This window comes from Rhinoderma darwinii, chromosome 2 (assembly GCF_050947455.1).
Source record: "Rhinoderma darwinii isolate aRhiDar2 chromosome 2, aRhiDar2.hap1, whole genome shotgun sequence".
NCBI lineage: Eukaryota > Metazoa > Chordata > Amphibia > Anura > Rhinodermatidae > Rhinoderma > Rhinoderma darwinii.
Window position 1 is genome coordinate 98,661,898 of NC_134688.1, and position 119,715 is coordinate 98,781,612.

General features: G+C 43.0%; 1 protein-coding gene across 2 annotated transcripts; it reads left to right on the forward strand.

Moving 5' to 3' along the window:
- The first annotated feature begins 9,863 nt into the window (after positions 1-9,863).
- CDK4 (cyclin dependent kinase 4) lies at positions 9,864-104,615 on the forward strand. 2 transcript variants are annotated; one of them, XM_075851957.1, is made up of 8 exons: positions 9,864-10,005; positions 25,613-25,866; positions 39,074-39,209; positions 44,611-44,778; positions 59,521-59,630; positions 95,593-95,643; positions 100,120-100,255; positions 103,540-104,615. In XM_075851957.1, exons 2-8 carry the CDS (start codon positions 25,649-25,651, stop codon positions 103,678-103,680), a joined length of 960 nt encoding a protein of 319 aa, XP_075708072.1. In that variant the 5' UTR covers positions 9,864-10,005; positions 25,613-25,648; the 3' UTR covers positions 103,681-104,615. The 2 variants fall into 2 exon arrangements, with proteins under 2 accessions (XP_075708072.1, XP_075708073.1); XM_075851958.1 differs by lacking the exon at positions 9,864-10,005 and adding an exon at positions 10,482-10,579.
- Positions 104,616-119,715: the final 15,100 nt, after the last annotated feature.

Consider the following 119,715-nt stretch of genomic DNA (forward strand, 5'->3'; position numbering starts at 1 on the left):
CATTTGTAATAAATTTCTTCCTGTAATACAGAAGATCTTACCAGAGAAACGCAACTCAATATTTATTTCCCAGATTGTAATGTCGGGGTAAGCAAACAGACAAGTGAGCCATAATCTACCCGCCACTCAGTCCCTGCCTACTTGCAACGACCCGCCCTAGGCGACGGGGTACAACTGGGCGACGGTCCCTACACTCAATAGGTGCACGACAGACAAACAGACAAGTGTACAAAGAAGCCAGGGAAATGGGGAAGTTGCCCACGGGAACACCGTGAGCAACAAGCGAGGTGAACGAGCCGAGTCAAACCAGGAGATGAGCGAGGTACAAAAACGCAGAGCAGAAGAGTGGTCAGTAAAGCCAAGGTCAATCACAAGCAGAGGATCAGTAGTTCAAGAAGCTGCAGCAGGGCCAGGAAACCAACAGAGAAGAATCACAAGCAAAGGAGGAACAGGAAAGGCAGGTATAAATAGACAGAGGGCGGGAGCTAGCTCCGTCTGGCCAGGCTGTGATAGGCTCTCCCACTCCTAAGCCTGCCATCCTGGGTGGTGGAAGATGGAGTCAGTCTCACAGACATAGAAGCAGGTGCAGACTGATTACCTATGGGCGTCGACACAGTAGTTGTGTCTGGCAGATCCTTTACACAGATACTGCAGTTTTTAGAAATATCCCACATGTGGCCCTAGTGTGCTAATGGACTGAAACACGGGCCTCCGAAGCGAAGGAGCACCTAGTGGATTTTCAGGCCTCCTTTCTATTAGAAAAATTTTTAGGCACCTTGTCAGGTTTTAAAAGGTCTTGTGGTGCCAAAACATAGGGAAAACCCTCAAAAAGAAAATATTTTGGAAACTATACACTTAAGGAATTAATTTAGGGGTATAGTGAGCATTTTGATCCCAGTTGTTTTGCTAAATTTCTTTTAATTAAGCCATAAAAATAAAAATCTAAATTTTTTTCAAATAAAACAAAGAATGTTTTCATTTTTACAAGGAATAAAGAAGAAAAAACACCACAACTGTCACGAAGCGGGTTAGTGGACCCACTAGGCCGTACCGGCGTAGCGGGGAGGCAGCTGGCCAAACAGGAAACCCCAGCAATACAATGTCCCACACAAGGGTACCTGGATAGTCCAGACAATGGCCTCAGCTCTGGCACTGATGGAGATGGGTGCAGCAGATAACGCCAAACGTGGCGGATGACACAGGTGCCGCAGGTTGCGCCAGACATGGCGGATTCCTAAGGGACGTGGCAGATGACACTGGACGTGGCGGATTCCTCCAGACGTGGCAGATGACACAGGACGTGGCACGACTCGATACTATAAACACAGCACGGGAAACAGGAACAGGTAACAAGGCACGGGTAACAACTGGAACGGGAAACACTAAGGGACCATTTGCAAGACAGACTGGGAAAACTAACAACGCTCAGGCAAGGATCATAAGGCCTGGGGCCTTCTTATAGACCAGGAAATCATGGCAGTTGATGATGATGATGACGATTTCCTTTGTGCGCGCACTGGCCCTTTAAGGCCAGGCACGAGCATGTGCTCGCACCCTACGGGACACAGCAGACCGGAGCGGAAGTGAGCGCTGGCGTCTCCTAGGAAGGAGATGGGGACCAGCGCTCACGGATCCATGGCTGCGGGCGTCGGGAGGTGAGTAAATCCATGGACGCTACACCAACATTTGTAAAGCAATTTCTCCCGATTATAGTAATACCCCATATGTGGTCATAAACTTATGTTTCAACACACGGCAGGGCTTAGAACGGAAGGAGCGTTATTTGGCTTTTAGAGCTCAAATTTTGCTGGAATGTTTTGCGGTGCCATTTCACATTTGCAAAGCCCCTTGCGGGACCAAATCAGTGAAAACCCCCCAAAAGTGACCCCATTTTGGAAACTACACCCTGAAGGAATTTATTGAGGTATATAGTGAGCATTTTGACCCCAAAGCCTACAGCTGACACCTGCGCCATCTTGTTTCTGGGAACGGAAGCCTTTTAGGCCTCGCCTCCAAGCGGGACCTATCAGGCTTCCGTACTTGGCAGACAGGAGGCCATTGTTAGGCCTCCGGTCTGCCAAAGCAGCTATCGGAACCTCGCGATTACATTGCTGGATTCCGATCTGCTGGTAAACCCCATAGAGGTAGCGTACGCTTTTGAGCGCTGCATTTAAGGGGTTAATCGGCCGGATTGGAGGCTAGCTCCGGTCCTGGCCATGCAGCAGGGTGTCAGCTGCAATATACAGCCGCTGGTGATGGTGCGGCCTTATGACCTTGGCGACAGCAAAATAAATGTACGTGACATGTTGCCAAGGGGTTAAAGGGGACATTACATGCCTCTCTAGTATATTTTGTACATATGCCAAAGACGTGGAGTTATTGCACTATGTCTTTATCCCTTCCTGACATCCGCCGTATATATACGGCACTGTCGTGCAGGGATTCCCGCAAAGCGCAGTACTATTACGTCGCGGTGATAGTGCGGGCTCAAGAGCTGAGCCCGCACCATCACCGCCGGGTGCCAGCTGTATGTTACAGATGGCACCCTGATGTAACGGCCAGGACTGGAGCTAGCCTCCGATCCGGCCGATTAACCCCTCAGATACTGCGTTCAATAGAGATCGCAGCATGTGAGGGGTTTTTAGTAACCGGCACCCCAGCAACGTGATCGCTGGGTTGCTGGTGGCTGCAATGGCAATGGCCTCCAGTCTGCCAGCAATGAAAGCCTCCTATGCCCCGCTCGGCAGCGGGGTCCTAAAAGGCTTCCGTCCGGTACCATCAGCAAGATTAGCTCCAATTCCTGCCATTAACCCCTTAGATGCAGCGATCGAAAGCGATCGTTGAATCTTAGCGGTTTGTAGAAAATCGGTAGACCTGCCATGCGATGGCAAGGATGCCGACTGCTACTATGGCAACAGGATGCCTAACAATAGCCTCCTGTATGCCATTACGGAAGCCGAATTAGGCCCCGACCGGAGCTGGAGTCTAATCGGCTTGCTGTCAGTGAATAACTGACAGTTTTTATACATTGAACTACATAGGTACTGCAATGTATTAGAACATCAGTCAAACAGTTGGACCTTCAAGTCTCCTAGTGGGATTAAAAAAGAAAAGTTGTAAAAAATAAAATAAAAGTTTCAAGTAATAGAAATAAAACACTATCGCCCTTTTTCCCTTATTAAGTAATTTATTATTGAAAAAAACAATTAAACCCATACATATTTGGTATCGCCGTGTTCGTAACGACCTGAACTATAAAAATATTATGTTATTCGTCCCACGCAGTGAACGGCGTAAGAAAACCCTAAAAAATACTGCCAAATACTGCCAAAAGTCGCACTTATCCAAAAATGGTACCTATAAAACTATAGCTCGTCTCGCAAAAAACAGCCCTCATACAGCTCCGTCGACGAAAAAATTAAAAAGTTATGGCTCTTACAACATGGCGACAGAAAATAAATTTTATTGTGCAAAAAGTTGTAAAACATAAAAAAGTTCTATAAATTTGGTATCGCCGGAATGGTACTTACCCGCAGAATAAACTTAACATGTAATTTATGACGCGTGGTGGACACTGTATAAAAAAGACTATGCCAGAATTAGTTTTTTCATCACCTTGCCTCCCAAAAAAGGATAAAAAGTGATCAAAAAGTTGTATGTACCCCAAAATGGTACCAATAATAACTACAACTCGTCCCGCAAAAAAAGAGCCCTCATATCACTATGTCTAGGAAAAAATAAAATAAGTTAAGGCTCCAATAAGTCAGGAAAGAAAAATATTCGGTTGTGCAGGCCCGAGGGGAACATTTCTTCTGTTTCTGTATCAAGGCCCTAAAATTAGGGAACCAGGAAGGGGAGGACCCAAACATACAGTGAAGGAAATAAGTATTTGATCCCTTGCTGATTTTGTAAGTTTGCCCACTGTCAAAGTAATGAACAGTCTAGAATTTTTAGGCTAGGTTAATTTTACCAGTGAGAGATAGATTATATAAAAAAAAAACAGAAAATCACATTGTCAAAATTATATATATTTATTTGCATTGTGCACAGAGAAATAAGTATTTGATCCCCTACCAATCATTAAGGGTATGTTCACACGGCAGCGTCCGTAACGGCTGAAATTACGGGGATGTTTTCAGGAGAAAACATCCCCGTAATTTCAGCCGTAACGGCATGTGCAGGTGCATGAACGCCGCGTCCATTACAGACGTAATTGGCGCTGCTTTTCATTGGAATCAATGAATAACGGCTCCAATTACGCCCCAAGAAGTGACAGGTCACTTCTTTGACGCGGGCGTCTATTTACGCGCCGTCATTTGATAGCGGCGCGTAAATATACGCCTCATGTGAACAGACAAACGTCAGCCCATTGCTTTCAATGGGCAGATGTTTGTCAACGCTATCGAGGCGCATTTCTCGGACGTAATTCGGGGCAAAAACGCCCGAATTACGTCCGTAATTAGGGTGTGTGAACATACCCTAAGAATTCAGCCTCCTCCAGACCAGTTACACGCTCCAAATCAACTTGGTGCCAGCATTAAAGACAGCTGTGTTAAATGGTCACCTGTATAAAAGACTCCTGTCCACAGACTCAATTAATCAGTCTGACTCTAACCTCTACAACATGGGCAAGACCAAAGAGCTTTCTAAGGATGTCAGGGACAAGATCATAGACCTGCAGAAGGCTGGAATTGGCTACAAAACCATAAGTAAGACGCTGGGCGAGAAGGAGACAACTGTTGGTGCAATAGTAAGAAAATGGAAGACATACAAAATGACTGTCAATTGACATCGATCTGGGGCTCCATGCAAAATCTCACCTCGTGGGGTATCCTTGATCCTGAGAGAGGTGAGAGCTCAGCCGAAAACTACACGGGGGGAACTTGTTAATGATCTCAAGGCAGCTGGGACCACAGTCACCAAGAAAACCATTGGTAACACATTACGCCGTAATGGATTAAAATCCTGCAGTGCCCGCAAGGTCCCCCTGCTCAAGAAGGCACATGTACAGGCTCGTCTGAAGTTTGCAAATGAACATCTGGATGATTCTGAGAGTGATTGGGAGAAGGTGCTGTGGTCAGATGAGACTAAAATTCAGCTCTTTGGCATTAACACAACTCGCCGTGTTTAGAGGAAGAGAAATGCTGCCTATGACCCAAAGAACACCGTCCCCACTGTCAAGCATGGAGGTGGAAACATTATGTTTTGGGGGTGTTTCTCTGCTAAGGGCACAGGACTACTTCACCGCATCAATGGGAGAATGGATGGAGCCATGTACCATCAAATCCTGAGTGACAATCTCCTTCCCTCCACCAGGACATTAAAAATGGCTCGTGGCTGGGTCTTCCAGCACGACAATGACCCGAAACATACAGCCAAGGCAACAAAGGAGTGGCTCAAAAAGAAGCACATTAAGGTCATGGAGTGGCCTAGCCAGTCTCCAGACCTTAATCCCATCGAAAACTTATGGAGGGAGCTGAAGATCCGAGTTGCCAAGCGACTGCCTCGAAATCTTAATGATTTACAGATGATCTGCAAAGAGGAGTGGGCCAAAATTCCATCTAACATGTGTGCAAACCTCATCATCAACTACAAAAAACGTCTGACTGCTGTGCTTGCCAACAAGGGTTTTGCCACCAAGTATTAAGTCTTGTTTGCCAAAGGGATCAAATACTTATTTCTCTGTGCACAATGCAAATAAATATATATAATTTTGACTATGTGATTTTCATTTTTTTTTTTTATGTAATCTATCTCTCACTGGTAAAATTAACCTAGCCTAAAAATTCTAGAATGTTCATGTCTTTGACAGTGGGCAAACTTACAAAATCAGCAAGGGATCAAATACTTATTTCCTTCACTGTATCTGCTAGAAGCGAGGGTGCCTGTATTATACCAGGACAACACTTCCCAGCAAAATTCCTCAAACTGCAAAGGTGCGGAGTGTGGACCAAAAGGGGGATAAGAAAGGACATTTATCAGTGCGACACCGGCCTGTGCAGAAAGGATTGTGTCCCAGCATAACAAATATTTATGGATTATTTTATTGTTTACCCCATTATTATACCACCTGACTATGCCCCCGATGTACTCTGCCCAGCTCACATATGCCCCCACATTATAAACTGAAATACCAATAAAACTCCAAACAAAACTACTACCAAGATAAATCCACGCTCCAAAAGCTAAATGGCGTTGCCACCCATCTGAGCCCTACAGTGTGCCCAAACAGCAGTTTACTTCCACATATATCGTATCGCCATACCCGGGAGAACCCTTTTAACAATTTTTGGGGTGTGTGTCTCCAGTGGGATAAGCTGGGCACGACATATTTCCCACTGAAATATCACAGCAAGGGAAAAATTTTAATTTTTACTTTGCACCATCCGCAGCTCAATCATTTATGGAAAAGACCTGTGGGGTGAAAATGCTCACTACACCCGTTAATAAATGCCTTGAGGGGTGCAGTTTCCAAAATGGGGTCACTTCTCAGGGGTTTCTTTTATTATTTCACATCAGAGCCTCTGTAATTGTGAACCAATACTGTGTAAGTTGCCAAATTAGGCCTCAACTTCGCATGGTACACTTTCACTCCCTGGCGATAGTCCAGGCAAAACATTAGTGCCCCATATAGGGTGATTCCAAAACCGGGAAACAGAGCATAATAATTAGAGAGCTGAAGCCGAAAACGTTTCTTGAGGCGTTTTTTGTAGCCGTTCTTCTAGCTGTTTGACACAATAAAAAAACAGTTCCAAAAGCGGCTGAAGAAGTGACATGCTCCTTCCTACAGGGCCGTTTTTTTCCGTGCCTTTTTTAAAAGGGTGGCATAACCCCCCCGTATGAACGAAATACAGTTTCTCCAATTGAATTCAAAGGGTAGATGTTTGTAGGCGTTTAGCTACTGTTTTTGAAGGTGTATTTCGAGGAATTTACACCCTGAAATACACCTGAAAACTGTGTGTGAATGTGCCCCGATACTTCAAAAAATGTCTCAAAATACGCTTCAAAAACACTTGCAAAAATCTGAAACGCTGCAAAAATGCCTGAATTTTAGAGACTTAAATAAGCCTCATATTTTTCAAATTGAGCATATGCAGTGTGAATATAGCCTAAGGCAAAACAGGGATTCTAGTGGCCTCTGTGTGCTGTCCGTTTTTTTGCGGACCCATACACTAGAATGGGTGAGACGTACTGCAAATACAGATAAAAATAGGACCTGTTCTATAATTTACGGATTCGCAAAAAAAACAGATGTGTGCAATACCCAATAGAAATGAATGGCTCAGTATGCTATCCGCAAAAAAACAACCACAGATAGGACACTGAAGAAAACAACGGTCGTGTGCATGAGCCCTTAGAAGGAACTGAATATAATCGTTAGGCCAGGATCATGCACCCAGTTTTTGGCTCAGTTCTCCTTCATGTTGGATTCTTCTCTGGTTTTGCACCAAAAACTGCATCAAAACGTTGTATGTGATCCTGGCCTTAGGCCTTATTCACACGGGCGTTGCGCATCTCGGATATGAAAAACACTGGTCTATGGGGGATGCGTGAAGCGTGAAAAAATAGGACATGTCCTATTTGCTCACGGTCCCTTCACACGGTCTGCTGAAACAACGGCCGTGTGAACGGCCACATTGAATTACATAGGTCCGTGTGACGGCCGTTGTTTTGACGGCCGTCACACGAACGTATAAACCGTTCGTGCGAATAAGGCCTTAGGGTGTAATTACGGGAGTAATTTTTTTCGTTGCATTTTTTAAAAAAAAACAAAAAAACGGTGCGGCTTTGGCACGATTACAAAAATCCAAGCAAAAACTGTGACGAAAGAAGACTTAAGGGCCCATTCACACGAACGTGAATAGCGTCCGTGTGCTGCGCATGGAAATCACACGCAGCACACGGACACATTGATTTCATTGAGGCCGTTCACACATGCGTGAGTTTTCACGCGCTGAGAGTTCGCTGCGTGAAACTCACTGCATGTCCTATATTGGTGCGTTCTCACGCACCTACGCGCCCATTGAAGCGAATGGGTGCGTGAAAGCCACGCACCGCACACGGATGCACATCCGAGTGCGGTGCGTGATTTGCACATCAATTCAATTGAAAATAATAATAAAAAAATAAGATGTGCTTTGCAGGTGCGTGAATAACGTATGCCCCTCGCAAAGCACACTGATGCATAACGCAACACACATGGACCAGATTCACGCGCGTTCTTCACATGCGTGATTCTGATACGCTTGTGTGAATTACAAGGGCCCCTCCGAGCAATAGGCTTGGGGGACACATGGTCGCACGAGCCCCAAAAATAAGTTTTTATTGGTATTTAAGGGTATGTTCACACACACTATTTACGGACGTAATTCAGGCGTTTTACGCCTGGAATTACGGCCGAAAATACTGCTTGAAAGCGTCGGCAAACATCTGCCCATTCATTTGAATGGGTTTTACAATGTACTGTGCAGGCGGTCATTTTTTTTACGCGCAGCTGTCAAAAGACGGCGCGTAAAAAAGATGCCCGCGTCAAAGAAGTGCCTGTCACTTCTTGGGACGTAATTGGAGCCGTTTTCCATTGACTCCATAGAAAAACAGCTCCAATTACATCCGTGATGGACGCTGCGAAAAACGCCTGCACTTGCCATTACGTCTGAAATTCAAGAGCTGGATTCGCCTAAAAACAGCTCCGTAATTTCAGCCGTAACGGACGTGCACGTGTGAACATACCCTTAGGCCCCATGCACACGACCTTAAAAAAACTCCAATGGACCCATTCACTTTCATTGAACGCGGACACCTTTCTGTAGCACTACGGAAGGGTGTCCGTGCCGTGGAAATGTTCCGGAAATTATGGAACGTTGTTTTGCATTTTGCGGGCCGTGCTCCCATACTTTGTATGGGAGCACAGCCCGAAAATGCGGCTGTCAGTCGGCGGCCGGCCGTGCCCGCAATCGCGGGCCGTGATTGTGGGCACGGCCGTGTGCATGGGGCCTTAGTCTGTTATGTAGTATGGTTTTGTGTGGTTGTATTTTCTCCCCCCTTCCCCTCTTTTTTCCAAATGTAGTGAAATGGTACTTACCTTATGGGACGTCACCTATGTAAGCTGTACAAGTTGGTACAAGCAGGTTCCAGTTGTTTCTATCTCCAGGCAGATGTTTCCTGGTGAACAGCTGATTGGACGAGGTCAGCTGTGCTGTTGGCATGAGCAGGTTCCAGAATATTCTATCTCCAGGCAGTTTTCTCCTAGGTACAGCTGATTGGTTATTGGAATTCCCAAACGGCGGGAATCCGTACTATAAAGGAGTGAGCTTCTTCGTGGTCAAGCAGTCGTCTGGAGCCATTCGGACCGTCGCCCACCCGCCCTCCCTTATGTCCGAATTTCCCTTCCGTCACGATGTTTGTTAGAGGGATTTTATCACCTAGCTAATGCTGGGCGTTCTTGGTATTTTATTATAAAAGCTGAATTTTTTTATTGGTTTATTGATTTCAATTTATGGTTATTTATATATTTTAAGTATTATGGATTTTATTACCCTTAATAAACATTGTGGCCTTTATTATCCAATGATTCTATTGTCCGTGTTTTCTTTTGATGTGGTTTATTTTGTGGGGTCTGTGCTACCATGAGGCCTTATGAAAATACACCCTTATCCACTTTTTAAATTTTTTAAACATTAGGAAATTTCCTCAGATTATATTAGTTTATTATAAATTGCATTTCTTTATAGTTATTATTCCATCATAAACTATGTTATAACTACATATACTCCATGACAGTGAGGCAGCAGCGGCCCCATATAATCCCAGAGCTGTATTTGGGGACGGGTCACATAATTAGCAGGAGGGCCGGTGATGGGTGAGCTCCCGCCCATGGGTGGGAGCGAATTGGGGGCAGGAAGTGATTCTGTTGTGTGGGGACTGAATGGTGAGAGCATGTGAATGTGCTGCAGATGAGGAGCGTCTCTCGCCATGACTGACTACTGCTGACACCAGACGCGCCGGGTAAGTGTTCCTGTAATGTCCGCGCCTGTTGGTGAGGGTGGCGCTGACCATGCGCTACACCGCTGCGTCACATTACTATCACCACAGAGCGCAGCATCTGCTGTGAGGCTGGCAAGACATGCTGGGAGTTGTAGTGCTACCACAGCTGGAACCACTACTTGCACAACGGCGGCTCCAGTCAGGTGCACGTAGAGTCAATACTCGCAGACGGGACTGAATCCTGAACAGCCACACACCCTGCCATATTTTTTCCTAGAAACTCCAAGCTTTGACCTAATGAGAAAAAAGTTGTGGCAGGAAGAGGAGGGGAAACTAACATGGAGGTGGACGAGCCTAAAAGAATGGAACTTAATTATCCCATAGAGGGAGGAGGGGGGTGTCCTGTCCATTCATGATACGAGCCCATGTGCCGGGCACAAAAGAACTTCTCCCATGCTGCACCACGTGTGGGCAAGCGCCTCATGTTTATATGGTGGCTGTAGGGGCATAAACCTAACGTCCTCTTTTGCGTGGAATCTATTGTTCCCTGTTATCAGCCAATTCCAGTCTGGCTGAAGTGTTAACCGGATTACTGGTAGGACGTCTAGACAAGTATCTGCCCCGTTATTACTACTTTATCTCCACTTCTGGCGTTTTACATACATTTGTGTGAATTAAGGGTTACTATGGTATATTTATAGGAAACCAGATGGCAGTGAATGTATTTTTGTCCTAATAACAGAAAACCCATTACACCCACGAAATGACCCCCTGAGCTTCTAGTTTGGGGGACCTGTAAAAAATGTTGCTGCTTACTGATTGGAAAAGAGGTATCATGTGACTGACACCCAGGCTTCTTTACAACAAAGGTGCTACCTGGTCAGGTGATCTTTCTTGCCCAATATAAACTCACCCCGTTGCTTGCTTTATATTGTAAGTGATGAGGGACAGGGATAAGGAGCCTTTTGTCACATGACCGTTGTATAACTTATTAGGATTAGGCTATGTTCATACTGGGCAGAATTGCAGCGGATTTGTGGTGCAGATTTTTCAAAGCTGCCGCATTCTCCTTTTTGTGCGGAACTGTTGTGGCACTTTCACCACTGATTTCACCCTTTGCAACGCACGTCTACGTTGGAAAACGTCAACTGTGTGGACATACAATCCACAGCATGTTATGATTTCTGTGCAGATTTTTTTATTTTTTTTGCTACATGTGGTTGGGATTTGGAAAACCTCATCCGCATGTACTGTAAATTGATGCACATTTTTGTGTATTGTTTAAAGAGTCTCTGTCACCACATTATAAGTGGCCTATATTGTACATGATGTGATCGGCGCTGTAATGTAGATTACAGCAGTGTTTTTTATTTAGAAAAACTATCATTTGTGACGGAGTTATGACCTATTTTAGCTTTATGCTAATGAGTTTCTTAATGGACAACTGGGCGTGTTTTACTATATGGCCAAGTGGGTGTTGTGGAGAGAAGTGTATGACGCTGACCAATCAGTGACCAAACAGCGTCATACACTTCTCTCCACTTACAGAGCACATAGTGATATAGTTATATCGCTATGTGCAGCCACATACACACACTAACATTACTGCAGTGTCCTGACAGTGAATATACATTACCTCCAGCCAGGACGTGATGTGTATTCAGAATCCTGACACTTCTGTAGCGTCTCTGTGATTTACAGCATAGCAGGCGTAGTCTCGCGAGATTACGCTGTAAGCTGTCATTCACAGCGAGATCTCGCTCTCCTGTGCTGTAAATCACAGAGACGCTACAGAAGTGTCAGGATTCTGAATACACATCACGTCCTGGCTGGAGGTAATGTATATTCATTGTCAGGACACTGCAGTAACGTTAGTGTGTTTATGTGGCTGCACTTTGCGATATAGATATATCACTATGTGCTGTGTAAATGAATGGGGAGAAGTGTATGACGCTGATTGGTCAGTGTCATACACTTCTCTGTACAACGCCCACTTGGTCATATAGTAAAACACGCCCAGTTGTCCATTGAGAGACTCATTAGCATAAAGCGAATATAGGTCATAACTACGTCAAAAATGATTGTTTTTCTAAATAAAAAAACACTGCTGTTATCTACATTACAGCGCCGATCACATCATGTAAGAGATAGGGCACTTATAATGTGGTGACAGAGACTCTCTAAACCTCAACCACTTGCGTTATACTATATGTACTAGTTGTGGAATGTCAGTGCAGATTCCGTAACCAAAATTCTGCATCAAATACGCAACGTGTGAACCCGGGCCCTGAGTTCAGTTACTATTTTTGTCGCACAAAAAAAATAAAGATACAGAAGGAACATGTTTAGTTGTTTATGCTGACTGCAATGAGCAGGCATATCCAGTATATAAAACCACACAGGAGTGGACACAATCCGTCCCCCCCCCCTTCCTCTTTCCTTTCAGATCCATTTCTGGCTTTGGCTCCAAACGCTGAGCCAAAAACTGCGTCAACTTTTTTTTTTTGTGCCTTGACAGCTATGTAAACCTTTGAAATCGCGTTTTTTTTTTTTTTTTAAATAAAAATATCTGTCAGTGTGACTGCTGCAATTTTTAAAATACTTTTTTATTAAAAACTATTAACTTTTTGAGATAAAGCTGCTTTGTATTCTGTATAGAGAGCAGCTGTATCGTTCGCTAATACCTATATCCGCCAGATCCGCAGCACTGACTGGTTCAGTGTCAGAGGATTCTGCGTCTCTGAAACGCAGGATCCACCTGTAATCGATCACATCTAAGTTATGAACTTAGATGTGATCAGTAACCGCTAGACCTGTTGACGCTGAACCCGTCAGTGCCTCTGATCTGACGGATTCAGGTCTCAGCGCATGATACAGCTGCTCTGCATACAGACTACAAAGCAGCTGTATCTCAAGAAGTAAAAATAATTTTGAATAAGTATTTTGAAAGTTGCACCAAGCCCACTGATAGTTTTTTTATTTTTTTATTTTCCTAATAAGTGTTTATTTCAAAGGTGTACATAGCCTTTAAGCAGTTCAGGACCAGTTAAACCAAGGGTTATTAGTAAACCCCTTAGGCTATGTTCACACGGGGTCTTTTGCCGAGTTTTTGGACGCGGAAACCGCGTCGCAAAACTCGGCAGAAACGGCCCGAGAACGCCTCCCATTGATTTCAATGGGAGGCGTCGGCGTCTTTTTCCCGCGAGCAGTAAAACTGCCTCGCGGGAAAAAGAAGCGACATGCCCTATCTTCGGGCGCTTCCGCCTCCGACCTCCCATTGACTTCAATGGGAGGCAGGAGAAAGCGTGTTTTCTGCCCGCGGCGCTCAATGGCCGCGGGCGAAAAACGGCGCGATCATTGCTATTCACACGGAGTATTTTGGGGGAGGAATATCTGCCTCAAAATTCCGTTTGGAGCTTTGAGGCAGATATTCCTCCCCCAAAATACTCCGTGTGAACATAGCCTTAATGTCTGCCCATTTGTCTTTTTGCGGCAGTCATTAAGGGTACTTCTGCCACAGCGTCATGAAAAGGCGGTGCTGTGACATAAGCCCTGCACAAGTGTTGGGCTGTCTGAAGACAGCCGGGCACCTGCTCTAGTGTGCCGGATTGAAATTCGCATTGATCCCGCCTGTTTAACCCCTTAGATGCCAGTCAATAGCAACCGCGGCATCTAAGTGGTTTTAGAGGCAGGGGGCTATCTCTCACTCCATCTGCACACCTGTGATGTGATTTGAGGGGTGACGATGCTTTTATAAAGGCCCCCAGGTCTGCCTTCAGTGTATGCATATTAGGCCCTGCCAAAGGAGCAGCCTTACAGAATGCCTGTTACGCTGATAGACATAATATACTGCAATACTGAAGTATTGGAGTGTATTTTAAAAGCTATCAATCGCATAGTAAAGTCCCATAGTGGGACGTAAAAAATAGTTTTAATAAAGTTCAAAAATCCCAAGCAAAGCAGAAAAAGATAAACTCACTTTTTCACCCTACAAAATACTTAATTGGAACAAATTTAAAAAGCTACACGTAATTGGTATTGCCTCGTCTGTAACGACCCGAAATTTAAAAGTGTTACATTATTTAACTCGCATGTTGAAAGCCTTAAAAAAAAAAAAAAAAAAATATGCCAGAATTGCTGTTTTCTGTTCATCCTATTTTCCAAAAACGGCAATAATATCGATCAATAAGCCGTACGTTCCCCAAAATGGTACCAAGAAAGTCACTCTGCTAAAGATCAGCTACATCGGCGGAAGAATAAAAACTTTATGGCTCTTAGAATATGGCCACACAAGAACAGTGTTTGTATGCTGCAAAAGTAGTAAAACATCAACAAAATATTTGCATTTGGTATCGCCGTAAACGACCCGCAGAATGTTATTTGTACCACATGGAAGGGGGTGTGAATTTAAGAGACAATAAAAGAATGGTGTAACTTCAGCTTAGTTCTTAGTTTGTTTTTTTTTTTTTTGCAATTACCCCCAAAAGGTTAATAAATTATATGTATCCCAAAATGGTGGCACTAAAAAAAAATACAACTTGCCCCGCAAGAAACAAGTCTTCATACAGCTATGTCGATGTAAAAAGTTATACCTCATTGAATGTGACGATAGGAAAAAATAAATGCTTGGTCACTAAGTCCCTAAGGCCTCATGTACACAACCGTGGATTTGCGTTCGCAATTCGCATTTTTGTAGATAAATTGCAGAACCATTCAATTCTATGGCCCCATGCGCACAATTGTGGTTTTCACGGATACGTGCTGGGGCCGTGAATCCGGATTGCAAAAACTCAGGACAAGTCTTTTTACGGTCCGGAATGAATATGTATGTATGTGAAAAATGATCGCAGCACACCAAACGTTAATATCCAATACAGTTGTGGTTTATTATTCCATGTTCAAGGACCAGCTACGTTTAGGTCCTCTAAGGCCTCATGCACACGACCGTAAAAACACCCGTTATTGCGGGTCGTAATTACGACCCGCAATAGCGGGCCCATAGACTTCTGTTAGTCACGGGTACCTTCCCGTTTTCTCACGGGAAGGTGCCCGTGCCGTTAAAAAAAAAAAATAGAACATGTTCTATTTTTTCATTTTACGGGCCGTGCTGCTATACTTTATAATGGCAGCACGGCTCGCAAAAGCGACCGGCCGCCCGTGCTCGTAATTCGAGCACGGTCGTGTGCATGAGGCCTAACAGGATCTTTCTCAAGCTGTGAGAGGACCTAAACGTAGGTTTTCACGGTCAAATGGACCGCATGACCAATACGGTTGTGTGCATGAGGCCTTGGGGTTAAACAACTACATTTTTTTGTTTATTGGGCTAGCGATGTGATTTTTGCTTTTTTTTTTCCCATAATCAATGTGGGTTTCTTTTCTTATTTTTATGCACCATTTTTGCTTTAGCACTTCAAGGCTTCGTTCACATCTGCGTCAGGGTTCCGTCTGAGCTTCCCATGAGACCGAGACCAAAGGTTTCCGTTTGCATCAGCATTGATGTCGACTATGGTAATGATTCTGTCCAAACGACGGAAAACTTGCACAACTGAGACAAACTGAACCATTGGCACCGTATCCGTCACCGTTGAAATCAATGCTGATGCTAAAAGGAACCTGTGGTTTCTGTTTATTTCAGTCCGGGTCCTGTTCTGACAGGAAGCTCAGACGGAACGTTAGAACGGGACCCTGGCGCAGATGTGAGCGAAGCCTTAGGCTTGTAGTTTTATTTTATTTTTTTTATAAATAACTATGCTGTTTTTTTCTTCTTCTTTAGCTTATTTTTTTTCTGGTAATCATATAGTATTACCCTAAAATAGACTTATTTGTGATTGTCATTGTCTACTGTAAGTTTTTATATATTACTTGTCTATTATGGTAATTGGGTCAGGCCTAGCATTATGACAATGATTGTTGCATTTTTTTGGGGGGGTGTTTTGTGTGATTTTTTTTTTATTTGTTTTTGGTTTTGTATATTTTTTTTATTTATTACGGCCTGTTCCTTAACCCCTTCACGACATTTGTCGTAAGTATACGTCGTGGAAAGCCAGTGCTTCCCGCAAAATGCTGTATACTTACAACAAATGGATGGCACCGGCTCAGAAGCTGAGTCGGGGCCATCATCCCCGGATATCCGCTGTATCTTACAGCTGACACCCTGCTGTAATGTTAGCTTCGATCCCCACCATTTACTTAAAGAGGCTCTGTCACCAGATTTTGCAACCCCTATCTGCTATTGCAGCAGATAGGCGCTGCAATGTAGATTACAGTAACGTTTTTATTTTAAAAAAACGAGCATTTTTGGCCAAGTTATGACCATTTTTGTAGTTATGCAAATGAGGCTTGCAAAAGTCCAAGTGGGTGTGTTTAAAAGTACAAGTCCAAGTGGGTGTGTATTATGTGCGTACATCGGGGCGTTTTTAATACTTTCACTAGCTGGGCGCTCTGATGAGAAGTAACATCCTCTTCTCTTCACAACGCCCAGCTTGTGACAGTGCAGATCTGTGACGTCACTCACAGGTCCTGCATCGTGACGGCCACATCGGCACCAGAGGCTACAGTTGATTCTGCAGCAGCATCAGCGTTTGCAGGTAAGTCGATCTTACCTGCAAACGCTGATGCTGCTGCAGAATCAACTGTAGCCTCTGCTGCCGATGTGGCCGTCACGATGCAGGACCTGTGAGTGACGTCACAGATCTGCACTGTCACAAGCTGGGCGTTCTGAAGAGAAGAGGATGTTACTTCTCTTCACAGCGCCCAGCTAGTAAAAGTATTAAAAACGCCCCGATGTACGCACATAATACACGCCCACTTGGACTTGTACTTTTAAACACACCCACTTGGACTTTTGCAAGCCTCATTTGCATAATTACAAAAATGGTCATAACTTGGCCAAAAATGCTCGTTTTTTTAAAATAAAAACGTTACTGTAATCTACATTGCAGCGCCTATCTGCTGCAATAGCAGATAGGGGTTGCAAAATCTGGTGACAGAGCCTCTTTAAATGCAGCGGTCAAAAGTGATTGCTGCATTTAAGGTGTTTGCAGCTCATCGGCACCCCAGCAATGAAATCACCCCGGTGTCGGTGGCTGCAATGGCAACTGGAGGCCTAATAGCGGTCACCTGTTCTGCCTATTACGGAAAACTTCCAGCCCCCGCCCAAAAAGACTTCTGTAGCCGCCGGCAACATGGCGCCGGCTCAGGAGATGAGCCAGCGTCATCAGCGGTGGATGTGAGCTGTATGTTACAGCTGACAGCCACCTGTAACGGCAGGAAAGCGATCGCTGCATCTTTGTGGTTGTCAGCAGATCGGCAGCTCTGCCCTGCAATCGCAGGGCTGCCAACTGCTACTATGGCAACAGTAGACCTAACAATGGCCGCCTGCTCTGCCATTATCCGCTTGCTGTCAGTGAATGACTGACAGATCTAATACATTGCACTACATAGTAGGGATGCACGGTGCATCGAAACTTCGATACTGTTTCGATACTTTGCATCCCTAAACGGTTCGATACCGCTATTTCCTGTATTTCGATACTTCGCTGCGCAGCCGCACAGCTCAGTATAGTAATACATGAATGTATGGGAGCGCGGCTGCGGCTGTGTAATTCAGCCACAGCCCCGCTCCTGAGTCCTGATAACATGTGCGCACGGTCAGGATGATGCGATGTGGCCAGCGCTGTACTTATGAGCGGCGGCACTGGAGACAGAACATGGCGGGCGCGCTGCAAAACACCCCCATGTTCTGTCCTCCGTGCCTGAACCGCCGCGCATTAGTGCAGCGCCGGCCGCTTCTCCTCATGCTGACCGCGCGCGCACTTCCTGTCAGGAGCGGGGCAATGGCTGTATTACACAGCCCCGCTCTATAACGGCGGAGATCAGAGAAACCTCTCATCTCCGCCGTTATTCCCCTGAATGCTGCGATCACAGCTGACTGCAGCATTCAGGAGAAAATGAGAAGGGGGGATGCCCCTGGATCGCGTCACAGGGAATTCCTGTGACGCGATCGAGGGCCATACCATATATGGGCAGACAGCCCAGGGTCTATTGACGGACACCAGGGCTGTCTTACCATATTTCTTGTTGTTAGGACATACCCAAGTATGTCCCAACAACTGCCTGTGTGCTCTCTGTCCACAGGCTAATGTACTGGCATATATCTGATAAAGTAAAAACAAAGTATTGTTAAATGTAAAAAAAAGACACATTCACCTTTTTTACAATAAACATTAAAATAAGTCTCAATACATAAAATATTCACACATTCAGTAATGGCGCGCACAACAATTTTTTTGCATCATTTATGATGTGTACGCTGTAAAAAAATGAAATAAACACGGCTTTCTATCACTTATTAATGTGAGGCGCGAGGTGCGATGAATTTACCCTCCATGTTCCTCACATTAATAGTAATTAACCCCATCATGTACCTCGCACATTAACCCATTATGACTGAGAAACATGATGGGATTAATTACTATTAATGTGAGGCGCGTTCAAAATTCATCATCACACCTCGCGCCTCACATCAGAAAACGGAAGATTTTATTTTTTTTATTACTGTTGGCAAAAGTATCGAAATTGGTATCGAAATCGCAATACTAAACGAAGTATCGGTATCGAAGTCCAAATTCTGGTATCGTGACATCCCTACTACATAGGTAGTGCAATTTATTAGGAAAAAAATCTGGCAGTTGGACCTTCAAGTCCCCTAGTGGGACTAAAGAAAAGTGTAAAACAAAAAGTGAAAAGAGAGAAAAATAAACCATACATATTTGGTATCGCCGCGACCATAATGGCCTAAACTATAAAAATATTATGTTATTTATTCCATGCGTAAAAAAACGTAATAAGAAACAATACCAGAATTTCTGCTTTTTGGTCACTTTGCCCCACAAAAATTGAAATAAAGTGATCAAAAAGTCGCACGTATCCAAACATGGTACCTATAAAAACTATAGCTCGTCTTGCAAAAAAAACAAGCCTTTATACAGCTCTGTCGACGAAAAAATTAAAAAGTTATGGTTCTCACATGTCAACAGAAAAAATACATTCTTTTTACAATAGTAATTTTATTGTGCAAAAAGTTGTAAAACATAAGAAAAGTACTATAAATTAGGTATTTCCGGAATCGTACTGACCCGCAGAATAACGTTAACATGTAACTTAACGCGTAGTGAACACTGTATAAAAAAACGAAACTATGCCAGAATTGCTGTTTTTTGGTCACCTTGCTTCCTAAAAAATAGGATAAAAAGTAATCAAAAAGTCGCGTGTACTCCAAAATGGTACCAATAATAACTACAGCTCATCCCACAAAAAAAACAGCCCTCATACCACTACGTCTATGAAAAAATACAATTAGTTATGGCTTCATTAAGGCTACAATAAGTCGGGAAATAAAAATATGCGGTTGTGCAGATCAGAGGCGAACATTTCTTCTGTTTCAATAGGCGATGTATCGGGGCCGTAACATTAGGGAACCAGGAAGGGGAGGGCCCAAACATATCTGCTAGAAGTGAGGGTGCCTGTATTATACCAGGACAACACTTCCCAACAAAATTCCCTAAACTGCAAAGGTGCGGAGTGTGGACCAAAAGGGGGATAAGGAAGGATACCATTTACAGAAAGGATTGCTTCACAGCATAACACACGGATTACTTTAATATTTATTTTTTTATCCCATTATTATGCCACCTGACTATGCTGCTCCTGATGTACTCTGCCCAGCTTACATATGCCCTATATTATAAACTGAAATACCAGTAAAACTCAAAACAAAACTACTACCAAGCAAAATCCACGCTCCAAAAGCCAAATGGCGCTCCCTCACTTCTGAACCCTGCAGTTTACCTCCACATTAACGGCACCGCCATATCCGGGTGCGCCCTATTAACAATATTTGTGGTGTGTCTCCAGTGGCATAAGCTGGGCATGACATATTTGCCACTGAATTGGCATATCTGGGGAAAACGTGAAATTTTTACTTTGCACCATCCGCAGCGCCAACATTTATGGAAAAGTCCTGTAGGGTGAAAATGCTCTCTACACCCCTTAATAAATGCCTTAAAGAGGCTCTGTCAACACATTATAAGTGCCCTATCTTCTACATAAGGAGATCGTCGCTGTAATGTAGGTGACAGCAGTGCTTTTTATTTAGAAAAACGATCTATTTTTATAACGTTAGGAGCGATTTTAGCTTTATGTAAATTACTTTCTTAATGCCCAACTGGGCTTGTTTTTACTTTAGACCAAGTGGGCGTTGTACAGAGGAGTGTATGACGCTGACCAATCAGCTTCATACACTTCTCCCCATTCATTTAGGCAGCGCATAGTGACACTGCATTGTTCACAATGTGCTGTCTTATACTAACACATTAACATTACTGAAATGTTTAGATAGTGAATAGACGTTCGTTCCAGCCAGGATCATTAACGTTTCTGTGGTACTTGCAGCAGAGCAAAGCGTAATCTCGCTGTAACCTGTCATTCACAGCGTGATCTCGCGAGATTACGCTTGCTCTGCTGTAATTACCACAGAAATGTTAACGAAGTGTCAGGATTGTGAATAGACATCCCGTCCTGGCTGTAAGGAATGTCTATTCACTGTCTAAACACTTCAGTAACGTTAATGTGTCAGTATAAGGGTATGTTCACACGCAGTGACCAAAAACGTCTGAAAATACGGAGCTGTTTTTTTAACAACTCGCGTTTCTTACTGCCGTTTTTGGAGTTTTTTCTTCAATGGAGTCAATGAAAGACACCTCCAAAAAGTCCCAAGAAGGGTCCTGCACTTTTGACGAGCCGTCACTTTACGTGCCTAATTTTGACAGTGACGCGTAAAATAAAGGCTCATGGGAACAGAACATTGTAATTCCCATTGAAGGCAATGGGCAGATTTTTGTAGGCGTATTAGGGGCTTTTTTCAGGCGTAATTCGAGGCGTAAAACGCACGAAATACGTCTGAAAACACTGCCTGTGAACATACCCTAAGACAGCACATACTGATCTAGCAGGATCACTATGCGCTGACTGAATGAATGGAGAGGAGTGTATAACGCTGATTGGTCAGCATCATACACTCCCCTGTACAACGCCCACTTGGTCTAAAGTAAAAACACGCCCATTTGAGCATTAAGAAAGTAATTAGTATAAAGCTAAAATCACTCATAACGTGGTTAAAATAGATCGTTTTTCTAAATAAAAAGCACTGCTGTCACCTACATTGCAGCGCCGATCACATTATGCAGGAGATAGGGCACTGATAATGTGGTGACAGAGCCTCTTTAAGGGGTGCAGTTTCCAAATGGGGTCACTTTTCAGGGGTTTCTTTTATTATTTCACATCAAAGCCCCTGCAATTGTGAACCGATACTTTGTAAGTCGCCAAATTAGGCCTCAATTTCGCATCATACTCTTTCACTCCTAAGCCCTGTCGAATGTCCAGGCAAAAGATTAGGGCCACATGTACGGTGATTCTAAAACCGGGAAACACAGCATAATAATGAGAGCTGTCGTGTTATGGTGGCACAAGCTGGGCACCGCATATTGGCATATCTATGGAAAATATCGCATTTTCACTCTGCAACATTGAGTGCACACTAATTTCTGCAAGACACCTGCAGGGTTAACATGCTCATTACACCCCTAGGTGAATACCTTGAGGGGTGTAGTTTCCAAAATGGGGTCACTTCTGGGGGGTTTCCACTATTTTGGTCCTACAGGGGCTTTGCAAATGCTACATAGCGACCAGAAACCAATCCAGCAAAATCTGCACTCCAAAAGCGAAATGGCACTCTTTCCCTTCTGAGCCCTGCTGTGCCCAAAAAGCAGTTTATGACCACATATGGGGTATTGCCGTACTCGGGAGACATTGCTCTATAAATCTTAGGGTGCTTTTTCTCCTTTATTTTTTGAGAAAATGAAAAAAAAATTTATTAAAGAAAAAGTGTTGTTTTTATTTTCACTGCCCATTTCAAATAAAATCTATGAAACACCTGTGGGGTCAAAATGTTCACTACACCCCTAGATGAATTTCTCAAGGAGTGTAGTTTCCTAAATGGAGTAACTTTTTGGGCGTTTTCAATGTTTTGGTCCCTCAGGGGCTCTGCAAATGTGACATGACCATTCCTGCTAAATTTGAGCTCCAAAAGCCAAATGGCGCTCTTTCCCTTCTGAGCCCTGCCGTGTGTCCAAACAGCCGTATTTTTACGGGGTATTTTTACCCGTCAGAAATTGCTTTACAAGTGTTGCGGTGGTTTTTCTCCTTTTGTCTTTGTGGAAATGAGAAAAAATTAGCTAAACCTACTTAAAAGAATGTCGATTTTCATTTTCACGGCCTACTTCCTATAATCTCTGCAATAAACCTGTAGCGTCAAAATGCTTACTATACTCCTAGATCATTTCCTTGAGGGGTGTAAATGGGGTCACTTTTGGGGGATTTACACTGTTTTGGCACCAAGAGCCCTTCAAACCTGACATGGTGCCTAAAATATATTCTAATAAAAAGGAGGCCCAAAATCCACTAGATGCTACTTTTGATTCTGAGGCCGGTGCTTCAGTGCATTAGCACACTAGAGCCAAATGTGGGGTATTTCTAAAAACTGCAGAATCTGGGCAATAAACATTGAGTTGCGTTTCTCTGGTGAAACTTTCTGTGTTACAAAAAAAATGGATCAAAATGAATTTCTGCAACAAAAAAAATGCAATATGTAAATTTCACCTCTACTTTGCTTTAATTCCTGTGAAACCTCTAAAGGGTTAAGACATTTTCTGAATGCTGTTTTGAATACTTTTAGGGCTGATGTTTTTAAAATGAGGTGACTTATTGGAGGTTTCTAATATATAAGGCCCTCAAAGCCACTTCAGAACTGAACTGGCCCCTGCAAAAATAGCCTTCTGAAATTTTCTTGAAAATGTGAGAAATTGCTGTTAGGGTATGTGCACATGATAACTGCAATTACGTCAAATTACGGAGCTGTTTTCAGGAGAAAACAGCTCCTGAATTTCAGACGTAATTGCATGTACTCGCGTTTTGCGGGGCGTCTTTTACGGACGTAATTTGGAACTGTTCTTCATTGGAGTCAATGAAAAACGGCTCCAATTATGTCCCGAGAAGTTTCCTGCACTTCTTTTGACAAGGCTGTAATTTTACGCGCCGTCTTTTCAGTAAAATGACAGGTCGTCGGCACAGTACATCGTAAAAAGCCCATTGAAAGTAATGGGCAGATGTTTGCCGACGTATTGGAGCCGTTTTTTCAGACGTAATTTGAGGCGTAAAACGCCTCCGTTACGTCAGAACTTTAAGGCTGGGTTCACACTACCTATTTTCAAAGTCTTGTAACATCCTAGAAAAATAAAAGGATGTTCAAAAAACGATGCCAATCTAAGGTAGACATATGGGGATGTTAATTAGCAACAACTTTGTGTGGTATAATTGCCTGTCTTTACAAGCAGATACATTTAAATTGAGAAAAATACAAATTTTTGAATTTTTTCCCTACATTTTCTTTTGCACAATCGAATAATGAATGTATCTAGCAAATTTTGCCAGTAACATAAAGTCCAATGTGTCACGAGAGAACACTCAATCGCTTGGATAGGTAAAAGCATTCCGAAGTTATTACCACATAAAGTGAAACATGTCAGATTTGAAAAATATTGTTTACAGTGGGTACATTAATCTGCAGCCACAGGATAATAGTAGTACTAACCAGTACTGGACATGATACAAACACCAGGCGACAGCCTCCACCTCAGACCCTGGCGCATGTTTAGCACCTTGGTTTCTTACGAAGGTACTGGGTTGGGAGGGTCAGCGCTGGGATATACATTCCTGTGATGCATCAAAACAGGTGGTGAAAATGACTAGAATGCAATACCTTGCCGTTTGTTATGTGGTGCTTTTTTGTGGTGGCACCACCGCCAGCACGACCCAAATGCAGACTGGGGACGCACGCATGCATCGTCCGACCATTTTAATGCATACATATTTGGTCCCAAAAATGAGGACTTGTAGGCTCCTGTGTTTATGGTTTTGCCTCTCTTCTTTGCAAAGCAGTTTTTGAAAAGACCTTTAGAGCCTACTAGTTTGAGTCTTGGATCCGGGCAAAGACACAGTTTATAGAATAATTTTTTTTTTTATCTGCTCTATTTTTACTTCAATTTCTCTAATTCGGCCCAGAGTACTTCATTGTTCCAGCCCAGCATGATCCACAGGACAGTGTGATTGTGCAGTGAAAGAAGCTGGGCTGGAACAATGAGAAGTGTATGACGCTGATTGGTCACTGATTGGTCAGCGTCATACACTCCTCTGTACAACGCCCAGTTGGTAAAAAGTAAAAACACGCCCAGTTGTCTATTGAGAAAGTCATTAGCATAAATCTAAAATGGCTCATAACTTGCTCAAAAATTATCGTTTTTCAAAATAAAAAGCACCGCTGTTATCTACATTACAGCGCCAATCAGATTATGTAGGAGATAGGGCACTTATAATCTGGTGACAGAGCCTCTTTAAATCAATAGAAATGATGTGCTGCTAGGGTGACTGAGTTGTCTTTGTTGCTGCCATGGTGTTGACTGTCTACGGATGACACGGTGTGGTGCGATCTACCTCAGGGGGCACTGTGTGTGGTGGGGTCTACCGGTGGCACACACTATGTGGTGCTATTTTTATGGGTCACTCTGTGTGTGTGTGTGTGTGTGTGTGTGTGTGTGTGTGTGTGTGTCACGATTGTATGAAGTGGGCGCAGTGTGTGTGTGTGGGTTCGGTTTGCATTCATCTATTTATGGCCGCCTTTACTAAAGAGGCATTAAAACTCTGTGTAAAATAACACTTTTCTACGTGTGTTAACCTGGCCAGTATTTTTGGGTGGGGAAGGTGGCAACCCTGAAATTGCAGGGCAAATCTTCTACCCTTTGCTTAAAGAGTCTCTGCCACCACATTATAAGTGGCCTATCTTGTACATAATGTGATCGGCGCTGTAATTACAGCAGTGTTTTTTATTTAGAAAAACGATCATTTTTTGACGGAGTTATGACCTATTTTAGCTTTATGCTAATGATTTTTTTTTTTAATGGACAACTGGGCGTGTTTTACTTCTTGACCAAGTGGGCGTTGTACAGAGCAGTGTATAACGCTGACCAATCGGCATCATGCTCTTCTCCCCGTTCATTTACACAGCACATAGTGATCTAGCTAGATCACTGTGCAGTTACTCACATATTAACATTATGGAAGTGTCCTGACAGTGAATAGAGATCACTATTCGCCAGGACGTGATGTCTATTCAGAATCCTGACACTTCGGTAACGTTTGTGTGAAATTTACAGCAAATCAAGCGTAATCTCGTTTTAAATGACCGTTTACAGCGTAATCTCGCAAGATTACGCTTGCCTTGCTGTAAATCTCACACAAACGGTACCGTTCTAAAACGGAATTATTCAGGAATCTGCATTCATACAGTTCAATATTAAGTGGATTTTAGGTCTTTGTTTAAAAATGTTTTTATGCATTTGCTGGATGCCTGTTAAAATTTCCTGGCCCTAGAATATGGTTCGGGTAGTATAATTCAATTGTCAACATAAAAAGTTGCTTTTCTGATGAATAACTGAAATTTTTATTGTATTTTCAGGAGGAGAACTAGAGAAGAAGTCACGTGTTAAGGAATATGGCTAAAGAGATCCGAGGACAGTATGAACCTGTTGCAGAAATTGGCGTCGGAGCCTATGGAACTGTGTATAAGGCACGAGATTTACAGAGTGGGAAGTTTGTGGCACTTAAAAATGTGCGCGTTCAGACCAATGAGAATGGTCTTCCCCTGTCCACAGTCCGGGAAGTGGCGCTGCTGAAACGCCTTGAACACTTTGACCATCCAAATATTGTTAAGTGAGTAAACTATATGAGAGGGTTAGGCAATGTGTCCCCTTTATTTCTTTCTGAATAACTATTTACTTCCAAGGGTGTGCTAAAGGTAGAACTGATTAAAGGGGCTCTGTCACCATATTAGAAGTGCCCTATCTCCTACATAATGTGATCGGCGCTGTAATGTAGGTGACAGCAGTGCTTTTTATTTAGAAAAACAATCTATTTTTACAACGTTAGGAGCGATTTTGGCTTTATGCAAATGACTTTCTTAATGCCCAACTGGGCGTTTTTTTAAAAAACTTTTGACCAAGTGGGCATTGTACAGAGGAGTATATGACGCTGACCAATTGGCGTCATACACTTCTTTCCATTCATGCCCAGCTTGTTTCACTGCACAGCATGATCTTGCTGTGATGTCACATACACCCATATTAACTTTACTGAAGTGTCTTGAGAGTGAATAGACATTGCCTCCAGGCAGGATGCGATGTCTATTCACACTCCCGACACTCCGCTAACGTTTGTGTGGGACTTAATAGCTGCACAGCGTAATCTCGTGAGATCACACTATGAATGGCAGCACAGCGAAATCACGCTGTGCAGCTAGTAAAGAGGCTCTGTCACCAGATTATATGTGCCCTATCGCCTACATAATCTGCTCGGCGCTGGAATGTAGATAACAGTGGTTTTTATTTTGAAAAACTATCATTTTTGAGCAAGTTATGAGCGAGTTTAGATTTATGCTAATGAGTTTCTTAATGACCAACTGGGCGTGTTTTTTTACTTTTTACCAACTGGGCGTTGTACAGAGGAGTGTATGTCGCTGACCGATCAGTGACCAATCAGCGTCATACACTTCTCATTGTTCCAGCCCATTGTTAGGGTATGTGCACACACACTAATTACGTCCGTAATTGACGGACGTATTTCGGCCGCAAGTACCGGACCGAACACACTGCAGGGAGCCGGGCTCCTAGCATCATACTTATGTACGATGCTAGGAGTCCCTGCTACTGCATGGAACTACTGTCCCGTACTGAAAACATGATTACAGTACGGGACAGTTGTCCTGCAGAGAGGCAGGGACTCCTAGCATCGTACATAACTAGGATGCTAGGAGCCCGGCTCCCTGCACTGTGTTCGGTCCTGGACTTGCGGCCGAAATACGTCCGTCAATTACGGACGTAATTAGTGTGTGTGCACATACCCTAAGTGTGATTGTGCAGTGAAAGAAGCTGGGCTGGAACAATGAGAAGTGTATGAGGCTGATTGGTCACTGATCGGTCAGCGACATACACTCCTCTGTACAACGCCCAGTTGGTAAAAAGTAAAAACACGCCCAGTTGGTCATTAAGAAACTAATTAGCATAAATCGAAACTTGCTCAAAAATGATCGGTTTTCAAAATAAAAAACACTGTTACCTACATTACGGTGCCGATCACATTATGTAGGAGACAGGGCACTTATAATCTGGTGACAGAGTCTCTTTAAATCACAGAATTTTTTAACTTTGAAATATTTATATATTTTTCAACAATTTTTTTTTTTTTTTTTTATTTATTTTTTTTATTTTTGCTGAATGAGGAACCCAGCCTCTATTCTTAAAATTGTAGTTTTTGCGTTAAGTGATTTGAATCATGTAGAACATGTCGGCCTTCTTATGACAGAAATGACTTGCTCACATGCTGTACCTGTAACGTTGTCATGCACTTAGGATCTGGATCATGTTACCATCGTTTGAACTAATATTTAGTTTGAAGTTGTTACTTTTTGGGAAGTCGGCATTTCTATTGTTTATGCCTCCACTCATATTAAATTACCTGGTGCACTAATAATTCTATACAGCACTTACCACTGACCTATGTGGGAAATATAGCAGAATAGGGAAACCTGCAGATTAAAACGACCTATGTGGCTCTTACAAGCAGTCGAGAGGAAACCGTTCTATGATGCAGGGACCTACAGATGGGATCCATTTTGGGTATATGTATGGGTGCAGGGACACTACTTCCCCTTGCTACAATTACTCAGACATTTGTTTGAATAAAATCCAGAAAATGATCTTTTGAGTGGAGAAGACCTGCTACACAGAGATTTGAGGAAAATAAGGGAGGGATTATAAAAGCAACAGGGTTCCCGGAAGTAAAATGTCACGTGTCTGCCCACCCGCCTCTTACCCCCTCCCCTGCCTGGAAAGTCGCTTTTAGTCTTTTTATTTATTTTTCTCTGAGAAGCTTTTGCTCATAAATGAATGCTGATGACCTTCATACGCTACATGAATTTGTGGTCAATTTGCTGGTTGAACACTCCGGACTCTGCAAAAACCACCAGCAAGAAAAGCAGAATTTTCCGTACTGACTCATGCAGCGACCGGTCTAATGAACACCGCCTCACATAGTTTCCCAGTATATTTGCAATTGGCTATGAAGTGTAAAGATCACAATGGAGCGAGGTTATGCCTGGATGACCAAAACTATTTGTTTTGTGATTTTATTTATTTTTTCCCCCCACACTTGCAGTTGTGGTTGAGAGAGCCAAAATTCCATGTGTCTGCCATTGGATGATTAGCTATCACTTGAGCATACAGGAGGGCGCTTAAAGTCTTTCTGTACGTATTCCATCTATATTCAGTCATACCATCAGCATTAACATGTAATTGTAGTCCATGGAAGAGGGCAGGATCCGGAAATCTGAGTTCTCATTTTAAAGCCTACCTTCCACCCAGACTAGGGGAACTGAACGCCACTTTGCTGTTTTGTGGGGAATGATACAACGTTCACTATTTGCTGAAACCTGATGCAATGCTCCCCCAACAGTATAGTTGCAGTATAGCCCTAACCCTCTGGCACCATCGACAATTCTGAGAGTTCTGCTTTTCTTGTGCAGTGTTTTAGAGCCTAAAGAGGGCAGCCTGTAGTCTGACTGGCACACAGACTACAGGCTGCCATAGACTGATTTATAGTCTGCTGGGAAGATACACCGCTTCATTGCTGCGTTCTAGGATCGCTCCTGTAGATTACAGGGGCTATGAGTATATGAGAATTGTTTTTTAGATTCTATAATAAATTCAGGAGTAACACTAGGTGTAGCACAGGCAACTTTTAATGTGACAGCGCTACTAGAAAATTTGCTAGTAAGGTTATGCAGCTCGTTGTTATGGCCAAACCTGCCTAAGGCTCTGGCTGTGTATATTATGGAAAGTTCTGCTTTTTGCGGGACAAGCTGTAGTTTTTAATGATACCGGTTTGGGGTACATGCAAGTTTTTGAACCAAAAAGGTTTTTATAATTTTTCATTTCACCCCCTTTTAGGCTACATGCACATGTTGCGTATTTTGCTGCGGAAAATATGCACCAACACTGCGGCAATATGCAGGAAATTCGCGGGCAAAAACAGCACCTAAATGTGCATTTTCTGGCACGTTTTTTTTGCTCCGGGTTTTGGCGCGATTTTTCCATAGAACTAGTCCGATACAATTCGCAAGCGGAAACGCAAGCTAAGTTGATATGCTGCAGATTTTAAAATATTGCAGCGTGTACATGATATTTCCTGGAGTCTCATTGACTATACTGGTACTATATTACGCTGCGCACTTGCCGCAAGCAAATCCGCGCGACAAAACCGCACGTAATACGCATCGTATGCTTTGAGCCTTAATAGTGCGTTCCATCTTTGAGGTGCCGTTATAACTGCATACATTTGTTTGGGATGCGGTTTTCGGTACAATTTCTCCGCTATTTAGAACCAGACGTTTAGAGAACCTCTGTACTTTATATAAAGATGTCAGAATAGGAGTACCAGCTGTTATCCCACACTATGTGGATCCTTTCTTGGCTTTGAACACAATGGTCATCACTTCCTCCTAGAAATATGTAAAGAGGAAATGGTCAAACAGATCTGTTTTAGATTGTAAACTAAGCGACCCTGGCAAAGTAGATTATAGAGGCTTCACCAGATTAGCACTGTGTAAAGTCAGAAATAAACAATAGTTACTACTATGATGGCGCTGGAGACATAATGTATTGTAAACTTGTCACGTTTCCTTATGCCTTATGAACTACATGGCTATAAGGGCAAGCTCCGTGCTTCATCTGTAGCATGTCCTTCTAGCCGCGCACATGGATGTGGCAATGACGCATAGACTGCTTGTTATAGATTTCATTACACTTATACGACCCCTCTGTAGGTGAAAATAAATAGAAATGAGGCAGAAGTGAAGGGTCACCTCTGGGGAACAATTGCGTGTGTTAGAGAATTGGGTTATCGCCAATTTACTGATATGCTTTTATTACCTGAAACGTGAAGAGTAGTTAAAGAGTCTCTGTCACCACATTATAAGTGCCCGATCTCCTACATAATCTGATCGGCGCTGTAATGTAGATAATAACAGTAGTTTTTATTTTGAAAAACGATCATTTTTGATCAAGTTATGACTTATTTTAGATTTATGCTAATTAGTTTCTTAATGACCAACTGGCCGTGTTTTTACTTTGGTCAGCGTCATACACTTCTCTGTACAACGCCCACTTGGTCAATAGTAAAAACACACTCAGTTGGTCATTAAGAAACTAATTAGAATAAATCTATAATAAGTCATAACTTGATCAAAAATGATCGTTTTTCAAAATAAAAAGCACTTATCTACATTACAGCGCCAATCACATTATATAGGGGAGAGGGCACTTTAAAGAGGTATAAGGACCTCCTCTCTGCCTTCCCTGGAACACCTCATGAATTCCACCCACATATAATCTTGCGAAAAAATTGATAATTGATTCATGCAGCAGAATCATATTTATGGAGGAATCATCCAAATTGGTATGAATATTCTGATATTTAATATGAAATGTCTTATCAGTTCTTCCTATATATGTCTCTTTGTAAAAATACGAAATATAAAATGTACATTCTGTGCAATGTAGTAAAACTGTACCCATGGAGGAATTATTTTAATTCCTTTATATTAACACTCACATCTATTTACGTATGGAGACACACCTGATTATTATTTATACAGGGATTAAAATACCTTGTGAATGTGGATTAATACTAAATGATCGAATTATCGGATCTTTCTTAATATACTTTCCGATGTAGAAACGGAAATCATAGTGATCACATCTCGGAAAGAAGGTATATATAACTTTGCAATAGCTTAGATCTTTGTTATGGAATATTATATTCTTAATCATAGAACCAATAAATGAATGTTGGACACTATATAAATACAATGAATTTGGCCGGATTTGCCAAACAGCTCTGAGGAAATCCTGACAAGGGATGAAACGCGTCAGCTGACCTAATCAAGCCAGGCAGGTAGTGACGTCGAAACTCTGCCTTGCGAATCCCTGACTGTGTTGGAGACCTCACACGGAAAAGGATACTATGCGGTTTGGAAACTTACCCTCTTGAAAGTGTGTGCCCTTTCTCTCCGGATCTTGTACCTCTTGACGTATACTGTGGAGTGACCCTGCATATCGGAGAAGCAAGAGGCTTCTGACTGGAAACTAAATCCAAAGGCTTAAAAGAATATATGAGCACATGGGCTGGAAATCACCTGGTGAGAGCCATTGGAGCTTTCAGCTGAGCCTGCCGTCATTCCACGTGTCTTCCCGGTGCACTTCGGATGACCAGAGGTAAAAAACCATGTGGATAATGGAAGTAAGAATTGTCGTATAAAATCATAGAAAAACGGCGTTTTCTGGGATAACGGTAGGGATCGGGAGGAATGCATAAAGACTGTAATGGTCTAAGAATAGACTGCTGGTTACTCCTGATTCCCTAGAAAAGATCCGACTTTGAAAGGGAAGAACGAGAGTCACACACATCGTAAATATAATCTCTTTACGGCATGATGGCTCCATTCCTATGAAAGGAACTATTACATATAGGAAAGCTTTCCTTATAATCCCATTACCAAGCTTCTTGAACAGGAACTTTTGCCATTTTGAGGATAAAAAACGTATATAGAGAAAAACCGCAAGTGTGAATGCAACCTGGCGGTTTCTTTCGGTCTATCCTATTGACCCCAATCTTGTTGGGGGAAATGTATGTATACATGTTATCTATTTACAAGTAATGCAATCAGTGTATAGGAGGTAATTTCCATCTGTATGTAACCTTTTCCTGGCCAGGAGGGGGGAATTTTTTATTTTTTTTTTACATTTGTGTGAATATATTTATATTTTCAAAAATATTTGGAGTTTAAAAATAAAATAACTTTTTCATAATTTTTCAACAACCCAAGAGTGCCTTGTTATATTTCTGAAATACTTTTTCTTTTTTTGTTTTACATATATTCTCTTCAGAATTGGCACCGTGTGATATTGATATTGCATTTATTTTTTTGGGGTTTTCTATTAGGTATGGTTTTTATTAACCTAATTTTGTTCTATATCACTTTAAAGAGTCTCTGTCACCAGATCATAAGTGGCCTAAATTGTACATAATGTGATCGCCACAGTAATGTAGATTACAGCAGTGTTTTTTTATTTGGAAAAACGATAATTTTTGACGGAGTCATGACCAATATTAGCTTTATGCTAATGAGTTTCTTAATGAACTGGGCGTGTTTTTACTATTGACCAAGTGGGCGTTGTACAGAGGAGTGTATGACGCTGACCAATCAGCATCATACACTTCTCCCCATTCATTTACACAGCACATAGCGATATAGCTATATCGCTATGTGCAGCCACATAAACACACTATAACGTTACTGCAGTGTCCTGACAATGAATATACATTACCTCCAGCCAGAACCTGATGGGTATTCAGAATCCTGTCACTTCTGTAGCGTCTCTGTGATATTTACAGCAAGGCAAGCGTAATCTCGTTGGAAATGACCGGTTACATCGTAATCTCGTGAGATTACGCTTGCTTTGCTGTAAATATCACACAGACGCTACAGAAGTATCAGGATTCTGAATAGACATCTCGTCCTGGCTGGAGGTAATGTATATTCATTGTCAGGACACTGCAGTAATGTTAGTGTGTTTATGTGGCTGCACATAGCGATATAGCTATATCGCTATCTGCAGTGTAAATGAATGGAGAGAAGTGTATGACGCTGATTGGTCAGCGTCATACACTTCACTCCACGACTCCCACTTGGCCATATAGTAAAACACGCCCAGTTGTCTATTAAGAAACTCATTAGCATAAAGCTAAAATAGGTCATAACTCTGTCAAAAATGATCGTTTTTCGAAACAAAAAACACTGCTGGAATCAACATTACAGCGTCGATCACATTATGTACAATATAGGCCACTTATAATGTGGTGACAGAGACTCTTTACGTAATCAAATTTGTAACCCCCCCCCCTCCCCTGTACAATCAGAAGCACATGGATGATGTAAATAGAGAGGAGTGTGGGTGGGGGCTGTTATGTTAGCCATCAGCACCTCAGGACGGCCAGTCTCCATTGACAGTATGCAGGTGTCCTAATCGGTGGCTGTATTTTGACCTGTGCCAGGGAGGGCTTTGTTTTATGACCTGGTTCGCTACGACTTGTAACCAGCTAAGGTTTCCTTGAAAAAAGCTACTGAAAGTGTTTGCTGAGCCCCCGGCCTTACCACTAGTACACCTGCTTGGCGCTTTTTTTTTTCCCCAGGCAAAATGTCATATAGTCTTAAAAATACAGTATATAAACCTTGCACTTTTACCTCATTTATGTGAGTTCTCCCCTTTCATCCATTCCTCTGGCAGAGCTACAAGGAATACTGCGCAGTGTCCCCTGTAATTCAGGCTTCTTGGGGTAATAAATGGTTTCAGTACAGTGTATAAATGTGGTCTTTTTGAAGTTCTATACAAAGCATAAGCGTTGCACCCAAGCGTGAAGCAGCCACTATAGAACACATTCATCCCACTTTCCATGGGGAAAGAAAATTGTGTAGTTGTCGTTATTTTTTGGCACCAGTAACTGACCTGTTCCCGTTTCTGTCTTTGACCCCTCACATAAAAGGTTGCTAAAGACCGTGCAGCTACGCTGACTTGTTAAGTCTTTGCAATTTTACATGGTAATATTTTTTTTTTTCCAATTGCGATTTAATTCTAGCATTAACAATTTGTCAAATTTAAAGGGGACTGTTTTGATCTTATTTCAGTGATTGTAGTAAAGTTTGGATGACTTGCTGAGCTTGTCTTGCTGCCTCCACAATCGCCTGAGATTGGGAACGCCGCACTGAATGCTTGTTTCCCTTACAGAGATGCTTTACACATACCCATTAAAATCGATGGTCTGTCCATTCATTTCTGATTGTGAGGCCTTTTTTTGCAGTGGCTCTCTGTCTTAAAGAGGCTCTGTCACCAGATTCTCAAATCCCTATCTCCTATTGCATGTGATCGGCGCTGCAATGTAGATAACGGTAAAGTTTTTTTTGGTTTGTTTTTTTTAAAAAAACTTTCATTTTTGGCCAAGTTATGAGCAATTTTATATTTATGCAAATGAGCCTTTCTAAAGGACAACTGGGCGTGTTTTTTTTCGTATGTCCAACTGGGCGTGTATTGTGTTTTTAACTGGGCGTGTTTACTTTTTTACTAACTGGGCGTTGTGAATAGAAGTGTATGATACTGACGAATCAGTGACCAATCAGCATCATGCACTCCTCCATTCATTTACACAGCTGCAGTGTTCTTACTAGAACACGATCTGCAGCCACATACACAAGTGTCCTGATAATGAATACACATGACCTCCAGCCTGGACGTCATGTGTATTCAGGATCCTGACACTTCTGAATCTTTTCTGTGAGATTACAGCAAGCCACACATAATCTCGCGAGATTACGCGGTAAACGAGATTTCGTTTCCCTTGCTGGTAATCTCACAGAAAAGATTCAGAAGTGTCAGGATCCTGAATACACATGACGTCCAGGCTGGAGGTCATGTGTATTCATTATCAGGACACTTGTGTATGTGGCTGCACATAGTTCTAGTAAGAACGTGATGCTGCTGTGTAAATGAATGGAGAGGAGTGCATGATGCTGATTGGTCACTGATTGGTCAGCATCATACACTTCTATTCACAACGCCCAGTTAGTAAAACAAGTAAACACGCCCAGTTAAAAACACAATACACGCCCAGTTAGACATACGAAAAAAAACACGCCCAGTTGTCCATTTCAAAGCTCATTTGCATATATATATATATATATATATATATATATATAAATTGCCCACAACTTGGCCAAAAATGAACGGTTTTCACAAAAAAAACAAAAACGTTACTGTTCTCTACATTGCAGCGCTGATCACATGCAAGAATCTGGTGACAGAGCCTCTTTAATGTCCTGAAATAGGGGGGGGACCCTATATTTAAAAATACCCTTATTGGGCATTTTACTTGAGATTCTTCTGGGAATAGCTGGTTACTGGACTTACAAAACGGAAGTGTTACTGGGGAATTATACAGGATTTTATTATATGTGTGTGTGTGTGTGTGTGTGTGTGTGTATATATGTGTATATATATATAATATATATACTACCGTTCAAAAGTTTAGGGTCACTTAGAAATTTCCTTATTTTTGCAAGAAAAGCGCAGTTTTTTCAATGAAGATAACATTAAATTATTCAGAAATACACTCTATACATTGTTAATGTGCTAAATGACTATTCTAGCTGCAAACATCTGGTTTTTAATGCAATATCTACATAGGTGTATAGAGGCCCATTTCCAGCAACCATCACTCCAGTGTTCTAATGGTACATTGTGTTTGCTAACTGTGTTAGAAGGCTAATGGATGATTAGAAAACACTTGAAAACCCTTGTGCAATTATGTTAGCACTGCTGTAAACAGTTTTGCTGTTTAGAGGAGCTATAAAACTGACCTTCCTTTGAGCTAGTTGAGAATCTGGAGCATTACATTTGTGGGTTCGATTAAACTCTCAAAATGGCTAGAAAAAGAGAGCTTTCATGTGAAACTCGACAGTCTATTCTTGTTCTTAGAAATGAAGGCTATTCCATGCGAGAAATTGCCAAGAAACTGAAGATTTCCTGCAACGGTGTGTACTACTCCCTTCAGAGGACAGCACACACAGGCTCTAACCAGAGTAGAAAGAGAAGTGGGAGGCCCCGCTGCACAACTGAGCAACAAGACAAGTACATTAGAGTCTCTAGTTTGAGAAATAGACGCTTCACAGGTCCTCAACTGGCAGCTTCATTAAATAGTACCCGCAAACGCCAGTGTCAACGTCTACAGTGAAGAGGTGACTCCGGGATGCTGGCCTTCAGGGCAGAGTGGCAAAGAAAAAGCCATATCTGAGACTGGCTAATAAAAGGAAAATATTAATATGGGCAAAAGCACACAGACATTGGACAGAGGAAGATTGGAAAAAAGTGTTATGGACAGACGAATCGAAGTTTGAGGTGTTTGGATCACACAGAAGAACATTTGTGAGACGCAGAACAACTGAAAAGATGCTGGAAGAGTGCCTGACGCCATCTGTCAAGCATGGTGGAGGTAATGTGATGGTCTGGGGTTGCTTTGGTGCTGGTAAAGTGGGAGATTTGTACAAGGTAAAAGGGATTTTGAGTAAGGAAGGCTATCGCTCCATTTTGCAACGCCATGCCATACTCTGTGGACAGCGCTTGAATGGAGCCAATTTCATCCTACAACAGGACAATGACCCAAAGCACACCTCCAAATTATGCAAGAACTATTTAGGGAAGAAGCAGGCAGCTGGTATTCTATCTGTAATGGGGTGGCCAGCGCAGTCACCAGATCTCAACCCCATAGAGCTGTTGTGGGAGCAGCTTGACCGTATGGTACGCAAGAAGTGCCCATCAAGCCAATCCAACTTGTGGGAGGGGCTTCTGGAAGCATGGGGTGAAATTTCTCCCGATTACCTCAGCAAATTAACAGCTAGAATGCCAAAGGTCTGCAATGCTGTAATTGCTGCAAATGGAGCATTCTTTGACGAAAGCAAAGTTTGAAGGAGAAAATTATTATTTGAAATAAAAATCATTATTTCTAACCTTGTCAATGTCTTGACTATATTTTCTAGTCATTTTGCAACTCATTTGATAAATATAAGTGTGAGTTTTCATGGAAAACACAATTGTCTGGGTGACCCCAAACTTTTGAACGGTAGCGTGTGTGTGTGTGTGTATATGTGTATATATACATATATATATATATATATATATATATATATATATATATATATATATATATATTTTAGTAGCCTGATCGTATTTGAGTTGTTCTCCAATGTGGTGAGGTCTTTTTTGTTTTTTTGTAAATGAATGATTTGTTTGCTTCCTCATCTGATAGATCGCACTGAAAAATGTTAATTCACCATTTCACGTGGTTGCTTGCCTCATAAGAGACTATTTTGTGCTCGTTCAGCACTGGGTTACTCTTCTCTTGAAAGGGATAAAAAAAGGGAGCAATCAACCAGAGTAGCGGAGTCTATTACCATGTGTGTTATGTCTGTAGTGCCGGGTGACCTGTTCATCCTATGTCATGTACTTACACATTGTGCGTGGTTGAGTTGTAAGCAGATTCCATATTGGGGTAATCGTAGCTTTATCTCGCAGGCACAGACTGTCGCTTTCCTTTATCTTTTTATCTTGAGTGAAGACCAGACATTACACAAACGAAGATAGGACGATAGTGACCAAGTTATTTTATGTTGATCTGCTTATTTCTGACTTATCGGGTAGTTTAGAATTAGAAGAACTGTAGGGAATATTCTATAAATTTGGAAATTCAAAAGTCCTTGTCACCTGATTCTTGAAGCTTTGATCTATTCTGCTGCTCACAGGAGGTCTTTAGTTGTCTCTAAGGGGTGTAGCTAAAGGCTCATGGGCCCCGGTGCAAAAGTTATTTTTGGGGGGCCCAACTATCTAATCTGTCTATCTGACACCGCATATCTATAAGAGCTTGTCCACAAGTAACGGAATTGCTGCGTATTTTCCGTCCAGAATTGCGGACTGAAAATACGCAGCAGAATGCAGTAGCAGCAAAGTGGGTGAGATTTAACAAATTTTATCCACACGCTGCGTATAATTTCAGAGCAGAAATTCCTGCTGCGGAAAGTGGACTGAATTGCTGCGTCTTTCGGCGTAAATATCGCCATCTCCCAACGTTCAGAAAAACGCAGCAAGATCCAAAGTACAGAACGCAGGAAATGGTGCGGAATTTCTGCTAGTTTCTGCGGAAATGCGGCAGACATTTTTTGCAGCAATTCCATTACATGTGGGCAAGCCCTGAGACTGACCCCTGTAGCTCCGCCACTGGGTAGGATTATATATAGAGAACAGTAACGCACATGATCGGATTAGATGCAGGACCCCAGCAGACCGTATTCATATACTTACCTCCTCGCTCTGAGCTAGGCCCTCCGCTCCGGGCGTAGCGCTGACTCCTGACACCTTCAACGTCACGATGATGAGGCAGGAGGGTAGCTCTAAGGAAATGTTACTGCAGTTTACTACATGGGCCCCAGTCACTACAGTAACTGGATAGATGTGATACGGAGGGTCATGGGCCCCCCTGGCTTCAGGACCCTCTCACAATTGCAACTGCTGCGACCCCCTATAGTTATGCTAATATTATTTCTGTAGCTGCAAGGCTAGGGCCTTACAATCCGCAGTATAGATCTGTACTATTTGGAACAATGTATAAATTAGTAATGGGTAGGAAATTGAGATATCGCTTCTGATCTTGCATGAGTGGTACAGATGGCACTCTGGGTGGTACAGTTGTAGAGGAAACCATATGACGCATGAGAAGTCTAGTGCACGAGTCCTATTACTAAGAACTGGGCCCATGCACAAGACTCGTATGGCGTACAATCGGAATGGACATGGCAAGCGAAGTAATACTAAAAGTACACAGAAATCCACATTTTCAGATGTTTGTGTGGAGCTAGAGCCTGGGATGCCTGTTACACACCATTCTACCATCCATAAATAAGTGATGTAGACCATAGGTCCCCAACTTTATGAAGGTCACAAGACCCTTTCAAATATGACAGGTGTTGTTGAGCCATACTTCGATGTAGAGTGTATGTGGCTTAGAAACGCTGGCATAGAGAACCTGACAGCGGTGCTGTACTTTCACCAGTGATGCCAAACCGAGAGATACCGTGCTAATCTAGCTATTCATAAAAGTGGATATCATTACAGCTCTATGATAAAGGTGATCTGGGGAAACCTAGAAATAACTTTTTACGTACAGAAAATACAGTGATTAAACGTTTTCTGTTCTCTTTTTCTAGGCTGATGGATGTTTGCGCCTCTGCCCGGACAGACAGAGAGACCAAAGTTACCTTAGTATTTGAGCATGTGGATCAGGACCTAAAGACTTATTTGAATAAAGTTCCTCCTCCTGGCTTACCCCTCGATACCATCAAGGTACTTCTTCTGTCCTGGTGTATTAATATTTGGCAATATGATGTCTGTCAACATCACAGAAGCTGGAAATGGGGTCACCTTAATGTCAGAAATATAATATTTTTAGTCTTATTTTGGACACCCCTTCCTGAAAAATTACACGTGGCCTGAAATAAATAGAAGTGAAAAGCTGCAGATCCCTCATGTTCATATTTCCTCATCTCTTGCACTCATGAAATAATTCTATAATATTCGCATAGTATAGATCAGGGGTCTCAAACTCGGCCGGGTAAGTGGGCCGCATATAGAAAAAATGGGAAGTTGACGGGTCGCATTACTTTCAAATTTGCTACAATACAAAATTATTGTTAATCAATTAGTTATTTGAACTACTATAACACTATATTACTAGAATAATAATACTACATTACTATAATAATACCGCTAGGTTTAAAATTTGAGATATTTCTCCACGTGCTTATTTCAACAATCCAGCTTTTCAGTTAGTGTCGCTAAATGCAGTCCGGCGGCTCAGTTAGCACACATGTCAAGATTGGGCAGCCCCTTTTTAGATAGTGCCGCAGTGCCCTCTGTGGATGCGGCCGCAGTGCCCTCTGTGGAAGCGGCCGCAGTGCCCTCTGTGGATGCGGCCGCAGTGCCCTCTGTGGATGCGGCCGCAGTGCCCTCTGTGGATGCGGCCGCAGTGCCCTCTGTGGAGGCGGCCGCAGTGCCCTCTGTGGAGGCGGCCGCAGTGCCCTCTGTGGAGGCGGCCGCAGTGCCCTCTGTGGAGGCGGCCGCAGTGCCCTCTGTGGAGGCGGCCGCAGTGCCCTCTGTGGAGGCGGCCGCAGTGCCCTCTGTGGAGGCGGCCGCAGTGCCCTCTGTGGAGGCGGCCGCAGTGCCCTCTGTGGAGGCGGCCGCAGTGCCCTCTGTGGAGGCGGCCGCAGTGCCCTCTGTGGAGGCGGCCGCAGTGCCCTCTGTGGAGGCGGCCGCAGTGCCCTCTGTGGAGGCGGCCGCAGTGCCCTCTGTGGAGGCGGCCCCAGTGCCCTCTGTGGAGGCGGCCCCAGTGCCCTCTGTGGAGGCGGCCCCAGTGATGTCAGGGGCTTGCCCAGAGCTGGAGTCCCAGGCAGAGCGCTAGTAGGCTCTTCCTGGGACTCCAGCTGTGCTCCTGACATCACTGGGACTCCTGCTCTGGGGAAGCCCCTGACATCATTGTCGATGTATGGACAGCGATGTCAGAGGCTTTCCCGGAGCAGAGCCGATAATAGCGCTCTGCCCGGGACTCCGCTCTGGGGAAAACCCTGACACACTGTCCATATATGGGCAGCGATGTCAGGGAATTCCACAGAGTCCCGGAGCAGAGCCGACCCCAGCGCTCTGCTCGGGACTCCGGCTCTGGGGAAGCCCCAGACATCGCTGTTCATATGCGGACAGCGATGTCAGGGAATTCCACAAAGTCCAGGAGCAGAGCCGACACCAGCCACCAGCGCTCTGCTCCGCTCTGGGCAAGACCCTGACACACTGTCCATATATGGGCAGCGATGTCGGGAAATTCCACAGAGTCCTGGAGCAGAGCCTGTACTAGCGCTCTGCCCGGGACTCCGGCTCTGGGGAATCCCCAGACATCGCTGTTCATATGTGGACAGCGATGTCAGGGAATTCCAGAGTCTCGGAGCAGAGCCGATACTAGCGGCTCTCTGTCCCGCGGGCCGCAGATGACAGCCCCAGGGGCCGCATGCGGCCCACGGGCCGCGTGCTTGAGACCCCTGGTATAGATAGTTGTATGTGTGCTTTTTATGGAGGTCTGTAAGGTGAATGTCCAGTAGTAAAATCAATAATGTAAGACAGTACCTTTAGGTGATGCTTACCTGCTGTTTATTTTTCTCAGTACTTTCTGCTTTTTAGTTCACAGCTCCGCCCTAATGTACAGTAGTTGATCTGGGACTTTAGTTTAGCTACAGTGCCTGCAGGGAGTCTGAGACACACCTCCTTCCTCATCATTGGTTCAGGCTGCTCCCTCCCTACTGCAGTTCTGCTCCCTATTGGTTGCTGTGTATAAACCTGTTCATTCCAAGCTCACCAGGAAGTCCAATGCATGGAGCAGATTTCCTTTATATCAATGGCAGAAGGATTATAAAGTACAGCTCAAGAGCAACTAGTGAGAAAAATATTCGGCGACTGCTGCACTTATGTGGAGGGCAAATTAACCCTTTGTAAGGGGGAGCCTAAACAATCACTTTAGGGTCTAATTACGTGGTATGCCCAAAAAGCAATTTTACCTGTGCCGTGTAAACAGAGTATTTTACTTATTGGTTATATGCTTTATTGAGCTAATAGCATTTACTCACATTCTGTATTTGTTTTTCTCCCATTAAGACCTCGCCAAAGAAAGTGTTAAGGATTATTAGAAGGAAATCTGGGATAAGTGATCTGGCTGAATGGTCAATGCCACTTTTTGTTTGTATTAAATTGTGTGCATTTCGACTGTTGCTTTGTGTGACTGTGCGGGCGCTTGTATGTTCTGTCTTTGGATGATGAGCTCTGATTCTTAAATGAGCACAGAAATTCCTCGGATTAGTTGACCTGGAAGTTGTGGAGAGTGTTTATTAGAGGAGAAGCCGGCCTCCTTCCCCTCCATTGGGTTTTCGTTAGGACAATGAGCGTGAGTCATGGGCAGATGAGGCCGAGCAGCTGCCGCCGGCCTGAATGGTGTTTGTGTTACAGCTGACTTCATATTCAGTGACCTCGTATTATGTTAATGTTCTGCTCTCAAGGAGCCCCCCTGTAAATGGTGTGTGATCTAGTTTACAAGCGTTTGTTCAAATTCCCCATTTTAGCGTTTGCGTGCTTTTCCTCTAAATCACTTGCTATAAATTGACTTTTTAACCAACTAATGACCAGACAACGTGTAGCACTGCTTAAACCTCCACATAGTTTTATTTGTTTGGCTTTTCAAATAATATTTAGTTACAGTGCAATGCCTTTTAATCCTGCATTTGATAGTCTAGAAATTTCAAGTAACCTAAAAATATTGAATCCTGCAAAGCCAGAATAAGATGACTAAGGCCCCATGCACACGACCGTAAAAACTCCCGTAATTACGGGCCCATAGACTTCTATTGGCCACGGGTACCTCCCCGTATGCTTACGGGAAGGTGCCCGTGCCGTTGAAAAAGGTAGAACATGTCCTATTTCAGGCCGTAATTACGGCACGGGCAGCCCATAGAAGTCTACGGGGCTCCCGTAATTATGGGTGACTACGTGTGTGCACCCGTAATTATGGGAGCGTTGCTAGGTGACCTCAGTAAATAGTGACTGCCCAGGGTGCTGAAAGAGTTAAACGATCGGCAGTAACTGTTTCAGCACCCTGGACAGTGACTTCCAATCAGAATATAGATAAAGCTGTAAAAAAAAAACGACGTTCATACTTACCCAGAACTTCCTGCTTCTTCCTCCAGTCTGGCCTCCTGGGATGACGTTACAGCCCATTTGACTGCTGCAGCCAATCACAGGCTGCAGCGGTCACATGGACTGCCGCGTCATCCAGGGAGGTCGGAGTGGATGTCAGGAGAGGGACGCGTCACCAAGACAACGGCCGGGTAAGTATGAATTTATTTTACTACGGAAAGGGCTGTCCCTTCTCTCTATCCTGCACTGATAGAGAGAAGGGGCTGCCGATTAGTGCAGTGCAATTTTGCAGCCAAATACGTGCCCGTAAATATGGGTGGAATACTGGTGACCAAGGACCTGTATTTACGGGTGGACAAAAATACGGTCGTGTGCATGAGGCCTAAGCAAAGCCCTGATACGCGGCTACACTAGAGATGAGTTGTAATAAAGTCTGTTACAGCAGAACTTCTGCCCAGAAGCCTGTGCGTTTTATATTGCACATACAATAATGTAATGTCAATAAAATACAATCATTTTTATTATGCCAAGAATAAATGCATATGCAGAATTTGTACCCCCGTGTGTAACAACCTATACAATAAAATTGTTTCCATAAGGAGAACATCATAGCATAAAAAAATGTAAATATAAAAAAACTATTCTTAGTTCACTTGTAGATTGTGTTATTTTGGAGAACACCGTCACCCCCACAAAAAAATAATTTTGTCTATAAGAATCCGAGGCAAATTGTAAAATTCAAGGAAATTTTTAAAGGACCTATTGGCTCTCCAGACATAAAAATCACTTCGTAGCCAATTTATTTTTTTAAATTGACCAATGGGTGTTACCGTTACTTTTGACAATGTAGTGTCTCCAACACTGTCCAATCTGTACTGACAGTGTTGGGGTCAGTTCACATGTTGCGGAAAATCCACAAGACCTACAGTAGCAGCAAAGTGGATGAGATAAACAAATCTCATCCACGCGTAAATACTGGGCGGAAAAAAAACTGACCTGCGGTGCGGAATTCTATTCAGCAGCATGTCAATTTTATTTGAGTAAACGCTGCTTATTTGTTTCGGGTTTTCCTCATTCAATTCAATGGGGAAGTAAGACCCGCAACAAATAGCAGTTGTTGCATTTTATGCGGCAGGTTCGCAGTGATTCTGCCGCAAAAAAAAAAAACACCACTCAGAAAAATAAAATAATCTTACACCTACCCAGGAGTCTGTTTCTTCCTCCAGGCCGGCTCCTGGGATGACATTTCATCCCATGTGACCACCGCTGCAGCCAATCACAGGCTGCAGCAGTCTCCTGGGATGAAAAGCGAAGTGCTGCGGTTTTCAGCTGTGGACATTCCAAGCGAAAAACTGCACCACAGCTTTGCTTTTACGCGGCGTATCCCCCCTGAGTGAACTCAGCCTTAGGGCTCCTTCAGATGAGCGTAATACTCTCCCGTGTTCTGTGCGTTGAAATCACTCCGAGCGCACAGACCCGTGCAATTCAATGGGGCCATTCACACATGCGTTGTTTTTCACGCAGCGTGTCCATTGCGTGAATATATATAAGCAGAGAAATTAAAAACAGTAGTGCTTGCACGAACGTGAAAAACGCATGCCATACGCAAAGCACACTGATGCCAATACGCATACTGCACACCTACAAGAAATGTAGGAAAAACGCGGCATTTTTTTTTTTACATGTGCAAATCTGACACGCTCGTCTCCGTGCTCAGACCCCACCAATACAAACTTCAGACACGTCACTATGACATGTCAGAAGTTTGTCGAACATTTAGCTACACTTTAAAGCCTAAACTGCTTTGGCCTTAAATGGTTAATAATTGTTGCTCCAATGTGTTATCGCTCGCTTGGTGTTGACCACCCTGTTTGTTAACATATTTACTGGTAGTTTTTGTTTTTTAGTTTTTTGTTAATGCGAGTTCAGCAATGTTTCAAGTGGTTTATATATAATTTTTCTTCGATTAGAATTAATAGTTACTTGTATTTCTATCCTGTATCTTCTCCATCTGCAGAACCTGATGAGACAGTTCCTCTCTGGCCTAGAATTTCTTCATTTGAACTGCATTGTACACCGTGACCTGAAGCCAGAAAATATCCTGGTGACCAGCTGTGGACAAGTCAAACTAGCCGATTTTGGCCTGGCACGGATTTACAGTTGCCAGATGGCGCTAACCCCTGTAGTAAGTAAAAAGCTCGTTTTGGTTTCAAGTATTTTAACCTGGTCATGCACCTTAGACAAATATCGGCTAAACTTACCGACACCCCACTGCGTATCGGGGGGCTGCCTGATGTCTTCTATAGGGAGGTAGAAGGATTAATGGGTCATGCTAGATTTCTACATACGCGACCCTTTGTTCTCCGGTAGATAAGCACTGCCAGTTGTGTCTTATTAATATAAACATGCATGTATAGCCGATCCAATCATGCATGTTTATAACCAATAAGAAATAAGAAGCAGGTATCTGAGGGTACACAAGCAAGATTCTAGATTATTACACTATGACCGTAGCCAAAGCTGAAATGGTGAATTCCATTATTCTTTGAGACTCTAGCGCTGACGTGTAACCATTTGCGCAGAGGTGATCGCGCACTCCAGTAAGGACGCTCATTGACCTACAATTTAGGATATCTGCAATGCGTTGGTGTATTATTGTATGACATTTGATACTAGTCGTACTGTAAAAAGAGAGAACCAGTTTCTGGGGAATTTTGCAGCCAAATTCTCATGATTTCACGTGTTCCACAGAAGCTTAGTGGGCATAGAAAACACAGCTATTTCCCCGATCCTCTTTAAATGGGTTTTGTTGCTGCTTTTTGTTGTGACTACAGATGCGGGGGTGGGTATGACTCATTTGTCATATTTTGAGGTTAGTATCGGTCAGTTTGAGAATTTCTTGTATGCATGTTTTACTGAATATGTCATGAAACCGGATGTAACTGAGACTGGCTGCATACTCCATTTATATGTAGCTCACTGTACTATGAAATAGGATGCCGTGTAATATCACTATTATACTGTGGATCTCTAAATTCTAAGCAGATATGAGATGATGATGTAGTTTAACGCTATGAGGCAAAAAAAAAAAATGAAGCTGAACCTTTTCTCTGTTAGTGCCTTCTCCTACCTTCCAAAGACTTAAAGGGAACCTGTCACCAGCATTTCACCTATTGAACTTTACTTATCCCTCATTGGCCACTGCTATGAAAAGTTCATTGCCGTTATCCCCTCTCCTAAACTCCTCCTCCAACTGTAAATAACGGTCTGCAAACATTTCCCGCCTTTTATCGTAATAATTCGGTGTCCCGTTGTGCGCACACCCCAGAACAGGACATCAATGCACAAGCGTGGGATTTTGTGTGCTGGGGGAAGGCGAGGAGCTGTCAATCAAAAGTAAGGAGGCGGGGTAAATGCAGAAAGACTTGAGGAATGAAGATTTGACTCTTTTCTGCTCATTAGCATACGGTGTGGGAACACTAAAAAACGGAATACTAAAGCTACAGAGCCGACTAAGACGACAATTCTAGGTTATATAGAATTGATTTTTTTACCCACTATCCCCTGGTATTGCTGGTTTAATAGGTGAAATGCTGGTGACAGGTTCCCTTTAAATGGGTTGTACAGGATTAAAAAGACTAGGCTTCTTTCTTCCAAAAACAGCGCTACTCTAGTCATTGGGTCAGGTATTGCCGCTCATCTGCTTTGAAGAGAATGGGGCTAAGCTGCAATACCACACACAAACTGTGAACAGGGGTGGCACTATTTTTGGAAGAAAGCAGCTTTATTTTTTTCGAATACTGTACAACTCCTTTAGGCCATGTTCACACAGAGTATTTTGCAGGAGGAATATCTGCCTCAAAATTCCGTTTGGGAGTTTGAGGCAGATTTTCCGCTCCCCGCACGCCGATTTTCGCGCTGTTTTTCGCCCGCGGCCATTGAGCGCCGCGGGCATAAAACCCAGCGAAATACGCTTTCTCTGCCTCCCATTGAAGTCAATGGGAGGTCAGAGGCGGAAACGCCTGAAGATAGGGCATGTCGCTTATTTTTCCCGCGAGGCAGTTTTACTGCTCGCGGCAAAAAGACGCCGGCGCCTCCCATTGAAATCAATGGGAGGCGGTTTCGGGCCGTTTTTGCCGAGTTTTGCATCGCGGTTTCCGCGTCAAAAAACTCTGCAAAATACTCTGAACATAGCCTTAGGGTGCAGAAACACGTGGCAGAAATGTCTGACTGGAGATCAGTTTAATTCATCTGAATTTGGTTTTCTGCAACAGGTGCATGGATTTCTGCAACAAATTGTGCCACATGTGACCACCCATAGATTTGATGATTTGCTTCCAAGCTTACCAGTGTTATGATATTTTTGACATTCGTGATACTTTGGTCTTTTGAAGGGGCATGAATTGAAGGATGTCCACGAGGAGAATGATCAACCTGTGGTCACATTGCGTGTTAATTTGCATTTTCCTATATTTGTCCAAATTCCCATTAGTTGGAGCAAGTCATGTTAGTACCATATACTTAATGGACTCTGTTACTCATGGATCAATAGTAATTATCATTATGTCTACACGTTTACTTGCAATATTAACATCATAGGGGATTCCGCACAGTGCAGCATCGTGAACCACTCCACCATCTGTATAAAAAAAAACAAGGAGAGGACCCAGGTATCTGGTGAGCTGAGATACACACAAAAACACATCAATATCGCCAAAGGCAAAAAGATTAGCCCTGGCTTCCCAGATACCTATTGAATGCTTACTAGTATTGTGGCGTAATAGCTTTATTTGGATAACTAGAAGCATACAAATGAAGATTAAAAACGCAATGTGAACTGAAATGATACTAATAATAATTCGTAGTCCGTACAGTCTAAGTGCCCTAGTGTGCTAATGGACAAACACAGGCCTCCTAAGCAAAAGAGCACTTTGTGGATTTTGGGGCCTCATTTTTTTTTTTAGAATATATTTTAGGCACCATGTCAGGTTTGAAGAGGTCTTATGGTGCCAAAACAATAAAGACGCCCCCCAAAAGTTACCCCATTTTGGAAACTACACCCCTCAAGGAATTTTTCTAGGGGTAAATTTAGCATTTTGACTCCACACTTGTTTTGCAGAATTCATTGGAATTAGTCTGTAAAGGTAAAAATCGAAAACTTTTTTTTTTTTTTTTTAATGAGAAAACTTTAGACATTTTTAATTTTTACAAGGAATAAAGGAGAAAAAGAACCCCGACATTTGTAAAACAACTTCTCCCGATGACATAAATACGCCATATGTGGTAATAAACTACTGTTTGGACCCACAGAGAGGCTTAGAAGGGAAGGAGCGCTATTTGGGTTTTGGAGCTCAAATTTAGCTGGAATAGTTTTTGGGTGCCATGTAGAATTTCCAAAGCCCCTGAGAGACCAAAACAGTGGAAATCCCCCAAAAGTGACCCCATTTGGGAAACTACACCACTTAAAGGGAATGTGTTGGCAGCAAAACATGTTTTTTTTTTTTTTTAGTTAAACAATTAGTGTGTAGGTGATTTAAACATTGTTCTAATTTTTTTATTTTTTTTTTCACGAGTCAGGAAATATTATAAATTGGATTCAATTTATAATATTTCCCTGCACTGGTCACTAGATGGAGCCATTCCCAAAATTGCAGCATTGCATGTGGTAAAGCAACCACATTGCTTTATGCTGCAAAATTGGGTAAAAATCCCTCGCTCTAGTGAGCTCTCAGAATCCCCCCCTCCTTTATCCTGGCTAGTGCCGGGAGAAACGAGGGGTTTGAACGGTCTAACCTCCTACACTGTGTGTCGCCATTTTTTGAGCTAACACACAGTGTAGAAGGTTAACATACAGTAGTAAACACACTGAAACACGAACATACATAGAAATAACTTACCTGCTCCAGTCGCCGCCGCTCCCTCCGGTCCATCCGCTCCGTCTGCTGCCGCTGCTCCATGTGCACAAGTCCGGAAGCCGCGACCGGAAGTAGTAATCTTACTGTCCGGCCGCGACTTCCGGTCCACAGGAAAATGGCGCCGGACAGCGCGCATTTCAAATTGAACTGTGTGGGAGCGGCGCATGCGCTGTTCCCACACAGCGGCGTACACGATAGTGGATGGAACGGGCCCCGTTCGCAGTCCCTATGGGACTGGAGCTGCCGTATTCCATGTCTGTATGTGTCGTTAATCGACACATACAGAAATGGAAAAAAAAATGGCAGCCCCCATAGGGAAGAAAAAGTGTAAAAATAAAAAAAAGTAACACACAAATGAATCCAAACGTTTTTAATAAAGCACTAACATCTTTAACATATTAAAAAAATTTTTGGGGTGACACTGTTCCTTTAAGGAATCTATCGGTATAGTGAACATTTAGACCCCACATGTCTTTTTTAGAATTTATTAGAATTAGGCCGTGAAAATGAATATCAACATTATCTCCACTAAAATGTTTTTGTTTTTTTTTTAAATTTCATAAAGGAGGAAAAAGTACCCCAACATTTGTAAAGCAATTTCTCCAGAGTACGGCTATACCCCACGTGGTCATAAATGTTTTTTTTCATTAGAAAGTAATTAACCCTTTCTGGACTGATCCATTTTTTCGTTTTTCCCCGCTTTCCAAGAGCCATAACTTGTTTATTTTTCCGTCAATAGTGTGAGGGCTTATTTTTTGCGGAACGAGCTGTAGCTTTTATTGGTACAATTTTTTTTTTTTGGTACATACAAATGATTGAGCACTTTTTATTACATTTTTTTTGCTACAGCCCAGGTGACCAAAAAACAGCAATTTTGCCGTTTTAAATGTCTTTATTTTTCACGGCGTTCACAGTGCGAGTTAAATAACGGTATATTGTAATAGTTTGGACTTTTACAGACACAGTGATACTAATTTGGTGTATTTTTATTTTATTTTTTTTACAATACTTTAGAGAGAAAATGTTTTGTTTTTTTTTGGACATTAAATATTTATTGAATATTTTTTTCACTAATAATAATTAACTTTTGTTTTTACACATTTTATTAGTCCCCCTAGGGGAATTGAACCAGTGACCAGTAGATAGCTGGTAAAATACACTGCAATGCTAATGTATTGCCAATGTAATGCTAATGTTTAAATGGTGCCCAATCTTACCCGCTTTTGAAACACTGCACATGTTGCATTGCCATATTCTGAGAGCCAGAACTTCTTTTTTTTCTTCACCGGAGCTGTGTGAGGGCTTATTTGTTGCGGGACAATCTGTAGTTTTCATTGGTACCGTTTTGGGGTACATGCGTTATTTATTTATTTTTGATCACTTTTTATTCCACTTTTTGGCAAGCAAGGCGAATAAAAAACATGGTCATAATTCATGCTTTTTGGTCTTCTTTTTTTTTTTTTTTTTTTTTTTTTTTTTTACGGCGTTCATCCTGGGCTATAAATGACAATTTTACTTCTGCGGGTCGATGCGGTTACGGCGATACCATATGTATATAGTTTTTTTTTTAATGTTTTGCAGCGTTTGCGCGATAAAATCACTTATTTATAAAATAAATTATTTTCTGTGTCCCCATATTCTGAGAGCCATAACGTTTTATTTTTCAGTCAAAGCTGTGTAGGGGCTTGTTTTTTTTGGCGGATGGATTGTAGGTTTTATTGGTACTATTTTGGCGTACATGCGACTTTTTGATCATTTTTTCCCCTTGTATATTTTGAGAGGGGGGGTGACCAAAAAAATAGTGATTCTAGCACTGTTTTTCTTTTTTTTTTTTTGCGATGTTCATCTTGCGGTAAAAATAATTTTATAGTTAGGGTTGTTACGAATGCGGTGATACCAAATATGTGTACTTTTTTTTTTTTTTTAAAGTGTTCATTTTTTTCCCTATAATAGACTACTTATAGGAAAAAAAGCATTTTTTGTTTATGTAACTTATAACTTTTTTAATTTATTTTTACTTGTCCCACTAGGGGGCATTTTAGACTTGCAGCTCTGATCGCTGCTAGAACACATTACATTAGCTACGTAGTGTAATGTGTTCGATCATTGTGATGTAACAGTCAGTCACGCCATTTTGATTATCAGGGGTGATCGGTGGTCTAATAGGGGGTGCTAGCCCTTATTTTTACCATTTCTCTCCTCTCACAGAATATATTCTGAGAGGGGAGAACACTAACCGCCGCTGTTTTTACAGTGATCGTCGTTATTCGGTGAATACAAGACAAGTTGAATCCGTGTCCTATGGGGATTTTATTTTTCCAGAGCGGTCAGTATTTGGAATTCATGAGTATCCTCCCCTTTCCATATAGCACACCTTCTTTGAATGCACCCTATCAAATGTGAATTAGTCCATTCTTGTTTCCATATCAGGATCTTCTATATTTCCTGTGTAGTTTTCTCTCCTAGAATCCAGTTCTTTCTCCCTTCTGGAGCCTCTTTCTCTGTAAATCGCCTCTCCCTGGCTGTGCCTCTGCATATAAATACCAGCCACTTGTTTGCCTTTGGAAAGGTTTCTCATTCGCACTGGAGATGCAGTCCGTTTTACAATACTTCATATCTTTATCAACAAGTATTCTATATGTGCTCTTATAGATGCTGACCTCTTCATGTGGCTCATTTCCTCTATTCCTCCTCCTAGTCAGCAGTCTGTTATCTTGCGCTTTCCCTATTTCCAGACCTTTACGTTTGTGCGGTTATCTTCATCACATGTAGCTGCCATTCTATCTGCTTTACCAAAACTGCACAGTTGGCCCATAGGTTAAGCTTGCTTGTGTAAATTGCAATTCCCTAAATCATGGCAGCAAGGAGGATTACTCCATAACTAGGAGTATTCACTATACACTATGAAATCTGGTTAAATAAGATATCGGAGCTTTTTAATTGGTGGCCTTTTCTTGGGATAGGCCATCAATAGATCGGTGGGGGTCTGACACTGGGTGGGATTCCAATTTTTTACAGGTTTCCTGTTTTGCGGGCAGAGACATCCGCGGGGGGGGGGGGGGGCTCAGGGTGTTTTGCGGTATATCGCGCCATGGAAGATGATTCTAATAATAAAATAATTACGATATTCCAAATAAGCCCTACATTAAAGTGGAGTCTAAAGAAATTCCCTGTCCAGAATGTATGAATGGATTTTCACATTATGTATATAATTTCATAAGCGTACATACCTACCTACCGACGCTCATAATATTAATTCACCCGTTACATATAGACCTATACGTGCACATTTAATATCCTAAGCATGCTCAGCCCATTTAGTTAGGCTGTTGGCTGGGAGAAGGGTGGTGGACAGTGCGGCGTGCACAGTAAGCCGCGACACAGATACGGTGCCAGGACCAAGCTCAGTACATATATACAACTCCAGAACAAAGCTCCGTATATACATCCAGCACCAAAACCAAGCTCCATACTGTATGTATGAACTGAGCTTGGTTCTGGTGTTGTATATCTGTACTGAGTGTGGATCTGGGGCTGTGTATATGTACTGGCTTGGTTCTGGGGCTGTGTATATGTTCTGAACTTCTATTTGGTGCTGTATGTAACTCCAGAACCAAGCTCCGTACATAAATACAGCACAAGCACAAATGCAGCTCTGTACAGAGATCATTTACAAATTGAGTTTAACCCCTGCCATATAAGTTTGTTCGACATAAAACTACAGCTCCCAGTATAGCCAAAACGATGGTAAGGATATGCGGGGAGTTGTTGTTTCACAAATAAAGAACGATAGTACTGATCAGTCACAGGGAGAATAAACATTTTATATTTAGTGACTCACCGGTAACGACTTTTCAGATTGGAGTCTTTCTTTTTCTCTTTTCTTTGGTTCTCTATTATGACTTCTCCCGGTCACGATTCATTTCTGCAGTTTGCCGCTCAGATGTCTTCAGCTCCTCACTTTTCCAACATTTCCGCACCTATAAACGAAGATAAAATTCTCATGGTGCCACACTCTATGCTCCTAAATATAATCGTATTAGACACTGTCCCTCCGAATGTAATAGTACCATACACTGTGTCCCCGAACATAATAGGGCTACACACTGTGCCCCCGAACATAATAGTGCTACACACTGTGCTGAATATAATAGTGCTATACACTACGCTCCTAAATATAATAGTTCTATACACTGTTCTCCTGAATATAATAGTACCATTCACTATGTCCATGAATGTCAAACACTGTAAAGTAATGCATCACGCAGTGCCCCTTGTAGATAGTTCCCCTCATAGAGCTTATAAGGGCCTTTTATACCTGCCGATATTCGGCCAGTACAACGAGTGCCGATCAACGATACATCGTTGATCGGCGCTGGTTTGCTCCTGTCACACAGAGCTGTGGATGGGGACCAGCGGTGGTTACTCCAAACGCTCGTACCCATAAATTATTATCATGTCTGCAGCAGGTCTCCCTGTTTACACCGGGAGATGTGCTGCTGACAACAATTTTTAAATCTATACGACCGGATGATCGTTCATCTGCTGATCGCTGACCTTTTTACACAGAGCAATTATCAGCAACGAGCATTCTATGAACGCTGGTCTGCACGATAGTCGCCCGGTGTATAACACCCATAGTGCCCCCTGTAGATAGTGCTCCCTATAGCGTCCTCTGTAGATTGTGCTCTCCGTAGTGTCCTCTGTATGTAGATCGTGCTCTCCGTAGTGCCCTCTGTAGATCGTGCTCTCCGTAGTGCCCTCTGTAGATCGTGCTCTCCGTAGTGCCCTCTGTAGATCGTGCTCTCCGTAGTGCCCTCTGTAGATCGTGCTCTCCGTAGTGCCCTCTGTAGATCGTGCTCTCCGTAGTGCCCTCTGTAGATCGTGCTCTCCGTAGTGCCCTCTGTAGATCGTGCTCTCCGTAGTGCCCTCTGTAGATCGTGCTCTCCGTAGTGCCCTCTGTAGATCGTGCTCTCCGTAGTGCCCTCTGTAGATCGTGCTCTTCCCTAGTGCCCTCTGTAGATCGTGCTCTTCCCTAGTGCCCTCTGTAGATCGTGCTCTTCCCTAGTGCCCTCTGTAGATCGTGCTCTTCCCTAGTGCCCTCTGTAGATCGTGCTCTTCCCTAGTGCCCTCTGTAGATCGTGCTCTTCCCTAGTGCCCTCTGTAGATCGTGCTCTTCCCTAGTGCCCTCTGTAGATCGTGCTCTTCCCTAGTGCCCTCTGTAGATCGTGCTCTTCCCTAGTGCCCTCTGTAGATCGTGCTCTTCCCTAGTGCCCTCTGTAGATCGTGCTCTTCCCTAGTGCCCTCTGTAGATCGTGCTCTTCCCTAGTGCCCTCTGTAGATCGTGCTCTTCCCTAGTGCCCTCTGTAGATCGTGCTCTTCCCTAGTGCCCTCTGTAGATCGTGCTCTTCCCTAGTGCCCTCTGTAGATCGTGCTCTTCCCTAGTGCCCTCTGTAGATCGTGCTCTTCCCTAGTGCCCTCTGTAGATCGTGCTCTTCCCTAGTGCCCTCTGTAGATCGTGCTCTTCCCTAGTGCCCTCTGTAGATCGTGCTCTTCCCTAGTGCCCTCTGTAGATCGTGCTCTTCCCTAGTGCCCTCTGTAGATCGTGCTCTTCCCTAGTGCCCTCTGTAGATCGTGCTCTTCCCTAGTGCCCTCTGTAGATCGTGCTCTTCCCTAGTGCCCTCTGTAGATCGTGCTCTTCCCTAGTGCCCTCTGTAGATCGTGCTCTTCCCTAGTGCCCTCTGTAGATCGTGCTCTTCCCTAGTGCCCTCTGTAGATCGTGCTCTTCCCTAGTGCCCTCTGTAGATCGTGCTCTTCCCTAGTGCCCTCTGTAGATCGTGCTCTTCCCTAGTGCCCTCTGTAGATCGTGCTCTTCCCTAGTGCCCTCTGTAGATCGTGCTCTTCCCTAGTGCCCTCTGTAGATCGTGCTCTTCCCTAGTGCCCTCTGTAGATCGTGCTCTTCCCTAGTGCCCTCTGTAGATCGTGCTCTTCCCTAGTGCCCTCTGTAGATCGTGCTCTTCCCTAGTGCCCTCTGTAGATCGTGCTCTTCCCTAGTGCCCTCTGTAGATCGTGCTCTTCCCTAGTGCCCTCTGTAGATCGTGCTCTTCCCTAGTGCCCTCTGTAGATCGTGCTCTTCCCTAGTGCCCTCTGTAGATCGTGCTCTTCCCTAGTGCCCTCTGTAGATAGTGCTCTCCATAGTTGGGGCCCCCTATATAGCCCTCCCCTGTAGTTGGGGCCCCTAACACTGCCCACAGCAAAAGGAAAAAAAAACATATGCTTACCTATCCCGTTGTCGCGCCATCCTCCAGCGATGCCAGTCCTCCAGCGGAACGATGTAGCAGTGCGATGACGTCATCCCGTTGACTGTATCATCACTAAAGCGCCGAATGGCGAGGCATCATGTGCCTCGCCAGGGCAGCGCTAATCCACTCCATTGTATTCGCGTTCTAAGGAATACAATTGAGTGCAGGGGATCGGTCCCGGTTTCCCACTTCAACCTGGTTTCTGCGAACAAGCTGTAATTTTAACAACCGGTTCTGGAGAATCGGGGAGAACCGGCCGGTTCCCTCCCCGGGGGCTAACCCCTGCTGATCAAAATGATGGGGTTGTGGCGCTCTTCATTGTTAATACTGACACCGCATCCTGTATGGAGACCGCAACGTACATGGGAACGTGGCTGTGCCTGGTACTGCAGCTTTGCATGTTCACCAGTATGGGCTGAGCCATGGCATATTGACTGTCACCCAAGAGGAAAACTTTATTTTAAAGCGTACCTAACTTTTCAGAATAAGCTCTCATATGTGAGTGCATCAGGAATAACACTATTTCTGGTCAATATGACATTTAGTATTTTATCCCTCTGTAGGCTCTTTCTCAAATTCTCATCATGTCTACTATACACTGCACATTTGGGGAGCAGAATGATTATATACATACATACATACATACATACATACATACAGGGATGCATCGAAACTTCGATACTGTTTCGATACTCTGCATCCCTAAACGGTTCGATACCGCTATTTCCTGTATTTCGATACTTCGCTGCGCAGCCGCACAGCTCAGTATAGTAATACATGAATGTATGAGAGCGGGGCTGCAGCTGTGTGATAGACATTGCTCCGCTCCGGAGTCCTGATAACAAGTGCCGCGGGGTCAGGATGATGCGATGCGGCCAGCGCTGCACTAATGAGCGGCGGCACTGAAGACAGAACATGGCGGGCGCACTGCAAACACCCCTATGTTCTGTCCTCCGTGCCTGAACCGCCGCTCATTAGTGCAGCGCCGGCCGCATCACCACATGCTGACTGCGCGCACACTTAATGTCAGGAGCAGGGCAATGGCTGTATTACACAGCCGCAGCCCCGCTCTATAACGGCGGAGATCGGAGAGACCTCTACTCTCCGCTGCTATTCCCCTGAATGCTGCGATCACAGCTGACTGCAGCATTCAGGAGAAAATGAGAAAGGGGGATGCCCCTGGATCGCATCACAGGGAATTCCTGTGACGCGATCGAGGGCCATACCATATATGGGCAGACAGCCCAGGGTCTATTGACGGACCCCAGGGCTGTCTTACCATATATCCTGTTGTTAGGGCATACTGAGGTATGTCCTAACAGCCTGTGTGCTATTCGTCCACAGGCTAATGTACTGGCACATATCTGATATATGTCAGTACATTAAAGTTTAAAAACAAAGTATTGTTAAATTTAAAAAAAATACACATTCATCTTTTTTACAATAAACATTCAAATAAGTCTCAATACATAAAATATACACATTCAGTAATGGCGCGCACAACAATTTTTTTGCATCATTTATGATGTGTACGCTGTAAAAAAAAAAATGAAATAAACACTGCTTTCTATCACTTATTAATGTGAGGCACGAGGTGCGATGAATTTAACCTCCATGTTCCTCACATTAATAGTAATTAACCCCATCATGTACCTCACACATTAACCCATTATGACTGAGAAACAGGATGGGATTAATTACTATTAATGTGAGGCGCATTCAAAATTCATCACACGTCGCGCCTCACATCAAAAAACGGAAGAATTATTATTTTTTTATTACTGTTGGCAAAGTATCGAAATTGGTATCGAAATCGCAATACTAAACGAAGTATCGGTATCGAAGTCCAAATTCTGGTATCGTGACATCCCTACATACATCCCTTTACACATACTAGTCCTTCTCCGTGAATTGGAATCTCATCAAAAAGTAAATTTATTTCAGTAATTCAATTCAGTCCACTGGGTTATATCAAGTCCAGAGTCAGTGCAGCGTCTACCAGGAAATTTTAGAGCACTTCATGCTTCCCTCTGCTGACAAGCTTTATGGAGATGCTGATTTCATTTTCCAGCAGGACTTGGCACCTGCCCAAACTGCCAAAAGTACCAATACCTGGTTTAATAACCACAGTATCACTGTTCTTGATTGACCAGCAAACTTGCCTGACATAAACCCCATCGAAAATCTATGAGGTATCGTCAAGAGGAAGATGAGACACCAGACCCACCAATGCAGACGAGCTGAAGGCCGCTATCAAAGCAACCTGGGCTTCCACACCACCTCAGCAGTGCCACAGGCTGATCGCCTCCATGTCACGCCGCATTGATGCAGTAATTCATGCAAAAGGAGCCCTGACCAAGTATTGAGGTCATATACTGGACAGACTTTTCAGTAGGCCAACATTTCGGTATTAAAAATAATTTTTGAAATTGAGCTTATATAATATTCTAAATTCCTGAGACACTAAACTTTGGGTTTTCTTAAAATTTTTAGCCATAATACTCAACATTAAAGAGGCTCTGTCACCACATTATAAGTGCCGTATCTTCTACATAATGTGATCGGCGCTGTAATGTCGATTTAAAGCAGTTTTTTTATTTTATTTAGAAAATCGATCATTTTTGACGGAGTTATGACCTATTTTAGATTTATTCTAATGACTTTCTTAATGGACAACTGGGTGTGTTTTTTTACTTTTTGACCAAGTGGGCATTGCGGAGAGAAGTGTATGAAGCGGACCAATTAGCGTCATACACTTCTCTCCATTCATTTACTCTGCACATAGTGATCTTGCTAGATCATATTGTGCAGTCACATACACACATTAACGATACTGAAGTGTCTTGAGAGTTAATAGACATCACTTCCTTACCGAAGTGTTGGGATTGTGAATAGACATCGCGTCCTGGTTGGCTATATATATATATATATCACACACTCACACTCACTCTGCAGCTGCAGCATGGAGAACATTATACTGCAGAAATTAGCATTGTAGCTAAGAATCCATCACTGGGGTGATGTAGAAATCTTAACAGCTGCTGCATGTCTGTTTTTCTCCCTGCTCCCTCCTCCCTTCGCTATAACCTTATATGGGCGTGGGTGGACCGGAGATTACAGGAAGGGACACACTTTGTGGCAGTAACTTCACACAGCATTTGCATTAATAAAACTGCTACATTTTGACAGGAAGTAAATGACAAAGTTGATATATAGCAGGTATACGATTAGATAAGCATAAGTTGTTTGAAAAATTTGTCTATTTAAGGGAAAAAACATTCCTCCGGTGTATGGCCAATAAACAAGGTATGAAAAGGGACCAAAGTCTAAAGTGTCCAAGTCAACTCTGACTGCATGTTTTATGGTTATGGTGCCTCTTGGGCTAAGTTCATGCCACATGTGTCACAATGTGAGACGTATAAGTCTGTACAAATGTATACTCTAATATACCTAGGGGCTTTTATTGGGAAGACCTATTCCAAAAGTGTGATATATTTTTTTTTTCTGCATAAGTTTTACACCTTTTTTTGTTATTTTTACTTCACTGAAAGTGTACAGAGCCAATGGGTAGGACGTTCTTATAGTTTGATGAATCTAGAGTTTACTCCTCCTTGCCCCCATGTGTCCAAGTAAGGCCGGATTCACACATTGCGTATTTGTTGCAGAATTTTGTGTGCGGCATCTGCATTACAATGTAAGCGAATTAGGTTTTCTTTCTTTGTTTTGCTGTTTTTAAATCCGTTACAGCGGAAAAATCCGCAGTGTATTCTAGGAATGCTTCAGTTTTTCACAGCGAATTTAATTTATTGCAATATAATAAGTGAAATCTGCAGCTATATCCACACCAAAATCAGCAGTGAAATCCACGTGCTACATTTCAGCATATTTATGCTGTGTGAGAGCCCGGCCAAAGAGTTTTTTTAAATGGGGGGGGGGGGGGGGGTCTTAATGTTTCCGGTCCAGTAATAAACATTGAGGGGGAATTGTCCATTTGGCATACAGTTTCCCGGGAGAATGTGACATCCAGAGTAGCATAATATTGTTGTGGAGCATGACATGCAATAATCCTAGATAAACTGGATATTGAGTATAATATTGAATACCAGGGATAGAAACTGACAAAAAAAGCAGATGTGAAAATTTAAAACCAAACCATCTAATAACGGCCTCTGAGAAATGCCGCCACAGTTTATAGGCCAAGGTCCCTAAAAGTAATTTGGGCTATAAACTGTTACGGTATTTCTGTGTGAGGCCGTTTATTAGTGTTTTCTTTTTAGTTTTTCCCTGCTCTATTTGTCGGTTTCTGTTCCATGATATATAGTGTGTGTGTGTGTGTGTGTGTGTGTGTGTGTGTGTGTGTGTGTGTGTGTATGTATATATATATATATATATATATATATATATATATATATATATTTATTTTGTGTTATTACAACATAGAAGCAGGTCACTTAGCATTTCACCACATTCTTTCTTGTAAATCTTTTACCGCCTCTGTAAAATAAAAAAATGGCCATTACAAAAAGTTCTGTATTTGTTAATGTATTTGTTATAGGATGCGTAAACTGATATAATGGGCTCATTTTATGATTCTCTATTCACAAGTTCTTCAGTGTAATCTCAAAGTGAATACAGCTAATGCTTACCTAAAACATCCATAGACTGATCCCATTCTACATGGCGTTACTTTCTTCATTCTTTCTTTTGCAGGTAGTAACTTTGTGGTACCGAGCCCCCGAGGTGTTGCTTCAGTCCACATATGCTACACCAGTAGACATTTGGAGCGTAGGATGCATCTTTGCAGAGATGTTCAGGCGGAAGTGAGTACCCAGTGACATGTAGTGGATACAGGTCTTTCACAATTGTGTACAACTATTAATCATTTTCACTTGTGCAACCACAATCCAAGTCCATCCATCTATCTGACCTTCTCAAGCACATCTTGATCCCAACGACCAATGTCTTGCTGCTCTTAATGTAATGTTGATTTTTCATTTATCAACTTCAGTCTCCGCCCTTAAAGGGAATCTGTCAGCCGTTTTTAGCCCTCAGAAATCATCCCTTCAGCAGCACTATATGCAATGGGGAAGGGGGGCGCACAGAGAAACAAGGAGGGTGGAACTGGGTGGGGAGGGGAGGTGTCTCTGAGCTGCCAGTGCACAGGAAGTCAGCTGAACAGGGGAGACTGACCTCCTGGTCTATTTTGGTGGTCAGACTCCGTATGTTGCTTGTGAGTTAGCATATGTGCAAAAATAAAAAGAATTGCCGGAGTGCTTCTACAAGCTAGAATTTTTTTTTTAAAAAGGTAACATCCTATAAAATGCAGGGACTACACAGCTTAAGTCAGTGCACCCCCAAACCCTATATATTTCCTGAAAGCCGACACAACTGATGATTGTTATTGTTTTGACGTGCTGTTGGCAGCCATGGCCACCTTCATGTAACTTTGTGACAAAGGAATTATTTAAAAAATATATGTATAATATCGCCTAAAACTCACATAGAAATAGAGGTTTACATACAAAAACATTGTAAAAATAATAGCCCAATTCATATATACCACGTAAATCAACAGGCCTGTGCTTTTAAAAATGCTGAAACTGAGGCCATGCGATATTGGTCCACAAGCACTCAAGACACCTTATGCAAAAAATTTACTCTGCAAAGAACTGTAAGGGTATGTTCACACGCATACTTGAAAACAGCTCCGTATTTTTAGATGTTTTTAAGGGAAAACAGCTCCTGATTTTCAGATGTTTTTTAAGCTACTCGCAATTTTCGCAGCGTTTTTTTACGGCCGTTTTTGCAGCTTTTTTTCAGTAGAGTATGAAAAACAGCTCCAAGTAGTGTCCTGTACTACTTTTTCGCATCAGTTTTTCAAAACGACCCATCGGAACAGAGTGCCGTTTTTACCATTGATTTCATTAAGCAGATGTTTGGAGGCGTTCCGCTTCCGATTTTTCGGGCGTTTACGGCCCGAAAAACGGCCGAAGACACTGTGTGAACATACCCTCAGGCTGGGTTCACACGACCATGTTACGTCCGTAATGTACGGAACGTATTTCGGCCGGAAGACCCGGACCGAACACACTGCAGGGAGCCGGGCTCCTAGCATCATAGTGATGTATGATGCTAGGAGTCCCTGCCTCTGCGTGGAACTACTGTCCCGTACTGTAATCATGATTACAGTACGGGACAGTTGTCCTGCAGCGAGGCAGGGACTCCTAGCATCATACATCACTATGATGCTAGGAGCCCGGCTCCCTGCACTGTGTTCGGTCCGGGTCTTCCGGCCGAAATACGTTCCGTACATTACGGACGTAACATGGTCGTGTGAACCCAGCCTAAGATGTGAAGAGTTGATACTTACCACATGTCTACAGGTGCTTGTAAGTGCCAAAACCGCAGGAATGCACCAACCAATTTTTTTTTTTTAAACTCATTTTATTGAACAATATACAAACCATGCACAGTTTGGCTATGTATCTTCTTTTACGATTGTATCTAAAGTCTTGGGTTATACATCACAGTGCAGCAGAAAATGCTGACAATATAAACAGTCAATTAAATCCAGTACAGTTTAAACAGTATCATGCATTAACATTATATTTCTAAGGTCTCTAAACCGTTGTGAATCATATAGTGTGTATGGTGAGTCGCACCAGAAACCCCAAACCTTAGAGAACTTATGTTCACACCCTCTATTTTTGTACGCTATTTTGGCATACGGTAACATGGAATTTACCAGAGCTTTCCATTGTGATCGGGCCCATCCATCTAAGAGCTATTGCTTTACGTGCTAGGAATAGTACATCCCTCAAAAAATATTCTATTGTGATGTGTCCAATGATCTTCAGATACAATTCCAAATAAACACACCAAGGGCTTAAAGGGTACCGGCAGCTTTAGTACGTCAGATATCAATGCTATCTAAGAGCATGCCCAAATCATATGCCAAAATTCTGCTCTGGAGACTCTACACCTATGACATTCAGCAGTCGGACATCTACCCATCTTATGTAGGCGGACAGGAGTCCGATAGCTCTGATGAATAATTGTCATCTTATTATTGGCGGCTGGAGAAACCAATGTATGGGAGCTTAACATGTCAATCCATATTTCGGAGGATATCTCAGGAATGAACTCCTTCCATATCGTCTAAACAACCAGCGGTGCCGCTTTTAATCAAGCCTGAATGAAGGAGTAGATCACCGAAATCAGGCCCCTAGGTCCCTGGGACCAAAAAATTCCAATGAGAGGAAAATCTGAGATGTTCCTAGTTCTAGGCGGATATTGAGTCTGCAAAGTGTGACGAAGCTGAAGGAATTGATAAAAAGACTCTTTAGGTATATCAAAAGCGGACTGTAGCAGCACAAAAGACTTGATACTTCCGTCCACATACAAATCCTCAACACGCTCAACCCCCTGCAGCGTCCAAAACTGAGGGTCTAGGGCAGGGGTCTCAAACTCGGCCGGGTAAGTGGGCCGCATATAGAAAAAATGGGAAGTTGACGGGCCGCATTACATTCAAATTTGATACAATACAAAATTATTGTTAATTAGTTATTTGAACTACTATAATACTATATTACTAGAATAATACTACATTACTATAATAATAGCGCTAGGTTTAAAATTTGAGATTTCTCCACGTGCTTATTTCAACAATCCAGCTTTCCAGTTAGTGTCGCTAAATGCAGTCCGGCGGCTCAGTTAGCACACATGTCAAGATTGGGCAGCCCCTTTTTAGATAGTGCCGCAGTGCCCTCTGTGGATGCTGCCGCAGTGCCCTCTGTGGATGCTGCCGCAGTGCCCTCTGTGGATAATGCAACACACCCCTAGATAAGGCCACAGTGCCCTCTGTAGATAAGGCCACAGTGCCCTCTGTAGATAAGGCCACAGTGCCCTCTGTAGATAAGGCCACAGTGCCCTCTGTAGATAAGGCCACAGTGCCCTCTGTAGATAAGGCCACAGTGCCCTCTGTAGATAAGGCCACAGTGCCCTCTGTAGATAAGGCCACAGTGCCCTCTGTAGATAAGGCCACAGTGCCCTCTGTAGATAAGGCCACAGTGCCCTCTGTAGATAAGGCCACAGTGCCCTCTGTAGATAATGCAACACACCCCTAGATAATGCCAGTGTCCTCTTCAGATACTGTCACACACCCACTTGTAGATAATGCCCCAGTGCCCTCTGTAGAGGCTGCCCCAGTGCCCTCTGTAGAGGCTGCCCCAGTGCCCTCTGTAGAGGCTGCCCCAGTGCCCTCTGTAGAGGCTGCCCCAGTGATGTCAGGGGCTTGCCCAGAGCTGGAGTTCCAGGCAGAGCGCTATTAGGCTCTTCCTGGGACTCCAGCTGTGCTCCTGACATCACTGGGACTCCTGCTCTGGCGAAGCCCCTGACATCATTGTCGATGTATGGACAGCGATGTCAGAGGCTTCCCCAGAGTCTCGGAGCAGAGCCGATACTAGCGGCTCTGTGTCCCGCGGGCCGCAGATGACAGCGCCAGGGGCCGCGTGCTTGAGACCCCTGGTCTAGGGCATCTGAGACATGAGGCAAAGATGGATTGTGCCACAAGGGAGTTTCAGCCATAATATCCACAAAATTAAGCAATTTTTTGGCAGCCAACCACACCTGCGCTGCCAATCTATGTAGGGGAAGTAAGCTCCTGAACAATGACGTTGAACCCTCCAATACAGGCCACAGATGTGGAACAGCCAAATAACATGCTAGATAATGATCGATTAGGGAGGACTCCCAGCTCTAGCCAAGACGTAAGATAGCGAAGCTGTCCCGACAGATAAAACAAATAAATATCGGAGAGGCCCCTCCCATAGATTTGGGTCGCCGTAGTGTACGGAGTTTAAGCTTTGATCTATTGGTTCCCCATATAAAGGACGGAAATAGAGCATGAACATTTTTAAAAAAAGACATTGGTACAGGTACTGCAGCATGTTCCAGCATGTACAGACATTTAGGGAGTATAATCATTTTTATGAGATTAATACGACCAGAAACAGCCTGGGGCAATGAGCTCCATAGTTTAAATTTAGCATTGATATAATCCAGGAAAGGTCGTATATTCTCGAAATCTGAGCCATGGTGTCTGCAAATCATGATCCCGAGGTATTTAAAACCATCAGTCACCTTAAGCCCACACACTGTAGGTTCCCAGCCCTGGCCCTGCAATGGCATAAAGTACGATTTGTCCCAATTTATCCGTAGGCCAGAATATCCTCCAAATTCGTCAATTAAAGTGATTGCTATGGGTAAAGATTCCTTAGGTTGCTGCATAAAGAGAATCATGTCATCGGCATAAAGGCCTATTTTGTCTAGTTTCCCCCCAAATTTAATCCCTTGGTACGAGGCGTCCTGTCGTATAAGTAAGGCCAATGGTTCTATGGACATATTGAAGAGTAATGGGGAGCCCTGCCGTGTGCCTCTAGCAAGTCGAAAATACGGGGATAGGACACCATTAATCAATATTTGGGCCCAAGGGGATTTATACAATATGGAAACCCACTTTATAAACTGAGGCCCAAAACCAAATCGGCGTAACACCTCCAACAAATATGGCCATTCAATTGAATCAAACGCTTTTGCAGCGTCCAGTGAGGCCATCGCCCAATCCTTGTTCATAGCTATACCAACTTGTGTCACCACCTGTACTCTCCTAATGTTGTCTGATGTGGATTTCCCAGGCATAAAGCCCGTCTGGTCTGGATGAATAATAGTGTGTATGACGGAGTTCAGCCTAGTCGCCAATATCTTTGTGAGAACCTTATAGTCACTGTTTAAAAGCGATATAGGTCTATACGACCCACAGTCCCAACGGATTCTTATCCGGCTTTAACAATACTACAATAGTCGCATCATTCAATGATTCAGGTAACAATGCCATCTCCAGCGAATGTAAGAACATTGCGTGCATATCAGGGACAACATATTCTGCATATTTGCAATAGACTTCTATAGGAATTCCATTGGGTCCCGGCGATTTACCCTTTGGAGGTCTCGAGAGCCATTCATGATCTTGCAAAGCAATATCTGCATCCAGGAGTGTTCTATCCGATTCAGACAGAGTGGGAAATACTATATTATTCAAAAAGGAGTGCAAGTCGGGAGGAGTATAGTTAACCCTTGGGGAATATAAATCTCTATAATACTGTGCAAATCTGTCAGCAATATCAAAGGTATCTATCAGATCAGTCCCATCTACATCGTGTATTTTAAGAATAGAGGGGGATTGAGTATTCTGTCTTACAATATGTGCCAACAACTTACTAGACTGATTTCCTAATTCAGAGTGGGTCTGTTTCATGAAAAAATATTTCCTGTTCGCTCTGTCCTGTAAATACATCAAATATTGTCGACCGACTTTAACCCCTTAGCGTACCAGGACGCACCGGTACGTCCTGCATTGAAGTGCTTTAAGGCACGGACGTACCGGCGCGTCCTGGCTAATTTCTGTCACCCTGTCAAAAGACAAGGTGACAGAATTTTGCCGTCAACTGTTTATGACAGTTGATCGACACAGTAACACGGCAGGGAACCAATAATAGCGGTCCCCTGACGACGATCGCTGTAATTGGTCAGTCTTCTGTGACAGCCCAGTTACTGTTGTCATGCGCTGTAATTGGTCAGTCAGCGTCTGATCTCTTCAGTCAGAGAGTGAAAGTGAAGAGATCAGACGTGTCCAGCGACAGTGTGAATTCACCTGTCGGATCCAGCGAATTTAACCCCTCCACTGCCGCTGTTTACCTGCTCCCTTCTTGTGCTTCTACTTGTGGGAGCTTCTCTTTTTAAAAAAAATAAATAATTAATAATAATAATAGCGAGAGAGAGAGAGACCGGGATAGAATAGAGAGGAGAGATAGGAGACAGAGAGAGAGAGAGAGAAATTTTACTGATAGTGAATTTAGGGATAACATACAGGTTTAGATTATTAGGGGTTAGTTAGATATAATTATATAGGTAGATAGGGATCGTTGGCTAGGAATAGTTAGGGAGGTTTTATAAAAAAAATATATATATATATATATATATATATATATATATATATATATATATATATATAAAAATTGTTTCAAATTATATAGTTCACTGTTACAATACAGTTTATTGTAACAGATTAATTTTACTATAGAGAGATACAAACACTCTTTGCTGTATCAGTTTTGCACGTGTAAAAAAAATAAAAAAAAATATATATATATATATAGCAGTATGGCAAAGCGATCACATTCAGCGGAAGAGGCATACGAAATGCTGTGCTCTGATACTGAATCCGCTAGTGACGGATCTGAATTTATTCTTTCATCTTCCAGCGATGATGAGGAAATTCCTCAGTCATGAAGTGGGCCGCCATCAAGTCTACCCTGATAATAGCGAACATTTCTGGGTTCCCCCCGTTAATTATACCCCCCAAGTTCTAGAATTTAACGCTACTTCAGGGATTCATGTAGACACAGTGGGTCTTGATGATCTAAGTTTTTTCAAACTCTTTTTTTCAAATGAGTTTGTTAATTTTATTGTTATGCAAAATAACTTATATGCGGAGCAATTTATTGCCGCTAATCCGCAGTCATTTTATGCCAAGCCAAACAGCTGGCATCCTGTTAATGCATTGGAAATGCATAAATTCTGGGGGTTGCTGTTCAATATGGGCATCACAAAAAAACCCTCTGTGAGATCATATTGGTCAACAGACGTGTTGCACATACTCCCATGTACCGCAATACAATGTCCAGGGGAAGGTTTGATGCAATAATAAAATTTCTGCACTATAACGATAACCTGCAGTGCCCACCCCCAAGTGACCCCAATTCTGACCGCCTTTATAAAATCCGGCCTGTGATCACACATTTTACCAACAAATTCTGTGAAATATACACCCCTGGAAAAGAGATCGCAATTGATGAATCCCTCGTTCATTTTAAGGGCCGGCTAAAATTCAAGCAGTACCTGCCCAATAAAAGAGCCAGATACGGCATCAAAATTTACAAATTATGTGAGTCTGAAACTGGCTACACGTACACATTCAGGATTTATGAGGGCAAAGATTCAGCCCCCAGACTGCCCTCCTGTCCTAGGTACAAGTGGTAAAATTGTCTGGGATCTCTTGCACCCCCTGCTAGACCACGGCTACCACTTCTACCTAGACAATTTTTACACCAGGGTTTCACTACTTAAATGCCTGATTGTAAAAAAAAACGTAGCCTGTGGAACAGTATGGAAAAATAAGAGAGGCCTCCCAAAGACACTGCTAGGCCAAAGGCTACAAATTGGCGAGAGCAGGGCAATGTGCAGTGATGGGGTGCTCTTCTTAAAACATAGGGACAAGAAAGACGTCCATATGCTCACAACTATACATAATGACGCAAGGGGGGGGGTCGATCTCGCCGACCAAATGATTAAGCCCTATGATGCGATGAGGAAATCCAGGACCTGGTATAAAAAAATTGTCATGCATCTTGTCCAGGTAGCGATGTACAACTCGTACATTTTGTACAGATCTGCCGGCCATCGCGAAAAATACCTGGAATACCAGGAAAACATCAGAAAATTACTTTTTGAAGGCAGTGAGGAGGAAGGAGAACCTTCAACATCAGCCAGTGAAGCCTCAAGAGTAGTTCGAGGGCAACATTTTCCTTCAGAGGTGCCGCCCACAGAAAAAAGTTACGCCCACAAAAAAAAATGTGTGTGCTACAAACGAGGAATCCGAAAAGATTCTCGCTATCAATGCGAAACATGCCCCTCCAAACCTGGCCTTTGTATAATAGATTGCTTTAAAACCTTCCACTTCTCCTTTAGATTATTAATTTTGTTAATTTTATTTCCATCTTTCACATTTATTCATTGCCACTTTTGCCCCTTTTAATTTTATAAATTTATCCTTATGCCCGTTGCTTTATTGCCCATTACAAACTTGAACACAAAATAACCAAACAAAACTAAAAATTCTCATTACACCCCTAGATGAATAAAACATACGGAATATTTCTGTACTACAGAAAAAAGCAGAACAGACATTTGTTTCTCTATTGTTACCAACTGCAAAAAAATTTAACTAACTGACACATCTGAAAAAAATAACAATTGTTAGGCCCCATGCACACGACCGTAAAAAACCTCCGTTTTTGTGGACCGCAATTGTTGTCCGCAAAAACGGAGCCATTCACTTTCATTGAACACTTACACCTTTCCGTAGCACTACGGAAGGGTGTCCGTACCGTGGAAATGTTCCGGGAATTATGGAACATGTCCGTTCTTTTGTACTTCGTATGGGAGCACGGCCCGAAAATGCGTCTGCCAGTCGGCGGCCGGCCGTGCTTGCGGGCCGTGATTGCGGGCACGGTCGTGTGCATGGGGCCTAACTCTGTACAACCTCATACATTTCTGACAACCCCTTGTGCTTTAAAAATTCTTATTACACCACTAGATGAATGCCTTGAGAAGTGAATAATTATAATATCTTTTGAAAAACTGAGGTTTTTATATTTTTGCTTGTCTTTGCCTGTTATGACCATATTCTGCCAAATTCAGCTGTTCTATTTATTCTCATAACTGGTGATATGGGCATCTTGCTTTCTTTTTTTTTTGGAGGATATCAAGCTGTTCATGATAAATACAGTATGGACTCTAGATAGTTCTATTCTGTTTCTTCACTGACCTCTTAAAACCGACAAAACTTCTAGTAAAGCTCACAATACTTTGGGGACTGGTGGTCCTTTACTATCCATATATACGGAGTTGGACATTGCCCCTTAAATATTCTGCAGGTGACAGGTTGTTTTGCGCATATTTCAGTTCCCACCTTGCCGGGTAGGGACCTGTTATGGTGTGCCAACATCGCTTGGCACGTCCGTCTCTCATATAATGATGGTGCTAAAGAGGCGTTGTACAACCAGTCCCTTTGAAAAAAGATGATGAATATATTTCCCTGCAACTGTTCTTTCATCCTGTGAACAAGCTTTAGTTTCAACACGGCTGTATCTATTTTTTTCCTCCAATTTTTAGATAGATCGCCCTTTACTACAGGACAATTTTTCCTTGCTTGCTAACTTGCTATATATCAAACCAGGACTATGTTTGATGCTCAACAGCTTTGTTGGCATTATATGATCATGCAGTAACTACAGGCAAAAATTCACTGTTAGGGACAAGCCCCTTTTACCAGTAAAAATTGGCGCTCCTCTATTGTTTGATCCCCCAGAAACGCAGCATATTTCTAAACATAGGAGTAACAGAGTAAAGGAATAAATTGTGAGAATACATGCCATTTATATATGCTGTACCAGAATGGCACATTTCCATTTATTTTTTTACATCTAACCCCAATTATTTTCTGCTTTAAAAACTTTTATCACTACATCCCTAGATGAATAGCTTAGGGGGTATAGTTTTCAAAATGGAGTAACTTCTGGGGATGATGTATATTTTTGGGCCCTGTCGTGTGGCTAGGCAGCAGACTATGGCCAAAGTAGAGATATTACTGAACACAGAAGAAACGGTGCAATAAATATTGGGGCAATTCCTTCAGTATCATGAATTTTGCATGACAAAAATACCCTTAAAATGAAACTGCATAAGTTCTGGACCAAAATGTGGGCTCAAAATGCGCACTACACCCCCTAGATGAATACCTTAGGGGGTTTAATTTTGAAAATGGAGACAATTCTGGAGGTCTTACATCATTCTGCAAGCCGAAATCCCCAGAGGCGTGGAATAGGGCCTATAATTTAGATAAAATTGTGACCTGAAAGACGCAGGATGCTCCTTTTGGGGCCCACCATTTGATCGAGCAGCAGATGGGGGTATTTATAAACATAGAAGAACAAGGATAATCAATGTTGGGTTGCAATTATTCAGTTTAATGTACTTTGTAGGAAAGGTGTAAGAAAAAAATCTGATTTAAATTCTTCACATGGAAATGCATGATATCCTACAAAAAACTTGGACTCGAAATACTCACTACTCCACTAGATATATACTTTAGGGGGTGTAGTTTCCAAAACCTTTGGGGGCTACCCCTATTCTGGTACCTCAGGACCTCTGCAAATGCGACATGGCTCTCAAAAACCATTCCAGCAAAATCTGCGCTCCAAAATCCAAATGGCCCTCGTTCCCTTCTGAGCCCTGCCGTGGGTCCAAACAGCAGTTTATTACCACATATGGGGTATTGCCGTAATCGGGAGAAGTTGCTTTACAAATGTTGGGGTGCCTTTTCTCCTTTATTCCTTGTAAAAACTAACGTATGTTATTTCAGAAAAAAAAAGTAGGTTTTCATATTCACAGACCAGTTCAAATAAATTTAGCAAAAAACCTGTGGGCGGGGGGCGTGGCTTAGCGGCATATGTGAGCGGACGCAGGAACCGGAGCTCCCGCTGCCGATATCCTGGTACATATCCTGTGGCTGAATTATCCTAACGGAGACATACCTGTGCGGAGAGGGGAGAAGGAGGAGAATCTGTGGACACGACTTTGGAGCTGTTAGAGGCTGTAATGACCCGTTCCAGAAAGTCTAAGGCGGCAGAGGAAGGTGAGCTGCGCTTACAAGATGGCGCCGACACGTGCATGATGGCAGGGACTTGAGAGGGGCGGCGGCATCCCGGCTGGAGCGTTTTGCCAGAAAGATGCCCATGAAGGCAGCTGCTGATGGAGAGATGTCAGACGGAGGGAAAAAGCAGACAGGCCACTCAGGGTCTAGGTATGAACCGCTGAGGGCACAGATGGAGTCAGAGGAGGAAGAGAATGGAGAAGATGCTGCAGGCAGCTCAGGAGGAGGGCTGGATCGAGGCTCGCATAGCTTGAATAAGCCGGGACCCACGCTGGCGGATGTTTTTTCGGCGGTGAGCCTGTGTAATTCCACGCTAGCTAAACTTACCTGCCAGGTGGGCGGAATTAAGGAGGATATCTCCATCATACGTCACGATTTACAGAAAGTTTCGGAACGAACAACAGCGGTGGAAGGCAGGGTCAGCGAATTGGAAGACAGAATGCTGCCCATGAGGAGGGATGTAAATGCGGTAGCTGTGGATGTTAATTACCTGTTATCTAAAGCTGATGATCTGGAAAATCGCCTACGTCGAAACAATGTGAGGATGGTGGGGATTCCTGAAAAAGTAGAAGGGTCCAACCCGGATTCATTTTTTGAAAAATGGCTATTGGAGGTGTTTGGTAAGGAGTCGCTGACCCCACTGTTTGCGGTGGAAAGAGCCCATAGAGTACCAACTCGCCCTGGCCCACCTGGACGGCCGCCAAGGCCTGTGTTGGTAAAGTTGCTTCATTATAAAGACAGAGATTTAATTCTTCGGCAAGCCCGGGAAAAGCAAGATATACGGGTGAATGGTGTGAAAGTGTCATTTTACCCAGATTTTTCTGCAGAGGTTCAGAAAAGAAGGATGCAATTTATGGATATTAAACGACGACTGAGGAATCTGCGTGTTCAATATTCAATGCTGTACCCGGCGAAGCTTCGGGTTGCGGCGCTGGGATCCGTACAATTTTTTGAGAACTCAAAAGATGCGCTGAGATGGCTGGATAGTCACGAAGATCGCCTTCGTCAGGATCGAGGGGAAGATGCGGCGTGATCATCAGGTGGAGGGCTGAAAGGGGGACTCTGATTTTTATGAAAAAAAGAGAAGGATGAGCTGCGCAGAGGAATAAGGCACTGTTTTCTGCATTTATTTGTTGTTCTAATGTGGGTCTGCAGTTTATATGTCTATAATGGTGAGAGGAGGAGACAGATGTCAGTTTAATTGAAGCATCAGGTATTTGAGTCACAGAAATGCTATATGTCTATTGTGGTAAGGTGGCGGGAGGTTTGAGGTTCTTAAGTTTATATTGCGGGAAGAGATGTATTTCTGCAATGTGAATGGGAAGCTGAATAGTCACATTGGTGGAGGTTTCTTCGCCAGCCCGGGCCCTCTTTGGAGGGTAAGTTTATGTAAAGTTGGGTGGGTTAGGGAAGTGGGTGGAGGGGGGAAAATGTTTTGGAGGGAAAGGGAGTTTGAAATGCAGTATGCTCTGATTAACACTGAATTCAACGGTAATTGCCACTGTCAGTTAAAAGAAATGGGTAGATGGGGGGTAGGGTAAATCTTTTGTCATGGAATGTGAGAGGTATGGGGGAGGCAACAAAACGGCGAGCTATATTCGATTTCCTGAAAGGACAGTCTGCTGGTGTGATGGGACTACAGGAAACGCATCTTACCGCTGATACTGTGCAACAGGCACATAGGGCTTGGATTAGGCACAGCTTCCACTCCTTTCACTCCACATACTCGAGGGGGGTTAGTCTCCTGGTTCATAGGGATGTACCTTTTTGCTGTTTGGCTTCCTTTAGAGATGGAGAGGGCAGATATGTAGGGGTACATTGTAAACTGTTTAACTGGGAATGTATAATTGTGGTACTATATGTACCTCCCCCATACTCCTGTGGTTCCAATAAGAGAAGTGTTGGAGAGGTTGGCTAGTTGGCCTATGGTTCCGACTATACTAATGGGAGATTTCAACAACGTAATGGATAAAAGGTGCGATAAATTTCCAAAAGGGGGGGGGGTAGGAGAGGCTGCTCTGACGCGGTTTGGGAAATACATGACGGAGGTTGGATATACAGATATTTGGCGGGCAAAATGGCCCTCTACTACGCAATATTCTTGTGTGTCATCTACCTATGGGTCATTATCCAGAATAGATCTGATGTTTAGTAACGGGTTAGGGATTGAGGGGGTGGAAGGGGTGGAATATCTACCAAGGTCATTGTCTGATCACTCCCCGATGATACTGAAGGTTCGAACCAGCCCACAGATGGGGGGGCTAAGACTGCACTGGAGGCTAAATCCGTTCTGGATACACCTAGTGGGGGAGGAGATAATAAATACGAGCCTGCAGGAGTACTTTGAGTTTAATAAAGGTACGGTTCCTATAGATATCCTATGGGACGCTATAAAAGCAAATATAAGGGGGGTGTATATTCGGGAGATCACGATCATAAAGAATAAATCAAGACAGGTGGGAGAACATCTGAGGGAAAGGGTGACGTTAACTGAGGAGAATCATATTGCTAATAGTACAGTAGAAACTTTGGCCCAGTGGAAGGTCGCCCAAAAACTACTAAAGGAACATCAGCTGGAACAAGCAGCTAATAAAAGGTTGTTTTTGCAACAAAAATACTATGAGGAGGGAGAAATGACGGGTAGATTGTTGGCAAATATGGCTAGGCCTCAGCGGGAGGGTGCGTTCATCCACCAATTGCAGGATAAAGACGGGACACTGGTGGGAGAAACAGGGGATATACTGGGAGTGTTGAAGTCCTTTTATACTGAGCTGTATCGCACGAGGGTAGATTATCCAGAAGATCTTCTGACAGACTATTTGGCGGAAATGACGTGGGTTACTCTGGGGGAGGAGGAGAGAGAGTGGCTTGAGGAGCCAATTACTTTGGAGGAACTGCAGGAAGCGGTGAGTTCTATGGCAAATGAAAAGGCTCCAGGGATGGATGGAATACCCACTGAGCTGTACAAAACATATGGGGGGGAGCTTCTGCCAGAGTTGTTGGAGGTGTTCCAAGATAGTTTTACCAGGGGGCGATTACCGCAGACTATGTACGAAGCAGCAATAGTGGTCATTCCCAAGGAGGGGAAAGATCGAACAAAGCCAGATTCCTATAGACCAATATCCCTGCTGCCCGCTGATGTTAAAATTCTGGCAAAGGCTCTGGCTAACAGGGTGACAAGAGTGGTAACTAAAGTAGTGGGCCCGGATCAGTCGGGATTCATGCCATCAAGATCTACAGCGATTAATATACGGAGATTATTCTTGAATTTGCAGACAGATGCTGCAGATACGCAGTGTAGAGCAGTGCTGTCCTTAGACGCTGCCAAGGCATTTGACAGCGTGGAATGGGGGTATCTGTGGGCTGTTTTGGAGCGGTTTGGTTTTGGGAGAAATTTTATAACATGGGTAAAATTGTTGTATAAGGAACCGGTGGCTAGAATCAGAGCCAATGGAAGGATGTCAGACTCTTTTAGATTAGGGAGGGGGACACGTCAGGGATGTCCACTTTCCCCGTTACTATTCGCTATAGCGATCGAACCTCTGGCAAACATAGTAAGGCAACATCCGGGTATAGAAGGGTTTCGATGTGGGGACCTGGAGGAACGCATTGCACTATATGCGGATGATATTTTGCTATTCCTGGGAGAGATAGATCGATCACTGCCTATGATAATGACCGTATTGGAACGGTTTGGTAAATTTTCAGGGTTGCAAATTAATTGGAGTAAGTCGGCATTATTGCCACTCAAGTCATTAGAGGGGCCACTGCAGGGGGGGGGGAATTGATATACCTTGTGTTAAGGAATTTAAATATCTGGGGATTAAGGTCTCGGCGAGGGTGCAGGATTTTGTCGCACTGAATGTAAAACCATTACTGGACAAACTAAAAGAAAAGACTAGAATATGGCTAGGACTACCACTTTCAGCGCTAGGAAGAGCAAACCTGATTAAAATGATTCTGATGCCTCAGGTTCTTTATGTTGTGCATAATGCCCCAGTGTGGTTGCCTAAGTACTGGTTCAGGAGAATACATAATCTGTTTAGGGACTTGGTGTGGAAAAGGGGGATCCCCAGGATTAAATTGGAAAAACTACAATTACCAACAGACCAGGGAGGATTGGCTATTCCAAATGCGTGGATATATTATCTAGCAGCCCAAGTGCAACACTTTAAAGGTTGGAAGAATAGGGAAGAGTGGGACTCTAGTGGGAAACTGGTGTATTATTTGAGTCAATGCACGGATATACTAGAGGCCATGGAGTCTCATAAGTTGCGGAGGGAGGCGAAAGGGAAACCAACCTTGCTATTGATACATAGGATCTGGTGGGAATGCAAGAAAATATTGGGCGTTACAGGGTGCTCCAACTATATGCCCCTATGGGAATTTAGTATCTTGGCTGGCTTCCAGGAATGGGAAAAAGCAGGGGTCCGATATGTATACCAGTTGTATGAGGGAGGAAGTCTCAAATTGTTCTCACAATTGCAGGAGGAGTTTGGGCTCCCACATCGGATGTTCTATCAGTATCTCCAGTTGCGTCACGCAGCACAGGCCCAGGGTAGGTCGGTGGACTTGAGCTGCTCCACTATGGGAGCGATGGAACAGGTATTGGGGGCAAAGGACACTAAGGGGATTATCTCTGTGATATATAGTACATTACTTTCCAAATTCCTTGGAGATCCGATGGGGGAGATCAGACGCAAATGGGAAGAAGATGTGGGGACTATAAGAGATGAAGAGTGGGAGGAGATACTCGAATCGCCCAAAATGCTGTCCATTAATGTAGCACATAGGCGGTCACAACTTTTTCTCCTGCATAGGGTGTATAGGACACCTAAGGTGTTATGGCAAATGCGGCTTAGGCCAACGAAGGAGTGTCCCAGGTGTTCGTTTGATGGGGCAGACATAAAGCATATGTTCTGGGACTGTCCGATGCTGAATGACTACTGGAAGGAGGTTGGAGGCATGGTAGCGAGAGTATATGGGAGGGATTTCCCGTTGGAACCTAAGATCTTTATGTTGGGTTGTATGGGGGAGGAGGGAGGAAATGGGGCTGAATTACTGGCTATTAAAAAAGTTTTATACCATGCTAGGAAGCTGATAGCAAAATATTGGTTGAACGCGGATCCCCCGGAGGTGTCCGAACTGGTAGGATATGTTAATCACACGGTGTCGTTAGAACATCGGATATATCTGAAACGTGGGGCAATGCACAAATATGATAAACAATGGGGAAAGTGGATACATAACTATGGTACGGCAGGGAGGTAGGAGGCAGATTGAGGGGACATGATCAGGAGATCGCTTATGAATATATTAGTATGATGCGGGAGAGAAAATGTACGAGCCAGGGAAAGAAGGAGATACTGCGGGGGGGGGGGGGGGGAGTTCGGTTGCAGGGAAGGGGGAGTTATGTTAAATGTAACTGAATATTCTGTACAAAACTGAAAATGTATTGATTGTTGGAATTGACCAGATATACATGAGATTTATAATGTATGTTGTACTATCAATAAAAACTGGTTTGATTTAAAAAAAAAACAAAACCTGTGGGCTCAAAATGCTAACTATACCCCTAGAAAAATTCCTTGAGGGGTGTAGTTTCCAAAATGGGGTCACTTTTGGGGTGTTTCCACTGTTTTGGCAGCACAAGACAGCTTCAAACCAGACATGGTGCCTAAAATATAATCTCAAAAAAAGCAGGCCCCAAAATCCACTAAAATTGGGTGATTTATGGGGACTTTCTAATATATAAGGCCCTCAAAGCCACTTCAGAACTGAACTGGTCCCTGTAAAAATAGCCTTTTGAAATTTTCTTGAAAATGTGAGAAATTGCTGCTAAAGTTCTAAGCCTTGTAATGTCCTAGAAAAATAAAAGGACGTTCAAAAAATGATGCAAACATAAAGTAGACATATGGGGAATGTTAACTAGTAACTATTTTGTGTGGTATTACTATCTGTTTTACAAGCAGATACATTTAAATTTAGAAAAATGCTAATTTTCACAAATTTTCTCTAAATTATGGAGTTTTTCACAAATAAATCAAGTACAACATGACACGAGAAAACAATCTCGGAATCGCTTGGCTAGGTGAAAGCATTCCGGAGTTATTACAACATAAAGTGACACGTCAGATTTGAAAAAATAGGCTGTGTCCTTAAGGCCAAAACAGGCTGTGTCCTTAAAGGGAATGTGTCGCTAGATTTTATTTTCTTTTATAGGCGATTTAAACATTGTTCTAATTTTTTTCATGAGTCAGGAAATATTATAAATTAGATTCTAATTTATAACATTTCCCAGCGCTGGTCACTAGATGGAGCAATTCCCAAAATTGCAGCATTGCATGTGGTAAAGCAACCACATTGCTTTATGCTGCAAAATTTGAGAAAACTCACTCGCTCTAGTGAGCTCTCTGAATCCCCCCTCCTTTATCCTGGCTAGTGCCGGGAGAAACGAGGGGATTGAACGGTCAAACCTCCTACACTGTGTGTCGCCATTTTTTGAGCGAACACACAGTGTAGTAGGTTAACATACAGTAGTAAACACACAGTAAAACACGTACATACACAGACCTAACTTACCTGCTCCTGCCGCCGCCGCTCCCTCCGGTCCGTCTGCTACCTCCGCTCCAAGTGCACAAGTCCGGAAGCCGCGACCGGAAGTAGTAATCTTACTGTCCAGCCGCGACTTCCGGTCCACAAGAAAATGGCGCCGGACGTCGCACAGTTCAATTTGGACTGTGTGGGAGCGGCGCATGCGCCGTTCCCATACAGACGGCGTACAGCGTAGTGGATGGAACGGGCCCCGTTCGCATTCACTATGGGACTGTATGTGCCGTATTCCATGTCTGTATGTGTTGTTAATCGACACATACAGAGATGGAAAAAAAATGGCAGCCCCCATGGACAAGAAAAAATAGAAAAAGTAAAACGCAAACACACAAATATTTTTTTTTTTAAATAAAACACTAAAAGCAAATTGATATAAAAAATATTTTTTTCCCGTGACACTGGTCCTTTAAGGGGTTAAGCCAGTTCTGCCTATTAAGGTCCAATGGATCTGCTACGTACACTCGTTCAAGCTGTGTACATGGCGCAGCCAGATCTTCCTCCACTTCTGTGGCATTACGTTTTAAATATGAAATAGTAGATTTAAGGCACCCTCTCAGATATGCCTTAAGGGTGTCCCACTTAATACCAGTATGCTCAAACAGACTATGATCCTGTAGGAACACCGATAATTAATCAGGAATCCGATCCTGCAGGTCAATAGCCTTTAACCAAAAAGGGTGAATTTTTTCCAACCCCTAGGTCTAGGTGGAGCAGACACGTCAAGACAGGGGAGTGATCCGATACACCCCTAGACTTATAGACAACCTGTGGCGATAGGAACATTAATAAGGAATTGCCAAAGACATAATCAATGCGGGATAGGGAGTTATGGCCCAACGAGGAGCTTGAGCACATCTTTGTGGAGGGGTGTGCAAAACGAAATAAGTCTATCCATCCCAGCTCCGCCATCAATATTTTGAGGGACGTACTAATCGACGACCTGGAACCGGATATCTGGGTAGCTCAATCTTATCAAGCACTACATCCATTACCATATTTAGGTCCCCCATACAGAGGAGTTTAGCATTTGGGTAGGAGGCCGCAAAAGTTGGCGCCTTGTAAATGAAAGTTAGTGATGCAGGCAGCGGAAGTTATAATCCTATAATCACAAGGGTTATTATTGCTAAAAACATAACGCCCCTCAGCATCCACCTTAACAGTGTCCACCTCTCATATAAGCGACCTATGTATAAGGATAGAAACCCCTCTAGAATAGGAGGAGCAACATGAGTGGCGGGACCACTGGACCCATGGTCTATTGAAGACCCGTGATGTGCTGAATGTTAAGTTGGTCTCTTGTATACAAAGAATGTACGGAGAATATTTGCGAAAAAATCATAGCTCTTTTCTTTGCGGAGCCCATCCCCTGGACATTCCAGGACATAACAGTAATCCTAGCCATTCAGGAGAGAATGAATAGTATTGGGGAGCTGGGACTCATCATCATTACAAGCTTCAGTAGACAGAATATAGGCGTAAAACTTGTGCATGGTAAAACACATAACGAACAGACCTCTCAGAAGTCTAACTCGTAGTATAGCAGTGAAGAAACCGTATAATACAGCATAAGCTATATCGTCAACATGACGTGACATCAAAAACGTCAATACATCCCTCACAGCACTGTGGTCGGACATGTACGGGGGAGAACCCATGTGTCTCAATATTAATTAATACCTGTAGTAAAAGCATAGGAATAAGAAAAAACAAAAATATAATAAAGTAGCGGCAATATCACATCTACCAACAAGATAAAAGGACATGGAAAGGCAAAAACTTTTTCAGGCCCTGTTCACACGGAGTTTTTTGCAGGAGGAAAATTCCTCCTGTAAAAACTGACCCTGGAGGTTTTCATGTTTGATGTGGTTTTTGACGTGGTTTTTGACGTGGTTTTTGAGGCGGTTTTCCAGGCGGTTTTTCAGGCTGTTTTTGCCGAGGTTTTCACACGCATGAGGCTGGGTTCACACAACCATGTTACGTCCATAATGTACGGGACGTATTTCGGCCGGAAGACCCGGACCGAAGACCGTGCAGGGAGCCGGGCTCCTAGCATCATAGTGATGTACGACACTAGGAGTCCCTGCCTCTGCGTGGAACTACTGTCCCGTACTGTAATCATGATTACAGTACGGGACAGTTGTCCTGCAGCGAGGCAGGGACTCCTAGCGTCGTACATCACTATGATGCTAGGAGCCCGGCTCCCTGCACTGTCTAAAAAAAAAATCTAAAAAAAAAATCTAAAAAAAAAATCTAAAAAAAAAATCTAAAAAAAAAATCTAAAAAAAAAATCTAAAAAAAAAATCTAAAAAAAAAATCAGAAAAAAAAATTAAAAAAAAAAATTCTAAAAAAAAAAATGCACAGCTCCATACATGTATAGCATGTATGGAACATAGGAGCAAGTGCACTTACTTGTATTTGGATGCAGGACTTCGGTTTTCTGTATCCCTGAGTTCTGTCCACGATGTTTTTCAGCCTCCACGAGCAGACAGGAAATGACAGCCCCTTTCTGGGCTGGACTAGCAGCAGGAGACTGCAAGAAACTCCTCCAAAACTCTCGGCAATATACTCGTCAGAAAACACCTCACTAGTTCGAGGTGTTTTTTGACGTGTCCCCATTGCTTTCAATGCGGTTTTGGACGCGGAAACCGCATCAAGAAGGGTCATGTCCCTTCTTTTTGCCGCGAGGCATTTTTTTTACTCGCGGTAAAAAAACGCCTCCGTCTCCCATTGAAATCAATGGGAGTCATTTTGGGTCGTTTTTGGCGCGTTTTCCGACGCGTTTTCCGCGTCAAAAAACGTGTCAAAAAACTCCGTGTGAACAGGGCCTTAAGCAATAAGAATACAATCCTTGCTAGTAGATAATCATACAATAGCAGTATTCGGCTTCCGTGACACAGAATATTCCAGAAAGTCTGGGAAAAGTAACTTAGCGGTGTGGTGATCGTCGTTGGTGGTTCACCCAGTCATCGGCATCCTTTGGCGTCGTGAAGAATAAAGAGCGATCTCCATCCACAACCCGAAGTCTGGCCGGGTATGCCATGGAATACGAGATGTTCAGATCCCGCAGTCGTCGCTTAACTGACATAAAGGTAGCCCTCCGTTTCTGCAGGTCTGCACTAAAATCTGGAAAGATGGAGACCGCTGAGCCATTGAAGCGGATTTCCGGCATCTTGCGACCCAATCTCAGGATCAAATCCCGGTCATTGCTGTTTAACCCCTTCAAGACCCAGCCTGTTTTGGCCTTCAGGACCGAGCCAATTTTTTCAAATCTGACGTGTTACTTTATGTGGTAATAACGTTGGAATGCTTTTACCTATCCAAGCGATTCTGAGATTGTTTTCTCGTGACATGTTGTACTTTATGTTAGTGAAAAAATGTTGGCGATAATTTTGGTATTTATTTCTGAAAAACACCACAATTTAGAAAAAAATTGCAAAAATTAGCATTTTTCTAAATTTAAATGTATCTGCTTGTAAAACAGATAGTAATACCACAAAAATAGTTACTAGTTAACATTTCCCATATGTCTACTTTACTTTATGTTTGCATCGTTTTTTGAACATCCTTTTATTCTTCTAGGACGTTACAAGGCTTAGAACTTTAGCAGCAATTTCTCATATTTTCAAGAAAATTTCAAAAGGCTATTTTTTCAGGGACCAGTTCAGTTCTGAGGTGGCTTTGAGGGCCTTATATATTAGAAAATCGCCAGAAGTCACCCCATTTTGAAAACTGCACCCCTCAAGGTATTCGAATCGGCATTCACAAAGTGTTTTAACCCTTTAGGCGTTTCACAGGAATGAAAGCAAAGTAGAGGTGAAATTTACAAATTACATTTTTGCCGAAATTCATTTCTAATACATTTTTTTTTTGTAACACAGAAGGTTTTACCAGAGAAATGCAACTCAATATTTTATTGCCCAGATTCTGCAGTTTTTAGAAATATCCCACATGTGGCCTTAGTGTGATAATGGACTGAAGCACCGGCCTCAGAAGCAAAGGAGCACCTAGTGGATTTTGGGCCTCCTTTTTTTTTAGCATATATTTTAGGCACCTTGTCAGGTTTGAAGAAGTCTTGTGGTGCCAAAACAGTGGAAACACCCCAAAAGTTACCCCATTTTGGAAACTACACCCCTCAAGGAATTTATCTAGGTGTATAGTTAGCATTTTGACCGCACAGGTTTTTCGCTAAATTTATCAGAATTAGTCTGTAAAAATGAAAATCTACTTTTTTCTGAAAAAACATAGAAACTTTTAATATTTACAAGAGATAATATAGAAAGTGCACCCCAACATATGTAAAGCAATGTCTCCCGATTACGGCAATATCTCATATGTGGTAATAAACTGCTGATTGGACCCACAGCAAGGCTCAGAAGGGAAGGAGCGCCATTTGGATTTTGGAGCACGGATTTTGCTGGATTGGTTTTCGGTTCCATGTCGCGTTTGCAACACCCTGGAGGGACCAAAACAGGGGACACCCTCCAAAAGTGACCCCATTTTGGAAACTACACCTATCAAGGAATTTATCTAGGGGTATAATTAGCATTTTGACCACACAGGTTTTTCGCTAAATATATTGGAATTAGTCTGTAAAAATGAAAATCTACTTTTTTTTCTGAAAAAACATAGAAATTTGTAATATTTACGAGGAATAATGAAGAAAATCACCCCAACATTTGTAAAGCAAGGTCTCCTGATTACAGCAATATCCCATATGTGGTAATAAACTGCTGATTGGACCCACAGCAGGGCTCAGGAGGGAAGGCGTGCCATTTGGATTTTGGAGCACGGATTTTGCTGGATTGGTTTTCGGTGCCATGTCGCGTTTGCAATGCCCTGAAGAGACCAAAACAGGGCAAATCCCCCAAAAGTGACCCCATTTTGGAAACTACACCTCTCAAGGAATTTATCTAGGGGTATAGTTAGCATTTTGACCACACAGGTTTTTTGCAGAATTTAGTGGAATTAGGCAGTGAAAATGAAAATCAACTTTTTTTCTGAAAAAGCATAGAAATGTTAAATTTTTACAAGGAAAAAAGAACCACAACATTTGTAAAGCATTTTCTCCTGATTACGGCAATACCCCATATGTGGTAATAAACTGCTGATTGGACCCATGGCAGCGCTCAGAAGGGAAGTAGCGCCATTTGGATTTTGGAGCACGGATTGTGCTGGATTGTTTTTCGGTGCCATGCCGCCTTGCAACGCCCTGGAGGGACCAAAACAGTGGAAGCCCCCCAAGTTACCCCATTTTGGAAACACCCCTCAAGGAATTTTTCTAGGGATATAGTGAGCATTTAGACTCCTCGGGTCTTTTGCAGAATTTATTAGAATTAGGCAGAGAAAATTAATATCACAATTTTTTTCCACTAAAATGTTGAATTTTCTCATTTTCACAAGGGATAAAGGAGAAATAAACAACCAATTTTTGTAGAGCTATTTCTCCCGGGTACGGAAATACCCCACATGTGGTCATACATTTTTTTTTCATTAGAAATGAATTAACCCTTTCAGGACTGATCCATTTTTTTCCTTTCTTATTTTCGTTTTTCACTACCCGCCTTCCAAGAGCCATAACTTTTTTCTTTTTCCGTCAGTAGAGTGATGTGAGGGCTTATTTCTTGCGGGAGGAATTGTAGTTTCTATTGATACAATTTAAAGTGCCATAAAAAGTACTGGGAAACTGGAAAATATAGGAAGAAAATCTGATTCCATTTATTGGGATTTTCGTTTTTACAGCTTTCGCCGTGCGGTGAAAACGAAAACTACAGCGATTTTGGTGGTTTTAAATTATTTAAGTTTTTTACGGTGTTCACCGTGCGAGTTAAATAATGGTATATTGTAATAGTTCGGCCTTTTACGGACGTAGCGATATCAATTCTGTTAATTTTTTTTACATTACTTTTGAAGAAAAATGGGAAAAGGTTTTTTTTTTTTAACTAAACTTTTTTTCTTTCTCACTACTAATAACTTTAATTCTTCTACACATTTTATTAGTCCCCTTCGGGGACTTGTACCAGCGATCATTGGATTGCGGGTACAATATGCTGCAATACTAATGTTTTGCAGTATATTGTTATTTTTACAGACTCCTGTAACAGCGCGATCGCTGTTCCTGTCCGTTAGTCCCAGGTGTCAGCTGTAATACACAGCCGACACCCGCAGCGTATGGAGCGGGCTCAGCACGTGAGCCCGCTCCATACATCAACCCGCGCACCATGACGTGCTATTAAGTCATAGTGCTCAAAGGGGTTAATGGACAGCGGATGGTTTGAATATTGCAATTTTCCACTGATATGCCATTTTAGTGCATAATATGTTGTGCCCAGTTTGTGCCACTGAAGATAAATACCTCATAAAATGTTAAACGGGTTCTCCTGGGTATCGCGATGCCATATATGTGGATGCAAACAGCTGTTTGGGCACGCTGCAGGGCTCAGAAGGGAGGGACGCCATTTTGCTTTTGGAGCGCAGATTTTGCTTGGTAGTTTTTCTGTTTGGGGTTTTGCTGGTATTTCAGTTTATAATGTGGGGGCATGTGTAATCTGTGCGGAGAACATCAGAGCATAATAAGAGGGTATAATAATGCGGTAAATAAATAATAATTCATAGATGTGTGGCCGGTGTCGCACTGATAAATGGTGTCGGATCTTATCTGCTTTTAGAAAACACTGCACATTTTGCATCGCCATATTCCTGGGAGCCAGAACTATTTTTTCACCACCGGAGCTGCGTGAGGGCTTATTTGGGATACATGCGATTTTTTTTTTTTTTTTTTTTATTTTTTTTTTTTGATCACTTTTTATTACATTTTTTTTGCAAGCCGGGTGACCAAAAACAAGCAATTCTGACAATGTTTTTAATTTATTTTTTGCGGCGTTCACCTTGCACTATAAATGACCATTATATTTTATTCTGCGGGTCGGTACGATTACGGCGATACCATATGTATATAGGGTTTTTTTACGTTTTGCAGCGTTTGCTCAATAAAATCACTTTTTTATAAAATTTATTTTCTGTGTCACCATATTCTGAGAGCCGTAACTTTTTTTTATTTTTCAGTCAAAAAAGCTGTGTAAGGGCTTGTTTTTTGCGGGATGGGTTGTAGTTTTTATCTGTATTATTTTCGGGTACATGCGACTTTTTGATCACTTTTTATTCTCTATTTTGGGAGCGGTGGTGACCAAAAAATAGCGATTCTGGTGTAGTTTTTTTTTGGGGTGTTCATCGTGCGGGAAAAATAACATTATAGTTTTATAGTTGGGGTCGTTACGAACGCGGGGATACCAAAAATGTGTACTTTTTTTAACGTGTTCATTTTTTTCCTATAATGAATGACTTATAGGAAAAAAATATCAGTGCTTGTTTATATAACTTATAACTCTTATTTTTACACTTTTTTTAAAACACATTTTTATTCATTTTTTTTTTTTACTTTTTTCACTTGTCCCACTAGGGGACACTTAGTCTTGCAGCTTTGATCGCTGCTAGAGTACATTACACTACACACGTAGTGTAATGTACTCTAACTGTCATTGTGACGTGACAGTCACACTGACAGGAAGCCTCGGGGGACCGGTGGAGGCTGCTCCTCCGAGGCTTCCGTACATGGCAACCCGGAGGTCATTGTCTGACCTTCGATTGCCGTGACAAGCATCGGTAGCCCCCACGATCACTTCGTGGGGGCTGCCGATGTGCTTCAAACCCCTTAAATGCGGCGACGGCAATCCGTCGCCGCATTTATGGGGTTAATTGCCGAAATCGGCGGCGATGGTCCGCTGACAGGCAAGGCTGGAGTGTCAGCTGTCAGGGACAGCTGACCTCCCTGTTCCCGGACACTGTCCGTTAGGACAGTGTGCGCCGGGAACTACTCCGCAATAGTACGGCTGGATGCGGGAACTAACCCCTCTGCAGGACGTACTATTGCGGAGCAGCGCGGGAAGAGGTTAAGAGACGCGCCAGCATGGGCCTAGGAGGTGCACCCGGCGGTAGCGGTCTTGCCGGGACTCTGTGTGCCCGCTCCACAGCAAACGCAGCAGAAAAAAACGCATCCGGAAATAAATCATGCAGCCATTTTAATATGAATTCAATCGGATTCTGGCCCTCCACCTTGTCATGTAAGACTAGGATTCTGAGGTTATTCCGGCGCAGCCGGTTTTCTAAATCGTCGGATTTTTGCTTCCAGAGTTCAGCCGCAGTCTCTAATGCCGCAATCGCCTCCGGTACAGGGGCCACCCTATCTTCCACACCCGATATACGTTCCTCAGCATGTGTCAATCTCTCACGCAGATTATGCATATCCTGCCTAAGCAGGCCTATATCAATTCTGACCTCTTCCAGCTTGCTGGTCAAAAGTTTTGCAGGACGAGATGGCTTGGAGTAACGTCTCAGAGACTTCCTGTAGGGTGGGTGCAGTCTCTCCCGCTGTTGAAGCGCCTGCAGCTGCAGACTTAGCCGCGCCATCAGACCCGCGAGCACGCGGAGGCAGAGGGGAGCGGCCGCTATCTTGCCCCTCTCCCCTAGGATATTCCTGGAGCTTTTCAGCCGCCGATTGTCCATGCGTAGGTCCCATACCTTCCTCCTTGTATCGCCAGATACTTCAGTGCCGCTACCAAGTAAATTTGGCCCAGGTATAATGTCTGCAGGATGATTAGGACATGGGTTCAGTGCAGAGCTATCGAACCATGCGACTGCTCCCGCTGTGCGCCTAGCCACACCCCCACAACCAATTTTTGCATGCAAATTAAATTGGGGATTCTATAGGTATACTAGTTTTCATATGTAATTATGCATCCATAATTACGAATGAAATTGCGGACCCATTCATTTCTATTTGCCACGGAAACCTTTCAGTATATTTACAGATGTGTTCGTGCCTTAAAAAATGATCCACAAAATGAATTCTATGGTCGCTTCCGCAATTGCAGATGGCTACAGATGTGTATCCGTAGCTGGCAGATCCGTATTTGCGGACCGTAAAAACCCAGTGTCGTGTGCATGGGGCCTTAGGCTGTGTTCACTCGTCGCAGCCAGATTAAATTTTTTTGCTGCAATATTTTTATATCCACTAAATGGAGCAAGGATTTTATCCAATATGTCCTTCGCTACTGAAGTGCCTACCTGCCAGGACGTATGAGATACATCCTGGGAGGGGAAAGGGTAAATGTAATGAGAAACCTTTAAAAACTGAAATTCTTCCATGGTTTTCGTCTTTTACGGCATTCAACCTGCGCTAAAAATGAGATGTTAACTTTATTGTGCACGGGACAATTTGAACATTATGATACCAAATTTATATTATGGGATTTTTGTTGGTTTTGTTTTACCAATTTTCCAAAATCAAAACCATTTGTTAAAAAAAAATTATTCTGTGTTGCCATATTTTGAAACCCATAACTTTTTTTTTTATTCCATTTTTTTGGAAAGACAGTTTCCTTATGGAATAAATGTTCTATTTGAATAGTTCAGGGACTTACAAAGGACCCCAGGGCTGTCTGCTCAGTTTGCCTGCTGTTAGGGCTCACTATGTGTCATAGTGATACAGTGTAATGTATTCGCATACAGGAGTATGCCAATATATTACAAGTAAAAAATAAAGTTATAAATAATGTTATCCCTTAATGGGATTAAAAAAAAAAAAAAAAATGTAACAAAAAAAATAAGTCATTATTTTGCATAAAATATATTTTATTGCCCCTACACTATATAACAAAAACCTACACATATTCGGTATCTATACGACCGTAATAACCTGAAGAATTAATCGAATGGGTTATTTAGCATGAAACATGAATGGGATAAAAAAAAGAAACAAGAAAAACCATGCAGAGAATCGCTTTTTCCTATATTCACGGCATAAATGTTTTTATTTTTTACCCCCGGACAGTGGAGAAAAAAAATACTATTTCTCTCGCATAAAACAAGGTCTCATACAGCCACGTCAATGAAAAAATTTATGGCTGCTGAAAGGCAGAGGCAAAAACAGAAAAATTTAGCTGGTCATTGAGGTCTTTTCAGGCCCGGTCATTAAAGCGGCTCTGTCACCACATTATAAGTGCCCTGTCTCCTACATAATGTGATCGGCGCTATAATGTAGGAGACAGCAGTGCTTTTTATTTTAAAAAAAACGATCTGTTTTCACCACTTTATTAGCGATTTTAGATTTATGCTAATGAGTTGCTTAATGCCCAAGTGGGCGTGTTTTTACTTTAGACCAAGTGGGCGTTGTACAGAGGAGTGTATGACGCTGACCAATCAGCGTCATGCACTCCTCTCCATTCATTTAGTCAGCGCATAGGGATCCTTTTAGATCCATATGTGCTGTCTTATACTAACACATTAACAATACTGAAGTGTTTAGACAGTGAATAGACATTCCACGGGATGTCTATTCACAATCTCTGCACTTCGTTACTCTGTGGTAGTTACAGCAGAGCAAGCGTAATCTCGTTTTAACCTGTCATCTACAGTGTAATATCGCGAGATTACACTGTAGATGACAGGTTAAAACGAGATTACGCTTGCTCTGCTGTAACTACCACAGAGTAACGAAGTGCAGAGATTGTGAATAGACATCCCGTGGAATGTCTATTCACTGTCTAAACACTTCAGTATTGTTAATGTGTTAGTATAAGACCGCACATATGGATCTAACAGGATCCCTCTGCACTGTGTAAATGAATGGAGAGAAGTGCATGATGCTGATTGGTCAGCGTCATACACTCCCCTGTACAAAGCCCACTTGGTCTAAAGTAGAAATACGTCCACTTGTTCATTTTCGTCCTTGGTCTTGAAAGGGTTAATGCCCGTCATGGTCTGCTCCTAGTTCCCGCACCATGACGTTCATTTTCGTCCGCATTTCAAACTGTCACTCTGTGTAAACAGAGTGACAGACGCGCGCTGACAGCTGTCCTAGACAGCTGAGACATCAGTCTCGCCGGACAGCGGATTGCCGTCGCCGCATTTAAGTGGTTTGACGCACATCGGCAGCTCCCACGAAATGATCGTGGGGGCTACCGATGCTTGTCACGGCAATCGGAGGTCAGATAATGACATCCGGGTTGCCATGTACGGAAGCCTCGGAGGAACAGCCTCCGGCCGTTCCTCCTCTGCTTCCTGTCAGTGTGACAGTCACGTCACAATGACAGAGTACATTACACTACGTGTGTAGTGTAATGTACTCTAGCAGCGATCAAAGCTGCAAGTCTAAGTGTCCCCTAGTGGGACAAGTAAAAAAGTTATAAAAATGTTTTAAAAAAAGTGTAAAAATAAAAGTTATAAGTTCTATAAACACAAAATGCTTTTTTTCCCTATAATAAGACTTTTATTATAGAAAAAAAATGAACACGTTAAAGTACACACATTTGGCATCCCCGCGTTCGTAACGACCCCAACTATAAAACTGTAATGTTATTTTTCCAGCACGATGAACACCCCAAAGAAAATCAATAAAAAACCGACAATAACCATTTTTTTTTTGGTCACCACCGCTCCCTAAATAAAGAATAAAAAGTGATCAAAAAGTCGCATGTACCCGAAAATAGTACCAATAAAAACTTCTATCCGTCCCGCAAAAAACAAGCCCTTACACAGCTTTTTCGACTAAAAAATTATATGTCTCAGAATATGGGGACACAAATTTTTTTTTTTTTATAAATAAGTCATTTTATTGTGCAAACGCTAAAAAAAAAAGGACCGCACCTATATACATATGGTGTCGCCGTAACCGTACCAACTCGCAGAATAAAGTAAAAATGTCATTTATAGCGTACGGTGAGCGCCGCAAAAAAGAAAATCTAAAAAACGGTGTAAGAATTCCTGTTTTTTGCTCAGGATTGCAAAAAAAAAAGAATAAAAAGTGATAAAAAAAAAATCGCATGTACCCCAAAATGGTACCAATGAAAACTACAGATTGTCCCGCAACAAATAAGCCCTCACACGGCTCCGGTGGTGAAAAAATAAAAAAGTTCTGGCTTTCAGAATATGGCGATGCAAAATGTGCAGTGTGTTCCAAAAGTGGATAAGATCGGGCGCCATTTATAAGTGCGACACCGGCCACATATCTATGAATTATTATTTATTTACCGCATTATCATACCCTCTTATTATGCCCTGATGTACTCCACACAGATAACATATATATTTCCGCATTGATTACACATTCCCCCCACATTATAAACTGAAATACCAGCGAAACCCAAAACAGAAAAACTACCAAGCAAAATCTGCGCTCCAAAAGCAAAATGGCGCTCCCTCCCTTCTGAGCCCTGCAGTGTGCCCAAGCAGCAGCTTGCGCCCACACATATGGCGTCGCCATACCCGAGAGAACCCGCTTAACGTTTTATGAGGTATTTGTCTTCTGTGGCACAAACTGGGCACAACATATTATGCACTAAAATGGCGTATCAGTGGAAAATTGCAATTTTCACTTTGAACCATCCGCTGCGCATTAACCCCTTTGCGCACTATGACTTAATTGCCCATCATGGTGCGGCGGTTGATGTATGGAGCGGGCTCACGTGCTGAGCCCGCTCCATACGCTGCGGGTGTCGGCTGTGTATTACAGCAGGCCCCCTCGGTACTAACGGACAGGTACAGCGATCGCTCTGTTACAGAAGCCTGTAAGAATAACAGTATACTGTAATACATTAGTATTGCAGTGTATTGTACCAGGGATCCAATGATCGCTGGCTCAAGTCCCCTAAGGGGATCGATTAATAAAGTGTGTAGAAGAATTATAGTTATTAGTAGTGAGAATTATTTTTTTTAAGTTAAAAAAACAAAACACCTTTTCACATTTTTCTTCTAAAGTAATGTAAAAAAATGAACAAAATTGGTATCGCTACGTCCGTAAAAGTCCGAACTATGACAATATACCATTATTTAATTTGCACAGTGCACACCTTAAAAAAATGTAATAATTGAAACCGCCAAAATCGCATTTTTTTTGTCACATTCGCTCTAAAAAAAAAATGTAATACAACTTTTGAATCACTTTTTATGTACCAAAAAATGCTACCAATAAAAACTGCAGCTCCTCCCGCAAGAAATAAGCCCTCACACCGCTCTATTGATGGAAAAATAAAAAAGTTATGGCTCTTGGAAAGCGGGGAGTGAAAATCTAAAATATGAAAGCAAAAAATGGATCAGTCCTGAAAGGGTTAATACATTTCTAATGAAAAAACTTTTGACCACATGTGGGCTATTTCCGTACTCGGGAGAAATTGCTTTATAAAAAATGGTTGTTTTTTTCCTCCTTTATCCCTTGTAAAAATGAGAAAATGCAACATTTTAGTGGAAAAAAATGTGATATTAATTTTCGCGCCCTAATTCTAATAAACTCTGCAAAAGACCCGTGGGGTGTAAATGCTCACTATACCCCTAGAAAAATTCCTTGAAGGTTTTTACAAAGTGGGGTCACTTTTGGTGGGTTTCCATTGTTTTGGTCCCTCCAGTGCATTGCAAATGCGACATGGCACCGAAAACCATTCCAACAAAATCATAAATCCAAATGGCGCTCCTTCCCTTCTGAGCCCTGCTGTGGGTTCAAACAGCAGTTTATTACCACATATGGGGTATTGTCGTAATCGGGAGACATTGCTTTACAAATGTTGGGGTGCATTTTCTTCGTTATTCCTTGTAAATAATAAAAATTTCTATGTTTCAGAAAAAAAATACATTTTAATTTTTACAGACTAATTCCAATATATTTAGCGAAAAACCTGTGTGGTCAAAATGCTAACTATACCCCTAGATAAATACCTTAACCCCTTCCCGACATTTGCCGTATAAGTACGTCATGGAAAGCATTGACTTCCCCCATCTTGACGTACCTATACGCCGAATGTTTGGGACCGGCTCAGAAGCTGAGCCGGTGCCTTCCATCACCGGATCTCAGCTGTATCTTACAGCTGACATCCGGCTGTAACGGCGGGGACCGAAATTAGCTTCGATCCCCGCCATTAACCCCTTAAGTGCAGCGCTCAAACGCGATCGCTGCACTTAAGGTGTTTGCAGCTCATCGGAACCCCAGTAATGAAATTGCCGGGGTTCCGGTGACTGCAATGGCAACCGGAGGCCTAATACTGGCCTCCCGGTCTGCCTAGCACCGAAGCCGGTCAAGATCCGCCCGGCGGCGGAGCCTGATCGGCTTCTGTAGCTGCCGGCAAGATGGCGCTGGGTCAGGAGCTGATCCGGCGTCATCAGCGGTGGAAGTCAGCTGTACTGTACAGCTGACATCCACCTGTAACGGCAGGAACCGGAGCTGGCTCCGATCCCTGCCATTAACCCCTTCGATGCAGCAATCTAAAGCGATTGCTGCATCGTAGCGGTTACTAGCAGATCGCCAGCCCTGACAGGCAATCAGGACTGGCGACTGCTGTTATGGCAACAGGAGACACAATGGTCTCCTGCTCTGCCATTACGGAAGCCGATTTAGGCCCCGCCGGGAGGCGAAGCCTAATCGGCTTGCTGTCAGTGAATGACTGACAGATCTAATACATTGCACTACATAGGTAGTGCAATGTATTAGAAAAAAAAAAAATCTGACCGTTGGACCTTCAAGTCCCCTAGTGGGACTTGAGAAAGTGTAAAAAAAAGTGCAAAAAATAAAAGTTTGAAAACAATAAAAGTTTCAAGTAATCAAATAAAACACAATCCCCCTTTTACTCTAATCAAGTCCTTTATTATTGAAAAATAATAATAAACCATATGTATTTGGTATCGCCACGACCGTAACGACCGGAGGTATCAAAATATTATATTATTTATTGCACGCGGTGAACAGCGTAAAAAAAAACGTAAAAAACGTTACCAGAGTTTCTGTTTTTTGGTCACTTTGCCCTACAAATATTAGAATAAAAAGTGATCAAAAAGTTGCACATATCCAAAAATGGTACCTATAAAAACTATAGCTCGTCCCGCAAAAAACAAGCCCTCACAACTCCGTCGACAAAAAAATTAAAAAGTTATGGTTCTCACAACTTGAAAAAATACATTCTTTTTACAAAAGTAATTTTATTGTGCAAAAAGTTGTAAAACATGAAAAAGTTCTATAAATTAGGTATCGCCGGAATCGTACGGACCCGCAGAATAAAGTTAACATGTAATTTATAACGCATGGTGAACGCTGTATAAAAAAAAACGAAAAAAGCTGTGCCAGAATTGCGTTTTTTTGTTTACCTGGCATCCCAAAAAATAGGATAAAAGGTGATCAAAAAGTTGCATGTACCCCAAAATGGTACCAATAATAACTACAGCTCGTCCCACAACAAACCAGCCCTCATACCGCTACGTCTATGAAAAATAAAATTAGTTATGGCTCCAATAAGTCAGGAAATAAAAAATATGCAGTTGTGCCCGAGGGGAACATTTCTTCTGTTTGAAGAGGCGATTTATCAAGGACCTAAAATGAGGGAACCAGGAAAGGCAGGGCCCAAACATATCTGCTGGAAGCGACGGTGCCCGTATTATAGCAGGACAACACTTCCCAGCAAAATTCCCCAAACTACAAAGGTGCGGAGTGTGGACCAAAAGGGGGATAAGAAAGGACGCCATATATCAGTGCGACACCGGCCTGTGCAGAAAGGATTGCTCCACAGCGTAACACACGTCTATGGATCATTTTATTTTATTTTTTTACCCCATTATTATACAACCTGACTATGCCCCTTATATACTCCGCCCGGCTTACATATGCCCCCACATTATAAACGGAAACAGTAAGACTCCAAACAAAACTACTACCAAGCAAAATCCACGCTCCAAAAGCCAAATGGCATTTCCTACCATCTGAACCCTACAGCGTCCCCAAACAGCAGTTTCCTTCCACATATATGGCACCGTCATACCCGGGGGAACAGTTTTAGCAATTTTTGGGGTGTGTGTCTCCAGTGGCATAAGCTGGGCACGACATATTTGCCACTGAATGGCATATCTAGGGAAAAATATAAATTTTGAATTTGCACACATCCACAGCGTATTCATTTATGGAAAAGACCTGTGGGGTGAAAATGCTCACTACACCCCTTAATAAATGCCTTGAGGGGTGCAGTTTCCATAATGGGGGTCACTTCTCAGGGGTTTATTTTTATTATTTCACATCAGAGCCTCTGCAATTGTGAACCAATACTTTGTAAATCGCCAAATTAGGCCTCAATTTTACATGGTACGCTTTCAATCCTGAGCCTGGTCGAATGTCCAGGCAAGAGATTAGGGCCACATGTAGGGTGTTTCTAAGACCAGGAAACCCAGCATAATAATTAGAGAGCTGTCTTGTTATGGTGGCACAAGCTGGGCACCACATATTGGCATATCTACGGAAAAAAATCCCATTTTCACTCTGCAACATCGAGTGCACACCAATTTCTGCCAATCACCTGCAGGGTTAAAATGCTTACTACACCCCTAGGTAAATGCATTGAGGGGTGTAGTTTCCAAAATCGGGTCACTTCTGGGGGGTTTCCACTGTTTTGGGCCCACAGGCGCCCAGAAACCAATCCAGCAACATCTGCACTCCAAATGGCGGTCCTTCCCTTCTGAGCCCTGCCGTGTGCCCAAACAGCAGTTTATGACCACATATGGGGTATTGCCGTACTCGGGAAAAATTGCTTTACAAATGTTGGGTTCTTTTTTTTTTCCTTAATTTGTTGCGAAAATGAAAAATTTGAGCTAAAGCTACGTCTTATTGAAGAAAAAGGATTGTTTTTATTTTCACTGCCCAATTCTAATAAATTCTATGAAACATCTGTGGGGTCAAAATGCTCACTATACCCCTAGATGAATTCCTCAACAGGTGTCGTTTCCTAAATGGTGTCACTTTTTGGACGTTTTCATTGTTTTTTCCCCTCAGGGGCTTTGTAAATGTGACCTGGCCTCCGCAAACCATTCCTGCTCAATGTGATCTCCAAAAGCCAAATTGCGCTCTTTCCCTTCTAAGCCCTGCCGGGTGTCCAAACAGCCGTTGTTTACCACATGTGTGGTATTGTTTTACTCGGGAGATATTGCTTTACAAATTTTACGGTGCTTTTTCTCCTTCAGTCCTTGTGGAAATGAGAAAAAATTAGCTAAACCTACATTTTCTTTGAAAACATTTAGATTGTCATTTTCAGGGCCTACTTCCAATAATTTATGCAAAAAACCTGTTGGGTCAAAACGCTCACTATACCCCTAGATAATTTCCTCAATGGGTGTAGTTTCCAAAATGGTGTCACTTGTGGGGGGTTTCCACTGTTTTGTCCCCTCAGGGGCTTTGTAAATGTGACCTGGCCTCTGCAAACCATTCCTGCTAAACTTGAGCTCCAAAAGCCAAATAGCGCTCTTTCCCTTCTAAGCCCTGCCGTGTCTCCAAGCAACCGTTTATTACCACATGTGGGGTATTGTTTTACTTGGGAGAAATTGCTTTACAAATTTTACGGTGCTTTTTCTCCTTTAGTCCATGTGGAAATGAGAAAAAAAATCGCTAAACCTACATTTTCTTGGAAAAAATGTTGATTTTAATTTTCATGGCTTACTTCCAATAATTTCTGTAAAAAACCTGTGCGGTCAAAATGCTCACTGTACCCCTAGATAATTTCCTTGAGGTGTGTAGTTTCACAGATGGGGTCACTTTTGGGGGATTTTGACTGTTTTGGCACCGCAAGAGCCCTTCAAACCTGACATGGTGCCTAAAATTTATTCTAACAAAAATAAGGCCCCAAAATCCACTATGTGTTCCTTTGCTTCTGAGGCCGGTGCTTCATTCCAGTAGCACGCTAGGGCCACATGTGGGATATTTCCTAAAACTGCAGAAACTGGGCAACAAATATTGAGTTGCATTTCTCTGGTAAAACCTTCTGTGTTATAAAAAAAATTGTATTAAAAATTTATTTCTGCAAAAAAATATGAAATTTGTAAATTTCACCTCTACTTTGCTTTAATTCCTGTGAAATGTGTAAAGGGTTAAGACATTTTCTAAATGCTGTTTTGAATACTTTGAGGGGTGAAGTTTTTAAAATGGGGTGACTTTTTGGGGGTTTCTAATATATAAGGCCCTCAAAGCCACTTCACAACTGAACTGGCTCCTGTAAAAATGGCCTTTTGAAATTTTCTTGAAAATGTGAGAAATTGCTGCTAACGTTCTAAGCCTTGTGATGTCATAGAAAAATAAAAGGATGTTCAAAAAACGATGCCAATCTAAAGTAGACATATGGGTGATGTTAATTAGCAACAATTTTGTGTGGTATAACTGCCTGTCTTACAAGCAGATACATTTAAATTGAGAAAAATGCTAATTTTTGCAATTTTTCGCTAAATTTTGGTGTTTTTCACAATTAAATACTGAACATATCGAGCAAATTTTGCCAGTAACTTAAAGTCCAATGTGTCACGAGAAAACAATCTCAGAATCGCTTGGATAGGTGAAAGCATTCCGGAGTTATTACCACATAAAGTGAAACATGTCAGATTTGAAAAATGAGGCTGGTCAGGAAGGTCAAAAGTGGCTAAAGAGGGAAGGGGTTAAAGAGGCTCTGTCACCACATTATAAGTGGCCTAAGTCTTACATAACTGAAAAATATTCTCTTAAGTGTTGATATTTAATACATCTTATCTAAGCTGAAAACTGTTTTTATTTCTACAGACCTCTCTTTTGTGGGAACTCGGAAGCCGACCAGCTGTGCAAGATTTTTGAGTAGGTTGTGTTTTGCATACTCTTGAAAACAGTAAGAAAATTTGGTGTCAGTATACATGGAATATTCACATTTGATGATCTGTTATGACCCTTTTCATAAAATAAATTGCTCTTTTAGCAGGGGTGACAGAGTCAAAGGGGCTGTCTGAGAGTAAGGCCCCATGCACACGACCGTAAAAAACCTCCGTTTCGCTTTCATTGAACGTGGACACCTTTCCATAGCACTACGGAAGGATGTCCGTGCCGTGGAAATGTTCCGGAAATTATGGAACATGTCCGTTCTTTTGCATTTTGCGGGCCGTGCTCCCATACTTTGTGTGGGAGCACGGCCCGAAAATGCGGCTGTCAGTCGGCGGCCGGCCGTGCCCGCAATTGCGGGCACGGTCATGTGCATGGGGCCTTAGAAATTAAAATGACTGCAGGAAATGTTATAAAAAACAAAACAAAAATATTACTCACCTGTTAAATCCCCAGCGACGATGCTCCAGTCGTCCTTACCGGTCTCTGTTTAACTTCCTGTATCAATAACGTGCTGTACATCAAATTCAACGCTGCAGCCAATCGCTGATGCTGGCTTGTACAGACCAGTGATTGGCTGCAGCGGCCACGTGGATATATGGCAGGTCTTATCACCAGGAAAAGAGGAATTTAACAGGTGAGTAATGTGTGTGTGTTTTTTGTTTTGTTTTTTTTTTTTCATTTTCTGCAGTTTGTTTAATTTCTTTAAATCTCGTACAATCCCTTTAACCCACTGGGAGCTGAGGATTTAAAAATGGTAAAGTTATTTAAAATGTGTCCTATTTTGTCTGCCGTGCTTCACCTGTGTTCTGTACAGCTGTCACATGACCGCAATATCTTCAGAAGGCTGATTAAGTTCATCATGTTAAAGAAAATCTGTCATCTCCAAACTCCCCCCTCCCCGTCCCAACTACAATAATCGGTATATAACTTAATTGGTTCGGAATCAGTGTCCTTAAATTTATATCTTTCTACTCACTTGCATCTCATCGCTATAAGCCGACAAACTGGTCATGCGCTATATGCTGATGCATCTAGAGGGCTACTAAGCTCGATAATAAAATGGGGAGGACTCGCTATCAGTATGCAGCGTATGCCCCCACTTATAGGGAGGGGATAAAAGTGAGTAGAAGAATCAAACTTACAGATTCGGCATCTGCGTCTTTTAAGCTATTCGTATTGGCGTTTAGGGGGTTTTTCAGAGGTGAGCGTTCCTTTAACCCCTTGAGGGCACCAGTACGTCCTGTATTGCAGTACTTTAAGGCACAGAGATTTACCAGTGCGTCCTCGCTAACAACGGTCACCCTGTCAAAGGACAACGTGACAAAACTGTGCCATTAACTGTTTGACGGTTGATCGGCACATTAAGATGGCAGGGGACTAATCACAGCGGTCTCCGATCGGTGTGATTGTTCAGTCACAGCAGACTGACCAATCACAGCTCCTCGAGAACGTAACTGTGATGGAGCTGGCTGTAACAGCCAGAACCGGAGCTAGCCTCCGATCCGACCGATTAACCCCTTAGATGCGGCAATCAAAAGTGATCTCTGCATCTAGGCGGTCAGATCACACCCGATGGTTGCTAATGGCAACGATCGGCACCCTGCTATGGCAACCAGAGGCCTAACAATGGCTGCCTACTACGGAAGCCTAAAAGGTTTGCTGTAGCTGACAGCTCTAACACACTGTGCTATATGTAGGTAGTGCAGTATATTACAATACCGATCAGGGCTTTATGCCTTCAAGTCCCCTAGTGGGACAAAAAAAAAGTGGTAAAGTTAATAAAAATGTTGTAAAAAAAATTAAAAGTTTCATAAGTCTTTATTATAGCGGAAAACGTTGAAAAAAAAAAAAAGTACACACGTGGTATCACCACGTCCGTAAAGACCCGAACGATAAAAATATCATACTATTTTACCTGCATGGTGAACACCGTAAAAAATCTAAACTATTCCAGAATTGCAGTTTTTTTGGTCACTACCCCTCCTAAAACAGAATTAAGAGTGATCTATAAGTTGCATATACCCCAAAATTATACCATTAAAAACTACAGCCCGTCCCGCAAAAAACAAGCCCTCCCACAGCTTTTTTGACGGAATATGGCGACAACATTTTTTTTATTATTTGAATCAAGTGATTTTATTGTGCAGACGCTGAAAAACATAAACGATATACATATGGTATCGCCGTAATCGTACCGACCCGTAGAATAAAGTAAAATTGTCATTTATAGTGCCTGGTGAATGCAGTAGAAAAAAAACAAACGTTCTCTGAATCGCTGGTTTTTGGTCACCTTGCTTGCCAAAAAACGAAAAAAATCGCATGTACCCCAAAATGATACAAATAAACTATAGATTGTCCCGCAGCAAATAAGTCCTCACACCGCTCCAGTGAAAAAAAAAAAAATGTTCTGGCTCTCTGCACATTTTCAATTGCCATATTCTTTTTTTTTTTTTTTTTTTTTTTTTTTATAAATTCTTTTATTTATCAATTTTACAAACAGACATGTCACGATAAGTGTCAAAAATACACATCCATATGGTACTTCGGCACGCAGGCCGGTATATGTGGTCATCCTGTAAGGTAAATGTACAGGCAGGGTATCGCCAGGCATTAATCGGGGCTAATCCCCTGCATCCTGAGCCTGCAGACATGCATCAAGGCCCACAGCGAAACAAAACTTAAAAGAAAGTTTGACAAAGGAGATGAGAAAAAAGGAATGACAGAAGGGGGAAAGGAAGAGACGAGTTCCTTTGTTAAGTGTCATGGCTGAAGAGCACATCAAGAGGCTACGATATTCCTGAATTCCACAGATTGGAACCTGACCCAGTGATACCAGGTCTTCATGAACTTGGCGTGAGTACCTCTCATAGATGCCGTGAGATCCTCCATCCTCATGATCTCCTGTATCTTATCGAACCACATGCTGAGCGATGGCGCAGCCGATTGTCTCCACAGCGCTGGTATGCAGGCCCTGGCAGCGCTCACCAGATGGCGGACCACCGAGCGACGATACAAATACAGCGGAACCTCGCACAGATGAAGCAAGAAGAAGGCCGGTGTGCACGGGAGCGGGAAGTCAGTCAATTTGGAGGTGATACGCCACACTTCTGACCAAAATGCCGTCAGCCGCGGACCCATCCCAGAAGACATGTAGTATCGTTCCTACCTGGTCACCACATCTCCAGCACAGCGGTGAGGCCGCCGGAATCATGACATGTAATCTGGAAGGCACCCTATACCAGCACGTTAATATTTTAACACCCGCTTCCTGATACCTGCTGGCCATGGACGATTTGTGTGTCGTTGTGTATATCCTATCTATTTGTTCCGCTGAAAACGTGATTCCCAAGTCCCTTTCCCACTGTAGCAAATATGTGGGCGTGGAGAGGGTAGATGGGGAGATCAGTAGGGAGTATAGTTTGGATAGTGTGTGGCGCATCGAGCCAGTGCCCACGCAGAGGAGTTCACTAAACTGCAGAATCTGGGCAATAAATATTGAGTTGGTTTTCTTTGGTAAAACTTTCTGTGTTACAGAGAAAAATTACAAGTGAAATTTGGCAAAATAAATAATTGTACATTTCCCCTCTACTTTGCTTTAATTCCTGTGAAGCGCCTAAAGGGTTAAAACACTTTCTGAATGATGCTTTGAGGGGGCTCGTTTTTAAAATGGGGGATTTATGGGGACTTTCTAATATATAAGGCTCTCAAGGTCACTTCAGAACTGAACTGGTCTCTGTCAAGAAAACTTCAAAAAGGCAATTTTTTCAATGTGAGAAATTGCTGCTAAAGTTATAAGCCTTGTAACGTCCTAGAAAAATAAAATAACGACGTCAACATAAAGTAGATGTATGGTTAATGTTAACTAGTAACTATTTTGTGTGGTATTACTATCTGCCTTACAAGCAAATACATTTAAATTTACAAAAAATGCTCATTTTTGCAAATTTTCTCGGAATTTTCAAATAAACACTGAATACAGCGACCAAATTTTATCACTAACATAAAGTACAATGTGTCACAAGAAATCAATCGCTTGGATACATATAAGCGTTCCAAAGTTATTACCACATAAAGTGACACATGTCGGATTTGGAAAAATTGGCTGTGTCCTTAAGGGGTTAAATTAGGCAAGCTCTGGCAAGTCATAATTTATAAATCATACGAGAGATAAAATTCACTGTAGTTCTAATATTTAGGCAATACATCCTATGGAGTATCGCTCACTGGGTGTGTGAAATTCGTTAAACTCTGGAATATTGTAAAATGTCATTCAGTAGTGAAGTTTTTCTTGAAGTGCCCATGCACACAGACGTTGCCTCACATGGCAACAGGGCAAAGTATCTAAAAAGTTATTCAACTTTTTAATTTTAACTAACATTTTGTTAAAATGTGGAATTAAGTACTAAAATGGAGGTAGCTCATGCCGTATCTTCCCCAATTGTCCCTCTTTTGCAGTATGATTGGACTCCCGTCCGAAGAAGAATGGCCAGAAGACGTCACTCTGCCACGTTCAGCCTTCTCACCAAGGAGTCAGCAGCCAGCAGAGAAGTTTGTTCCTGAAATTGATACCATGGGGGCTCAGCTTCTGCTAGTAAGTATTGATGTGTGTGATAATTCTCATGCACCCTGCCATGTATTGTGCAATATATTTTTGGTTCCTTTACACTTAGAATTAATTTACACCACTTCCTGTTTTAGCATTGACTATTTGCATCCTAATAGACCAAGTCCTTGGGAAAAGTGGCACAAAGGGGGTTTTCAGGATGTATATCAATATCCGATCTGGGGGTCCGACTACTGGCACCCACACCAATCAGCCGATTGAAGGGGCTGCAGCCCTCCGGTGAGCGCTGCATTCCCTTTATAGTTTACTAGTCGTAGCTCCGTACATTTAAGTGAATGGGACGGAGCTACAATACCACGCACAACCACTACCAAATGAACAGAACTGTGCCTGATAAACAATGTAGGCGGTGGAGTCCTTGCTGTGGCCCCGTCTTTCAGCTGATCAGTGTGGATGTACGTCATTACATTTTAAAGTCGCGAGAAAACATTTTTAGATTAGTTTTCTAGCACGGGGAACCACAAAGGCCTTCAGGGCTGTCCGTAAATAATGCCTGTCAGATCAATGCTAACTTGTGTACCTCAAAATGACGCCTAAAAAATCTTCAACTTGTCCCACTAAAAAAAGAAAGGCCTCAAATAACAAATTAAAGGGAATGTGTTGCCAGAAAAACATGTTTTGTTTTTTTTTAATTAAACATTTAGTGTGTGGGTGATTTAAACATTGTTCAAATTTTTTTTATTTTTTTCACGAGTCAGGAAATATAAATTAATTCTAATTTATAATATTACCCATTTCTGGTCACTAGATGGCGCTCTTCCCAAAATTGCAGCATTGCAAAATTGGGTAAAAAGCCCTCGCTCTAGTGAGCTCTCAGCATCCCCCCCTCCTTTATCCTGGCTAGTGCCGGGATAAACGAGGGGTTTGAACGGTGTAACCTCCTACACTGTGTGTCGCCATTTTTTGAGCTAACACACAGTGTAGTAGGTTTACATACAGTAGTAAACATACACAAACACGAACATACATTGAAATCTCTTACCTGCTCCTGCCGCCGCGGCTCCCTCCGGCCCGTCCGCTCCGTCTGCTGCCGCTGGTCCAAGTGCACAAGTCCGGAAGCCGCGACCGGAAGTAGTAATATTACTGTTCGGCCGCGACTTCCGGTCCACAGGAAAATGGCGCCGGACGGCGCCAATTTCAAATGGGACTGTGTGGGAGCGGCGCATGCGCAGTTCCCACACAGACGCCGTACACACAAGTGAATGGGACGGGAGCCGTTTGCAGTCCCTATGGGACTGTGGCTGCCGTATTCCATGTCTGTATGTGTCGTTAATCGACACATACAGAAATGGAACAAAAAATGGCAGCCCCCATAGGGAAGAAAAAGTGTAAAAATAAGAAAAAGTAAAACACACAAATAAATATAAACGTTTTTAATAAAGCACTAACATCTTTAACATATAAAAAAATAATTTGTGATGACACTGTTCCTTTTAAATGTAAAAACAGAAGTTATGGCTGGCCGATATTAACACCTTAAGGACTAATCCATTCGAAGTATAAGTTACATTAGGTATGTGTTTATCAAATGGTTAAAGGATAAGGATTTTAAGCACAAACATGATAAAACACTTTTTTTTGTGCTTGTTAATGCTCTCCTCACAAATGCATAATGTCACCTTCAGTAATATATCCGGTGTCATGCTGCTCTGCTTGACTCTGGAGAGATTAGCATTTATCTGATCTGCAACATCCAAAGATCTCCATACAACAATTTCTTAAGAGCTGGTTGGATACTAATGACAGTACAAGGACATATTGTAATGATTAACACCGATTCGTCGGGCACAACCTAAACGGCCACTGCTCCCTTCACTTTCTATGGGGCTGCTGGAGATGGCGCTCGGCTATCTCTGGCAACCCCATAGAAAGTTAATGGGGGGTGGCTAAGGATGCACAGTACCCCTCCACTTATAAGGGGTGCACAGACGGCCAGGTAAGCCTGTTCTCGTACTCCAGGTCAGACCCCCCCCATCCGATCACATATTTTGTTACCTATCCTGTGAGTAGGGGAAAAATATTGATTATGGGAAAACCACTTTTAGGCTTTATTCAGACGAACGTGTATTATGTCTGTGCTACGTGTGTGGAAATCACGCACGTCGCACAGACTTATGTAAGTCAATGGGGCCGTTCTGACAGGTCGTGATTTTCACGCAGCGTATGTCCGCTGCGTAAAACTAACGACATGTCCTATACTTGCCCGTGTTTCGTGCAGCACACAACCATTGAAGTCAATGGGTGCGTGCAAATCTCGCACGGCACACGGAAGCACTTCCGGGTGGCGCTCGTGATTCGCGCTACAGTTGGTAAAGAAGTGAAGGGAAACCTAAAAGCCCCTCCTCCTTTACGGTGTCGTAACATCAAAACAGTGTGTCATAATGATGCCGGCTGTGCGAAACATATACATATACAGATGCCACACTGAACTTTTGCGCATGCAAAACGCAGCTTTTTTAGCGCGCGCAAAACTGACATGTCTGTGTGAATAAGGCCTTAAAGTGGTTTTACATGGGCAGATGTTTACTGCCCATTGACAATACAGCTTGTTGATAGACGCTCGATTGGTCCATTCAAAAGCAGCTATGTTCGGAAGTATGGGGAGAAACGATCGTTACTATAATCATTCGTCCCCATACATTTGTATCGTCTCAACTACACGTCCCTTTTACACGGAGAGATGTGTTGCCGACTAGACCACATTTATGGCCGCACCCAATCAGCCGTTGAATGATCATTTGCTCGTTCAACGACCGATCATTGTCCCGTGTAAAGAAAAACAAAACAACACTTTAGGCTCTGTTCACATCTTGTCAGAACCCTACATTTGGCTTATGTGCCAGGAAAGCTACGAGCACATACGCAGAAAGAATCTATAAGCCCCTATTCACCCGACGTATGCCAAAAATGTGCCCTTTTGGTATACGCCGTTCCGGTCTGCATTGGAATACCTTTTGTTTGGCAGCATAGAACATCGTAGTAGACTACGCTATTCCATAGAAAGGTATACGGTTAAAAAAAGAAGAAAAAGTATACATGCAGTATATGGGTCCATACAGTGGGATACAGCACAACTTAGTCTGAGGTATATGTTGGGGAATAATCCTTAAGTAGGGCTCTGCTGTGAACCGAGAGATAGATATCTAATATTTATTTTACTGTTTCATACGATGTGCGGACATGGACATAATAATAATGGTGGACAACATATGGAATAGCAAATACTGACAAGGTCTCCTTTTTGTTTCCAGGAAATGTTAGCCTTTAACCCCCTAAGACGCATATCTGCCTCGCAGGCTCTACATCACACCTTCGTCACAGAGGACCTCGAGGCCTGTTCCACCCCAGAACCGTTCCCACATACACGTGCCACAGCAGATGAAGTGAAGTGAATATTCGGTGGATGCTGGGCATGTCTGTTTTTTTATTTTTTTAGATTATCAATAGAAGATTGATTATTATCATGACACTACCAGGACCTACGCTAGCGCCGGCTCGTGCAATACATCTGCCAATGAAATGTTTTAAATGAAAGCGTGCTCACAATGCTGAGCTACCGCGAACTGACGTTGTGCAATGCACGGACCGGCAATGTGTCACTATGAGGACTGATTAGAAGACGTGATTTTTCTATTTATAATGTTTTTATGTCATAAGCTGTTTTATGGCGCTGCTGCCAGGTATTCTACAGATCATTACGTTAGGTCTTGACAATGTGTTCAGTTTTGAGCTACAGATAAAAACTTTTATACTCCGTGATAGAGCAGACATGTTACGCTTTCCACACGTGGTTTTCTTAGTATTTATTCCAGGCTCCTTGTTCTGCTTTTTAAATGTTCGTTTTCTATGGAGATATGGAATAAAATTTAAGACACTTGCGCCGGCTGTGGTAACAGAGGTACCAGAGGGGAGATTGGATCAATTATTGCAGGCCCAGGTAACTCAATCACCTGCCGCGAGCTATTGGGGCAGGCTGGAACGTGTAGTCTCGCAGCAGCTGAATTGTACACTTTGCCTGCTTCTTTTGGCTCATGTTTTACTATTAAAGACGGACTTGATCACACATTTCTATAAATTCTGAAACCGTACAGTAGATTTGTATCTGTGTGTAGCTGGGATATGCTCCAATCTAGATTTTACCTGTTCCATAGTTCGTTAGTCGTTTGATACCTCATGTTTCTCCAATACAGATAACAGAACTTGTTTTCTGCAACATCATTACATAAATACAAGGGTAAAGACACAAAAGCAATAAAGAATAGGCAAACTCTAAATAAATAAATAAACATATGCAGAGGCTTCATTCCAATGTAAGGCTATGTTCACACGGAGTATTTTGGGGGAGGAATATCTGCCTCAAAATTCCGTTTGGAACTTTGAGGCAGATATTCCTCTCCCTGCACGCCGATTTTCGCGGCAATTATCGCGCCGTTTTTCACCCGCGGCCATTGAGCGCTGCGGGCATAAAACAGCGAGATATACGCTTTCTCCTGCCTCCCATTGAAATCAATGGGAGGTCGGAGGCGGAAGCGCCCGAAGATAGGGCATGTCGCTTCTTTTTCCCGCGAGGCAGTTTTACTGCTCGCGGGAAAAAGACGCCGACGCCTCCCATTGAAATCAATGGGAGGCGTTCTCGGGCCGTTTCTGCCGAGTTTTGCGACGCGGTTTCCGCGTCAAATTGCAAAATACCCCGTGTGAACATAGCCTAAGTCTGATGTTACAGCGGTGGCTTCCAGAAACACAAACCCTCTTGGCTAAGATCAGTTCTATGCATTAAATTGTACTTGAATCCGTTGTCGTGCTCAAATTTGGAGCCGTGCAATGTTCAGCAGCATGTGGATGAGTCTATTTTTTTCTTTCTTTTATCCACTTGCCTGCCCCACAGCCTTCTGATGCAGATTTTCCGCTTGCAAATCAGGATGGAAAATCTGCAACAAATCTGCTACATGTGCATGAGGCCCAAATGTTTACAAAAGGTGATACTTTCTATTGATCAGTTGTCATTCCATATGAGAAGAAAGCATGACTGTACAGGACCTACTATTCTGTGGAGCAATGCATGTCCAGTACAGCAAGGACTGCCATGAGCCTAATCTGAACACGCAGTCCATGCAGCTCCTTGTGATATTTGTCACTAAGCCAAGAATCCTTGAAACCGTATGTGATGAAATGTGCCACAAACGGCAGCGTTTGAAAGAAAACATTTATTTTTTAAATTGGGACAGGTCTATATTGGATTTTGTGATGTAGAGGTGTTCTTGTATTTGGCCCTGTTCACATCATGTTTTTTTTTTTTTACCTATGTTTGACGTGTCTGTAAAGTGTAGGCTGTTAGGGTATGTACACAGGCTTACTAAAAAAAACTCTCAAAATACGGAGCTGTTTTCAAGGAAAAACAGCTTCTGATTTTCAACCGTTTTTTTTTAGCAACTCGTGTTTTTCATGGCCATTTTTGGAGCTGTCTTTCTATAGATACTGGAAAAACTGCTACAAAAACGTCTGAAGAAGTGACATGTACTACTTTTGTTTTTTTTCAAAACTCCCACGTCAAAATACGGCCCCTCGGAACAGACAGCTGGTTTTCGCTTTGAAATCAATGGGCGGATGTTTGGAGGCATTCTGCTTCTGATTTTTTTGGGGCGTTTACGGCCAAAAAAAAGAGCCGAAAATAAGCAGTGTGCACATACCCTGACAGTGGCATCCACCACCCGCAGGCGACCATGTTTAAAAATAAATAAATATATATAATTTTTTTTTATTTATTTTTAATGCGTTGGAGTATATATTACATTTAGTTTACTGCAAAGATAAAAGTATGTATACTGACAAGAGGACATTAGGAGGACACTGTTTGGCCTCCATCTGACAATGGAGCTCTATGGATATATGTAGCTTGTACGTCAGGAGCTTTCCCGAAGTACGCGCTAAATGTAAGCAAAGAAGTGATGTGAGCAGGGCCTTACGGTGGCACACTGGTCCCCACACCCACCCAACAAAACAAAATAAATAAAAGGTAGAGTGATCTGTCAGATATGTCTGCTGTCCTGTCTGAGAGCAGTATAAAGTAGTGACAGGCATGCTGATTTCAGTAGACTGTCACTTAGTAAGGTGCAGTAGTTTAGGAGAATTGACATGATACACTTGCGCTGCACTTCCAGCAATGCAGAATTAGTCCAATGCTATGTGCACAACTTTTTTTTATAGTGATTTGCACCAAAATGGCACGGTTTAGCCACAGTCATGGCAAAATAAAAACAATTTTGAGTCCGTCATAAATAAGTGCAATAAAATTATACTCCATGGGGCAGGTTTACTAATGTGATTCTTCCTAGACCTTGTAAAATGTGGCAAAATTTGGCGCAGCCAGTTTTAGGCTGATTTATGAAGCAAATGTGCACAAAAAAAAAAAATGTTTGTGCCTCACTAGACCCTTTTCTAAAGGGTTTAGAAAAAGGGGCATGGCTTAAGATGTTGCCGTGCGCCATATGTAAACTATACCAACAAAAGGTGGTACACTTTTCTCTTCCGTATAACATGTCTAGCTAAATTCTCAAATTTATCAGAGAGCGTGCCCCACTGTTGTGATTCATTTGGCACATCTTCTGACTGCCTGGTCCAAATCTTAGACAGCATTAATAAGTGTTGCGCCTCACTCCAGACCAATCTGAAAACCTACAAAAAGAGGAGTACCAAAAAAAACAGCCCTGAATTGTTAAAATGTAATAGACAATTAAAATCAGATCATGAGCCCCCACAGAAAAGATGACATTACGGGGGCATTTAAATACATACTATGAGTGAGGGACGAGCGAGGAAATTCAGCTGGAGGTGTGCATCTACCACCCCTTAAAGCAGGGGTCTCAAACTCGGCCGGGTAGGTGGGCCGCATATAGAAAAAATGTGAAGTGGTCGGGCCACATTACTTTCAAATTTGATACAATACAAAATTATTGTTAATCAATTAGTTATTTGAACTACAATAACACTATAATAATACCGCTAGGTTTAAAATTTGAGAGATTTTTCCTTGTGCTTATTTCAACAATCCAGTTTAAGTGTTGCTAAATGCAGTCCGGCAGCTCAGTTAGCAGCGTTTGTCAGACACACATGTCGAGATTGGGCAGCCCCTTTTTAGATAGTGCCACAGTGCCCTCTGTAGATAATGCAACACACCCCTAGATAATGATAAACTGGAGAAATATATACGGTGAGTGCCTCGTATATTTCTCCTGTTCATCATCAAGTTTTGCATACGTGCTTTATTTCTTATCGATGAGCACCCTGCCGGCAACAATCCTGACAGCTGTATCCCATGTGTTTTGAGCCACACTACTTGCATATGTGAGTCTATGTTTTGCCCTGTACTTGGAGCAGTGCCAACCCTCTTTTTTTACTCCCTTGAATCAACACCTCTAGATAATGTCACAGTGCCCTCTGTAGATAATGCAACACACCCCTAGATGCTGCCACCGTGCCCTCCGTGGATTCTGCCGCGGTGCCCTCCGCAGATAATGCAGCGGTGCCCTCTGCGGATGCTGCCGCGGTGCCCTATGCGGATGCTGCCGCGGTGCCCTCAGCAGATGCTGCCACAGTGATGTCAGGGGCTTGCCCAGAGCTGGAGTCCCGGAGCAGAGCCGCTTCTAGCACTCTGCCTGGGATTCCAGCTCTGCTCCTGACATCACTGTCCATATATGGACAGAGATGTCAGGGGCAACCCCAGAGCTGGAGTCCTGGGCAGAGCGCTGGTAGGCTCTTCCTGGGACTCCATCTGTGCTCCTGACATCACTGGGACTCCTGCTCTGGGGAAGCCCCTGACATTATTGTCGATGTATGGACAGCGATGTCAGAGGCTTCCCCAGAGCAGAGCCTATACTAGTGCTCTGCCCGGGACTCTGGCTTTGGGGGAAGACCCTGACACACTGTCCACATATGGACAGTGATGTCAGGGAATTCCACAGAGTTCCGGAGCAGAGCCTGCTCTGGGGAAGACCCTGACACACTGTCCATATATGGACAGCGATGTTAGGGAATTCCACAAAGTCCCAGAGCAGAGCCTATACTAGCGCTCTGCACGGAACTCCGGCTCTGGGGAAGCCCCAGACATCGTGTGTCCAAACATGGACACCGATGTCAGGGAATTCCAGAGTCTCGGAGCAGAGCCGATACTAGCGGCTCTGTGTCCCGCGGGCCGCGTGCTTGAGACCCCTGCCTTAGAGCATCTGGCAGGGAGATGAGATCGGTGTGAATGGTTATTAGGAATGGACTGAAACAGTCTATTGTAGAAAGCCATTGTGTGCGTCGGGTTTCAGGAGCAGGCAGCATGAAGTGTTCCCCGAACAGATCAGCAGTATTCAGTGTGAACAGCGTTGAATATGGATTTTGCCTAGCAACAGCCAGTAGCTGAGGATGGGGCAGCAGTTCAGGAACAGTTTTACAATAAAGAGGTTGAAATGGATAATAACGTATATTGCAATATTTCTTGAAATCACCTGCCTTATATGTTAAAAGAATAAATAAAAATGAAGTGATCGTTACCATCTAACAAATATTTGTTGACCAAACATCACCCTAATGCATTCTAATGTGTATGGCCACCTTAACCCCTTCCCTCTTTAGCCACTTTTGACCTTCCTGACACCCTAATTTTTCAAATCTGACATGTTTCACTTTATGTGGTAATAACTTCAGAATGCTTTAACCGATCCAAGCGATTCTGCGATTGTTGTCTCGTGACACATTGGACTTTGTTACTGGCAAAATTTGCTCGATACATTCAGTATTTAATTGTGAAAAGCACCACAAGTTAGTGAAAAATTAGCATTTTTATAAATTGAAATGTATCTGCTTGTAAGGGCTTATTTACAAGCTTATTTTCACGCGCCTCGCAAGGACCTATGTTAGTCTATGGGGCCGTGCAGACTGTCCGTGAGTTTCACGCAGCGTGTGTCCGCTGCGTAAAACTCACGACATGTCCGATATTTGTGCGTTGTTCACGCATCACGCACCCATTGAAGTCAATGGGTGCGTGAAAATCCCGCGCAGCACACGGAAGCACTTCCGTGTGACGCGCGTAATTCACGCAACAGCAGTAAAAAGTATGAATGAAAACAGAAAAGCACCACGCGCAAACATACAAACAGTGTCATAATGATGGCGGCTGAAAATCACGCAGCCACGCATCATACAGGGCTGACACACGGAGCTGTTAGGGCGGGTTCACACATGGCGGAATTTCACTTAAATTCCGCTGCGGACACTCCGCAGCGTTAATCCGCAGCGGAGCCGTTTCTCCATTGACTTTCACTTTAATTTAGCAGTGTTCGTTTACACGATGCGTACAATTCCGCTGCGGAGCATAGGCTGCGGAGCGGAATTTGGTGTCCGCAGCATGCTCTGTCTGTTGCGGAGCAGTGGCGGACTGGTTGCGGACTCATGGCGGAATTTCTCCATTGACTTCAATGGAGAGTCAAAATTCCGCAATGAAGTCCGCAGATCTTATGTGTGCTGCGGAGCGTATTGTTTTTACTACCATGACATTTCTTCATTCTGGCTGGACCTATGTATTTCTAGGTCTACAGCCAGACTGAGGAAGTCAATGGGGCTCCCGTAATGACGGGAGCGTTGCTAGGAGACGTCTGTAAATAGTCACTGTCCAGGGTGCTGAAAGAGTTACGCGATCGGCAGTAACTGTTTCTGCACCCGGGACAGTGACTACCGATCTCAATATACATGTATCTGTAAAAAAAACTATAAGTTCATACTTACCGAGAACTCCCTGCGTCTGTCTCCAGTCCGGCCTCCCAGGATGACGTTTCAGTGTAAGTGACGGCTGCAGCCAATCACAGGCCAAGCACAGGCTGCAGCGGTCACATGGACTGGAGCGTCATCCAGGGAGGTCGGGCCGGATGCCGAAAGAGGGACGCGTCACCAAGACAACGGCCGGTAAGTATGAATTTCTTTGACTTTCACTAGGGAAAGTGCTGTCCCTTCTCTCTATCCTGCACTGAATAGGGAGAAGAGAAGCACTTTTCCTGCAGTCCGCAGCGGCCAGTCCGCATCAATTTTCTGCACATTTTGTGCAGATCCGCTGCAGAATCTGCAACGCAGATTCTGTGCGGCATTGATGCGGACAGTTGCGGAGGAATTCCGCCATGTGTGGTCATGCCCTTAAGTGCCTTTTGCTTGTGCAAAACGCACACGCTCTTGTAAATCCGGCCTAAGACAGGCAGTTATACCACACAAAATATTTGCTAATTAACATCCCCCATATGTTTACTTTATATTTGCATTGTTTTTTGAACATCCTTTTACTTTTCTAGGACGTTACGAGGCTTAGAACTTTAGCAGCAATTTCTCCCGTTTTCAAGAAAATTTAAAAAGGCTATGTTTGCAGGGGCCAGTTTAGTTCTGAAAAGGGCCTTATATATTAGAAACCCCCAATAAGTCACCCCATTTTAAAAACTTCACCCCTCGAAATATTCAAAACCGCATTTAGAAAGTTTCTTAACCCTTTAGATGTTTCACAGGAATTAAAGAAGCTCTGTCACCACATTATAAGTGCCCTATCTCCTACATAAGGAGATGGGCGCTGTAATGTAGGTGACAGCAGTGCTTTTTATTTAAAAAAAACGATCTGTTTTCACCACTTTATTAGCGATTGGTCAGCGTCATACACTCCTCTATACAACGCCCACTTGGTCTAAAGTAAAAATACGCCCACTTGGGCATTAAGCAACTCATTAGCATAAATCTAAAATCGCTAATAAAGTGGTGAAGACAGATCGTTTTTTTTAAATAAAAAGCGTTGCTGCCCCCTACATTATAGCGCCCATCTCCTTATGTAGGAGATAGGGCACTTATGTGGTGACAGAGCCTCTTTAAAGCAAACTAGAGGCGAAATTTACACATTTCATTTTTTGTTGTTGCAGAACAAAAATGGATTAAAAATGAATTTCTGCAACACAAAGTTTTACCAGAGAAACGCAACTCAATATTTATTGCCCAGGTTCTGTAGTTTTAGGAAATATCGCATATGTGGCCCTAGCGTGCTTATACCCTGAAGCACCGGCCTCTGAAGCAAAGGAGCACCTAGTGGATTTTGGGGCCTTCTTTTTATTAGAATATATTTTAGGCACCATGTCAGGTTTGAAGGGCTCTTGCGGTGCCAAAACAGTGGACATCCCCCAAAAGTGACCCCATTTGGGAAACTACACCCCTTAAGGAAATTATCTAGGTATAGTGAGCATTTTGACCCTACAGGTTTATTGCAGAAATTATTGGAAGTAGGCCGTGAAAATGAAAATCTACATTCTTGCAAAGAAAATGTAGGTTTAGCTAATATTTTTTCTTATTTCCACAAGGACTAAAGGAGAAAAAGCACTGCAACATTTGTAAAGTCATTTCTCCCGAGTAAAACAGTACCACATAGGTGGTAATAAACGGCTGTTTAGACACGCGGCAGGGCTTAGAAGGGAAAGAGCGCTGTTATGCTTTTGGAACTCAAATTTAGCAGGAATGGTTTGCAGAGGCCATGTCACATTTGAAGCCCCTGAGGGACCAAAACTGTGGAAACTCCCCCACAAGTGGCCCCATTTTGGAAACTACACCCCTTGAGGAAATTATCTAGGGATATAGTGAGCATTTTGACCCTACAGGTTTTTTGCAGAAATTATTGGAGGTAGGCCGTGAAAATGAAAATCTACATTCTTTCAAAGAAAATGTAGGTTTAGCTAATTTCTCATTTCCACAAGGACTAAAGGAGAAAAAGCACCACAACACTTGTAAAGCAATTTCTCTCGAGTAAAACAATACCCCACACGTGGTCATAAACAGCTGTTTGGACACACGGCAGGGCTTAGAAGGGAAAGAGCGCCATTTGGCTTTTGGAAATCACATTGAGAAGGAATGGTTGGCGGAGGCCATGTCGCATTTGCAAAGCCCCTGGGGGACCAAAACTGGAAATGGCCAAAAAGTGACTCCATTTAGGAAACTACACCCCTTGAGGAATTCATCTAGGGGTGTAGTGAGCATTTTGACCCCACTGGTGTTTCATAGAATTGGGCAGTGAAAATAAAAACAATCCCTTTTCTTCAACAAGATGTAGCTTTAGCTCAAAATGTTTCATTTTCTCAACAAATAAAGGAAAAAAAGAACCCCAACATTTGTAAAGCAACTTCTCCGGAGTACTGAAATACCCCATATGTGGCCATAAACTGCTGTTTAGGCACACGGCAAGGATCCGAAGAGGAGCGCCATTAGGTTTTGCTAGATTGGTGTCTTGACACCATGTCGTGTTGCAAAGCCCCTAAGGTATGAGTACAGTGGAAACTACCCAAAAGGGACTCCATTTGGGATACTACACCCCTTGAGGAATTTATCTAGGGGTGTAGTGAGCATTTTCACCCCACAGGTGTTTCATAGATTTTTGAATTGGGCAGTGAAAATAAATATATATTTTTTTTCAGATAAGACGTAGCTTTAGCACAAAATTCATTTTCTCAAAAAATAAAGGCGAAAAAGAACCCCAACATTTGTAAAGCAATTTCTCCCGAGTACTCCATATGTGGTCATAAACAAATTTTTGGGCACACGGCAGTGATCAGGACGGAAGGGGCGCCATTTGACTTTCGGAGTACAGATTTTGCTGGATTGGTTTCTGGTCGCTATGTAGCATCATTTGCAAAACCCCTGTGGGACCAAAACTGTGGAAACCCCCCAGAAGTTACCCCATTTTGGAAACTACACCCCTCAAGGTATTCACCTAGGGGTGTAGTGAGCATGTTAACCCCGCAGGTGTTTTGCATAAATTTGAATTAGTGTGCTCTCAATATTGCAGAGTGAAAATGGGATTTTTCAATAGATATGCCAAAATGTGGTGCCCAGCTTGTGCCACCATAACAAGACAGCTCTCTAATTATTTTGCTGTGTTTCCCGGTTTTAGAATCACCCTACACGGAGCACTAATCTTTTGCCTGGACATTCGACAGGGCTCAGGATTGAAAGAGTACCATGCGAAATTGAGACCTAATTTGGCACCATATAAATTCACAATTGCAGGGCTCTGATGTGAAGTAATAAAATAAACCCCCGAGAAGTGACACCACTCAAGGCATTTATTAAGGGGTGTAGTGAGCATTTTCACCACACAGGTCTTTTCCATAACTGATGGCGCTGCGGATGGTGCAAAATAAAAATTTAAATATTTCCCCAGATATGCCAATTCAGTGGCAAATATGTAATGCCCAGCTTATGCCACTGGAGAGACACCCCAAAAATTGTTAAAAGGGTTCTCCCGGGTATGGCGGTGCCATATATGTGGAAGTTTACTGCTGTTTGCGCACACTGCAGGGCTCAGAGAGGTGGGAGCGCCATTTGGCTTTTGAAGCGTAGATTTTGCTTGATAATAGTTTTGTTTGAGTATTACTGGTGTTTCCATTTATAATGTGGGGGTACATGTAAGCTGGGCAGAGTACATCAGGGGCATAGTCAGGTGGTATAATGGGGTAACCAATAAAATGATACATAGATGTGTGTTACGCTGTGAAGCAATCCTTTCTGCACAGGCCGGTGTCGCACGGATATATGGCGTCCTTTCTTATGCCCCTTTTGGTCCACACTCCGCACCTTTGCAGTTTGGGGAATTTTGCTGGGACAGTGTTGTCCTGGTATAATACGGGCACCGTCACTTCCAGCGGATATGTTTGGGCCCTCCCCTTCCTGGTTCCCTAATTTTAGGGCCCCGATAAATCGCCTCTTGAAACAGACGAAATGTTCCCCTTCGATCTGCACAACCGCATATTTTTTATTTCCTGACTTATTGGAGCCTTAACTAATTGTATATTTTCATAGACGTAGTGGTATGAAGGCTTTTTTTTTGCGGGACGAGCTGTAGATATTATTGGTACCATTTTGGGGTACATGCAAATTTTTAATCACTTTTTGTCCTATTTTTTGAGAGGCAAGTTTACCAAAAAACAGCAATTCTGGCATAGTTATTATTATTTTTATTTATATACAGCGTTCACCATTCGTTATAAATGACCTGTTACGTTTATTCTGCGGGTCACTACGATACCGGCGATGCCTAATTTATAGCACTTTTTCATGTTTTACAAGTTTTTGCACAATAAAATTACTTTTGTAAAAAGAATGTATTTTTTCTGTCGCCATGTTGTGAGAACCATACCTTTTTTTTGTCGGCGGAGCTGTATGGGGGCTTTTTTTTTGCAAGACGAGCTATAGTTTTTATATGTACCATTTTTGGATACATGCGACTTTTTGATCACTTTTTTTATTTCAATTTTTGTAGGTCAGTGACTAAAAAAACAGAAATTCTGGCAGTTCTTTTACGCCGTTCACCGCGTGGAATAAGTAACATATTTTTATAGTTTAGGCTGTCGCGGCGATACCAAATATGTATGGTTTATATATATATATATATTTTCAATAATAAAAGGACTTGATAAGGGAAAAAGGGCGATTGTGTTTTATTTTATTACTTGAAACTTTAATTATTTTTTACAACTTTTTTTTTAGTCCCACTAGGGGACTTGAAGTTCCAACGGTTAGATTTTTTTTCTAATACATTGCACTACCTACATAGCGCAATGTATTAGATCTGTCAGTCATTCACTGACAGCAAGCCGATTAGGCTTCGCCTCTGGGCAGGGCCTAATCGGCTTCCGTAATGGCAGACAGGAGGCCAATGTTAGGTCTCCTGTTGCAATAACAGCAGTCGGCAGTCGTGCGATTGCTGGGCACAGCAGGCGATCTGCTAGCAACCACAAAGATGCAGCGATCGCATCAAATCGCTGCATCTGAGGGGGTTAATGGCAGGGATTGGAGCTAGCTCTGGTTCCTGCCATTACAGGTGGATTTCAGCTGTAACATACAGCTGACATCCACCGCTGATGACGCCGGCTCATCTCCTGAGCCAGCGCCATCTTGCCGGCGGCTACGGAAGCCTTCAGCCCCGGGCGGGGGCTGAAAGTTTTCCGTGCTAGGCACACCGGGAGGCCAGTATTAGGCATCCGGTTGCCATTGCAGCCACCGACACCCCGGCGATTTCATTGCTGGGGTGTCGATGAGCTGCAAACACCTTAAATCAGCAATCGCTTTTGACCGCTACAGATACAGCTGACATCCGGGGATGATGGCACCAACTCAGCTTCTGAGCCGGTGCCATGCATGTGTCGTAAGTATACGATATTTCGCGGGAAGCACTGGCTTTCCATGACGTATACTTACGACAAATGTCGGGAAGGGGTTAAAGAGGATCTGTCACCAGTTTGATTCAGAACTAATCTAATAGATGCTATGATGCTAACTACAGTGATTTATTTTTTTTAAAACACGTTTATTCACTGCAAGATTTTTCTAAATATTCTAATTTGGCTATACTTTCCAAATGGGAGGTAACACTTTCTTTTCACTCTGGGCGGTGTAATGTTTTCTGTATGACGCTGTCCAATCAGCATACAGTTCTCCTCTTCATAGCCCAGCAACAGTGTGATCATATAGTATACAGCTTCCATTCCCAACTGTTTTCAACTAGTGATACTTCAAAGCTAGACCTGCGATCCTGGTGCAGTCTGAGATATGGCTATTTGAAGTGATCCCCCTTCCCTTCTCAGTCTCTCACACTGTGTGAAGCAGCTTCATGCTGATAGGACAGGTCAGAGGCCTGTGAGGCAGCGCCACCTCTGGATAAATCGCTGGTGTTGACACCCACTTGTCAAGTATAGCCTCATTTGCAGGTTTAGAAAAAAAAGCCTATAAACTTCCAAAATATTAAACTTTTTGGGACAATTTTCACTAGCACTATCAGTGTTACAGCGCCTATTAGATTAGCCGGGAGATAGGGCATTACTAAATTAGTGACACTTCCTTTTAGTGGCAATATGTGGAAAGCGGTAGGAATTACATACATTTTGAGCTGAATCTGCTACCCCCACCCTACCCATACCTATTTGTTACACTTCACAGGCAGTGGCTACATAAAAGCCACTTACAATATGCAGAGGCATAGCTAGGATCTCCTGCACCCGGGGCAAAGATTGCCATAAAAAAACTCGATCCCAACATCTCCTTCTCCCTCGCCGTGTTTGCTTGCTCTATCAATCAACAAGGTGTCCATTTTTTTCACAATTTTTTTAATGTAACTTGAGCATAAAACTATTTGTATATTTTATAAGCGATATAGTTCTATAAGGGAGTTACCATAACAATAAATTAGAAGAAAATAAATTAAAGAGGCCACACACAGCTACCTGTAGATAGTGGCACACAGACCCCTTGTAGATAGTGCCACACTGACCCCCCCCCCCCTAGTAAATAGCACCACACTGCCCCCCCCCCTAGTAAATAGCACCACACTGCCCCCCCCCCCTTGTAAAATAGCACCACACAGCCCCTCTGGTAAACAGCACCAACACAGCCCTCGTTGTAGATAGTGCCACGCACAACCCATTGCCCCTCCTTGTAGATAGCAGCACACTCCCACCTTGTAGACAGTGCCACACACAGCCCACCACCCCCTTGTATATCGCACCACACTCCCCACCCCTTGTAAATAGCGCCAGACTGTAAACAGCGGAGAGCGGCAGCCTACCTCTACCACTCTGTCGGACGTGACTGACCGGAGGAGCCGAGGACGTCATGCGGCGCAGGCAGCGGCGGAGATCCTTCGGTCTAAGGTCGGTGACAGCCCAGGAGTGGACCAGTGAGGTCAGGTGGCTAGTCTGGTCCACTCCCAGGCTGTCACAGATCCCAATCAGAATGCCACCGCTCGAACTCCTGGCTTTTCCTAACACTGATTGCTGGTGTCTGACATACAGGGCGCCAATCGGCAGCTCTGCCCCACCTGCTACGCCCCTGCAATATGGTGTATAGATAACTTCCAGATGTGGTAGTTAATGGCAATGACCCTAAAACAGTTACATTGTGCTGAACTTTATAAGCGGATTGGGGGGGGGGTAGGGGGGTTACCTACCTCCCAAGTAAGGTTACATTCGGACAAGCGTGTCCAATTTGCGCATGTGTTTCCTACATTTTTTTGTGCGTTGCGTATTGGCATCGGTGTGCTTTGCGGGTGGCATGCGGTTTTCATGTCCATGCAAACAAATTGAAAAGCGGAGAAATGAAAAAATAAAAATTGGACAGCACAGACATCATCTGTGTGCTATCCATGTTTTTTTCACACACCCAGCACCTTCAGTGGGCAACTAGGTGCGTGAAAGCGCACCAATATAGGACATGCCGTTGTTTCACACAACGGACACTCACTGCGTCAAAAACAGCGAATGTGTGAATAGCCCCGTTGAATTGCATGGGTCTGTGTGCTGAGAGTTATTTCAATGCACAGCACACGGACGAGTATTACGCTCATCTGAATGAGCCCTAAGCTGTATGTTGGTGTGGAGCCTTTAAAATAGAACATGGCAGAAAAGAAAGGTCATTTTCAAAATGGTTACCAATTTGTCATTATGCACTGTAGTCTCAAGAATTAGGGGACTACTTTAGGTTAAGCCACGAAAACCCGCCCCAGGACATTATTCCAAGCGAAAGTGTACATCTGGCATCCACCAAACCCATATTCAATTGTCAAGACTGCCAGTTAGTCAACATCTAAGAAACATGCCTCCTCTTTACCAAGTTATGTACATTACACCACTCCAGCCAATGGTATCGCATTTCAGTAAAGCACCTTGGAAAATGAATTCTTTTTTTTTTTGCACAAATAACGCTAACTCCCCAGCAATATTCTAACAGTGTCGTTCGTTTCTTCCCAGCTCAGTTGTGTTTGTACATCTTAAACCCTTTTCTTATGGGCAGCTGTGTCATGTGATCTTAATCTGACCACCATTAATATACCATGCTCTCATGTGTAGACGTGACTTCTTGTGAACTACAGGATTACATAATCACCAATCTAATCCTTCCTGGCAGCTACAAGATACCTCCCAACTTGTCTCTCTGTATGTCCCTCATGAATAGAGTGCAGTGGAAGAGATATTTTCTGTCCTATGAAAGGGAGCAAGAGTGCAGTCATAAAAGGTGAATCCATACAATGATTAGCTGCAGACTTTAAATAAAATAAAAGCAGCTCCCCTGGCTCACACTGACTGTCTATACTATCTGAGTGCTGTATACAGAGGCAAGTTTATTTCTTTGAGATGCTTCTTCTCACTGTCTTGTGTGTGAAAACCGACAATAGAAATCTATCACTAGCAGGAGGCAGAGGAGAGCTGTGTGAAGCTGCATCACAGACACTGCTGTTAGGGGACAGAAGTTCTAAGTCACTGATCTATTACTTGCTGCACTCAGAGGTCTCCGAGAAGAGCAAGTACAGTGTGATGAGACTTCCAATAAGAGGCAATGTCGGCTGCATTAGGGGAACCATACCAGAGCTGAAGAAGTAACCAAGAGGCAAGACAACCCATAAATGGCCCATCAACTAAAGCAGGTATACGCAAGGCATACACCATAGACTCTACATTATTAATTTACTAATAGCCTATGTAGCATGTTATTGCCTATATAGTGCAGGAGTGCTTCTTTAAGCTCCCAATAAACAATTGTGCCAACACTGCCTCTAGAGGTAGTTAGAAACATGGTAGTGAGCACTGCAAATCAGAACAAAATACCTATCCAGGCTCTGCACATTAGCTCTAGGCAGTCCCTTCTGTGAACTTGCATGGTCCCCCGTCCCCCCATACACTTGCAGTTTAACCCCTTGTCGACATCCCACGTACTATTATGTTGCGGTGACCAAGGGGAAGTATGGAGCGCGCTCCTGGGCTGAGTGCACTTCATACTCGGCAGGTGATACCTCACTTCAGCAGGCGGAATCAACGTTCACTTTGACTCCACCCATTTAACATCTTAAATGCCGCGGCCAATCGTGACCTAGGCATTTAAATTGTTAGAAGCGGGGGGGGGCACCCCCTCAAACACGCCATCATGAGCCGCCTGCCCCCCCTGAGCTCTCCAAAAAAACAAAATTAAAAAGTGATCAAAAAGCCACATATACCCCATAATGGTATCAGTGAAAAAGACAGCTCGCTTCGCAAAAATTAAGCCCTCACATTGCTAAGTTGACGGGAAAAAATAGTAGTAACTTTTTTTTTTTTTTTTAGCAAAATCTTTAAAAATAAATAATTTAAAACATAAAATGAAACAAAAATTCATCGCCATAATCGTATCAACCTGTAGAATAAGGTGCACATTTAGTTTACCGCCTGATGGACGCCATAAAAACCCCCAAAAAAAAATAGCGTAATCGTTTTTTTTCCCATTTCACCACACAGATCAATTTTTTCAGCTCCCCAGTACATTATGCGGTACAACGACAAACTACAACTTGTCCCGCAAAAAACAAGCCCTCATACGGCTAGGTCAACAAAAAATTGTCCGTGTCTCCAAGGGGT

What these genes read in the sequence shown, in the direction of transcription:
- CDK4 (XM_075851957.1), top strand. Translation starts at nt 25,649, where the DNA reads ATGGCTAAAGAGATCCGAGGACAGTATGAACCTGTTGCAGAAATTGGC. An exon ending in TACCCCTCGATACCATCAAG is followed by an intron (nt 39,210 to 44,610) that starts GTACTTCTTCTG and finishes CTCCATCTGCAG; the next exon opens with AACCTGATGAGACAGTTCCT. An exon ending in TGGGGGCTCAGCTTCTGCTA is followed by an intron (nt 100,256 to 103,539) that starts GTAAGTATTGAT and finishes TTTTGTTTCCAG; the next exon opens with GAAATGTTAGCCTTTAACCC.